The sequence below is a fragment of the Pristiophorus japonicus genome, chromosome 4 (genome assembly GCF_044704955.1).
Source record: "Pristiophorus japonicus isolate sPriJap1 chromosome 4, sPriJap1.hap1, whole genome shotgun sequence".
NCBI classification, from domain to species: domain Eukaryota; kingdom Metazoa; phylum Chordata; class Chondrichthyes; family Pristiophoridae; genus Pristiophorus; species Pristiophorus japonicus.
In genome coordinates, this window is record NC_091980.1 from 296,983,051 (window position 1) to 297,127,229 (window position 144,179).

The 144,179-nt window shown below is 44.7% G+C and overlaps 2 protein-coding genes across 2 annotated transcripts; one reads left to right on the top strand and one right to left on the bottom strand.

Annotated features, from left to right (window-relative positions):
- Nucleotides 1-5,780: 5,780 nt before the first annotated feature.
- LOC139263472 (exportin-1-like) lies at nt 5,781-76,304 on the top strand. The gene is made up of 25 exons (XM_070879611.1): nt 5,781-5,797; nt 13,515-13,640; nt 13,792-13,893; nt 15,440-15,512; nt 15,607-15,662; nt 16,637-16,681; nt 21,071-21,252; nt 22,373-22,421; nt 22,654-22,773; nt 26,291-26,419; nt 28,799-28,957; nt 35,531-35,725; nt 37,322-37,460; nt 48,448-48,629; nt 48,797-48,953; nt 50,008-50,171; nt 51,399-51,533; nt 57,943-58,126; nt 59,166-59,272; nt 61,625-61,819; nt 65,121-65,289; nt 65,767-65,901; nt 69,879-70,041; nt 72,279-72,375; nt 73,659-76,304. The coding sequence occupies exons 2-25, from the start codon at nt 13,521-13,523 to the stop codon at nt 73,803-73,805; spliced, it is 3,204 nt and encodes a 1,067-aa protein (XP_070735712.1). The 5' UTR covers nt 5,781-5,797; nt 13,515-13,520; the 3' UTR covers nt 73,806-76,304.
- Nucleotides 76,305-93,119: 16,815 nt separating this feature from the next.
- On the bottom strand, nt 93,120-130,680 carry ahsa1b (AHA1, activator of heat shock protein ATPase homolog 1b). Its single transcript, XM_070879612.1, has 9 exons — nt 130,331-130,680; nt 126,307-126,497; nt 124,821-124,903; nt 123,559-123,676; nt 118,606-118,694; nt 116,853-116,981; nt 109,448-109,549; nt 107,649-107,700; nt 93,120-95,523 (listed from the first exon to the last, which is right to left on the bottom strand). Exons 1-9 carry the CDS (start codon nt 130,408-130,410, stop codon nt 95,351-95,353), a joined length of 1,017 nt encoding a protein of 338 aa, XP_070735713.1. The 5' UTR covers nt 130,411-130,680; the 3' UTR covers nt 93,120-95,350.
- Nucleotides 130,681-144,179: the final 13,499 nt, after the last annotated feature.

Below are 144,179 nucleotides of genomic sequence, written 5' to 3' on the forward strand. Positions count from 1 at the left end.
GGACATTTTTGCTATTGAGGGAGTGCAGCGAAGGTTCACCAGACTGATTCGTGGGATGGCAGGACTGACATATGAAGAAGAAAGATTGGATCGACTAGGCTTATATTCACTGGAATTTAGAAGAATGAGAGGGGATCTCATAGGAACATATAAAATTCTGATGGGATTGGACAGGTTAGATGCAGGAAGAATGTTCCCGATGTTGGGGAACTCCAGACCCGGGGTCACAGTCTAAGGATAAGGGGTAAGCCATTTCGGACCGAGATGAGGAGAAACCTCTTCACTCAGAATTGTGAACCTGTGGAATTCTCTACCATAGAAAGTTGTTGGGGCCAGTTCGTTAGATATATTCAAAAGGGAGTTAGATGTGGCCCTTACGGCTAAAGGGATTAAGGGGTATGGAGAGAAAGCAGGAATGGGGTACTGACGTTGCATGATCAGCAATGGCCTGCTCCTGTACCTATTTTCTATGTTTCTAAATAGGTTAGAGGACCAGCGGTCACACATTGAAGTTGTATAAGGTTAGATCTAGGTTAGATGTCAGGAGGTGGTTCTTTTCCCAGAGGATAGTGGTCGTCTCGTGTGGTGGATGTTGATTCGCTGAATTCCTTCAAGTGAGCGCTAGACCTGTTTCTGGCTGGGGCGGAGATCACCTCTTACAGACTCATTTTGAGGGACTGCCTATGATGATGACTACAGGGAATTCAAGGCCAGAGTGATCTGGACTAATTTCGATCGCCTAGATGGGTCAGAAAGGAATTTTCCAGATTTCCCCCACCCCCTCAAATTGGCCTGGGTCCTTTTGTTTCTTTTTAACCTCTCCCAAGGGATTGCATTGTTTCGGGTGGAGCGTATGTAATGGCCCAGTTTTACAGGGCCTATGGCGACTTGATGCAAAGTGCTCTTGGTTTCCGCATGCGATGCGTGTGCGTGAACACCCGGAACTTGTGATCTGTCAAGTTTCTCTTTGACCGATTGTACGCATCCGTGGGAAATTCACTTTTGCTGTTGCGGAGTTGGGCTTTTTGTCCAACTATTGCGCGGTGATTACCCACCAAATGCTTACGCCTGGTAAAAGCAGGCGTATGTCCTTCTGTTACCAGCGTAAGGGTTTAAATGTTAAAATTACATTTTTAAAATTATTTAAGCATTCACTAACATTTTTAAATTAGTTCAGGTTAATTTTGTCCCAGTTAAAAATGTTTAAATCAGTTTTTCAAAAATTTTTTTTTTTTAATTTTAAACATTTAATTAAATGGTATTTTTAAATAAATTTTGAAGCTGTGATCATTAGTTTTATTTCCGTGTTGGGGGGATTGTATTTATTATTATTTATGTTAATGGGGAGTCAGTAACTAAATGGAATCCTCATTCGCATAATGGGAATCCCCCTTTGTCATTGGTTGGCCTGGCCCACCTGATCCCAGGGATGCTTGTGAACCGACTGCGCCCCGAGGATCCGCGGGCCTTACGCAGGAGTGCGGGGCAAGCCCAGGGCTGCAAGAGTCGGAAGCTCTGGAGACACGAGGCAAGTACGGAGTTTTCTTGCGGTCAGGGGGCATCCGCGGGCAGCAAGCCTCCGACCGCAATCTCCAGGCCAATGTGGTACATAAGGTGTCACAATTGTGTTGCACTGGCTCGCTGGACCAGCGGGTCATGACCTGCCCGTCGATTGTTCGTGCGCTCGTAGTTCACTTTTTCGGGTAAGACAGTCTGAGCACACAGTCTGGTGAGCCAGATCAAACTCCATGCCTGCTTCTGTGGTTTGTCCGCACAGACTCTCTCTCTCGACTCCCTGCAGTCGGGAAAGTTTAATCAGGGTGGCATCTTTTCTCTGAGGTTGGGAGGCAGCTGGCGCGGCACAGTGAGTTTATTTTATGATTTTAATGCCTGGTTCCACAGCTGGCCCGATTTTTCTGGTCACAATGGAGGTTGGATAAACAGGAAAAATCGAGTCTGCATGAGAGTTTGTCTAACGTGTGGCTTGCACTGTGCTTCAAAATAAGTACACTGGTAGGTGGGAACGTCAGCATTTTTAAAAACTTGGGGCTAAAAATTAGTTGTATCCTGGTCTGGGGCAGTGGCACCGCTTGGTCATTAATTTCAGCGCTGGGCGATGTTTACCGCCTCCAACCGGGATATTGATTTTTAGCACCCCAAGAGGGGAGTGAAGCGCAAAGGGAGACGTTCCACACCCCTCTCGGGGCGCTAACCCTGATTCCTGGGGTGCTATCGCAGGAGCACTGCTGAAGGTTTGTCGCTCGGAAACCGGCATCCCAGTTGCCTAAAGGGAAGCTCAGCTGGACCACCCGAAAACTGCGAGAAAATGCAACGGAAATTAGCAACAGTGTTGAACCCCCAGAGAGAGAGAGAGATGCATTAGTACAAATAAATTCCATTTTAACCGCTCACCCGTGGAAATATCGCCCTGGTAGCTTCTTGGGGAAAGCAGGTGTCCCAGTCGGGAGTAGCACCAGGCGCTACGGCTGGCCAAAGCAATCATGACCGCGGCGCTACGCGGGCGTTGCACACTCACTGACGTCACCAAATGGGCGGGGCCAGAGTGTACAGTGCCAACTTTTAGTGCCGCTGGTAAACCTGAAGCTCAGGGGCCTTGGCCAATATTTATCCATCAATCATCATCTCTAAAACAGATTATCTGGCCATTATCACGTTACTATTTTGTAAGAGTCTGTTGTGCGTAAATAGGCTGCGTGTTGCCCACATTATATCAGTGACTACAGCTCAAAAGCACTTCATTGGCTGTAAAGCGTGTTGGGACGTCCGGTGTTTGTGAAAGGTGTTCCAAAACCGCTTTGTTATGCAGCTAGGTCTGGACTCGACTCTTTTAACATTTAGCCCCAATTGTTCCCACACCCCTGCTCTTTACCGTTTTGCAAAGTTGCTATTGTATCTGTTTCCACCACCCTTTCAGGCAGTGCATTCCAGATCAGAACCATCCGTTGCGTAAAAACAACTTCTCATCTTCCCCCTTGGCTATGTTGCCAATTATCTTAAATCTGTGTCCTCTGGTTATGCACCCTCCTGCTCGTGGTAAGGGTTTATCCCTATTTACTCTTAACAAAATCCTTCATAATTTTACTCTTAACAAAATCCTTCATAACACCTCTTAAATCTCCCCATCATCCTCTGTTCTAAGGTGGATAATCTCAGCTTCTCATCCCTCCATGTAACTGAGGTCCCTCGTCCCTGGTACCATTCTAGTAAATCTCTTCTGCATCTGCTCCAAGGCCTTGACGGGCTCCCTAAATTATGGTGCCCAGAATTGGACACACCACTCCAGCTGAGGCCCATCCGAGTGATTTTATGAAGGTTTAGCATAACTTCCTTGCTTTTGTACTCAATGTCACTGTTTAAACACAACTTGTCCTGTCACCTTCAAAGATTTTGTGTATGTGAACCCCAAGGTCTCTCTGTACCTGCACCCCCTTTGAAATGGCACAATTAGTTTAGAGCTGCAAGTGGGTGAACTTACTGAAACATATAAGATACTGAGAAGGCTCGACAAGGTAGATGCAGAGCGGATGTTTCTGCTCGTGGGGGAATCTAGAACTAGGGGGCATAGTTTCAGAATAAGGGGTTGCCCGTTTAGAACTGAGATGAGAAGGAATTTCTTCTGAGGGTCGTAAGTCTGTGGAATTCTCTGCCTCAGAGAGCTGTGGAGGCTGGGTCATTGAATATATTTAAGGTGGAGGTAGACAGATCTTTGAATGATAAGGAAGTAAAGGGTTATGGGGAGCGGGCAGGGAAGTGGCGCTGAGTCCATGATCAGATCAGCCATGATCTTATTAAATGGCGGAGCAGGCTCGAGGGGCCAAATGGCCTACTCCTGTTCCTATTTCTTCTTCTGTTCTTCTTAACTTGGCACAGTCCAAGGATTGAAGTTGGGCCTTCCTCGGTTTTTTTTGTATGATGCTGTACCACAATAGGTAGTTCACTGAACCACCGGCACATTGTGTACATTTGGAAGAAATTGTTTTATTTCTTCCCTCCCTGGCTTAGATGTGGGATTGGGAGTTGAATTCCTGCTGCTGTTTTATTTTGAGCGTGCTGAGCAGCGATAAAGTAGATGGTAGAAATCAGTGCTGCTTGCTGACGGTTTTTTGAGGCGATCCATGCCCCAATAAGATCTTGCCTGAGGACTACTCAAAGGAATGCCACAGGGAGTGATGGGACACAAGTCTATACCTGTAACTCCCCATACACTGTGCGTGAAGATATCCCGTACATAAAGGTGTGGGCTGCGGCTCAGTGAGCAGCACTCTCGCCTCTGAGTCAGAAGGTTGTGGGTTCAAGTCCCACCTCACGGACTTGAGCACATCTTCTCGGCTGACACTTCAGTGCAGTGCTGCAGAGTCGGATGAGATGTTAAACCGAGACCCCCACCTGCCCTTTTGGGGTGAGCGTAAAAGATCCCACGCCACTATTTCAGGAAGAGCAGGGGAGCTTATCCCTGTTACCCTGGCTGACATTTATCGCTCAAATCAACAGCACTAAAGCAGATCATCTGGTCATTATTTCATAGTTTGTGGGGCCTTGCTCCGAACTGACCCCCGTCCGGACGGAATTCCTCAATCGGCGCCAAACCCCGGAACCTCCCTCGGGAGCCGGCGCCTCACAACTTGAGCCGCCTCGGGGAAATCCCCTCCGTGCCTTTCAGTTCTGCGCGGAGGGGTTTCCTGTACGGGCTGCTCCTGCACACTCTCCACCTTGCCATCCTCGTCTGCCGTCCGGACACGCCATGGCGTATCATCTTGCCGTCCGGAGGAGGCGGGGGTCTCCGATGGAGTGCACTCTACGCGGGAGTCCTCCCACTGTTTATCGGGGGCCTGGAGGGTGGTGCACGGAGCAGTCCCGTGCAATAAATTTTTAAGCCGGTTCACGGGCTCCCAGGCCGCCTGCAATTTCTGCGGTCTGGAGGAGTCCGTGTTCCACGTTTTTATTGAATGTACGAGGTTGCAGCCCCTGTTCCATTATTTGAAGGGGCTGCTCCTCAATTTCTGGTTGCACCTCAGTCCCACACTCCTGATCTTTGGGCACCCTGTGCGGAGGGGAGCGGGTAGGTCCGAGGGCCTCCTCGTAGGACTGCTCCTGGGCACGGCCAAGGGTGCCATCAGCCAGTCCAGGCAGCGTGCGGTCGAGCGGGTCGTTCAGCCTGACTGCCTGCCTCTCTTTCGCGCCTGCATCCGGGCCAGGGTGTCCCTAGAGATGGAGCATGCGGTGTCCACCGGTACGCTCGCGGCCTTCCGCGAGAGGTGGGCGCCGGAGGGACTGGAGTGCATTGTCACCCCCGGCAACCAAATTTTAATTTGATTTTTATATGTTTTAAAGTTTAATTTGTTTTAATTGCCGGATTTTTAGTATCCCCCTCCCCTTTTATAGGGGGCACTTGTAAAATATATCATTTTAATGCCCCAAAAATATCTTTAAAAAAACCCACAAAAAAAAAAACAAAAAAATAAAAAGAAGGGCAGTTAAAAGTGTCTGGAGTGTCCCCCAGATCAGGGGGCACTTGATCTAATTTTTATTTTGTTCCCCCCCCCCCCCCCCACCCAAAAGAGTTGTGGGGCCTTGCTGGGTGCAAACTGGCTGCTGCGTCTCCTGCATGAGAACACTAACGATACTTGTACCACTTCATTGGCTGTAAAGCGCTTTGGGAGATCCATCGGGTGGTGAAAGGCACTGTACAAGTTCGTTCTTGAAAGAGAGAGTTGCTCCCAGGAATGTTGCTCAGCATTCCCAATTTAAAAAATGAACACTGCAACAAGATGAACAAGTAAGGAGACTAAGTGAGCTTGCCGTGTGTCTTGATGAGTGAGAACTTGCGGAATGGGGGGGGGGGGGGGGGTTTGTGGGTGCGTAGCAGAGGCAAGAGGAATTACAAAGCCCTACAAATTAGCAGATCAATTATTTCAAAAAAAAAACTTTCACTTGCAATTTTATACTTGACAAACTTTATTAAGGTGTGTATTGTATCTTTAAAAGGGAAAATTTAGATCAATGTTTATGCAAGGAGTTACGATTTGGAATGCACTGGCTGAAAGGGTGTGGAAATAGATTCAACAGTATCTTTCGATAAGGGAATTGGATATTATATATAAAGAACACATTTGTGGGGAAAGGGGAGGGGAGTGGGACTAATTGGATAGCTCTACCGAAGGCACGATAGGCTGAATGGCCTCTTCCTGTGTTGCATCATTCTGTAAACAACTTTTGCTCGGTGAATTTGCACACTGAATTACTCTGAGCTATCAGTTTTACGTGTTGGAGTAGTGGGCCCCGAGATCTTTTCCCATACTGTCTCAAATATCTGGTTGGATTTCATGTAATAAACCTCATTTAATCCTTTTTTTAAATGTTGATGTTTTTCAGCAAATATTTGGTGTGAAACCAATTTAGTTTTATTCCATGTCCCATTTGATTGGCAGACATTGCCTTAATTGGCCTCGGGCTTGGGTGGAACAATATCGCCTTCAATTGAGCCCAGCAAGAGTGTTTTGATGGAGTGATGGATAAAAAAAATAGAGAGAAAATGCTGGAAAACACTCGGATGTTCAGGCAGCCTCTGGTGAGAGAGTGAAGCTGAGTTTTAAAAAAAAAGATTCATTCTGGGATGTGGGCGTCGCTGGCGAGCCCAGCATTTATTGCCCATCCCTAATCGCCCTTGAGAAGGTGGTGGTGAGCTGCCTTCTTGAACCGCTCAAGTCCTTTTGTTGAGTCTCTCTCTCTCTCTCTCTCTCTCTCTCGTGTCTGTCTGTCTGTCTCTCTCTCGTGTCTGTCTGTCTGTCTCTCTCTCGTGTCTGTCTGTCTGTCTCTCTCTCGTGTCTGTCTGTCTCTCTCTCTCTCGTGTCTGTCTGTCTCTCTCTTTCTCGAGTCTGTCTGTCTCTCGTCTCTCTCTCTCCACAGATGGTGTCTGACCTGCTGTGTATATTCCAGCATTTTTCTACTTTTATTTCAGATTTTCAGCATCCACAGTATTTTGCTTTTGTGTCGAGTGCGTGATGACTGTCTTGGCCGAATAGCCTCTTGACTTACTTGGTAGGCTTATGTTTGGATGGGGGAAAAAACGAGCACTTGGACAGGTGGCAGTATCTGGAGAACTTGTATACTTGGAAGAGGTGCCATTGTCAGGGGACGAGTTTGTTTTTATATACCTGAAGAATGTTTCTGTTTTAAAGGAAGCTTTGTTCTGAAGTTGTTAACTTTATTCGATCGATGAGATAGAAACATAGAGACATAGAAAATAGGTTCAGGAGTAGGCCATTCGGCCCTTCGAACCTGCACCGCCATTCAATGAGTTCATGGCTGAACATGCAACTTCAGTACCCCATTCCTGCTTTCTCGCCATACCCCTTGATCCCCCTAGTAGTAAGGACTACATCTAACAGTAAGGATTACATCTAACATGTTAGCATTTTCTGACATGACTTTATGCAGGGTTTTTATTCTAGTTTTGAATGTGGGGGTAGTACGTGCGTGGACTTGGACAAATTTGTTGGTGAAAAGGGTGTCCCTCTTGACATGCTTAGCTGCTGGCAGTTCTACACTGGTTTGGAATCGGCAGTTGCTCCCAGAAATGCTGCTCAGCATTCCCAATGCTATCCTGACCATGCAGGAATGGTTCTGAATCGGCCAACGATGAGGTAGTCTGCTCTCTGTGTGAAAGACTCGTCAGTGCCTCCAACTACTACTGATTGCACAAGTAGCATGATACCAGATCTTCGAGGTTGTACCTAACGGGGAAGATTGAACATGCTGGGCCTCGTTTCTCGAGAATAGAGAAGACTGAGGGGGTGACCTGATCGAGCTCTTTAAGATTATAAAAAAAGGGTTTGATGGGGTAGATGTAGAGAAGATGTTTCCACTTGCGAGGGAGACCAGAACTAGGGGCCATAAATATAGATCGTGACTAATAAATCCCATAGGGAATCATGAGAAACCTCTTTATCCAAAGAGTGGCTAGAATGTGGAACTTGCTACCACAAGGATTAGTTGATAAATAGCAGATGCATTTAAGGGGAAGCTAGATAAACACATTGAGGGAGAAAGGAATAGAAGGATATGTTGATGGGGTGAGATGAAGTAAGGTGGGAGGAGGCTCGTGGGGAGCATAAACACCGGCACGGACCTGTTCAGCCGTGTTATGTTTAGAATAACTCCACAAGACTGTATATCTTAAGCTCAAACTGCTGTGACCTTGGTCTCTTTAGTGTAACTCCAGAGTGAGGAGACAGCATGGTAGACTGCCTTTTATATCTGCTTGCCCGGGGTTTGCAGGTGACCCTTGGGTCTCCCACAGGTGCGCCCCCTGGTGGCAGGTCTTACACATTGGTAATGTTTACATACATAACCGGCCGAATGGCCTGTTTCTGTGCTGTAAATACTCTAATATGTCATGGAGAGACAGCTGCTGCTTCTGCCACATCTGATACTGACCTCCATCCCGCTAAAGGAGTTGCTTCTCTCCCCTACTGAGGTTATACTGGAGTAAGTCATTACCGATTTACCCCCCCCCACCCTGGGGTACTTTGTTCAACTGGCTGTTGATCTGAGCCTGGATGGTGAGTGTTGCAAGCCTGTTTGGCTGTGGAAGGCAGAAAAGCTGAACCTGATCCTGTCCTCGCCTGACATTTACAGAATGCGGGGGATTAATTGGATAGCAGCCTGACCTGTTCATTGTGGCTTTGGTTTTTCATTTATTCCTTACCGTGGGTAGCACTCTCTGTCCTCTGAGTCAGAAGATTGTGGCTTCAGGTCCCACCTCAGCGACTTGAGCACAAAAATCTAGGCTGACACTCCGTGGCAATACTGAGGGAGTGCTGCACTGTCAGAGGTGCCATCTTTCGGATGAGACGTTAGACCAAGGCCCCGTCTGCTCTCTCGGGTAGGCATAAAAGATCCCGTGGCGCTATTTCAAAGACGAGCAGGGGAGTTATCTCTGGTGTCCTGGCCAGTATTTATCCCTCAACCAATATCACCTGAAGTAGATTATCTGCTCACTTTCATATTGTGGGAGCTTGCTTTACACAAATTGGCTACCGCATTTCCTATATTACAACAGTGACTACACTTCAAAAGTACTTCATTGGCTGTAATCGCTTTGGGACACCCTGAGGTCATGAAAGGTGCGATTATAAAAACAACTCTTTTTCTCTTTTTTTTCTTAGTGAGCTGAGATCACAGTCGAGCCCCAGTTGGCAGGTTTGAACGTAAAGGCATGGGAATAATCAAGGATAAAGTTACTGAGCTAAAAAAGTATGATCCATACATCTGTATGGGGTCACAGTATCAAAATATGCATGTAACAGTAATAGTGAGCTTCGCAGGATACAAACGGGCTTGTAGTAGATTAGGAAGATCTAAGCCTGATGGAATTTAATGTAGAGAAATGTGTAAAGTGATCCATTTTTGGATGTGGTAGAGGAAATGTGCATTACATTATAAAACTTCGAGGAGCAGAGGAACTTGGAGAATTAAGTATACAAATGAGTGAGCAGGCTGATAAAGCTGTGTGTGTATATGTGTGTGTGTGTATATATTTATATATTATATAAATAAAATATACATATAATAAGTTAAGAATACGGAGTGAGTTTTTAGAAATGGAGGCATAGAATACAAAAACAACTTTGTTATATAGTGCTTTTAACACGGTAAAACGTTCCAAGGCGTGTCACCAGGAGTGGGATCAAACAATATTGACATTTGAGGGGGTGCGCGAGAAGCTAGAATTCGAGGAGCGCAAAGATCTCTGAGGGTTGTAGGAGATTACAGAGATGGAGAGGAGTGAGCCGATGGAGGGATTCGAAAACCAGGATCAGAGACCGATGTAGGTCAGTGAGCGCAGTGATGGGTGAATGGCACTTGGTGCAAGTTGGGATACGGGCGGCAGAGTAATAGCAAAGAGGTCATGCGAAACCTATACAAATGATTGGGTAGGTTGCAGTCAGAATATTGCGTCCAAGAAGGATGTCAAGACTGGAGAGGGAGCCGAGGAGATTCATTATGATGATTGCAACAATGTGAGACTTGTATAATGAGGAAAAATTAGAGAAATGTTTTTTCCCCTCATTAGAATAGGGAGGATAAAGAAGCAATATGATGGGTAAGCAAAGGTGGAGTTTTGATATAAGTTGGGTGGTGGAGGTACACTGGTTGGAAACTAGAGGGTACAGATTTAAGATCAAAATAATTGAGTGATGGGGCAGTTTGTTTTTAATACAGAGTTGTTGGGACATGGAATCCCCTGCCAGAAACCGTTGTGAAGGAGAATCCAGAATAGCTTTTAAAAGAAAGACTTACATTTATATAGCGCCTTTCACGACCACCAGACGTCTCAAAGCGCTTTACAGCCAATGAAGTACTTTTGGAGTGTAGTCACTGTTGTAATGTGAGAAATTTGCGCACAGCAAGCTCCCACAAACAGCAATGTGATAATGACCAGATAATCTGTTCTTGTTATGTTGATTGAGGGATAAATATTGGCCCAGGACACCAGTGATAACCTCCCCTGCTCTCCTTCGAAATAGTGCCATGGGATCTTTTACGTCCACCTGAGAGGGTAGACGGGGCCTCGGTTTAACGTCTCATCTGAAACATGGCACCTCAGCGTTCCTTCAGCACTGCACTGGAGTGTCAGCCTTGAGGTGAAAACTGCTCATAAAATGACTGAATTGTAACATGCAAAGTAATAGGTGTGGCATGATGGAATTTTTAAAATCATTGGTAAGTTTCAAAAATAAATGTAATGAGGGGTGGGTGCTGGAGGGTAGGACTAAGTGGATAGTTCTTTGAGTGAGCTGGCAGAGACAATGGATCGAGTGGCCTCTGAGCTGTGAAATCGTACAATTCTTATCACTTGGTTTATCTAGAAGTACGCTGTAGGAAAATTGTACTTGTGTCAACATCTGAGAAGGTGCAAATCCCACTCCGTGATGGAACTCCAGTAAAATTCTCCTTTTTGTATGGGTATTTAAAAAAAAAAATAAAATCTCAATACTTCTATGAAGCGTCTTGGGACATTTTGCTCCGTTAAAAACGCTACATAAATTCAAGTTGTTGATACTTCATTTTTGCATCTGTAAGAGCCTGTCTGCTTTAAAAAAAGTGCAGTAGCGGCCATCTCGCCAAAATAAAGAGAGAGATTTCAGCAACACCAATATTGTATGTTGCGTCCCGTTCCCCCCCCCCCCTCCCCCCCCCAAAAGTAGGAGAGGCTAGAATCAGTTTGATTTGACTGCTCTACAATCTCTGAAAGAACTCGACTATAAATCTGCCCCCTGTAATTAGTATTTTTTTTTAACTTGCTCTCAGGACCACTATCGGTAACTGGCACATTCAGAAGCACACACGACTAAGTTGCTCTTCAATGGGGGAATCATCCAGGGTCTGTCGTAACCCCAGCGCTCACTCTCTCTGGGTACTCGCTGCTCTGTGCTCCCAGCTCCCATCTGCAGCACCGCCTCGCATATGGTGTGGCCTTTATCTTTTAAAGAAATCAAACCGGCAGCAATACGCAGCGGTTTGGTTTATAAAGTGGAGGTGTAATACTAGGGTGAAATAAAGGAGTGTAGTGTCTGGAACCATTTCAAGTTGGCATCTCTTGGGTGACTTTGTAAATTGCGCCTTTAAATTATGTAATTGTTGGGTTTGTGTGTGTACATGTCCAAAAAGCCAGCAACATTTGCCGGCTGATCGGCAAATCTAGGCCTCCGAGTTAGCTTTTTCAGTTCCAGATGGAATTGGGGATATGGGGGAATGAGATGGTGGCTACGTTTTAGTACTGCGTTAGAAGGACTAGGGCATGTAACTGGCAAACCGAAAGCAAATGATTAATCCTACCCAGATTTGGTTTTGTTTTCTGTGTGCTCCATTGTTTTTCTTGGCACCACCAGATGTTGGCTATCAATAATGTGTCAGCCTTGGCACAGTTGGTAGTGCACTCGCCTCAGAGTCCGAAGTCGTGGATTCAAGCCTAACTCCAGATATTTGATCCAGATACGCAATCCAGGCTGACACTCCAGTGCAATACTGAATGAGCGTGCAGCACTGTCGGATGTTTGAAGAACCGGGGCCCCGTCTGCCCCCTCGGATGGATGAGAGAGAGAGACGACAACACTATTCGAAGATGGGCAGGGGCGTTCTCTCTGGTGGTTCTGGCCAGTATTTACCCCTCAACCAACATCAACGAATCAGATGATCTGGTCATTGTCACATTGCTGCTTGCTATGTGCAAATGGGCTGCCGCGTTTCCCAACATGGGAGGAGGCAACATGGGCATGTGTCCCTGTCAGTTGAACAGGGACAGGCACTTTCCAGCAGAGAGCACTGGCCAGTGATTTTGAAGTGAGGCCGTTTGTGATGTTCTCCCTCCTTGTCTCTGAAAACCAAGACAAACTAGTCCCCGCTCTTTTCTCTTTTTCCCCCCCTTTTTTTTTTCTCTCTCGCGCTCTCTCCCTCTCTCTCGCGCTCTCTCTCTCTCTCCCTCTCTCTCTCCCTCTCTCTCTCCCTCTCCCTCTCCCTCTCCCTCTCCCTCTCCCTCTCCCTCTCCCTCTCCCTCTCCCTCTCCCTCTCCCTCTCGCGCTCTCTTCCCCCCTCTCGCGCTCTCTTCCCCCCTCTCGCGCGCTCTCCCCCAACCACACAACCGGAGATCAACTGCACCACAACAAACCAGGGATCGAAACCTGGGGTCCATCTGGTCTGCATAGTTCAGTAGCAAGTGAGACAGTGTGTTGAAGTTATAAATATAGCGTAGCCAAGAGCAAAGTGGCGCTCCTTTTACTCCATACTCACCTGGTGAGGACCGGGGATGGATGCACCTATGTTTCTCCCCACCCCTCCCCCAACTCGCTTTTTCAAGGAGGCTGCTTGCTACCGCTGCCAAGACAAACCTGTAGAACAGTGAAAGAAAGATAGATTTACATTTATACACTGCCTTTCATGACCTCTGGACGTCCCAAAGTGTTTTACAGCCAATTAGGCACTTTCAAAGTGTAGTCACTGTTACAGTACATAAGAAATAAGAGTAGGCCATTTGGCCCCTCGAGCCTGCTCCGCTATTCAATAAGATCATGGCTGCTCTGATCATGGACTCAGCTCCACTTCCTTGCCCACCCCCCCCATAACCCTTAACTCCCTTATCTCTCAAAGATCTGTATGTCTCCACCTTAAATACATTCAATGCCTCAGCCTCCACAGCTCTCTGGGGCAGAGAATTCCAACAATTCACGACCCTCGGAGAAGAAATTCCTCCTCGTCTATGTTTTAAATGGGCCACCCCTTGTTCTGAAACTATGCCCCCTAGTTCTAGATTTCCATGAGGGGAAACATCCTCTCTGCATCTGTCCTGTGTCGTATCCCAATATGAATCTCTCCCTTTTCGAGCGAAGGAATAAAATAGGGTGGTGGGACGGAAAGGCAAAGGAGAAATATCATCCCGCTTCTTTGGTGGGGTTTTTGCATCATTATCTGATCTATTTTTCCTCTATTTGCAGGACCCCATGCCAACAATAATGACTACCGACCACCCTGCACGTCAGCTTCTGGACTTCAATCAGAAGCTCGACATTAACCTACTGGATAATGTTGTCAATTGCTTGTATCATGGGGAGGGCCCACAGGTAAGAAAATGGTTGGCAATCTTTCTCTTGGCATGGTATGTTTGTTTTAAGTAACACGTTTATGTATATTCTTGCTTTGCTTTAAAAAGAGTAAATGATGGCCTATGAATAAATATGGTCCACCAGATTCATTGCTTCTCTCTCTCCCCAGCAACGAATGGCACAAGAGATATTAACCCATTTAAAAGAACATCCAGACGCTTGGACCAGGGTTGACACTATCCTAGAATTTTCCCAGAATATGAACACAAAGGTAAGTAAGATTTGAAAAAGAAAAGTCCTATTGGTTACAAAACAACCCGAAGGGAAAATAAAAGACAACATACATATAAAAGTCTTATTGGTTACAAAACAAATATATTATATATATATAATTATTATGTATATAAATCAATGCCTCGCTGCTTTTTCAAGTGACGTCTTCAGAAGAACGCAAAAGGAAGTACTGAGGTGAGCTGTTAAACAGCAGCCAAAAGTGGGGCTGCTGAGACAGCCAACAGAGGCAGCAGATTGCTTGATGATAAACCCTGGCTCTGTTACCAGTTAACCCCAATTAGGCAGTGGCTATTATTACTTCCAATTACAGCTGCTAGCTTTAATTAACTTTATAGACATACTTACATGGAGATCTTGAGAGAAAGAACAAATCTCCCTTCCAGGAGCAGGAGGAGGCCATTCAGCCCCTCGAGCCTGTTCCATCATTCAATTCGATCATGGCGGATCTGTATCCTAACTCCGTCTACTCTTGGTTCCGTAACCTTTATTACCCTTGGCTGAAAACAATCTATCCATCTCCGTTTCGAAATTTTCACTTGACCCTTAGTCTCAACTGTTTTTTTGGGGGAAGAAAGTTCCAGAATTCCACCAAAGAAAGACTTGCCTTTCACAACCTCATGATCGCTCAAAGCGCTTTAGACCAATTAAGTGCTTTTGTTGTAATGTAGGAAACTACTGTGTGTGAAGAAGTGTTACCTGAGCTACCCCTGAACAGCCTAGCCCTAATTTTAAGGGTGTGTCCCCTTGTTCTGGTCTCTTCCCACGGGAGGAAATAGTTTATCTCTCTCTCTATCCTATCAAACCCTTCCATCATCGTCACCACTTCAATTAGATCACTGCTGATTCTTCTATACTCGTGGATTTCAGCTAATGCCAAAGAGTGGCCTGAAGGATGAATTGATCACCCTGCTCGCCCGCTCGCCCACCCCCTCGCGCGCTCGCTTGCTCTCTGTCTGGCTCTGTCATTCCTTTCCTGGAATCACGTGTCCAATCTTTGATGATCAAAGTGCTAATGTCGAAAGTTCAAGGTGCTGCTCACTTCCATGCACTGCTGGATAGGAAATGTGTGCTTTGGACCAGAAGAAGAAAATGACTATAAATGTGTTAGCAATCTTTACCTTGTAAATCAGAGTTCTGTATCTTAGCAGCTTAAAACAGCTGTCTATATGTCCAGCTACTGATGGGATGACTGGGGTGGGGGACGAGAGAAGGAGAAACCAGGCCTTTACTTGCGTTAGTTGTTGATGAACCATAGTAATTTGGTTTGTATGCCTAAAGTACCTGCTCTTAAGATACATTAATAACCAACTTCCAGATGAGAGGGCTTCCCCTGCCGCTTGCCACAATGGGCAGCCCCATCCCTGGGGGCTGTTGCCCATTAACTGGCTGCTCAGTAGCACTGACCAGAGATGTGATGCATCATCTTGGCCAGAGACGATTCAGGGAGGCCTCCAAATGTTGTTGGGGGTGGATCTTCTATATTATTAAAACAGCACTGATGATTTGTAATCTTTGTTTCTCAGTACTATGCCTTGCAGATACTGGAAAATGTGATCAAAACCCGGTGGAAAATACTTCCGAGAAATCAGTGTGAAGGTGAGCTGTACAGTTTTCTTCTTGTCTCAAGTGTGTGTGTGTTGTTAAAAAAAATCAGACACTTTATTAATATTTCTCATTTTCCCCCTTGCAGGAATAAAAAAGTATGTTGTTGGCTTAATTATTAAAACATCTTCAGAGACCTTGGAGGTAAAGTATAAATTATGTACCTAGAATATTATTTCAGCTTTGTGGGTTTTTTTTCTTCATTTCTGATCCTTAATCCGGAGATTTTGGGTTCTTGGCTAATCCTTTGAATTCTCCCTTATACCATTTTTTCTGTCTCTCTTTCCCCCCCCCCCCCCCCCCCCCACCTTTCAAATTTAGTCCTATGCTTCCGTGGTGGGTGAGACTTGATCAACTAGGGAAACTGCTGGAATGAATGGGGGAAGGGGAAGGGGGGCAGGGAAAGCAGGAGTTTTCATTGCTTTCAAAAAAAATATGGGTATTAAATAGTGAGCGCATAGCAGGCTATTTGACCATGGGTGGGGGGGGGAGGAGGTGCTGGGGGCCATTTTAGTTGAGTCTGGCTCTGTCCTTGTCTGGTATTCGCATTCGTGTATGGCAATTCAGGATAAGACCATCTGACTTTATTTTTCTCCTTCAACCCACGGAGGAAATTTCACTCGTGTGATTTTCTAGGATGTTTTTTTTTAATGGTTCATTCACCGGATGTGGGTGTCACTGGCAAGGCCAGCATTTATTGCCCATCCCTAATTGCCCTTGAGAAGGTGGTGAGCCGCCGCCTTTAACCGCTGCAGTCCGTGTGGTGAAGGTGCCGTTAGGGAGGGAGTTCCAGAATTTTGACCCAGCGACGATGAAGGAACGGCGATATATTTCCAAGTCAGGATGGTGTGTGACTTGGGGGGGAACGTGGATGTGATGGTGTTCCCATGCGCCTGCTGCCCTTGTCCTTCTAGGTGGTAGAGGTCGCGGGTTTGGGAGGTGCTGCAGAAGAAGCCTTGGCGAGTTGCTGCAGTGCATCTTGTAGATGGCACACACTGCAGCCACGGTGCACCGGTGGTGGAGGGTGTGAATGTCCATGTTAAATTAAAAATGAATGCTGAGGCTAAATAACTTTATTTTCATGTTTTAATCAACATGTTTCTGTCTTTTTCTTCTAGAAAGATAAAGTTTATCTTGGAAAACTGAATATGATTCTTGTCCAGGTTGGTAAAAGTTTGATGATGCAAACTTTTAAAAAAGGGATCTCTTTTTTTTTTCCCTGAACAGTATGTAAACCCGATGTAAATTTTGAAGTAGTAATTAAGTCATTGCTTTGATTGGGGAATGGTTTGAGATATTGCTGTGGTGTGTTTTACATTCTGGTCGGGGCTGACTGGTTTCCCCTTGACCCACCGGGCCGATGTACCCGGGACTGAGTGACGGGGTAAACAGCCAGAGATCCCACTCCTCATGCTTGTACAGAGACCCTTACTGCTGGAAAGTCGATCTGGGCTTGGCTGTGACACCCACATCACGCTGGAATAGCTGTTTAGGGAAATATGCGAAGAATGGCCACGTAATGTAGGGGACAGCTCGTGCCTTTGGAACTGGACCCCAATGTTGTTCGCTGTCTTCAGGAGACGGGGAGAAAATTGGAAGGAAGGGGAGGGGTAGATTTCTGTCTTCGATCGCTACCCGCCGCTACGTATTTTCACATGCAGGTCTGGTGAGAGCAGGTTCAGGCTGGGCTGCGCTAGCGCTCACGGTCGAATGGCCTGTCTCGCTCAAATGTCTGCGCTCGCTCACACATGATGCAGAGATACCTGGGTGAGGTGCTGCAGGACTGCGACTGGAACGATGTCCCAGCAGGGTCCCGGCACCTTTTTGATTGGGAGGAGGAGGGGCCGAGAAGAGAAAGAAAGACGAGAAGGTACGGAGGGGTGGGGGGACTTAGTACTGCCATTTTGAATCCCAATGCATATTTTAAGTGGTGTATGACCTTGTTGGTGATGGGAACGGAATTTGCTCATTTTCTTTTGTATATAATTCTTTATTTAAGGAATCCAGCTTGACGATACAACATTTTTCTGCGTTTTTGTTTTATAAATTTCAGAAACTGCAGCTGTAAAAGGCAAGCAATTGCTGGCTGGCAACAGTGTTTCAGGTTAAGTCTGGTAAGAGAGAATAAGAACAAGCTGATTCCTTCCACAGGCCATATCCAGTCTTCCTTACTGTGGACTCTGCCCAATTTTATTGATCTCCTCCTGAAGTGAAGTTCTGCAAAAAAATTCTTCCCCCAGATCCCACCCACCCCCCACCCGAAGATAACCGAGCAAAATTCAGGAACATCACTCCACGTACAGCCTACGTTGTCCACTCCTGGCTGAAGGTTTTTCCTCCATTCTGTTCGGTGCAGCAGCACATGTGCAGATTTTGTTTAATAACCTTCTGAACCGGATGCTTTCTTCTCCGAGTAGTTGCTTGATGTGCAGTGTTGTTTTGGCTTGCGCATCTGTTCCACATAATCTTAGAGGGGAGGTGCGGTGGGATTGGGGGGTGTGCACTGGGTGGGAGCAACGCTCCTTCTGATCTCTCGTTGGTCCGCTGCAGTTTCTTGAGCTAGATTTGCACCGAGTGCCACGTGCACCAGAAGGTTGGTTCTGCTTTATTTGCTTGTTTAGATCCTGCGGGATATTGGTCTGTTACTTCCAGCTGAAGAGGGTGAAAGAGGGACCTGTTCCTGTTGGTAAATCAATGGAGTTAACGCGTCTGTTGTTCCCCTGTTTTTTTTCCTCCCCCCCCCCCCCCCCCCCCCCCCCGCATCTCCCCTGCCACCAACAAAGCTGACATTTGATGTGGCTTCAGACCTGTGGGTTTGCGAGCCTGGACCCACATCATAACCAATTTTGCGACCGGTCCTATTAATACATCCTAACTTCTCATGCTTTTGCAGCAGCACTGATTTTAAAACAGTTTTGCTCCTGGAACAACTACTTTTGAGTAAACAAAATGCAACTTTTTCCCAAGACTTATTTAAATAAAAACGTTTTGCATACGGAGTCACTTTAAAAAAAAAAAAAAAAAAAAATTGTTTTATTGTCTGATCACATCTCTCAGGTCATGGAAACCTGAGGACTTGCAGTTCTAATCGCAACTTGCTTCCCTTGCTCAACCCCCTCCAATGCTGAAACCCTTGTACATGCCTTTGTCGCTTCCAGACTGGACTACACCACTACCTTCAGTGTTGGTCTCCCATCCTCCTCCCATCAGAAATTTCAAATGGTCCATAGCCCTGCCGCTCTCGCCCTTTTATCTCAATGTCCAGCAGCCCCCCTCCTTGCTGAACTCCAGTGACTGTCTACCCCTTACGATGTTAAATTTAACATCCGGCAATAAATCTCTCCACAGGCTTTTACCCACTCTTGGCTCTGCAAGCTCTTCAGCCCCTAGTATCTTTCCCAACGAGTCAACTGTTTGTGATTTTGGCCTTCCATTCATCACTTCCCCACCCCCCAGCCCTTTGTGCCCCACCAATGGGCATATAGAAACATAGAAAATAGGTGCAGGAGTAGGCCATTCGGACCTTCGAGCCTGCACCACCGTTCAATATGATCATGGCTGATCATGCAACTTCAGCACCCCATTTCTGCTTTCTCTCCATACCCCTTGATCCCTTTAGCCATAAGGGCCACCCACATCTAACTCCCTTTTGAATATATCTAACGAACTGGCCTCAACAACTTTCTGTGGTAGAGAATTCCACAGGTTCTCAATTCTCTTGAGTGAAGAAGTTTCTCCTCATCTCGGTCCTAAATGGCTTACTCCTTATCCTTAGACTGTGACTCCTGGTTCTGGACTTCCCCAACAATGGGAACATTCCTCCTGCATCTAACCTGTCCAATCCCGTCAGAATTTTATATGTTTCTATGAGAGCCCCTCTCATTCTTCTAAATTCCGTGAATATAAGTCTAGTCGATCCAGTCTTTCTTCATATGGCAGTCTCTGGAATCAGTCTGGTGAACCTTCGCTGCACTCCCTCAATAGCAAGAATGTCCTCCCTCAGATTATGAGACCAAAACTGTGCACAACCGTGCCTTCCGTTGCACTGGTCTGCTCTTGGGAACAATCTTTGTGCTTTCATCCCTCTTTCCACCTTCTAAAAGATCTTCTCAAAACTCTGCTCTTTAGCCGAGCTTTCTACAGCATTTCCTAATCCCTCTCCCTGGCTCTTGTGTTAATTTCCAACCCATCTATAAAATCTCTATAGTAATATTTTCTTTTTAACTTTGAATTGTTGATGTTTAGTGCAGGATTACAATCAGTAAAAGAGAGAACGAGCTTGCATTCTCGCGCCTTTCAGATCCTCTGGGCTTTGAAGTGCAATCACTGCCATGTATGCAACTGCTGATGCCATTTTTCACACAGCAAGATCCCACAGACTGCAGATGGATGAATAACCACTAATGTGGTTTTGGCTGGGGAAGGAATGTTGTTGAGATCATCGGGGAACACCGCTTCCCTGGAATAGTGCCACGGGAGCTTTTACATCCACCTGAACAGGCAAACAAGGCCTCAGTTTCACCTCTCATCTGAAAGGCAGCGTTCCCTCAGTACCGCACTGGACTTGTCGGCTTAGGTTATGTGCTCTAATCTGTAGAACTCATAACTTTGTGCTTCTTGGTCAAGAGTATTACCAAGTGAGCCGAGTGCCACTGTACATCCACAAGTGCCCAAACGCGCCCCCCACCCCCCCCCCCTGCCAATTTGCATATACATTCAACTTGCGCTGATGATGTACTGGAGAATTACTTCCAAGAGGGCATCCTGTAATGCTGGCTATGGCTTCATGTTAATACTGCAGGGTGATTTCTACTGCATCCGGTCCAGATATGAACTGAACAGGAGCGTGCAGTTCTCGTCCCAAGTTCCAAACTGCGGCTTTGCGCCAGGATCAGCTTTGATGGGTCTGCACAGCCCGGCAGAAACAAAACCACTTGTAGTGGTCCACATGGGATTCCCCCCACCCCCTCCTGTCTGGCTCAGATGGCCCTCGAGGAGCAAGTCTGATGTCTCATACCCCAAAATTAAAATGGGCATCATATTATTTTGTTTTGAAATTTTGGAGGGGTGGGGGGCGGGGAAGGGAAACGCACGTTGGGGCTCTTTTCAGCCTCGTCGAGAACCATAGCAACAGGCTCTGCCTCATCAAACACAATTGGTGATATAAGTGGCAGTCATGTGCTCAGCATTTCTGCCTGCCAAACCTGCCAGAAACAATGTCCGGTGCGACTGACTTTCCTGGTCTTTTGTCTGCACTTGTGCACTGTGGACGTGGCCCTTCTGCAAAGATTTCCTCAAATGTAGCAGGAAATGTAGTTCCACCAATTTAACTCCCACCACCCGATTTTTATTATCCAGTGTTTTTAAAAAAAATCTTTAAGTTAAACTAGTTATTAGTGGTTGGTGGACGTGCTGCATGGAATTTGATATTCTCTGAGAACAAGTGGGTGTTGTGTATATACTCGAAATACACTTGTAGATAAGGAGTGTGGAATTTCTTTTTTTTTTAAAATTTTAACCTAATTTCTTTAAATTTTTTTTTGTAATTTCAGATCCTCAAACATGAATGGCCCAAAAACTGGCCCACGTTCATCAGTGATATCGTGGGAGCTAGCCGGACCAGTGAATCCCTGTGTCAGAACAACATGGTCATTTTAAAACTGCTCAGCGAAGAAGTGTTTGATTTCTCCAGCGGGCAGATGACACAGGTGAAAGCCAAGCATTTAAAAGACAGGTGGGTGCTCCGACATTCCCAAGATTTGTTCCTTCGCTGAAAGTGGTGGCGCAGCTAGGGGGGGCGGGGGCTGGCTGGGGGTGTGGGGGAATGAAAGGGTACTATGCCGCTCGGCTACCGTCCCACACCTTTACTCAAGCAACCGGTCGTCCTTCTTCTCGCGCAAACTTCTTGTTGACAAGCTGGCAGGCTGTTTGAATGTGGGGGAGGCGTAACTAAGGGCGAGAGATTTGGCCTGGCCAGAGACTTTTAAACCGGTGTGGCACGATTTGTACCGAGGTATGGAATGCACAGCCTGAAAGGGCGGTGGAAGTAGATTCCATAGTAACTATTTCAAAAGAGAAATTGGAGCGGTACTTGGAAAAGGAAACGTTGTCAGGGCTGGCTGTGGGGAAAGAGCAGGGAGGGTGGAATTAATTGGATAGCTCTTTCCAACAGGCACGATGGGTCGAATGGCCCCCATTTTCTGTACTGTCTAATTCTGTGTATAGTTATTAGTTTAACAGAAAATGGGGGTGGCAATGTTCCCCCTAAGGTGAGTGGGCTGCATACCAATTGTCGGGCTCCACATTGGCTGCTCACCAGCTGCCACCGCTGGAAAAGATAGCACACTTATATGGTTGCAAATTTAAAGGGACTGCGAATCAAAAAGGGAGAGAACATTGGCGGGAAGGGGAATGATTGGGGTGGGGGGGGGGCGGTGGAGAGACAGAGGGGAGGTGTAGGGTTAGTGCCAGTATCTGCACAATAGATCATTAACCACAAGTCACCCCGCCTAACCAGAGACTAGCCTGAATCTGGCCACGTACATGGACACTTGCCATCAGAGGTCACTGGACCAACGATTGGGAGGGGGAGCTCTGGCTGCTTGAGCTATTGTTGATGTCTTCCGCCGCCCCCCCCCCCCCCCCCTCCCCACGTCTATTATGGGTGTCCCTGCTGCTTTGAGTTTAGTCATCTCATGGAGCAAAGTCTGGCTTCTTGTTCCGTCACAGTTTGGTGGCAGCGAACGCGGTTTTTAAACACGATCTCCACGGTTCTGCCCTCGATTCTCATTAGCTTTTTTTATGTGAAATTGTATTTGATTTGTGTTTTTTCCCTTTTTTTTTCCCTCCCACAGTATGTGCAATGAGTTCTCTCAGATATTTCAGCTCTGTCAGTTTGTGATGGTGAGTAACTATTAACTTATCAAGTAGAAACAAAAAGTAGACTTTCATCAGATTTAGCCCACTTGAAACATCAAAACCAGCTTTCTCTTTCAGATGCTGGTTGACCTAATGGCCTTTTTCTGTCTGTCTTTTTAAATTGAGATTTCTAGAGTCTTGTGCGGTTTTGTTTTCTTTTTTGGCCATGCCAGGTTATCGTGTCCGATAATATATTCTATGCTTTAAATATTTGCAGGAGAACTCCCAGAACGCCCCTCTCGTCCATGCAACACTGGAGACGTTGCTACGGTTTCTGAACTGGATCCCCTTGGGTTACATCTTCGAAACAAAACTCATCACCAGTTTGGTGTACAAGGTCAGATTCGCCGATTGTTTCCTCCCCTCCCCTCCCCCTCCCATAACCTGTAGAGTACAAAAGCAAAATAAGTTATGATGAACCTTTTTAATAAAACACTGGTCCGGCCTCAACTGGAGTACTGTGTCCAATTCTGGGCACCACACTTTAGGAAGGATGTGAAGGCCTTGGAGAGGGTGCAGAAAAGATTTGCAAGAATGGTTCCAGCAACGAGGGACATCAGTTTCGTGGTTAGACTGGAGAAGCTGGGTTGTTCTCCGTGGAGCGGAGAAGGTTGAGAGGTGATTTGATAGAGGTGTTCAAAATCATGCGGGGTCTAGACAGAGTAGATGGAGAGAAACTGTTCCAATTGGCGGAAGGGTCGAGAACCAGAGGACACCGATTTAAGGTGATTGGAGAAGAACCAAAGGCGACATGAAGAAAAACCTTTTTACGCAGCGAGTGGTTAGGGCCTGGAATGCACGGCCTGAAGGGGTGGTGGAGGCAGATTCAATCGTGGCTTTCAAAAGGAGCATTGGATAAGGACCTGAAGGAAAGAAATTTGCAGGGCTACAGGGGAAGGGCGGTGGGAGTGGGACCAGCTGAAGTGCTCTTGCAGAGAGCCAGCACGGGCTGGACGGATCTCAAAGGGTTATGAATCTTTGGAATTCTCTGCCCCAGACGGTTGTGGATGCTGAGTCTCTGAATATATTCACGGCTGGGATCGATAGAATTTTGGAGTCATGGGGAATCGAGGGATATGGAGATCGGGCAGGAAAGTGGAGTTGAGGTCGACGATCAGCTATGATTTTATTGAATGGCGGAGCAGGCTCGAGGGGCCGTATGGCCTTCTCCTGCTATTTCTTATGTTCTTGTGTTCTTATGAATGACCTCCTTCTGTGCTGTAACCATTCTATGATCTACCTGAATGTTCGTGATATAACCAAGCATCTTTTGTTTAAACCAGTCTTGTGTTTTCTGACATTCCTTTTGGCTACCAGTAACTTTTGTTAAATGGGGATTGATTTAAAATAAACAGGGCCATTGGAGAGCGACGGGCGTGGATTATATTTTTTCTCCTTGGAAAGTTCCATACCTTTTTGAGTAAACTCCCCATGTAAATTGGATGTTGTGTACGGTCGGAGTAGCGGTGTCCTAGCACCCTTGGTTACGCACATCTAACTTGCCACCCTCTCTACACGCCGGCATGGGCTAAATGTAGCTGCCAAGGTGGCAGTTTGAGGGTAAACTCTGAGGATTTTGACTCTCCGGTTCAGTAGATTTCTGATAGCTCTGCATGTCTCCAGATGAGAGAATTTTTTCCTGTGAATTATTTGGCCACGATGGCCCCAGGGTTGGTCACATGCGGCCCATGCGCTCTGCCAAACCAGCCCTTGAAGCCCAGGCGATCCACGCCTACTTCTTGCTTGCTGATTTATCGTGATTGAATTTTATGGGTCTGGAGGGCTTGAAAGGGGGCTGTTTCTAGCGCTGTTGCTTCGTTGATGAATAAAGTGCCAGTTGTGGCTCAGTGGGCAGCACTCTCTCCTCTGAGTCAGAATGTTGAGAGTTCAAGTCCCACTCCAGGGACTTGAGCTCATAAATCTAGGCTGACACTCCCTGTGCAGTGCTGAGGGAGTGCTGCATTGTTGGAGGTGCCGTCTTTCAGATGAGATGTTAAACCAAGGCCCACTCAGGTGGACGTAAAAGATCCCATGACACTATTTCGAGGAAGAGCGGGGGAGTTGTTCCCGGTGACCTGGCCAATATTTATCCTTCAATCAACATAACAAAAAAACACATTATCTGGTCGTTATCACATTGCTATTTGTGGGAGTTTGCTGTGTGCAAGTTGGTTGCCGCAGTTCCTACATTACAACAGAGACTACACACCAAAAAGTACTTCATTGGCTGTAAAACACTGAGACGTCCAGTGGTCGTGAAAGGCGCGATATAAATCTAAGTCTTTTAAATCCTAAATTTGAACACCCCAAGGTTTATTGACACCAATAACTGGAGAAGTGTGCAAATGAATGGAAACTGATTTAAACCTTGTTTTTAGCCTGTGAGGCTCCATGATGTTCACCTGTGTGACCTGCAGAGACACAGCCTGGGAACCCCTACCTTCGAGAGTTAACTGGGGAGACATATCCTCCCCTCAATCCATGATAAACTCTCGCCTATGCTGTTGTGCCTGCTGCACCCTCAAGTTTAAAAGACATGAATACGTGAGACAAGAACTGGCTTTATGGTTCCTTTTAATGTACCAGAAGTTGATCAGAGCATTTTAGTGAATAAAGACGTATTTATCATTTGCACCTCGTGCAGTGATTGTGTTCTGCAGGCAAATGTTTATCTCTGGAATTCTGTTCCCCCAAAAGGCTGTGGATGCGGAGTCAATTGAAATTTTCAGGACTGAGATCACCAGATGATTTTTTTTTGTGGGGGGGGGGGTTAGGGTGTCTGATCAGAGGCGGGTAGTCAGAGTGGGGTTGCAGCCCAGCCATGATCTGATTGAATGTCCGAATTGGCTCGAGGTGACGAATGGCCTACTCGTCGTGTTCTTTTGAACAGTTCAGTAGGATTTCCGTCAATACAGCACCTCTTTTATGTTTTACACTGGAGTGCCAGCCAATGTTCCCTTAAAAAAAAAAAAAAAAAAATTTGTGCACGGCCCATTCAGAGTTTCGCGTGTGTGCACGGATATTCCCATTTAAAAGCCGGTGAGCAGCCGGGAACGTTGGTGTCGGCCTAGATTGTACGCTCAGCATCAACAACAACAACCACCTGCATTTACGTAGCACTTTTAATGGAGAAAAATGTCCCACGGCCGAAGATAGTGCTTAACTGGAGGAAATTGCGGTTCATCCAAGACTAGATGTTGGGCAAGCAGTCTGACAACACCGACAGTGGAGGAGTTGAGTGATGGTAGAGAAGTGGAGCTGGGTGTTATTGGCCTACCTCTGTAAGCTGGCCCCATAAGTCCAAGAATTCATCCCACAGTCTTCTCTCTGGGGAGAGAATGCTACCAACTGAACAAGGCTAACACACTTTTAATGCAATATGTGAGAACTCTTTTGGTTAATTGTTTTGTAGTATGATGATGCAGTGATGTTTCTTAAACATTTGTGCCCCTTGAGAAATCCATTTGTATAGTTCTAGTCGATGTCCTGTGGCATTGACAATGGCACGTGTATGCTTCAGGTGAAATGGGGTTAGAGGTTGGCGATAATTAGATAAGGACGCAGAAATGTAATTCAGCCCCCTTTTCAAAATCATGTTCTGTCCTTGTATTTGTATTTCCGTTATAAATTAAATTTCTATGTCCACATTTATAATGGTAACCGCGCATGTAAATTCATCACTCTGTAGTTGCACCCTCCTATTGGTAGTGCTGCAGCACCTCCACTGGTGGAAAGTTGTAATTACAGTATAAAGTTTACATCGGGAGTTTCCATTTATAAATTGGATATTGGAATTTATAATGGTAAATGAAATAATTTTAACTTTTTTTCCCCCCCCCATCTTTTAACCGTAGTTTCTGAATGTGCCCATGTTTCGGAACGTGACGTTGAAGTGTTTGACGGAGATTGCTGGCGTCAGTGTCAGTCAATATGATGAGCAGTTCGTCTCCTTGTTTACATTAACACTCATTCAACTCAAACAGGTACGTTGCAACTCTTGTGGCCTGTCGGCATTTGTGGCTTGGGTTGCTGCCCAGGCAATGTCCAATCAGAGAAATCTCAGAACTGACTGTTTGTGACATGTCAAGACTCCAGTCCCTACTGGCATTTATCTATTGGCATCGAAAACCTAGAAACCCAAATGCTAACTTCCGGGGTTCAGTTTTGAGCACAATCCTGAACTTCATGTAATTGTGTGTCTGCCCTCCCTGATCAGACTAGCTCTCTGGTGCAGAGGGTGCTCTGAAATAGATGGGTAACGGTGTGACAATTGATGGTGTAAAGTGACAATATCCTCAATAAGATAGGAGAATAGATTTTTGGACCTATTTTTAAATTTTGGTGGTGATGCATTTAGGGTATAAAGCGCTCCTTTGCTTTGTGCTAACTCCAGTGTTAACATTTGGATAGGTTTTTTTGCATGCTTGCAATCCCATTTTCATCATAGAAACATAGAAAATAGGTGCAGGAGTCGGCCATTCGGCCCTTCGAGCCTGCACCACCATTCAATAAGATCATAGCTGATTATTCCCTCAGTACCCCTTTCCTGCTTCCTCTCCATACCCCTTGATCCCCTTAGCCATAAGGGCCATATCTAACTCCCTCTTGAATATATTCCAATGAACTGGCATCAACAACTCTCTGTGGCAGGGAATTCCACGGGTTAACAACTTTCTGAGTGAAGAAGTTTCTCCACATCTCAGTTCTAAATGGTCTACCCCTTACCCTAAGACTGTGTCCCCGGTTCTGTTCTTCCCCAGCATTGGGAACATTCTACCCGCATCTAACCTGTCCTGTCCCGTCAGAATCTTGTATGTTTCTATGAGATCCCCTCTCATCCTTCTAAACTCCAATGTATAAAGGCCCAGATGATCCAGTCTCTCCTCATATGTCAGTCCAGCCATCCCGGGAATCAGTCTGGTGAACCTTCGCTGCAATCCCTCAATAGTAAGAACGTCCTTCCTCAGATTAGCAGACCAAAACTATTCCAGGTGAGGCCTCACCAAGGCCCTGTACAACTGCAGTAAGACCTCCCTGCTCCTATACTTCAATCCCCTAGCTATGAAGGCCAACATAACATTTGCCTTCTTCACCACCTGCTGTACCTGTATGCCAACTTTCAGTGACTGATGAACCATGACACCCAGGTCTCGTTGCACCTCCGCTTTTCCTAATCTGCCACCATTCAGATAATCTTTCTTTGCATTTTTGCCCCAAAGTGAATAACCTCACATTTATCCACATTATACTGCATCTGCCATGCATTTGCCCACTCACCTAATCTGTCCAAGTCACCCTGCAGCCTCTTAGCGACCCCCTCACACCGCCACCCAGTTTAGTGTCATCTGCAAACTTGGAAATCTTACACTCAATTCCTTCATCCAAATCATTGATGTATATTGTAAAGAGCTGGGGTCCTAGCACTGAGCCCTGCGGCACTCCACTAGTCACTGCCTGCCATTCTGAAAAGGACCCGTTTATCCTGACTCTCTGCTTCCTGTCTGCCAACCAGTTCTCTATCCACGTCAGTATATTACCCTCACTACCATGTGCTTTGATTTTGCACACCAATCTCTTGTGTTGGACCTTGTCAAATGCCTTCTGAAAGTCTAAATACCCCACATCCACTGGTTCTCCCTTGTCCACTCTGCGAGTTACATCCTTCTGAAAAAATTTCAGAAGATTTGTCGAGCATGATTTCCCTTTCATAAATCCATGCTGACTTGGACCGATCCCGTCACTGCTTTCCAAATGTGCTGCTATTTCATCCTTAATAATTGATTCCAACATTTTCCCCACTACTGATGTCAGGCTAACCAGTCTATAATTCCCCGCTTTCTCTCTCCCTCCCTTTTTAAAAAGTGGTGTTACATTAGCTATCCTCCAGTCCATAGGAACTGATCCAGAGTCGATAGACTGTTGGAAAATGATCACCAATGCATCCACTATTTCTAGGGCCACTTCCTTAAGTACTCTGGGATGCAGACTATCATTTGATCAAACACTCAGCAAAACAGTTCAGCTTGTAGCACTTGAGTAGAACAAATTTTGCTCAACTTGCTGTAATGCCCAAGCCAAGACTTGGTGGTGTTGGTTCGACTTGGTTGTAAAAGTTCTGGCCTTTAATGACTGCAGTTGGTTCAGCCATTTGCAATTACTGGCGCATCCCATTTGGCACCATCAACAAAGGGCTTCATTGACCTTTATTTAGTCACTGGTTTTACCGATTTACACTAGTGCTCATTCACTTAGAGGCTGAATTGTGACACCAGACAGTAAGAAGGTAGTTTGGCTGTGCCTAATTGTGGATTTGGTTGTATGGTGATCTACCAATTCAATCTTTGAGCTCTATTCCTTTTCAGATGCTACCTGCGAACACTAACATTCGGCTTGCTTATGCAAATGGAAAGGACGATGAACAGAACTTCATCCAGAATCTGAGTCTCTTCTTGTGTACTTTCTTGAAGGAGCATGGCACATTGGTAGAAAGGACACTTGAGCTCAGAGAGGCACTTTTGGATGTAAGTATCGGCTTGGAAAGATGGTATTCTATGGTAACTTCTCTTATCCCTCCCTCCCTCCCCTCTCCTCCAGTAACTCCTGGCATTATGGTTCTACAGGTGCTGTTGGCCCTTTGGGACCTTAGCCTTTCCCCTGCCCCCCCCCCACTTCCCTTCAGTAACTCGCGCTAGCATTATGGTTCTACCGGGGCCCTCGGCCAAATAACTGTTCCTTGTGTGACAGTCGAGATGGTGAGTGTTGAAAGGACATTTAATCGTGGAGGGAGGGCATCCCTACTTGTACTTCCCAGCACGGGTCATTGGTGGGGGCAAGTGGTTTGGCATGAAGCAACATCTCGTGAATTTGTACACGTGCTTTGTGTAGAGCGATGTACCGTGAAATAGCGAGCCTTGGCAGTCGTGACATTTTTTTTAATGTCTTCATGTGATGTGGGCATCGCCGGAAAGGCCAGCATTTATTGCCCATCCACTTATTGCTCTCGAAGGTGGTGGTGAGCCGCCGCCTTGAACACAACTGAGTGGGTCGCTCGGCCATTTCAGAGGGCAGTTAAGAGTCAGCCACATTAATGTGGGACTGGAGTTGCATATAGGCCAGACCAGGTAATGGCAGCAGATTTCCTCCCCTGAAGGACATTAGTGAACCAGTTGGGTTTTTAAGACAATCCGGTAGTTTCGTGGTCACCATTACAGATACTTTTCATTCCATATTTTAAAAATGTAATTAATTGAATTTAAATTCCTCGGCTGCCGCAGTGGAATTTGAAGTTGTCTCTGGAGTGCAGGCTCTGGATTACTCGTCCAGTAACATCACCACTATGCTACCTATGAAAATGCCAGTTTCTGAAATGAAGCCAATGGTTTCATGCTTCTCAGCAGCAGAAAGGCAAATGAGTGTCAGGGCCGCGCACTGTGCCAGGGGAGAGAGGCTGAAGATTGGTGTGTGGAAAACATAGAGACACAGAAAATAGGTGCAGGACTAGGCCATTCGGCCCTTCGAGCCTGCACCACCATTCAGTATGATCATGGCTGATCATGCAACGTCAGTACCCCATTCCTGCTTTCTCTCCATACCCCCTGATCCCTTTAGCCGCAAGGGCCACATCTAACTCCCTTTTGAATATGTCCAACGAACTGTCCCCAACAACTTTCTGTGGTACAGAATTCCACATGCCACAACTCTGAGTGAAGAAATGTCTCCTCATCTCAGTCCTAAATGGCTTACCCCTTATCCTTAAACTATGTCCCGTGGTTCTGGACTTCCCCAACATTGGGAACATTCTGCCTGCATCTAACCTGTCCAGTCCCGTCCCGTCAAAATTTTATGTTTCTATGAGATCCCCCCTCATTCTTCTAAATTCCTTTTGAATACAAGCTTAGTCGATCCAGCCTTTCTTCATATGTCAGTCCTGTCATCCCGGGAATCAGTCTGGTGAACCTTCGCTGCACTCCCTCAATAGCAAGAATGTCCTTCCTCCGATTAGGAGACCAAAACTGTACGCAATATTCAAGGTGTGGCCTCACCAAGGCCCTGTACAACTGTCATAAGACGATTACTGTGTAGTGGAGTATTGTGTTCCTAACACGGATGAGACTGCACACAGGGAGGTTAAAGTAACAGTGACCTCAGTCTTTATTAAGACACTCCAGAGTGAGGAGCAGGCCTTAGGGGCCGGCTTATGTACAGTGTTCCCAAGGGATGTTGGGATCCCTTGGGACTTCAGGGGATGCGCTCCCTGGTGGCGGAACATGGGAGTGCATGCTTTACAGATACACAACATCATTCCCCCGCAAAGTCAAAGTGAAAACTATTTGCAAGGTGAGGCGGTCGGGAGCCTTTCTTTCCCTGGTGGACCGCCTCGATACAAATGCCTGTTCTGGTGTGTTGGCTGTGCCCTCGCTGGGCTGGCGTGTTGTTGGCCCTGCTGGGTGAGCCTGGGCTGTTGGGCTTGATGGGTTCGATTTCCTGGTCCGGGGTGGTGTCGTTGATCCTTTGGGTGTGTGTTGTGGGCTCAAAAAAAGGTGCTGTCTGCCGTGGGTTGTTCAGGGCAGTCTGTGAACCGCAGCCTCGTTTGGTCCAGGTGCTTTCTGCAAATTTGTCCATTGTCTAGTTTGACTACAAACACCCTACTCCCTTCTTTAGCTATCACCGTGCCCGCGATCCACTTGGGACCATGTCCATAGTTTAGCACATACACAGGGTCATTCAGATCAATTTCCCGTGACACAGTGGCGCGACCATCGTTTACATTTTGTTGCTGCCGCCTGCTCTCTACCTGATCATGCAGGTTGGGGTGAACCAGCGAGAGTCTGGTTTTAAGTGTCCTTTTCATGAGTAGCTCAGCCGGGGCACCCCTGTGAGCAAGTGGGGTCTCGTGCAGTAGCTGAGCAGTACTCCGGACAGGTGGGTTTGGAGTGAGCCTTCTGTGACTTGTTTGAGGCTCTGTTTGATTGTTTGTACTGCCCGCTCTGCCTGCCCATTGGAGGCTGGTTTAAACGGGGCCGAGGTGACATGTTTGATCCCATTGCGGCTCATGAATTCTTTAAATTCGGCACTGGTGAAACATGGCCCGTTGTCACTGACCAGTATGTCAGGCAGACCGTGGGTGGCAAACATGGCCCTCAGGCTTTCAATGGTGGTGGTGCTTCCCAACATTATTTCACATTCAATCCATTTTGAAAAAGCATCCACCACCACCAGGAACATTTTACTGAGAAACGGGCCCGCATAGTCGACATGGATCCTTGACAATGATCTGGAGGGCCAGGACCACAAAGTTAGTGGTGCCTCTCTGGGCGCGTTGCTCAACTGAGCACACACATGCTGCATTGCCGTACACAGGACTCTTAAGTCAGAGTCGATACCAGGCCACCACACATGGGATCTGGCTATCGCTTTCATCATTACTATACTCGGGTGTGTGCTGTGGAGATCCAAGATGAACGTCTTCCTGCCCTTTTTGGGTAGCACTACGTGGCTACCCCACATCAGGCAGTCTGCCTGAATGGACAGCTCGTCCTTTCGCCGCTGGAACGACTTGATTAGCTCTTGCATATCAACAGGGATGCTGGCCCAGCTCCCATGCAGTACACAGTTTTTTACTAGGGACAGCAGAGGATCTTGGCTGGTCCAAGTCCTAATCTGGCGGGCCGTGACAGGTGATTTATCATTTTCAAACGCTTCCATGACCATCAACAAGTCTGCAGGCTGCGCCATTTCCACCCCCATGGTGGGCAATGGTAGCCGACTGAGAGCATCGGCACAGTTCTCGGTGCCTGACCTGTGGCGGATGGTATAGTTATACGCTGATAGTGCGAGTGCCCACCTTTGTATGCGGACTGAGGCATTCGTATTTATCCCCTTGTTTTCAGCGAACAGGGTTATGAAGGGCTTGTGATCGGTTTCCAGCTCAAATTTGAGGCCAAACGGGTACTGATGCATTTCCTTTACCCCGAACACACACACGCGAATGCCTCTTTCTCAATCATGCTGTAGGCCCTCTCGGCCTTAGACAAGCTCCTGAAGGCACAGACGACAGGTTGCAACTTCCCTGCAACGTTAGCTTGTTGTAATACACACCCGACTCCGTACGACGACACATCACATGCTAGCACAAGTTTTTTACATGGGTTATACAATACAAGCAGCTTGTTGGAGCATAAAATGTTTCTGGCTTTCTCAAAAGCAATTACTTGGTTTTTTCCCCATAGCTAGTTCTCACCTTTACGCAATAACACATGTAGGGGCTCTAAGAGGGTGCTTAACCCCAGTAGGAAGTTACCAAAATAGTTGAGTCCCAGGAACGACCGCAGCTCCGTGACATTCTGTGGCCTGGGTGCGTTCCTGATAGCCTCTGTCTTTGGGGTCTGTGGGCCAAATGCCGTCAGCTGCGATCTTTCTTCCCAAAAACTCCACTTCTGTTGCCATGAAGACACATTTTGACCTCTTCAGCTGCAGCCCTACGCGATCCAGTCGCTGGAGGACCTCCTCCAGGTTTTATAGGTGCTCGACGGTGTCCCGACCCGTGACCAATATGTCGTCCTGAAAGAGCACCGTGTGTGGTACTGACTTGAGTAGGCTCTCCATGTTTCTCTGGAAGTTCGCTGCAGCCGACCGAATTCCAAACGGGCATGTGTGTGTTGATGCAGGTGAGGTCCTTCGAAGACTCCTCCAGCTCCTGTGTCATGTAGGCCGAAGTCAGGTCGAGCTTGGTGAATGTCTTGCTTCCTGCCAGCGTCGCAAATAGGTCGTCTGCCTTAGGTAGCGTGTATTGGTCCTGTAGCGAGAACCGATTAATAGTTACTTAATAATCGCCGCAAATCCTGACCGTGCCATCACTTTTGAGTACTGGAACAATCGGGCTGGCCCACTCACTGAATTCCACTGGGGAGATGATGCCCTCATGTTGCAGCCTGTCCAGCTCGATTTCCACTCTCTCCCTCATCATGTGAGGTATCGCTCGCGCCTTGTGGTGAATGGGTTGTGCCTCTGGGACCAAGTGGATCCACACCTTCGCCCCGGAAAAGTTTCCAGAGAAACATGGCTCAAAAAGGGAAGGAAATTTGCTAAGAACCTGGGTACATGAGGCCTCATCGACATGTGATAGCGCTCGGATGTCATCCCAGTTCCAGCGGATTTTGCCCAGCCAGCTCCTTCCAAGCAGTGTGGGGCCATCATCCGGGACAATCCAGAGTGGCAGTTCATGCACCGTGCCCTCGTAGGTGACCTTGACCATGGCGCTGCCCAGGACAGTGATAAGCTCTTTGGTGTATGTTCTCAGTTTCGTGTGGATGGGGCTCAGGGCTGATCCGAGTGCCTTGTTGCATCACAGTGTCTCAAACATCTTTTTACTCATGATGGATTGGCTAGCGCCAGTGTCCAGTTTCATGGCTACGAGTAAGCCATTCAATTTTACGTTTAGCATTATAGGTGGACATTACTTCAGCATCTGCCTCCTCTCTCTGAGGCTCGAAATTGCTTTGATCCACCATGGACTGATCTTCCTCTGCCACGTAGTGGTTAGCAGGTTTTGCAGAGCTTGCAGCTCATTGTTCCCCAGCTCTTGCAAACATACCCTTTGAAGCGGCATGAATAGGCTGAATGGAAGCCTCCACAACGCCAACAAGGTGTGAATTGCCTTGCATTCATCCTTTGTTGGGGACTCTGAGTCATCTGGGTCACCTGAGGCCTGTTGTCAGTTGTAGACTCTTGGACTCTGCCCTGTACATTTCTGCTCGCAAACACAGTTCCAGTTAATTTACGCTGAGAGATTTGTTTGGTGTTATCACTGGTGGACTTAAACGCTTGTGCTATCGCAGTGGCCTTACTGAGGGTGGGTGTCTCTACAGTCAAAAGTTTTCGTAAGATGGTCTCGTGGCCAATGCCCAGTACAAAAAAAAGTCTCTGAGCATTTGCTGCAGGTAGCCATCAAACTCGCATTGTCCTGCAAGTCGCCTTAGCTCGGCGACGTAGCTCGCCACTTCCTGACCTTCGTGACCTGACCTGGCACGTGTAGAACCGATACCCCGCCATCAGCACTCTCTCCCTCGGGTTAAGATGCTCCTGAACCAGTGTACACAGCTCCTCATACGACTTATCTGTGGGTTTCACCGGAGCCAGAAGATTCTTCATGAGGCTGTAGGTCAGTGCCCCGCAGACTGTGAGGAGGACCGCTCTCCTTTTTGTAGCGCTTCCTTCTCTGTCCAGCTCGTTGGCTACAAAGTACTGATCTAGCCGTTCGACATAGGCTTCCCAGTCCTCACTCTCCGAGAACTTCTCCAGGATGCCCACAGTTTGCTGCATCTCTGCGTTGGATTCGTATACTCGTCGCCAGTTAATTGTGTTCCTAACACGGATGAGACTGCACACGGAGGTTAAAGTAACCGTGACCTCAGTCTTTATTCAGACACTCCAGAGTGAGGAAAGGGCCTTCGGAGCCGGCTTATATACAGTGCTCCCAAGGGATGCTGGGATCCCTTTGGGACTTCAGACAGTGCGCTCCCTGGTGGCGGAACATGGGGGTGCATGCTTTACAGATACACAACATGGAGAGAGACACTTAAGAGCAGTGCTGGAGATCTGGATTACTGGCCCTACCATTTTTTTGCATTTACAACAAATCCCTGGTCCGATTGGGTTGGAGTGTAGAATGTTTCAGTATAAGGGGTGTCGCAGTTGTGTGCGGCGCGGACTGGTTGGGCTGGGTGCTCTTTACCTTACCGTCATTGTTCATGGGTTTATAGGGCTGCTGACCAAGGGTCGTGTGGCTCTTTGTCGGCCGGCGCGGACACGATGGGCCGAAATGGCCTCCTGTACTGTAAATTTCTATGTTTATTATCCGTGGTTATTTCCCTACGGTGATAAATTAGACCGTGGACTAAGTTTTTTTTTCTTTTTTACCTACCCACACACACATGGTGCAGGTTGACTGTAGGGAACAGGAGGAAATGTATGTATGTCCATGGAGGGATGCCGAGGATATATATATAATTACACCAATGCCTAATAGCAAGTATGTCATGAGTAAATATTGAATCCAAATAGAATAATATTTTTTTGCTTTTTTGTTGTGCCAGGGTTTACACTACATGATTCTGATATCGGAAGTGGAAGAGATAGAGATTTTTAAAATCTGTTTGGAATACTGGAATCATCTAGCGGGAGAGCTTTATCGGGAGAACCCCTTTTCCATCAGTGCCTCTCCTGCTCTGGGGAATCCTCACAGTGACGTCCCTCCTCGGAGGCAGATCTACCTACCAGTGTTATCGAAGGTGTGTATGGTTTCAACGGCTGATGAAGTAGGTGCTGCCACATTGAAGAGCCAGTCTTGGAATAAGACCACAGGCCAGGGGCGATCCATCCCATCCTGGTCTCTTGTCTTGCTCCACAAAGGAACTACAGAATATAACCTTGCATCCAAACTGCATTCTTTGACTTGGCATTTCTTGTGTTCCCAAATCTTCTTTGATAGTTTTTGTCTGTCCTGAGGAGCACATGGTCCGGATTGAGTGACGGTTACACTGACCGAGCTCCCTGGGGAATGAGAAGGAGAGAGGGAGGGAATGAGAATGGGAAGGGAGGGAGGACATTAGCATTGATTCTATAGGCAAAGAAGATGACCGTCTAAACAAGTGCTGTTGCAATAAAGATTTGACCGCAAATGTTTTACGGGTCTCTGCTAGCTATTAATTAATACTAATGAGTGTTAATCTAAAATTCTGGTTTCAACAAAGATGCCATTCCATTTTTAAATTAACCTTTGCTCATAAAGTGTATTTATGATTTGTTAATATCACACACTGGTTCGACCCAAATATTGCTATCCTTTATTTTCCTTCAGTTCGAATAATGGCACTGGGGGGGGCTGTGTGTGTGGGGGTGCGGGGGATTAACTGAGCCTCATGGTATTAGAGCTGAAGTTGGTTTTGTTTCCTCTCTTTGACCTCCTGCACGCAGGTGACCTGTTCCCAGGCCCCGACCCATCACCGGGGAAGGTGCACACAAATGACCCGGTGATGATGACTCCTGATTGATTTAGTTATTTGTTTGTTGGTTTGCTTCCCTCTTTGCTTGGATACGTGTCCCTTTCGTCTCTCTCTGGCGCAGTGATGTTGCAAATGTGAAAGTCATCGCATTGTTGCTTTAATGTTCTTCATTACATGGTGGTATTGATGCGCACAGTTGAAGTGAAATCCCCCTGGGTTACTGACCATCCCCAATGATGGCCACTGCCTCGCTGGATGGTTCAGTAACCTCTCACCGTGATAACATACAAACAAAGAACAACATTAAAATGATAAAGGTTTAATTTTTAAAACCGAAGTGAAATATGTCCTTTTTATAAACCATCTTTCAAACGTATGCTCTGGTTTACTTATACTTTCCCCTTCAATCAACCTACACCACACGATGCCAATAGGGCCGTCAGTTGACCTGCTATCGGGACCAATTTCTAATCATTCAAAGCTAACAACTGTGCCCCTCCCCAACATGGTCTCAATGTCACCTTGACGTCACAAACATTTAAAAAAAAAACAGATTATCTGGTCATTATCACATTGCTGTTGTGGGAGCTTGCTTGTGTGCAAATTGGCTGCTGAGTTTCCCAGATTACAACAGTGACTGCACTCAGTACTTCATTGGTTGTAAAGTGCTTTGAGACGTCTGGTGGTCGTGAAAGGCGCTATATTAATGCTAGTCTTTTTCTTTATTTGCTACCACTCTGGACAATAGCTTGCTGAGTTTCCATAGTATCCAAGACGTTTATCACAGCAACTACACACAGACAGAAACTGAGTGAAATATCCTTGCACTAATTGTCTTTTGACCGAGCCTTAATAATATGTTCATGGATTTTTTTTTTTCAGGTGAGGCTTATAATGATCAGCCGAATGGCGAAACCAGAAGAGGTGCTTGTAGTGGAGAATGAGCAGGGGGAAGTGGTTCGAGAATTCATGAAAGACACAGACTCCATCAATTTGTACAAAACTATGAGGGAGACACTTGGTAAGTTTGAAAAGTCTTTTTTCTTTAGTTTAACAGTTTGGGTAAAAGTTTTGGAACTGGTTCTGATCCATACAGATCTGGCAGGGCCCCCAACTTGATCCTGTGGTTTTGCTGAGTTAGTTGATCTCAGTTGGGGGCAGCAGTAGGGGTATTGTAATTGGCCTCAATGTCTTTAGGAGGGTTAGGATGGGGACAGTACCTGTACCCCTGATTGTTCTCCAATGATCTGTGCTAGAAAATGTGTGTGAATGTCTGATGAAGAAGGTTTGGTCTTAGTTGGTTAACCTCCCTCTGGTTAAATAGCCTCCAGTTGCTCGAGTTGCAGTCTCTCCTGAAAATTGGGCGAGATACTGGAGGATGGTGGGAGATGGTCCTTGGGGATAAAGTACCATCTTTGGAGGGAATGGATGGGGAACTTTAACTTTGGCTGTTCCCTGACTATGTTTTTTCCCACCCTGTGGAGGTACCTGGCCACTGCACAGCTCCTCCTCAAAACAGAATGGGTGAGATTGGGGGTCGTGTTCCTGCAATCCTTGGGGAAGGAGGAGAACATAAGAAATAGGAGCAGGAATAGATCATACGGCCCCTTGAGCCTGCTCCGCTACTCAATAAGATCATGGTTGATCTGATCTTGGTCCCAACTCCACTTTCCTGCCTATTCCCCCATAACCCTTGACTCCCCTATAGTTCAAGAATCTGTCTATCTCAGCCTTGAATATATTCAATGACCCACAGCTCTCTGGGGTAGAGAATTCCAAAGATTCACAATCCTCAGAGAAAAAATTCCTCTTCCTCTCAGTCTTAAAAGGCCAGCCCTTTATCCTGAGACTATACCCCCTAGTTCTAGACTCTCCAGCCAGGGGAAACAATCTCGCAGCATCTACCCTGTCAATCCCACTCAGGATCTTGTGTTTCGATGAGATCACCTCATTCTTCTAAACTCCAGAGAGTATAAGCCCAATCTATTCGATCTCTCCTCATAGGACAACCCTCTCATCCCATGCATCAATTTAGTGAAGCTTTGTTGCACCGCCTCTAAGGCAAATATATCCTTCCTTAAGTAAGGAGGCCAAAATTGTGCACAGTACTCCAGGTGTGGTCTCACCAGAGCCCTGTACAATTGTAGCAAAACTTCCTGACTCTTGTACTCCAACCCTCTAGCAATAAAGGCCAACATGTCATTAGCCTTCCCAATTGCTTGCTGTACCTGCTGCTAACTCTCTGTTTCTTGTACTAGGACATCCAAATCTCTCTCAATCCAGCATTTAATAGTAACTCGCCATTTAAAAAATACTCTGTTTTTCTATTCCTACCAAAGTGAATAACCCCACATTTCCCCACACTATGGGCCCAAGTTTCCACATGATTTGCGCCTGATTTTTAGGAGCAACTGGTGGAGAACGGACTATCTTAGAAATCGCAATTCTCCACATTTTTTTTTTCTGCAGTTCTAGTCAGGTAGAACAGTTTCACTTTGGAACACAATTTTTTCTTCAAAAGGGGGGCGTGTCCGGCCACTGACGCCTGATTTGAAAGTTTCCACAGTGAAAATGTACTCCAAACTAAGTTAGAATGGAGCAAGTGAAGATTTTTGTAGAACTGAAAAAACCTGTTCTACACATTAAAAAATCAGGCGCAGGTTACAAATTAGGCATCCAGAACGAGGAGGAGGAGGGGGGGGGGGGAAGGGAAATCATTAAATTCTACAATAAATCCTTATTTATACTTCTACAAGTATTATACAAATAAATCCAACCTGAATAAACATTTATAAGCAAAGAAAAGATTAAATAAACCATCTTCCTACCTGTGTGCAAGTGCTTCAGGCACGGAGAATGCTGCAGTCAGCCTGAGGCGCCCGTTCATCCCGCGGAGGGGAGGGGAGGAGGCGCCCGTTCTTCCCGCGCGGGGGGGGGGGGGGGGAGGAGACAGTGAGAAGGCTGCAAGTGCTGATGTGCTGATGGCAATGTGCTTTTATTAAAAAAATGTTCAAAAATTAAACAGCTACAAAGAACTATAAAAATGGCCGAGTGCCAATGTTCTTTTTCACACTGAGCATGCGCGAACGCTCCAACGCACACGCGCAGCGTTGCCGGCAGGAAAAAAACTAATTTAAATGGTACCCGCCCCCTCCCACTTACAAAATCGGCGCAAGTGTAGGCTCCGCCCCCCTGGGCGCCGCGCCAGGCAGACAAGGAGCTGCAGAACGCTCCAGAATCGTGATTTTTTTTTTTTAGGCGCGAAAAACGGGCGCCCAGCTCGGAGGAGCACCCGTTTTTTATCGTGTGGAAACTTGGGCCCTATACCTTTTTTCTCTCCACTGACTTAACCTGTCTATACCCCTTTGCAGGCTCTTTGCATCCTCCTCACATCTTACTTTTCCACCTAGTTTTATATAGTCAGCAAACGTGGATACTCAGTCCCTTCATCTAAGTCATTTAATATGGATTTGTAACTAGCTGAGGCCCACCCTTGCAGCACCCCACTAGTTGCAGCCTGCCAACCAGAAAATGACTCGTTTATCCCTGTTCTGTTTTCTGTCCATTAACCAATCCTCTTATCAATGTTAATACATTACTCCAACCCCATGTGGCCTTATCTTGCTTAACAACCTTTTCTGTGGCACCTTATCAACTGCCTTTTGGAAATCCAAATATACTACATTGACTGACTGGTTCCCCTTTATCTACCCTGCTAGTTACATCCTCAAAAACCATCAACAAATTTGTCAAACATGATTTACCTTTCATAAAACCATGTTGACTTTGCCTAACCATATTATGATTTTCTAAATATCCTGTTCCCTTAATAATGGATTCCAGCATTTTCCCAACGACTGATGTCAGGCTATAACTGGCCTGTACTTCCTGCTTTTCTCTCGCCCTCCTTTCTTGAATAGTGCCACTGTGCCACCTGTTACATAAATACTATGTGCTGATATGGGAGAATCTGAACATTGCTCTTCACAAGTCAGCTTGGGTGTCTTGAAGACAATGAAATGGAGTTCTGAGTTATAGCCAGGTTGAGGGCTTGTTGCTGCTATTGAATGAAAATTGGGTAAAAGCCACTTCATCGCTCCTCTTGAGTACAATTGCCCAAAAGTTGAGCAGTACCCAAAAATAAAACTGTCATTCCTGATCTGTGTTTAAAAACATAAAAATCTACAGCACAGAAGGAGGCCATTTCGGCCCATCGTGTCCGCGCCGGCCGACAAAGAGCCACATGGTCTTCGGTTATATATAAACCGATGACCAATGGCGGAAAGGTAAAGAGCACTTTGTCCAACCAGTCCGGCTCCTGCACCGCAACATTCTACACTCCACCCCAACCGGAGCCATGTGATTGCTCCCTCCCCCCCTCTTGCTGATGTGTTACAAATACATCAGCTGTCAAATTCGCTAGTCCCTTGGGAGATGCCCTGTGCTGATGGGGTTGTGGCTGTACCAGGCACAGCGAAGTAAAGTGAGAAACATTGGGGATTACCTGAGTCTTTAGAAACCAGATAACTGTAAAGCTAGTCGGGAATGGCAACTTGTGCGGGCCAGAATTGTGGGATCTGTGTTTTCACCTACGATTCCTCACACACTGGTATCCTGACGTCGATAACGTAGCTTGGCTACATTCTGTGGCGCTGTTGGCAATACAGATACGAAGAAAGGCTTGAACAATATGGGCTTTTTTTCATTATGATTACAGAGTGAAAATGATAGAAGTGTTTCAAATTATGGAAGAGTGGAACAAGGTAGATAGAAGCAGATGGTTTCCAATAGTTGAGGGATCCAAAACAAGGGGCATCGATAAAGAAATAAAGAAAAACTTACATTTATATAGCCTCTCACAATGTCCCAAAGCGTTTTACAGCCAATAAAGTACTTTTGGAGTGTAGTCACTGTTGTAATAATGCAAGGACACAACAAGTTGTATTTGTATAGCGCCTTTTAACGTAGTAAAACATTTCAAGGCATTTCACAGGAGCGTTATAAAACAAAATTTGACACTGAGCCACACAAGGAGAAATTAGGGCAAATGACCAAGCTTGGTCAAAGAGGTAGGTCTTGAGGAGCGTCTTAAAGGAGGGAATAGAGATTTAGGGAGGGAATTCCAGAGCTTCGGGCCTTGGCAGCTGAAGGCACAGCCACCAACGATGGAACGGTTAAGATCGGGGATGCACGAGAGGCCGGAATTAGAGGAGCGCAGAGATCTGAGGGTTGTGGTGCTGGAGGAGGTTACAGAGATAGGGAAGGGCGAGGCATGGAGGGATTTGAATATCAGGATGAGAATTTGTAAATTGAGGTAGCGATGTGTGGTACTCCATGTGGGAGAAAGTTCCACATTCTCACCACTCCAACATCGTCAACGAACATTTAACTGAAAGGATCCGGACAACATGTTGATTCTCGAAACGGGCAGAAATGCAGGCGTGGGTTTAACCAGCAAGCCGTGGGCTACCCAATCGCACCCCCATTCCCTCTTGCTAATAATTGCAATTTGAGAACTCCAGGTGCCTCATCAGTGCAAGTAACAAGCTACAACACACATGGTTGCCCATGCCCGTGGGGCCCAGCTACATGCTTCAAGATCGTGAAGTCCGTGACTGGCTTCACTTTCAAGGCAGGAAGTTTTACGTGCTGATATTGAAATGGTCCAGTAATAGAAGAGTGTTGAGGTTGTGAAATTCACTTCTAGGGTTATTGGTTGATGTGGAAAGTAAGTCCACTTTTGCGATTAGATTGGCTAGCTGGATGGAGGTCAAGGGGTAAAGAGATATGGGAACGGGGCAGATGTGATCAGAACTGGAAAGAAGACATGGACTGGTTGGGCTGAATGGCCTGTTTCCGCATTGTAAGTTGTCTGTATTTCTTGTCTTGCCCGCCATGCCTTGGATTGATGCAGCATACATAGGCAGTCCCTTGGAATCGAGGAAGACTTGCTTCCACTCTTAAAATGAGTCCTTAGGTGGCTGAACAGTCCAATATGAGAGCCACAGTCCCTGTCACAGGTGGGACAGATTGTCGTTGAGGGAAAGGGAGAGTGGGACAGGTTTGCCGCACGCTCTTTCCGCTGCCTGCGCTTGTTTTCTGCATGCTCTCAGCGATGAGACTCGAGATGCTCAGCGCCTTCCTGGATGCACTTCCTCCACTTGGGGAGTTCTTTGGCCAGGGACTCCCAGGTGTCATTTGGGATGTTGCATTTTTTGAGGGTGTCCCTGTAACGTTTTCTCTGCCCATTTTGGCTCGTTTGCCGTGGACGAGTTCAGAGTAGAGCACTTGCTTTGGGAGTCTCGTGTCTGGCATGCGAGCAATGTGGCCCGCACAGCGGAGCTCATCAAGTGTGGTCAGTGCTTCAATGCTGGGGATGTTGGCCTGGTCGAGGACACTAATGTTGGTGCGTCTGAACTCCCAGGGGATTTGTAGGATCTTGCGGAGGCAGATGGTTATTGCATGATGTTGAAGTCCTGGGAATGGGTTATTACCATCTCTTTTTGCTTTGCACCATCATACCTTTTGTCATTTAATCTCTCGCCTCCCACCCTATCATAAACCTTCCCTTTTTTGTTCTTTCCTCCCCCTCCCCTACACTTGCTTAAAATCTGTTGCATCTCTCAACTTTTTCCAACTCAGACGAAAGATCATCGACCTGAAACATTAACTCTTTCTCTCTGCACAGTTGCTGCCTGACCTGAGTATTTCCAGCATTTTCAGTTTTAATTTGTGACATCTTGGGGAGGCAATTGAATAATACGCAGAAAAAAATGTTGGTCTCTGAGTTATGGTCCGTCCTATGAAAGGACATTGCTATCTATTTCCCTCCATTCTTGATGCTTTGATCAGCTCTGTGAAGGGGCCCTAATATGTGTCTCTTTCCCATTTCTGACAAACCTCTATCAAGAATGTTCCTATATTTTCCTCGTCAGATCCTGACCGATGTGTATTTGCATTTTTTCTGGCTTTTTAACAAATCGCTCTGTAGAGAGGAACAGAATATTTTTCATTCTGGGCACTTTTAGAATCAGAGTAATGCTTTCTTCTACTCTGTCCCAACAATATGCCTCAGCCCCAAACTCCGGACAATGCACCAGTGTGACATTTTCCATACCAATTGTCTCATGGAGACTGCCAAATTAGGGATAATTTATGCTCTGGGTCCATGCCCAAACTCATCTTAGATACATAGAAACATAGAAAATAGGTGCAGGAGTCGGCCATTCGGCCCTTCGAGCCTGCACCACCATTCAATAAGATCATGGCTGATCATTCCCTCAGTACCCCGTTCCTGCTTTCTCTCCATACCCCTTGATCCCTTTAGCCGCAAGGGCGATATCTAACTCCCTCTTGAATATATCCAATGAACTGGCATCAACAACTCTCTGCGGCAGGGAATTCCACAGGTTAACAACTCTGAGTGAATAAGTTTCTCCTCATCTCCGTCCTAAATGGCCTACCTCTTATCCGAAGACTCTGACCCCTGGTTCTGGACTTCCCCAACATCGGGAACATTCTACCCGCATCTAACCTGTCCCGTCCCGTCAGAATCTTATATGTTTCTATGAGATCCCCTCTCATCCTTCTAAACTCCAATGTATAAAGTCCCAGTTGATCCAGTCTCTCCTCATATGTCAGTCCTGCCATCCCGGGAATCAGACTGGTGAACCTGCATTGCACTCCCTCAATAGCAAGAACGTCCTTCCTCAGATTAGGAGACCAAAACTATTCCAGGTGAGGCCTGACCAAGGTCCTGTACAACTGCAGTAAAATCTCCCAGCTCCTATACTCAAATCCCTTGGCTATGAAGGCCAACATACCATTTGCTGCCTTCACCGCCTGTTGTACATGTATGCCAACTTTCAATGACTGATGAACCATGACACCCAGGTCTCGTTGCACTTCCCCTTTTCCTAATCTGCCGCCATTCAGATAATCTGTCTTCGCATTTTTGCCCCAAAGTGGAAAACCTCACTTGTATCCACATTATACTGCATCTGCCATGCATTTGCCCACTCACCTAACCTGTCCAAGTCACCCTGCAGCTTCCTAGCATCCCCCTCACAGCTCACACCGCCACCCAGCTTAGTGTCATCTGCAAACTTGGAGATATTACACTCAATTCCTTCATCCAAATCATTGATGTATATTGTAAAGAGCTGGGGTCCCAGCACAGCCCTGCGGCACTCCACTAGTCGCTGCCTGCCATTCTGAAAAGGTCCCGTTTATCCTGACTCTCTGCTTCCTGTCTGCCAACCAGTTCTCTATCCACGTCAGTATATCACCCCCAATACCATGTGCTTTGATTTTGCACACCAATCTCTTGTGTGGGACCTTGTCAAAAGCCTTCTGAAAGTCCAAATACACCACATCCACTGGTTCTCCCTTGTCCACTCTGCTAGTTACATCCTCAAAAAATTCCAGAAGATTGGTCAGGCATGATTTCCCTTTCATAAATCCATGCTGACTTGGATGGATCCTGTTACTGCTTTCCAAATGCGCTGCTAATTCATCCTTAATAATTGATTGCAACATTTTCCCCACTACTGATATCAGGCTAAACGGTCTATAATTACCTGCTTTCTCTCTCCCTCCCTTTTTAAAAAGTGGTGTTACATTAGCTACCCTCCAGTCCATAGGAACTGATCCAGAGTCGATAGACTGTTGGAAAATGATCACCAATGCATTTCTAGGACCACTTCCTTATGTACTCTGGGATGCAGACGATCAGGCCCCGGGGATTTATCGGCCTTCAATCCCATCAATTTCCCTAACACAATTTCCCGCTTAATAAGGACATCCTTCAGTTCCTCCTTCTCACTAAACCCTCGGTCCCCCAGTACTTCCGGAAGGTTATTTATGTCTTCCTTCGTGAAGACAGAACCAAAGTATTTGTTCAATTGGACTGCCATTTCTTTGTTCCCCATTATAAATTCACCTGAATCCAACTGCAAGGGACCTATGTTTGTCTTCACTAATCTTTTTCTCTTCACATATCTATAGAAGCTTTTGCAGTCAATTTTTATGTTCCTGGCAAGCTTCTTCTCGTACTCTATTTTCCCCCTCTAAATTAAACCCTTTGTCCTCCTCTGCTGAATTCTAAATTTCTCCCAGTCCTCAGGTTTGCTGCTTTTTCTGGCCAATTTATATGCCTCTTCCTTGGATTTAACGCTATCCTTAATTTCCCTTGTTAGCCATGGTTGAGCCACCTTCCCCGTTTTATTTTTACTCCAGACAGGGATGTACAATTGCTGAAGTTCATCCATGTGATCTTAAATGTTTGCCATTGCCTATCCACTGTCAACCCTTTTAAGTATCATTTGCCAGTCTATTCTTGCTTAGGACCTCTGAAAATAGCTGAGGATGATACTTTCATCCTGTCCTCCCGGGCTGTGAACAAACCCAGGTCCCAGAAATGAAAGGCTATTGCCGCAACTCTTTATACTATCCAGTCTCCAGTCATTCTTATCTTAATAGGCACACTTACTTGTCTCAGTGTTATTGTTGCCCTTATTAATATAGGGAACGGTAGAACGGTAGCGCAGTGGTTATGTTACTGAACGAATAATCCAGAGACCTGGACTAATAATCCTGGAGACGTGAGTTCAAATTGCACCATGGAATTTAAATTCAGTTAATTAAATAAATCTGGAATAGTGACCATGAAACTACCGGATTGTCGTAAAAACCCATCTGGTTCACTAATGTCCTTTTTAGGGAAGGAAACCTGCGATTCTTATCTGGCTTACATGCGACTCATCTTATTAGAAGAATCTTACAGATATTGAAGGAGCTGGTAAGAAGATCATTCCTTTGCGTCCAGAAGAAAAGTTCAAACCCAACTGTAGTCACAAGCTGCGAAGGCATTTTTGCAACTTCTGCATTGGAAAGTGTCGGTGGAATTTGAAGGTCATTACATGGCTGCATGAGGTTGGGGTGAAGGAGTGGCAAGAGATTGTAGAGGGATATGATCGGGGCCCAGGAGAGGCGTGAGTTCGGGGCCAGAAGAGGTGAGGGCCCAGGGCAGCACTGGCCAGCCCACACTGCGATATGTGTGCGCACTAGGCCCATGCAGAAGAGCAGGTCTCCAGTCGTCTTGGATAACCCTTACCACTGGACCAAGATCATAGGCAGTCCCTCGGAATTGAGGAAGACTTGCTTGCACTCCCAAAGTGAGTTCTTTGATGGCAGAACAGTCCGATACGAGAGCCACGGACCCTGTCACGGGTGGGACAGACATTCGTCGAGGGAAGGTGTCGGTGGGGCTGGTTTGCCGCGCGCTCCTTCCGCTGCCTGCGTTTGGCCGCTTCACGTTCTTTGCGTTGAGACTCGAAGAGCTCAACGCCCTCCCGGATGCACTTTCTCCACCTTGGGCGGTCTTCGGACAGGGTCTCCCAGGTGTCAGTGGTGATGTCGCACTTTACCAGGGAGGCTTTGAGGGTGTCCTTATAACGTTTCCGCTGTCCTCCTTTGGCTCGTTTACCACGAAGGAGCTCCGCATAAAGCATTTGCTTCGGGAGTCTCGTATCTGGCATGCGAACTATGTGGCCTGCCCAGCGAAGCTGATCGAGTGTGGTCAGTGCTTCAATACTGGGGATGTTAGCCTGGTCGAGGACACTGATGTTGGTGCGCCTGTCCTCCCGGGGGATTGGCAGGATCTTGCGGAGACGTCGTTGGTGATATATCTCCAGCGACTTGAGGTGCCTTCTATACATCGTCCATGCCTCGGATCCATACAGAAGGGCAGGTATTACAACAGCCCTGTCGACCATGAACTTGATGGTAGATTTGAGGGCCTGGTCTTCAAACACTCTTTTCCTCAGATGGCCGAAGGCTGTAATGGCACACTGGAGGCAATGTTGAATCTCCGCATCAATGTCTGCCTTTGTTGATGAGAGGCTCCCGAAATATGGGAAATGGTCCACGTTGTCAAGGGCCGTGCCGTGAATCTTGATGATTGGAGGGCAGTGCTGAGCGGCAGTGACAGGCTGGTGGAGGATCTTTGTCTTCGGGATGTTAAGCGTAAGGCCCATGCTTTCATATGCCTCAGTGAATACATTGACTATATCCTGGAGTTCAGCCTCTGAATGTGCGCAGACGCAGGCGGCGTCCGCATACAGTAGCTCAACGACAGAAGTTGGGGTGATCTTGGACCTAGCCTGGAGGCGGCATAGGTTAAACAGCTTCCCACTGGTTCTGTAGTTTAGTTCCACTCTAGCAGGGAGCTTGTTGATTGTGAGGTGGAGCATGGCAGTGAGGAAGATTTGAGAAGAGGGTTAGAGCGATGACGCAGCCCTGTTGGACCCCGGCCCAGACGTGGATTGGGTATGTAATGGATTTGTTGGTAAGGATCACGGCCTGTATGTCATCGTGAAGCAGATGAAGGATGTTGACAAACTTTTGGGGGCATCCGAAACGGAGGACGACGCTCCATAGACCCTCACGGTTGACAGTGTCAAAGGCCTTTGTAAGATCAAAAAAGGCCATGTATAAGGGCTGGTGCTGCTCTCTACTGGACCAAGACCTCATTCTGTCAAGCCTGTGTGGTGGCCGATATGCAACGGCCACCTCTTGTTTATAAAAAAAAAAAAAAAAAATCCCTTCAGGATGCAGTTCAGGAACTGGAATATTAGGTCCTTCATTGAAACACCTGTGAACTCATCCTTTTTTGGCGTGGAAGCAAGTCATCCTCGTTTCGGGGGATGATGATGATGATGACATGTGACTCCAGATCCACAGCAATTTGGTTGACTCTTAACTGCCCTCTGAAATGGCCTAGCATTCCACTCAGTGGCTCACTACCACCTTCTCGAGGGCAAATTAGGGATGGACAATAAATGCTAGTTTTTCCAGCGACACCCACATCCCAAAGAACAAATTTTTAAAAATAAAGGAAATTGAGGCGCAACCGATTACGAAGAGGTGAGAAGGACACAAAGGGTAATTCCAGAATTTGGAGCGTTGGACACGAAGGGACATAACCTTTTGTTGTTTTCCTGTTTCAGTGTACCTCACACATTTAGACTACGCTGACACTGAATGCATTATGACCGAGAAGCTGCACAACCAAGTGAACGGCACCGAATGGTCGTGGAAGAACCTTAACACGCTTTGCTGGGCAATCGGCTCCATCAGTGGTGCGATGCACGAAGAGGACGAGAAACGCTTCCTCGTCACAGTCATCAAGGTCAGTCGGCGAGTTTTGAGTAAGGCAGCCTCAGAGGATGCAGCCATGTCTGTTCCCTTGAGCTTTAGGGGATTGGTAATACCTTGAACATAAAAATAAATTAAGATGTGATGCCTTCCTTCACTTTGCTTGTTTCACTTACCATTGTATCCACTTTTTTTTTGAAGGATTTGCTGGGTCTTTGTGAACAAAAACGCGGGAAGGATAACAAGGCTATTATTGCCTCCAACATAATGTACGTAGTGGGACAGTACCCCCGCTTCCTGCGGGCTCACTGGAAATTCCTGAAGACTGTGGTGAACAAGCTCTTCGAGTTTATGCATGGTAAGTGAGTCTTGACGTAAAGCGTGGCTTGTATCAGTGTGGCGCGAGTAGCTGCTATGCAGGCTTGCTTATTCTGAATTTTAATTTTGACAATGAAACAGATCTTTGTGTCTACAGAATAATGTATGTTACTTCCAAATGGGGAAATTTTATTAAAGTTTACTCTACCAATGCATTTAAATTTACCGTGAATTTACAGTTAGTATTATCACAGATGTGTCTAAGCAGAAATAACTTTGTTCGAAAGTATTATACCCTTTGAGAAGTATTTGTGTTGGTGTTGCCCTGGTTTTACCAGAGGGTGGGGGGAGAAGGAGGAGCAGGAGGATTCAAAGAGTATATAGAACTCTGGTTGGAATGAGAATGTTCAGCTGTTCGTAGCAGGGCAGATTAACGATGGCATTAAGTATTTTAGAATACTCTTCACTTGCCTGGGTGAGTGCAGCTCCAACAACACTCAAGAAGCTCTACACCATCCAGGGCAAAGCAGTCCGCTTGATTGGCACCCTATCCACTACCTTAAACATTCATTCCCTCTACCAGCGGCGCACCGTGGCTGCAGTGTGTACCATCAGATGCACTGCAGCGGCTCACCTAAGGCTTCAACAGCATCTCCCAAACTCGCGATTTCTGCCACCTAGAAGGACAAGGGCAGAAGGTGCATGGGAATACTAGCGCCTCCAAATCACACAGCATCCTGGCTTGAAAATATATTGCAGGTCCTTCATCGTCACTGGATCAAAATTCTGGAACTCCCTCAACCAACAGCACTGTGGGAGTACCTTCACCACACGGACTGCAGCGGTTCAAGAAGGTGGCTCACCACCACTTTCTCAAGGGCAATTAGGGATAGGCAATAAATGCTGGTCTTCTGCGACGCCCATGGGAAATTTGGACAATTCCATTGAATCGCATTAAGCATGGAAATGTGCTAAATTCTACTCCAATCAAGTTTCAAAGCTGATGATTCAGATTTTTTAAAAACGCATCTGAAATTTGAAGCTAAATTCTCGCTTAAAAAAAAAAGTTTAATCCCTTGCTTATTGCTTCACAGAAACGCATGATGGTGTCCAGGACATGGCTTGTGACACATTCATTAAGATAGCACAAAAGTGCCGACGCCACTTTGTGCAAGTGCAGGTGGGAGAGGTGATGCCTTTTATCGATGAGATCCTGACTAACATCAATACCATCATATGTGATCTGCAGCCTCATCAGGTAAGTACTGTTGCAGCTTTAGGTGCTGTTATAATCCGAGTGAAGCAGGTTTTCGAGCGCAAATCCGAAGGTGGTGCTTGTATTTTAGCGCTTGAGCCAGCGGGTCTCCTTGTGTCCCCTGCTCTCCCTTGGTATAAAATGCAGCTACCCTTGGAAAAATCCATTGTAGCCCCACTGCGAATGTGCCATCAGATTAAAGGTGCCAGTTCCATGACAGCCAATGTGGGAAGTTGGGCTACCATGTTTCCAGCTGCTCATCGTTTGGGTCTCGCTCAATGACCCTTGAGTGAAAGGGGAGAGTGATGCACGGAGGTCACAGTCTAACTCTGTCTGTCGGCAGACAAGAAGCAACTGGACAACAAAGAGTTTGTCTGGGGGAGAGAGAAAAGGAAATTTGGCTGATTTGTTCTGAAATACTAGCGTATCTTCCGTGACCTTGCCGACAGCGAGTCAGAATGTTTTAAAAAGACAAGAATATTGCACTGTAAAAACACTGCGTTATTCTGCTTGGGTGGAGCTGTATCATTTTAACGCCACATACTCTAATTGCTAAGTAAACACATTTAATTGCGGTTTGGAAGATGCTTGTTAATTTTGGGCTGAAAGTTAATGACTGGCTTTCTCGTCTATAATAAAGTATAACTTTGATGTCTAGTGTGTGACAAAGTACAGTTAAGGTGCATACATTGTGGGTTGGACCTGCAAAAAAAAAAATAATTTTAATTGGACAGTATTCTGAAAGATGGTTGGTTTGAAAAATGTATTTCACTTTATCAGTATCTTCATTGTAGTATATTAGTTTCATTCGGTGCAAGTGATGTATGCAACAGGTTGGGTGATTTTACTAAAAGCAATAGAATTGTAAATACATTTTCTAAGCTAATTTGACAGGATCTTGTCCTGTGTAAGGCAGACATCAGCATGCTTGCCTTGTGTTATTTCCCAACACGCTGCAAGGAACGTGGTCACGAAGCCCAGAATTTCTCTCTCTTCCCAGGATGAAAGGGAATATTTGGAGTTGCCTTTGACTATTGTTTCATGTCACCAGGCAGCCAGTTGGACGGGGACTGCTGTGTAACATCCGAGAAAAAAACTTGACATTTAATAGCTTTGCGGCTTGGTGCTGAGCACATGACATGCGCATGGTTCAACGCCAATCTCTGGACATTCTTTCATGGGGAAAATTAAGGCAAAATATATATATTTTTTTTCCCCTCCCAACTTCAGGTTCACACGTTCTACGAAGCTGTTGGTTACATGATCGGAGCCCAAACTGATCAGACCGTCCAGGAGCATCTGATTGAAAAATACATGCTTTTGCCGAACCAGGTGTGGGACAGCATCATTCAGCAAGCGACGAAGGTGAGTTAGACAACTGATGGACAGGTCAATTCGTTATCCATTTAATGAGCGACCTACATCTCTTACTCGACCGTTGTCCTTTATATTGGACCATTAGGTTCGTTAAATAATTTGAAGTTAACGCTCTCTGTTGCCTGTAATATTTTTCCAGAAAAGTCTTGGATTTCATTTTTGGGAATGAAGCTGGGCAGGTTGAAGGGGTATTAGTTGTAAGAATCTAAATGTCTGAAATTGTAAATGAGCGCAAAATCAAAATTCAAATGCGGTTTAAAGGAGAGCCAGACTGTCGTATGTAGTAAATAGGAACAATTCTGAGCTCTGTGACATTAATAAATAATGTAACAATTCACTGCCCCTTTTTCTTTTATCTCCACAATTATCACTTATGGCTGATATAACCTGCGGCTCCCTTTCTCCACTGCCAGCCATCTCCTTAAACACCCTCTCCTTTGACCCCTCCGCCCTCATTTCCCAACAAGTGCCAGGAGCTCAGCGACTTCTTTATCACCAAGATTGAGACCATCTGTTCTGCTTTCCCTCCGTGCCTGCCAAACCTCCCCGGGCCCTAGTCCTGAAACATCCAGTTTCTCTTGTACCTTCCCTTGGGAGTATGACATTATAGCTATTACAGAAACATGGCTGAAAGAGAGGCAGGTTTGGCAGATCAATATTCCTGGTTACAGGATTTTTAGACAAGACAGAGAGGGGGGTAAAAATGAGGTGGGGGGGGTGTTGCAGTACTGATTAAATAAACGATTACAGCGATGAGGAAGGATGATATATTAGAGGGACCATCAAAATGAGGCCATATGGGTTGAATTGAAAAATAAAAAAGGGGCGATCACACTGATGGGCGTGTGTTATAGACCCCCAAACAGTGGGAGGGAGATAGAGGAACAAATATGTAGGCAAATTGCTGTGAAGTCCAAAAACCATGGGGGTTAGTGAGAGTAGGGGATTTTAACTATCCGACTATTGATTGGGACAAATATAGTGTGAAGGGTATAGAGGGTGCGGAATTCTTGAAATGCATTCAAGAGAACTTTTTTAGTCAGTATGTAGCAAGCCCAACACGAGAGGGGGCAGTCTTGGATTTCGTTTTGGGGAATGAAGCTGGGCAGGTTGAAGGGGTATTAGTGGGAGAGCCAGTGACCATAATTCAGTCAGATTCAAATCGGTTATGGATAAGGGGTAAGCCATTTAGGACCGAGATGAGAAGAAACTTCTTCACTCAGAATTATGAACCTGTGAAATTCTCTACCACAGAAAGTTGTTGAGGCCAGTTCGTTGATATATTCAAAAGGGAGTTAGATGTGGCCCTTATGGCTAAAGAGATCAAGGAATATGGAGAGAAAGCAGGAAAGGGATACTGAAGTTGCATAATCAGCCATGATCATATTGAATGGTGGTGCAGGCTCAAAGGGCCAAATGGCCTACTCATGCATCTATTTTCTATGTTTCTAAGGGCAAGGATAGGCCTGGAATAAAAGTTCCGAATTGGGGAACAGCTAATTTTGCTAAGTTAAGGAGTGATTTGGCCACAGTGGACTGGAAACGGCTACTTGTGGGTAAATCAGTGTCGGAACAGTGGGAGGCATTCAAGGAGGAGATCCGGAAGGCTCAGGCCAAACATGTGCCCTTAAAGAAAAAGGGTGCAAATAATAATTCTAGAGCCCCCTGGATGTCTTAGGAACTTACAGGGGAGAATAAAGGAAAAAAAGGGACGCTTCTGTCATATACCAACGGCTAAATGCTATAGAATCTTTAGAGGAATATAGAAAGTTAAGAGGCAAAATAAATAAGGATATTAGAAATGCTAAGAGAGAGCACACAAAATTCTTGGCTAGTAAAATTAAGGAAAACCCTAAGATGTTCTATAAATACACTAAGTGTAAGAGGTAAGGAACGGGTAGGGCCTATTGGAGACCATGAGGGTAATTTTTGTGTGGAGGCGGAAGATGTTACATAAGAACATAAGAAATAGAAGCTGGAGTAGGTCATACAGCCCCTCGAGCCTGCTCCGCCATTTAATACGATCATGGCTGATCCGATCATGGACTTGGGTCCACTTCCCTGCCCACTCTCCATTACCCCTTATTCCTGTTTCGTTTAAGAAACTGTCTATATTTCTGTCTTAAATTTATTCAATGTCCCAGCTTCCATAGCTCTCCTAGGCAGCAAATTCCACAGATCCACAACCCTCTTGAGAGAAGAAATTTCTCCTCATCTCAGTTTTAAATGGGCGGCCCTTTATTCTAAGATTATACCCTCTAGTTCTAGTCTCCCCTATCAGTGGAAACATCCTCGCTGCATCCACCCTGTCAAACCCCCTCATAATCTTATATGTTTTGATAAGATCACCCCTCGTTCTCCTGAATTCCAATGAGTAGAGGCCCAACCTACTCAACCTTTCCTCATAAGTCAACCCCCTCATCCCCGGAATCAACCTCGTGAACCTTCTCTGAACTGCCTCCACAGCAAGTATATCCTTTCGTAAATATGGAAACCAAAACTGCACACAGTATTCCAGAAGTGACCTCACCAATACCCTGTACAACTGTAGCAAGACTTCCCTGCTTTTATACTCCATCCCCTTGGCAATAAAGGCCAAGATTCCTTTGGCCTTTCTGATCACTTGCTATACCTGAATAGTAACCTTTTGTGTTTCATGCACAAGTACCCCCAGGTCCTGCTGTACTGCAGCACTTGCAATCTTTCTCCATTGAAATAATAACTTGCTCTTTGATTTTTTTTCTGCCAAAGTGCATGACCTCACACGTTCCAACATTATACTCCATCTGCCAAATTTTTGCCCACTCACTTAGCCTGTCTATGTCCTTTTGCAGATCTTGGGTCCTCCTCACACGTTGGTTTTCCTCCCATCTTTGTATCGTCAGCAAACTTGGCTACGTTACACTCAGTCCCTTCCTCCAAGTCGTTAATATAGATTGTAAATAGTTGGGGTCCCAACACTGATCCCTGCGGCACCCCACTGGTTACTGATTGCCAATCCGAGAATGAACCATTTATCCCTGTTCTGTTTTCTGTTCGTTAGCTAATCCTCTATCCATGCTAATATATTGCCCCCAACCCCATGAACCTTTTATGTGGCACCTTGTCAAATGCATTCTGAAAGTCCAAATACACTACATCCACTGGTTCCCCATTATCTACCCTGTTCGTTACAGCCTCAAAGAATTCTAGCAAATTTGTCAAACATGACTTCCCCTTCATAAATCCATGCTTACTCTGCCTGACCGAATTTTGCTTTTTCAAATGTCCTGCTACTGCTTCGTTAATAATGGACTCCCAACCACAGATGTTAGGCTAACTGGTCTATAGTTTCCTGCTTTTTGTCTACCTCCTTTATTAAATAGAGGCATTATATTTTCAGTTTTCCAATCTGCTGGGAAGGTTCTTAACGAATACTTTGCATCTGTTTTCACAAAGGAAAGCGGCAATGCAAATACTGTTATCAAGGAGGAGTGTGATGTTCTGGATGAAATAAATATAGTGAGAGGAAGTATTAAGGGGTTTAGCAGCTTTGAAAGTAGTTAAGTCCCAGGCTGTTGAACGAAGTAAAAGAGGAAATAGCAGAGGTCTTGACCATCATTTTCCAGTCCTCTTTGGATTTGGGCATGGTGCCGGAGGATTGGAGGACTGCTAATATAGTACCCTTGTTTAAGAAGGGAAAAAGGGATAGGCCAAGTAATTACTGTCAGCCTAACCTCAGTAGTGGAAAAATTATTGGAAAAAATCCTGAAAGACAGGATAAATCTACATTTGGAAAGGCAAGGATTAATTAGGGACAGTCAGCACGGATTTGTTAAGGGAAAAATGTGTTTGACTAACCTGATTGAATTTTTTGAGGAGGTGACCAAGAGGGTCGATGAAGGTAGTGCGAAAGATGTATATATGGACTTTAGCAAAACTTTTGATAAGGTCCCACATGGTAGACAGGTCATGAAGGTTAAAGCCCATGGGATCCAGGGCAAAGTGGCAAGTCTGCTCCTTGCGTTTAGCGGCAGAAGGAAAGAGAAAAATACAGCGGGTTAGTTGCAATGGGAAGTGTTTCGAGCACTTTGCCTCCCTAATAGATGGGTTTATATTCTCTGGTATTCGGAAGAATGAGAGGTGATCTCACTGAAACGTATAAAATTCTTAGGGGACTTGACGGGGTAGATGCTGGGAGGCTGTTGCCACTGGGTGGATAGTCTAGAACTAGGGGCCATACTCAGGATAAGGGGTCGGCCATTTAGGACTGAGCTGAGGAGAAATTTCTTCACTGAGTGTTGAAAGTCTTAGAATTTTCTACCACAGAGAGCTGTGGTGCTCAATCAATGAGTGTATTCAAGGCTGAGATAGGTAGTAGGGATAATGAGTAAGTACTCAAATTGGCAGCGTTATGTCCTGCAGGGATCTGTGTTGGGGCCTCAACTATTCACAGTATTTATTAACGACTTAGATGATGGCATAGAAAGTCATATATCCAAATTTGCCGATGACACAGAGATAGGTGGCATTGTAGGCAGTGTAGATGAAAGTATAAAATTACAAAGGGATATCGACAGATTAAGCAAATAGGCAAAACTGTGGCAAATGGATTTCACTGTAAGCAAGTGTGAGGTCATCCACTTTGGACCTAAAAAGGATAGAACAGGGTACTTTCTAAATGGTGAAGAGCTACAAACAGTAGAGGTCCAAAGAAACTTGGGGGTCCAGGTAGATAAATCATTAAAATGTCATGAACAGGTACAGAAAATAATCAAAAAGGCTAATGAAACGCTGGCCTTTATGGGCCCAATTTTGGCCATGACTTGCATCAATTTTTTTGGAGTAAGTTGTTTTTTCTGGCGTAAGTTTAAAAAAAAATGTCATTTTCCCCCAAATGTTTGCTCCAGAGTAAGTCAGTTAGGTACGATTTTTTTTTTTAGTTTTTTTTTTCAAAAGGGGGCGTTCCCAGCCACTTATGCCAGTTTTGGCCATTTATGCCACTTTGGCCAGCAAAAACTTACTCCAAATTGACTTAGGTCAGCGTATGTGGCCAGCTCTGAAAAGCCTTGCGGACAGTGAAGAAATCGGTGCAGGTTAGTACATTTAAAGCACCAAGACTTACAAAGCACTAAACAAACCACAAAAAGTAATAAGCAATCAAGCAATAAAAAATAGAAACATAGAAAATAGGTGCAGGAGTAGGCCATTTGGCCCTTCGAGCCTGCACCACCATTCAATAAGATCATGGCTGATCATTCACCTCAGTACTCCTTTCCTGCTTTCTCTACCCTTTATGTCAGAATCAAGTTTTTTTAAAGTCCCCTCCCCAAACACACTTTTTCTTCCCCCCCCCCCGCGCCCCAAAACTCTCCTCTCTCTCCCTTTCCCCCCCCACCCCCACAGCAGGACACGCTGGGAGGGCAGGAGCATGCGCGCAGACTTCACTGCGCATGCGCGCAGGTACCGGCACTTTTCGGCGCTGGCCTATTGCTCCGCCGCCCCCGCCCCCCCCCCCCCCCCCACTTCACAATGCACGCCACGCTGGGACTCCGGGAACTTGGAAGAACGGCCAGGATTGGGCGACTTTTTTCCAGCACGCAAAGAAGTGTGCCGAAAAAAGGGGTTGGGCAAAATTGAGCCCTATATCTGGAGGACTAGTATACAAGGGGGTAGAAGTTATGCTGCAGCTATACAAAGCCCTGGATAGACCACACCTGGAGCACTGTGAGCAGTTTTGGGCTCCACACCTTAGGAAGGATATGTTGGCCTTGGAGGGAGTGCAACGTAGGTTTACCAGAATGATACCCAGACTTCAAGCGTTGAGTTATGAGGAGAGATGACACAAATTAGGGTTGTATTGCCTAGGATTTAGAAGGTTAAGGAGTGATCTGATTTGAAGTTTTCAAGATATTAAGGGGAACAGATAGGGTAGATCGAGAGAAACTATTTCTGCTGGTTGGGGATTCTAGGACTAGGGGGCATAGGCTAAAATTTAGAGCCAGACCTTTCAGGAGTAAAATTAGGAAACACTTTGGAAAACTCTTCCGCAAAGGGCAATTTCTAGATCAATTGTTAATTTTAAATCGGAGATTGATGGCTTTTTGCTGACCAAAAGTATGAAGGGATATGGGCCAAAGGCGGAATAGGTGGAGTTAGGTCGCAGATCAGTCATTGACTCATTGAATGGTAGAACAGACTCGAGTGGCTCAGTGGCCTACTCCAGTTCCGTTGATTTTTTTTTGGGGGTGGTGGGAATCGGGGGACAGGGCGGAAAAGTGGAGTTGATATAGTTCCGTCATGATCTTGTTGAGTGGCAGAGCAGGCTTGAGAGGCCGTCTGGCCTACTCCTGCTCCTGTTTCTTGTGTTCTTATAATAGATATGTGTTTGATTTTATGTGCGTCTTTCTGTACAAAGAACGTGGACATTCTGAAAGACGCGGAGACAGTGAAACAGCTCGGGAGTATCCTGAAGACCAACGTGAGGGCATGCAAAGCTGTTGGACACCCATTTGTCATCCAGCTTGGACGAATATATCTGGACATGCTCAACGTGTACAAGTGTTTGAGTGAGAATATCTCGGCTGCCATCCAGGCAAACGGTAAATAGTTGGGGGTTTTTAATGGGTGGGGTGGTGGCTGTTAAAGCAGAAACCAAGGAGGCGAGGTGGAGTTATGACGCAGATCAGCCATGATCTAGTTGAATAGCGGAACTGGCTCGAGGGGCTGAAGCTCCTGCTCCTCTGTACCTTTCAATAGTCCCGAAAGAAAACCAGCAATCCATTTCATGGATTGAACAAAAATAGGAGGCTTGTCCAATGAAGGAAGGAAAGCCTTGGTATCTGCCACGAGGGCGTGATTATAGGCCTGGATTGTGAAGCTAAATAATGGGAGTTTGCAAACCTTTGCTATTCGGCTTGTTCAGTTTTCAGCTGCTTTACATGTTTTCATCGATTTGGAGTGGAGCAGGATAGGTCGAGAATACATTTTGAAATGTTGCCCTGCTCTTATTTCTCTTTTTTTCCACCCGCCTTGCCCTCCAAATTAGAAGTAACTGGCATAGATTGTGACTTGTAAATAAAAATATGCTTTTGTTCCATGATCTATCTGTAATGTATCGCAGTATGTTAAGATCCATAGAAATCAGAGCAGCGTGTTGTACTTCCCACACAGTGAGTCCTTTATCTCAGAGCAGCTACAGATCCTTAAACTCTCTGTCTGCTCCCGGCAACCGCCAGGCTCAAAGCTGCGAGACATCTATCATCTCTGGTTGCAGCTTGTTATGTCGTACGGTGAAGTGTTGCTGTGAGGGACTCCTGGGGAGGCACTTGCGGTGGCAGAACTCCGGCTGAGGCCTGATGCCTTCTCTGATCGTGGTGGGGGGGGGGGAAGGAGATGTGTCACACTTGGGAGCCCAAGAGGGGAAAATGAAATTGCCAAATAAAATGGCCCCCTTTCCAGTTTTTTCTTCCACTCCAATCGCTCCATGTTTGGGTACATCAATGAGCGAGCCCATGCAAGCAAGACAAAATGTACACGGTCGCTGACAGGATTATACAAGGGATAGCCCGCTGATCCTGGTGATTACCGTTAATCTATATTTGTATATTCTCTTTTCCCCCCCCCCCCCCACCCCATTAGGTGAAGTAGTTACCAAGCAACCATTAATCAAAAGCATGAGAACGGTTAAGAGGGAGACATTGAAGCTGATATCCGGGTGGGTGAGCAGGTCCTCAGACCCACAGCTGGTGAGTACAATTGGTCCATCTGATCTTCGCCATCCAGAACACCCATATGCTCCTCTTCCATTTGAACTGTTGCTTAAAAATATTTGTTTCCCCTGCCCCACCCAGAAGTCCATTTCACATGTTCGATCACTCTTTTCTGATTATTAATCCTGCCCTGGTCCGTCTCCTAGACCGGTGTCTTAGAATCACAGAAATTTACAGCACGGAAGGAGGCCATTTCGGCCCATCGTGTCTGTGCTGGCTGGCAAAGCTATCCCGCCTAATCCTACTTTCCAACTTTAGTCCTTGGCCTTGTAGGTTACGGCACTTCAACTGCACATCCAAGTACTTTTTAAATGTGGTGAGGGTTTCTGCCTCTACCACCCTTGCAGGCAGTGAGTTCCAGACCCCCACCACCCTCTTGTCCTACTTGGACTGGTATCCTGTTTCTACTTTTCCTTTTTTCGTTTACTAAATCAACTTGTATTTGCATAAAGAGCCTGTAAAGGAATGTCCCAAAAACACTTCACAGGTGGTCATAAGGAAAACGGATCACGAGCCAGCAAGGGAGAAGTTAAGAGGAGTAACTGAGGGCTGGGTCACAGAAATTGATTTTTTGCGAATCTTTTTAGAGGAGGAGAGAGTTTAGGAAGAAAATTCCAGAGAGTACCCAGATCATTCTAGGCTCCGTGGATGGGAAGCAATGTACAAAAGGCCAGAGTCGGAGGAATGGTGTGTTCAGTTGGGATATAGGGCTGAAGGAGATGTCAATACGAAGGTAGGGCAAGGTCATTTAGTGATTTGAAAATGTATTTTTTTTTAATGTTGTGGAGGGCAGGAAGCCAGTGAAGTTAGCGAGCTTGCAAATGATTACCAAGCACAACCTATTGTGATAGAGTTTAGGATGAATTGGTGTTTGTGGAGGAAGACAGGACGGTAGTGGAGTTTGGGAGTGACCGGGTGTGTTCCAAGGGGTTTTCGGCAGTGATGGGGCTAATGTAGGAAGTGGCACTGGCAACATTGTTGGAAGTAAGTGGTCTTTGTGATATGTGGACTAAGATTAAGCTTGGGGTTGAACAACATCCAAGGTAGCAAAGGGCATGACTGACTGGGAGACATTGGGTGGAGAGGGGGTTGGAATCAGTGCCAAGGAATTGGAGTTTTTGGGTGGGTGCCGAAGACGATGACTTCAGTCTTATGTTGAACAGGAAGAAATTTTTGACTCATCAGAGGCTGATGCGTCTCAGATGAAGGCAGGTGTACAGTCAACTTAGTTACCAGTGGGCACTAAAAGCCACCAAGCTTGACTATTACCTCTAGAAGACACCAAATTGTCAATACTGAGGAGGACTGCAACAAATTACAGGAGGACATTAATAAACTTGAAGAATGGGCATACAATTGGCAAATGAAGTTCAACACAGATAAATGTGAGGTATTACATAGGGAGGTCACTTTTATTACTTGCAGAGCGAGTGTCTAGGTGGGCTAGAGGAACACCGGGATCTCGGAGTACAAATACATAAATTGCTAAAAGTTATGAAGTTATTAAAAGAAGCAAACCAAGCACTAGGGTTTATTTCTATAAGGATAAAGGGATAGAATTGAAAAGTAGGGAAGTTATGCTAACCCTGTATCGAACCTCGATTAGACCACACTTTGAGTATTTCTGGTCACCATATTATAAAAAAGACGCCGAGGTATTGGAGAGGGTGCAGAGAAGATTTACGAGGATGATACCAGAAATGCGAGGGTATACATATCAAGAAAGCAGGAACAGGCTGAGTCTCTTTTCTCTTGGGGGGGAAAAAAGGCTGACATAATTGGGGTCTTTAAAATTGAGTGGTTTTGATGGAGTGGATAGAGAGAAAATGTTTCCACTTGTGGGGAAGAGCATAACTAGAAGCTATAAATATAAGATAGTCACCAAGAAATCCTATAGGGAAAATTCTTTACCCAAAAAGTGGTGAGAATGTGGGACTCGCTACCACAGGGAGTGGTTAAAGCGAATAGTGTAAATGCCTTTAAGGCGAGGCTAAACAAACATATGAGGGAGAAAGGAATAGAGGGTTATGCTGATAGATTTAGAAGAGGAAAGACGGGAGGAGGCTCGAGTGGAACATAAACACCGGCCTGGGCTGAATGGCCTGTTCCTGTGTCGTATATCCAACGTAATGTAATCTTATGTAAAGACTTCCCTCTTTTCTCACCCACTGGTGCCAAGGATATGCTGCAGTCATAACCTGTTCTCATCCCCACTTTTGTGACCCTGAGGGTTAGTAATGCCATCCTCATCAACAAAGAAAAGAAAATGAAGGCACCATACCAAGTTACCCAAGCACAAACGCTACACTCTCACCGTCCTCTTTTCAGGTTGCGGAAAACTTTGTTCCCCCGCTGCTTGACGCGGTGCTGATCGACTACCAGCGGAATGTCCCTGCGGCTCGGGAGCCCGAAGTGTTGAGTACAATGGCCACAATAGTGAACAAACTGGAGAACCACATCACTGCGGAGGTGCCCCAGATCTTCGACGCCTTGTTTGAGTGCACTCTGGACATGATCAACAAGGTAATTTTCAGTCTGATCATAGGAAGCGTACTGCGTGTTTTGCGATCTGATGAATATAATCCACATCATTTGCGGAGCTAAAGATTTGAAGCGGGGGGGGCGGGGGGTGGAGAAAGCAGTCTTCTCGGCATCACTCGAGTTCAGAGACTGGGACTAACTTCCTTCTCTGCTCAGTTCTCAGTGCTGCCTCTTAATCCCTTAAATAGTACCTTTTTAGTAGGCTGTTTCGATGCTAGTTGAAGTCTGCCTGTGTCTCTTTGTTTGTATAAATATGATAAATTAATGCTGCGGGCGCTAATTTAAAAGTAAAATCATCTTGGACTGACAAATTTGATTGACCAGCAATTTAGCCTTGCTTCACTACTAAAATATAAAGTTTATTGAAGTTGTATTTGACCATAGTTTCTACTTTTAATCCCTCGTAATGTGGTTTTCAAGATGGCAGACGCACTCCTCTGAAGGGAAATGAAATCCAATTCGAATAAAGATATTGGAGCGTTCAATCTCTAGTCTCTGCAGGCCAGGATTTGTGTTTCTGATTCTGATGGACCCTACATGGAATGTGCATGTTAATGGGTATTGGGTGAGAGCAGGATTGGACTTAAATGCTTCTTAAAATAGTACAGTCTAAGGTTGAAGCTCCCGAATCCGGGACTCCCTTATCCGGCACCATCGGAACCTGGCCTGTGCCGGATAAGGGATTTTGCCGGACGAGGGGAGGTCACGTTAAATTGGATGGTACAGGTACTGAGCAAGGGGATCTTGGGGCTGGGAGTACGGCAGAGAGACCGAGGGGGGAGGCTGGAGGGCGGGGGTGGATCACTGGGCCAGGCCAGCGATTGCGGGAGTCGGCAGCGAGGAAGGACTTCAATTTGTTCATGTTGGAGCGGCCGGGAATGGTGGCGGATGAGGGGTGGTGCGGGATGAGGGAGTCCCGGATAAGGGAGGTTTAACCTTAGACTGACAAGTGGAGAATAGCCACATGGGTTCTGTACGGAATGTTTCCTGGCACTGGAACCCTTGCCTCCACCCCAGTCACGGCCTTGAAGAGATAGCGGGTAAAAGTGTGGCAAAAAAAACTTGTGTTAAATTGCCTTGGCTGAAGTACCATTGAATTATGACACAATGGAAGCAAATATTTTATACTGTAGTGGTGTAAACCAAACATTAACAGGTCCCTAACGAATGTAAATTTATCCCACTTGTGCAGCTATCTCCAACCAGCCGGCATGGATTGGTTGGACCGAATGGCCTGTTTCTGTGCCGTATATTCTATGTAATGACCCATTTTATTGGATAAATTCTATATTCCTAGACTGAGACTTCTGTTGCCACACATCTGGGGTCAGGTCCTGTAATTATTTATTAACCCTGTGGGTTAATCGCTTTCCATTTCCTCATTTACATTTTTGTAGCACTTTATGATGTTGCTCTCACTGCTCCTTTGTCAGATTACAAACCAAACCGCGTAACTTCCTTTTGTCCATCTGTTTAAAAATAACTTTTGTTCAATTTTCTTTTCTAAATGGGTGGTGTAAATGGAACACATAGTGGGGGAGTTGTGATGGTACCAATGGATTAGCACACTACCCTTTCACCTCGGGAGTTTGTATTCAAGTCCAGCCCAGCCTGATGAGATGAACATCTCCACCTTTTCCTATGTGAAACAGGTTTGGATAATTTCATTACCAGTTCCTGGTAGCTGTGGATTCACTGCATGAAGCCGCTCATAACATGGGACACAGTGGCACTTTAGTTCGGAGAGACAATTGGTGTAGTGAGTGTAGGTAATGCATACACTTGAGAAGTAAGGGGTAGTAATCCTGTCTTGCGGATAGTACAGCCTCGAAGAAGATCTGTTGAGTAGTTTTAATTTAAAATGCATCCCCTTCCCCACACTTGCACCAGAGTGATAGTGAAGCTTAATACTGTTTTGCTTTCTTTGCATACCTGCTATTTTGGTTGTCATACTTGCTATGCAACCATCGCTGGTCACAGGCACCGTCAATGAGTGTCTCAGTAGCATGGAACGTTGGAATGTAGCGGACTGGAAGAGCTCGTGACAGTCCAATCCCAAAGCTGGAAAAAATATCATGCCCTATATCTCTCGCGTCCTTCCATCACTTTGTGTCAAATATCTATCCAGTTCCCTCTTGAATTTTCCAACAGTGTCTGTATGCATCGCCTCGCCAGACTGTCTGTTCCATACATTCGCCACCCGCTTGTGGTTTTTTTTTTTCGCTCCTGGGATGTGGGCGTCGCTGTCAAGGCCAGCATTTATTGCCCATCCTTAATTGCCCTTGATAAGATGGTGGTGAGCCGCCTTCTTGAACCACTGCAGTCCTTGTGGTGAAGGTACTCCCACAGTGCTGTTGGGGAGGGAGTTCCAGGATTTTGACCCAGCAACAATACAGGAATGCCGATTTATATTTCCAAGTCAGGATGGTGTGAGAGTTGGAGGGGCACTTGGAGGTGATGGTGTTCCCATGCGCCTGCTGCCCTTGTCCTTCTGAGTGGTAGAAGTTGCGGGTTTGGGAGGTGCTGTCGAAGGAGCCTTGGCGAGTTGCTGCAGTGCATCTTGTAGATGGTACACACTGCAGCCACGGTGTGCCGGTGGTGGAGGGAGTGAATGTTGAAGGTGGTGGATGGGGTGCCAATCAAGTGGGCTGTTTTGTCCTGGTTGGTGTCGAGCTTCTTGAGTGTTGCTGGAGCTGCACTCATCCAGGCAAGTGGAGAGTATTCCATCACACTCCTGACATCTGCCTTGTAGATGGTGGAAAGGCTTTGGGGAGTCAGGAAGTGAGCCACTCGCTGCAGAATACCCAGCCTCTGATCTCTTGTAGCCATAGTATTTGTGTGGTTGGTCCAGTGAAGCTTAATAGTTTGTTGCGTTAAGTAGTTTGTACAGGGGCATAATCGGAAGCTCAACAACAAACGTGTTATTGGGGTCCGAATTATTTATACGTTCTTATAATCTTGGAAACTATTCTAATCTTTTCAAGACCAGAAACCCGTGTACCGCAAGAGTACTTGGCTACATGGTAAGTGTGACCAGAAATGGCAGCTCCCCATGTGCTTGTTACTCTTGTTTTTGCAATAATTCAAATTATACTGAAATTCAAGTGAATTCACATTCGAATTAACAGCAGTAGCCTATAACTTAATTAGAGGTCTGATTTAAATCTTAAAATTGTGGCAATAACTCTCTTTCAATTGTCCGATACTAGATGATGCCATTTGTACAAAGATTTAAAATTGTGTTTAAATTTCAAGTATTTAATTGTTTTTTCTTCCCCTCTAGGATTTCGAAGAGTATCCAGAGCACAGGACTAACTTCTTTCTGCTTCTTCAAGCAGTCAATAGTCACTGTTTTCCTGCCTTCCTGAACATCCCTCCAGCCCAGTTCAAATTGGTCCTTGACTCCATTATCTGGGCTTTCAAACACACCATGAGGAATGTGGCCGACACAGGTACGTGGTGCTGTGAGCTTGCTATTGCAACTCCCCACACGCACTCGCACACCTCGTCACGTGGCTTCTGCAGTGCTGAACCCAACTTTACAAAATATTAACAGCACGGAACCAGGCCATTCGGTCCCAACTGTTCTACGCAGTGTTTATGCTCCACACGAGCCTCTTCCCACTTTACTTCATCTCTCCCAATCTGAATATCCTTCTATTCCTTTCTTTCTCATCATACTTGCCTTGCTCTCCCTCAAATGCATCTGTGCTATTCGCCTCAACTATGCCTTGGGAGCGAGTTCCACATTCTAATCACTCTCTGAATAAAGAAGTTTCTCCTGAATTCCCCATTGGATTTATTCGTGATTTAGCACTTATTTATGGCCCCTAGTTTTGGTCTCTTCTCTTCCCCACCCCACCCCCCCCGCCACAAGTTTTGTACTGCATCAGTAGTTTAACTGCATCCCTTGATGTGTTTGGTTGCAGGGTTGTCTATTCTTTATACTCTGCTGCAGAACGTTGCCCAGGAAGAGGCGGCTGCCCAGAGCTTTTACCAAACCTATTTCTGTGATATTCTCCAACATATATTCTCGGTGGTGACAGATACTTCACACACTGCTGGTAAGTCATACTTTAATTCTTTTGGTCTTTTGTTTTCCCTGTCCCATTCACCCCCACTCCCCAGAAATTAATCCACTTTGGGGCTATCTGATTGGACCAGGAAGTTTGTACAATGGATTCTCTTCCCTCCCCCCCCCCCCCCGCCAATTCTTGGCTGGGTTACCTGATCTGAGCCCAGTGTAATGATGGAGAGCGTGCTGTTAGAGTTGCGTATAGTTGGGGTAGAGAAAGGGCGGGGTGAGAATTGGAGAGACGACTTGCTTTTGAGAGGCGAGAGCTGACCATCCTAGACTGGGTGTTGTGTAATGAGAGGATTAATTAGCAGTCTTGTTGTGCGAGGCCTCTTGGGGAAGAGTGACCATAATATGGTAGAATTCTTCATTAAGATGGAGTGATACAGTTAATTTCGAGACTAGGGTCCTGAACTTAAAGAAAGGTAACTTTGATGGTATGAGACGTGAATTGGCTAGGATAGACTGGTGAATGATATTTAAAGGATTGACAGTGGATAGGCAATGGCAAACATTTAAAGATCACATGGATGAACTTCAAAAATGTACATCCCTGTCTGGCGTAAAAATAAAACGGGGAAGGTGGCTCAACCGTGCCTAACATGGGAAATTAGAGATAGTGTTAAATCCAAGGAAGAGGCATATAAATTGGCCAGAAAAAGCAGAAAACCTGAGGACTGGGAGAAATTTAGAATTCAGTAGAGGAAGGGTTTAAGTAGGAGGGGGAAAATAGAGTATGAGAGGAAGCTTGCAGGGAACATAAAAATTGACTGCAAAAGCTTCTATAGATATGTGAAGCGAAAAAGATTAGTGAAGACAAATGTAGGTCCCTTGCAGTCAGAATCGGGTGAATTTATAATGGGGAATAAAGAAATGGCAGACCAATTGAACAAATACTTTGTTTCTGTCTTCACCAAGAGAAACACAAATAACCTTCCGGAAATACTAGGAGACCAAGGGTCTAGCGAGAAGGAGGAACTGAAGGAAATCCTTGTTAGTCAGGAAATTGTGTTAGGGAAATTCATGGGATTGAAGGCCGATAAATCCCCTGGGCCTGATAGTCTGCATCCAGAGTACCTAAGGAAGTGGCCCTAGAAATGCATTGGTGATCATTTTCCTATAGTCTTTCGACTCTGGATTAGTTTCTATGGACTGGAGGGTAGCTAATGTAACCACACTTTTTAAAAAAGGAGGGAGAAAGAAAACAAGGAATTATAGACCGGTTAGCCTGACATCGGTAGTTGGGAAAATGTTGGAATCAATTATTCAAGATGTAATAGCAGCGCATTTGGAAAGCTGTGACAGGAGCGGTCCAAGTCAGCATGGATTTATGAAGGGGAAATCATGCTTGACAAATCTTCCAGAATTTTTTGAGGATGTAACTAGTAGAGTGGACAAGGGATAACCAGTGGATGTGGTGTATTTGGACTTTCAAAAGGCTTTTGACAAGGTCCCACACAAGAGATTAGTGTGCAAAATTAAAGCACATGGTATTAGGGTAATGTATTGACTTGGATAGAGAATTGGTTGGCAGACAGGAAGCAAAGAATAGGAATAAACAGGTCCTTTTCAGAATGGCAGGCAGTGACTAGTGGGGTATCACAAGGTTCAGTGCTGGGACCCCAGCTATTTACAATATACATTAATGATTTTGATGAAGGAATTGAATCTAATATCTCCAAGTTTGCAAATTACACTAAGCTGGGTGGCAGTGTGAGCTGCGAGGAGGCTGCAGGGTGACTTGGACAGGTTAGGTAAATGGGAAAATGCATGGCAGATGAAGTATAATGTAGATAAATGTGAGGTTATCCACTTTGGTGGCAATAACAGGAAGGCAGAATATTATCTGAATGGTGACAGATTAGGAAAAGGGGAGGTGCAACGAGACCTAGGTGTCATGGTACATCAGTCATTGAAGATTGGCATGCAGATACAGCAGGCGGTGAAGAAGGCAAATGACATGTTGGCCTTCATAGCGAGGGGATTGGAGTACAGGACCAGGGAGATCTTACTGAAGTTGTACAGGGCCTTGGTGAGGCCACACCTTGAATACTGTGTACAGTTTTGGTCCCCTAATCTGAGGAAGGACATTTTTGCTATTGAGGGAGTGCAGCGAAGGTTCACCAGACTGATTCCCGGGATGGCAGGACTGACATATGAAGAAAGACTGGATCGACTAGGCTTATATTCACTGGAATTTAGAAGAATGGGAGGGGATCTCATAGAAACATATAAAATTCTAACGGGATTTGACAGGTTAGATGCAGGAAGAATGTCCCCGATGTTGGGGAAGTCCAGAACCAGGGGTCACAGTCTAAGGATAAGGGGTAAGCCATATAGGACCGAGATGAGGAGAAACTTCTTCACTCAGAACATTGTGAACCTGTGGAATTCTCTACCACAGAAAGTTGTTGAGGACAGTTCGTTAGATATATTCAAAAGGGAGTTGGGTGTGGCCCTTACAACTAAAGGGATCAAGGGGTATGGAGAGAAAGCAGGAATGGGGTACTGAAGTTGCATGTTCAGCCATGAACTCATTGAATAGTGGTGCAGGCTCTTAGGGCCAAATGGCCCACTCCTGCACCTATTTCCTATGTTTCTGTGCTTTCCCATTGGGTGTCATGTACGGGAAAGCTCATGAGCGTAGGATTGGATCTGGTTGAAGCTCATTGTAAAGAAAGAAAGAACTTGCATTTCTATAGCGCCTTTCTCAACCTCGGGACGTCCCAAAGCGCTTTACAGCCAATGAAGTACTTTTGAATTGTAGTCACTGTTTAATGTAGGAAGCGCGGCAGCACGCCCTCTACTGCACTGGAATGTCGATCTAAATTTTGTGCCCCAGTACTTGGAGTGGAACCTTCTGAGACAGTGCTACCAACAGCCATGGCTGACACTGATGTTGGGCAAGTTGTTGGAGAACTGTCAACATAAGAACACAAGAATTAGGAACAGGAGTAGGCCATCTAGCCCCTCGAGCCTGCTCCGCCATTCAATGAGTTCATGGCTAAACATGCAACTTCAGTACCTCATTCCTGCTTTCTCGCCATACCCCTTGATCCCCCTAGTAGTAAGGACTACATCTAACTCCTTTTTGAATATATTTAGTGAATTGGCCTCAACAACTTTCTGTGGTAAGAGAATTCCACAGGTTCACCACTCTCTGGGTGAAGAAGTTTCCCCTCATCTCAGTCCTAAATGGCTTACCCCTTATCATTAGACTGTGACCCCTGGTTCTGTACTTCTCCAACATTGGGAACATTCTTCCTGTATCTAACCTGTCTAAACCCATCAGAATTTTAAACGTTTCTATGAGATCCCCTCTCATTCTTCTGAACTCCAGTGAATACAAGCCCAGTTGATCCAGTCTTTCTTGATAGGTCAGTCCCGCCATCCCGGGAATCAGTCTGGTGAACCTTCGCTGCACTCCCTCAATAGCAAGAATGTCCTTCCTCAAGTTAGGAGACCAAAACTGTACACAATACTCCAGGTGTGGCCTCACCAAGGCCCTGTACAACTGTAGCAACACCTCCCTGCCATTGTACTCAAATCCCCTCGCTATGAAGGCCAACATGCCATTTGCTCTCTCCACCGCCTGCTGTACCTGCATGCCAACCTTCAATGACCGATGTACCATGACACCCAGGTCTCATTGCACCTCCCCTTTTCCTAATCTGTCACCATTCAGATAATAGTCTGTCTCTCTGTTTTTACCACCAAAGTGGATAACCTCACATCATGGCTGACCTGGCCGTGGACTCAGCGCCACTTACCCGCCCGCTCCCCATAACCCTTAATTCCCTTATTGGTTAAAAATCTATCTTATCTGTCAGTGTCTTTAGAGCTGTATCCCAGGGGAGGCGCGGGGAAACGGGAGGAATATATTGAATTGTGGGAGTACAGTTTGGATCTGACCACATTATTCAATGGAACCGGATGTCTAATCTCTTTTTAATTCCTCCTTTCTAGGGTTGACGATGCACGCTACCATCTTGGCATACATGTTCAGCTTGGTGGAGGATGGCAAGATCACCTTGTCTTTGAGCCCAGCCACTCCCAATGTTAACAATCAGATCTTCGTCCAGGAGTTTGTGGCCAACCTGCTGAAAACTGCCTTCCCTCACCTCCAAGAGTGAGTGATTAGAGCGCGATGTGCTGCGATTGGCCACCCAGATGGGAAGGTTCTGGGCCTCAACCCCTGTCCTGTGCTGAGTTAACTGCTGGTGGCAGATTGTGCTATAATGAACTTGCGGCCCTGTGGGTTGGGCAGGGTGGGAAAATTGGGCCTGGTTCCTACCACTGGTCTCTATCCAGCGACCTCTGTTTGAAGTATGTCGAGGGAGGACAGGACCAGACTTGGCTCGCTCTTTTTTACTTTTTCTTTCTCCCTGTTTTCCTCCCTCGCTCGCTCTTTCTCTTTCCTTTCCACTCTGCCCCACTTTTGGGTGACTTTGAAACCTGTCTGTCTGTTGCTGATGTAGGCTGTTTTTGCTGCTGTGTTGTACTGAGCGCTTGTGTGAGGTCTTCGTCCCAGCCCAGAAATTTTGATTGCAGCTTCCTAATTTCATCATGTATTCGGTGAAATTATGGTGGCAGTTTTAGCCTAAACTGCCCGTTTGGATAACTGACAGAAACCGGGATCAATGCTGGCGTTACAACCCGTCTGATTTTATGCTCCATTGAAGTCATCGACGAGTACTATTGGGTGTTCCCTGGCGTTCCACCGATCCCGTCAGTTTCCTGATGGGTGGGTTAGGTTGCAATTATGCCCTATAGGTCCGGTCTGTTCAGTTGGAGTCTGTTGTGCACTTTCTTTTAGACTACTGAAATTTTAATTGTGAAGCTGGGAGACCTCTCCCCAGATTTAATTTATTGGTATTGAGACTGCTCTAAAACATACAAAAGCACGAATCGATCAGTTGACAGTGGCAGTGTGAGCGTTGTTGGTGTCCTAACACTTAGGGGATTGCTCTGGTACTTGCGTAAATGTGTCTCGCCAGGACCTGCCTCGGGCTCCCATCTGAAACGAGGCTTAGAGTTCAAATAATTGGGAGTGGGGGTGTTGAATCAAGATTTATTTTGCCTGAGAATCTTGGAAGAGATGTCGAGTTGTGAGAGACGAATGAGTAACTGATGCAGTCCGATTGTCTGGGGGTGCGCTCAGTAGATGCAGTAATGGAAAGTGACCCTCCCTCCCCCCCCCCCCCCCCCCAGAGCCTGTCATTGAGTTACTTGTTCTGTAATGAGATGAGGAGAAACTTTTTCACCCAGAGAGTTGTCAATCTGTGGAATTCTCTGGCACAGAAAGTTGTTGAGTCCAGTTTGTTAGATATATTCAAAGGGGAGTTAGATGTGGCCCTTACGGCTAAAGGGATCAGGGGGTATGGAGAGAAGGCAGGGGTGGGGTACTGAGGAGGTGATCAGCCTTGATATTGAATGGTGGTGTAGGCTAGAAGGGCCAAATGGCCTGCTCCTGCACCTATTTACTATGTTTCTATGTAACTGATGCTAACTGCCTGGTGTAACCATAAGAACATAAGAATTAGGAACAGGAGTAGGCCATCTAGCCCCTGGAGCGTGCTCCGCCATTCAATAAGATCATGGCTGATCTGGCCGTGGACTCGGCTCCACTTACCCGCCCGCTCCCCGTAACCCTTAATTCCCTTATTGGTGTGTTGTAGGTATTTTGTGACCTGATATTTTAAAAACTTTGATGCCGGGAGTTCCTTCCCCCACCCAGCCCCCCCATAACCTAGCGCTACAATTTGAACCAGAGCGAATTGTTCCAGTGTGACATTTAATTGTGAGGCAGCGTTGGAATCACAAACTGTGATTGAAGAAGTTGTGGTTGTTTTTTTTTTCTTTTTATCTACCTTCTCTTGCTTTTCTGTCTTGTTTTCTTTGTCTCAGTTCCTTCTAATTCTCTCTTTCTTTTGTCCTTGTCTTTTTTTTTCTCCCTGTTTCCCATTTTTCACTTTCTGACCACGCTTTCTCTCATTTGTTAGAAAAAGTAAACAGTCGATGGAGCTGGTTGTTGTTATGCTGTGATTTGCTGATTCGCAATTCGTGCTGATTTTCCTCTTTCAGACCAGCACGGCGGCTGAATTGCATCTTTTTCCAGTTTCCACACGCAAGAGTGTCTTGTGTGTTTGTTCAACCCGCAGTGTGTCCGTAACCTCGGTCACTACTGTCTTGACTGAATTACTCCCCTAGGTTGCTGTTTTTAGCTTGATTTAGAGGTGTTCAGTGGTTTGAGTTTGTGCCTGTTTGGGTTTTTCACTACTTTGGAATTGCAACTGAAATGAGACAAATATAAACATGGATTATTTTTAATGGTGCTTTTCTATTTATTTTTTTTTCCTCCTCCAGTGCACAGATCAAAATTTTTGTGACTGGCCTGTTCAGCCTAAACCAAGACATCCCATCTTTCAAAGAACATCTGAGAGATTTCCTGGTACAGATAAAGGTAAGAATCGAACGCTGCAAGTCTCGATGCTGCTGGTGGGGAGGATGTCTAACAAAAACGTTGCACTTCACCTCTTGGAGCACTTTTGTTTCGTAACTAAGCAACATAATTATTTATAAACGAGAATGCATGCTGCCACGCTGCTCACAGCATACAACATGAGCTGCAACTGAGAGGTTCAGGACTAGATGTTTTTCTTCCGCCATCTTAAAAAGGAAAAACCATGCACGACCACCATAATTTTACTCAATTTTGCCCCCCCCCCCCCCCCCCCCCCCAGACCTTTTATTGCAGGCAAAGCTTGTCCATTCATTGTTTGAAGCGCTCCGAGGTGTCTCTGTATGATGAGGCACTGTATAAATGTAAATTAGTCAGAGCTGTTTAATCCATGTTTCAGTAGTAGATATGCCTCGGGAAACGCAACTTTATAAACGACCCCAACCATGAGTGGACTCGTACTGTGAGTCCAATCAGGCTGGCTGATGATTTTATTACCCCCTGCTCCTTTCCACATTTTGAATACATTGCCAGCACTGGCTGAGTAAGATACTGCTGGGGGCCCAGCAGGTTGGGATTTACAGGGCAGGAGGGAGGAACAAAAGCTCTACCACTGTCCCGCGATTCTCTCCATTTTCTTAGAGAGGGGGGGCAGAGGGGGAGGGAGAGAGAGAGAGTGGGGGGGGGGGGGGAGAAAATCCATCCCCTTTCATTTCTCTCCGTCTATTTCTCTCTCCCTCCCTCTCCTCTTCATCCTTCTGTCACTTCTTCTCTATCTCATCTCTCCCTCCCCCCCCCCCTCTCTTTCTCCCCCCCCCCCCCCTTTCTTCTTCTCCCCTCCCCCCCCCCCTTGCTTTCCGCCTGCCCTCTCTTTCCGCTCCCCCCCCCACAGGACCAGTGTGTGCCCTGTGGGGGGGCCTCCCCCACTCTGAAATGATCTCCCTAAACTCCTACCACTTTCCCCTTCTGTCAAAAGCCTCCTCAAAATCTGACTCCCCTCTGGCCACTTCGCCGTCTCATTCCTTTTCAGTGTCCAGCCGGGCTTTTATAAAACCCATTGGAAGTTTCACTATGCTAAGCGCCTTTATAGCTGTCACTCCGTGATACTGGGTTCAAACACTGCTTCAAGGTCCCTCACCTTATTTCGCACCAAACATTCACCAGGAACATTTTGAGGGGAGAAAGTGGGGAGGGTGGTTGAGAGGGAAAGGGTGCGGATCGTGTTCCTTTAAGCTTGGGAGTTCTCGACGGAACCGTACTAATCTTTTACTTTCTTCCGTGATCAGGAATTTGGTGGGGAAGACACTTCAGACCTATTCCTGGAGGAAAGAGAAACAGCACTGCGCCAGGCGCAGGAGGAGAAGAGAAAGCTTCAGATGACCGTTCCTGGGATTTTAAACCCACACGAAATAGCAGAGGAGATGTGTGACTGAACAAACCCCCCCACAAGTGTTACATGAGAGAAGAGTGTTGGTGGGGTGGGAACGGGGGATGAATAAAGAAAGGGTAACGAGCGAGAGAATGTGTGCGTGAAAGGGACGCTAATCCTTCGTCCACCATCCAGATGTAACGGGATTTTTAAAAAAATTGAAATTCCAGTTTTGTTCTCTTGCAGCTCAACTGTGGTTGGTGAAGAGAGAGAAGAATTTTATCACAAAAAGATTCATTGTTTTTCTCCCCCGGGTTAGAATTGTGATAACGAATTGCGAATCTGTTGACAACTTAATCTACATCCTTTATTCCTTATTGGGATGAAGTGGTGTTGTACAGCTTGAGCTATTTCAACATTTAAACTATATTGGAGAACTTTTCGAAACATTCTATAGATCAGTTTTATATTAAACCCAGCCTGGCTGGCTTAACAAGCATAATCTCTTCAGAACGCTTTAAGTTGCAGTGTTTTGTGAAGAGGGAGGCATAATACAAGATTTGACTGAATTAGGACAACCTATATATAACAAAAAAAACAGCCGGGGGTAGGGGTAAAGTCATCCATGTGCTGAGAAGATTTTTAAATCTGGTTGGTTGCTCATGCGTTGTTTATCGTTGATGTGAATGAGCGTGTGGGGCTGAGGCGGGAATAGGAGAGGGTGAGGTGTTCACTTGGTGTTGTTTATAACCTGCTCGTGCTAACGATGTGAATTTCTCTACACGCGGTGCCTAGCTGCAAACCGTTTCTCTCGTCCCTGCCTGCTTTCCCCCCCCCCACCCCCCCCCCACCCCCAAAAACAAAGAAAATGCCGGGTGATTGTCACTAGTTAACGGGGTTGCCTTGGCTTTGAATAATGTATAAATTTGAAAGGAGACGGGTCCGATGGTCGGGACCGGGGAGCTGCTGTTCGAAGGGCGGGGATTTGGAAAGCTTAAACAAGTCAGCGCTCCAGTTTTTAAAGTAACGTTTCCATTTGATGCCAAAAGTGCGTTTTTTGTTGCAACACTGTGTGTGTGTGTGTGTGTGTGTGTGCGCGCGTGTGGATACGTATAGTGTTTAGGGCACTTATCCACTCCTGTCGGTGGAAGGCACCAGAGCTCAGCTGTGTGATTTAAATGGGTGTAGCTGGCTTTTGTCTCGTAGAGTGCCTTGTGGTATTACATTCAATCCATACAGCTAACCCTCTAAAGCACACTTTGTTCTCTCTCTCTCTCTCTCTCTCTCTCTCTTTGCCCCCTCCCCAAGTAGTATTGCTCCAAGTTCATCATTTTGCCGAGCTTCCTGCTTTCGTGCAGATTGAATTGTAAGAAATCCGTAGGTCATAAATATTTTAAATAATGGTTTTTAACTGAATGTCCAAACTGTTTCACCCTCCTCCACCCCACACACATGCTCACAAATGTTTTATGTCTTCGAACAAGAACATAAGAAATAGGAGTAGGCCATTTGGCCACTCGAGCCTGCTCCGCCATTTAATAAGATCATGGCTGATCTGGTCATGGACTCAGCTCCCCTTCCCTGCCCGCTCCCCATAACCCTTTATTCCCTTATTGCTCAAAAATCTGTCTATCTCCACCTTAAATATATTCAATGACCCAGCCTCCACAGCTCTCTGGGGCAGAGAATTCCACAGATTTCCGACCCTCTGGGAGAAGAAATTCCTCCCCATCTTTGTTCTAAATGGGCGGCCCCTTATTCTTGAATTATGCCCCCTAGTTCTAGATTCCCCCATGAGTGGAAACATCCTATTTGCATCCACCTTGTTGAGCCCCCTCAGTATCTTGCTCTGATTAAACCATACTTTTGGAAAAGAAAAAAAATCTGGCTAGAGGTGTCATCATCATCATAGGCAGTCCCTCAGAGTCAAGGAAGACTTGCTTCTACTCTAAAAGTGATTTCTCAGGTGAAGAGTCCAATGCGGGACCTACAGTCTCTGTCACAGGTGGGGCAGACAGTGGTTGAAGGAAAGGGTGGGTGGGGAGTCTAGTTTGCCGCACACTCCTTCCGCTGTCTACGCTTGGTTTCTGCTTGCTCTCGGCGATGAGACTCGAGGTGTTCAGCGCCCTCCCGGATGCTCTTCCTCCACTTTGGCCGGTCGTGGGCCAGGGATTCGCAGGTGTCGGTGGGGATGTTGCACTTTATCAAGGAGGCTTTGAAGGTGTCCTTGAAGCGTTTCCTCTGCCCACCTGGGGCTCGCTTGCCTTGTCGAAGCTCAGAGTAGAGCGCTTGGTTTGGGAGTCTCGTGTCGGACTTGTGGACGATGTGGCCCGTCCATTGGAGCTGATCGAGCCTGGTCAATGCTTCGATGCTGGGGATGTTGGCCTGAGCGAGAACGCTGACGTTTATGGAATTTAAGATTGACGGGAATCATTTGCCATTTTAAATTTGCCGTTTTAGTTTCTTGGAGGAAGACCCAGAATGCTGATGGAAACCTTCGTGCTGGCTAGCTGCCAAGAAATGGAGGGGAGGGGTGGTGATGGTGGGAGGGGGTGGAAGCGAGAATATATATCTGGATTTGAAAGACAGGACTTCTGTGTTTCAGCTCATTCACTTACCTGCTTATCTTAAACTACCTGTTTAATCAGTTAATTAAGCTAATGAAGGAAACACTGGGAAGAAGGGGAGATTTTTGCTTCCCCTGGCAGTGGTTGCTTAGATCCCAGACGGTCAGGTTTATGTGTTCTAACTGCCCGATCAGACTGGCTGGTTTCAGTACCCCACTCTCTGACGCTGTTGGGTTTTTGGAGCATGCAACCTTGAAGTGAGCAAAGATTTATTTTTTTAAGCGTGGAGTGGAGAAAGAAAGCGGGGTTGAGGGAGCGTTGATTCTGAAGAACCAAACCAGTATAAACTACTTTTATTACCCCACCCACCTCCCATCTGAATCGTTAGATCCAGTTCTTTACCTCATTCCGCTTCAGCAAGCATTGGTCACCCCTCTCGCCTTCCAGCTCTTAAACCCCCCCCCCCCCCCCCAAAAAAATGTAAACAAGATGGAGCCTCGGTCTGTGTGTTGCATTGTTCATGCAGCGTCTCTAATGGTAACTGGTCTAAATTTGATTTCAGGTGCGAGTTACTTGTTGAGAGGGAGGAAGCAGTCTTGTGCGTTTCCATTTTAAATGCAGTACTCTCAACTTCTACTCGCCCCTTTTTTCCCAGAATTGGGGAGGGAGGAGCTTGAAGTAGGTGGAATTAACTTCTAATAAAAAATGAGCATAACCATGATCTTTTTGGGAGGTGTTACGTGACTGATTTATGGTTCCCCCCCCCCCACTGCCCCCAGTTAAAATTGTCCTTGGAGGCAGGGTTACGGAAAGTCATTATTTCACTAGTTCTCGCACTGCTTGCGATTAACCTGTGGCATATCAACAAGTTCATAAAGGCTTTTCCCACACTATGGCTTTAGATGTACTGAATGAATGCAATGCATTTTTTAAACCATGCAGTTGTACCGTCCAAAATACTGTGCATGTAGCTATGTGTACAGTAGGCCATGCCTAAAAGATAAATGACTCCAAACTGGTCACTGGTATTTGCTGCGGGAGTAATCATTTATGTGTAGTTGCAAAGGCTCTAAAACTTGATGCAAACCAGCCAGGCTCACATTAAATGCATAAGTTGCATTTTCATGCAAAGTTGTAATTCCGTCACCGCCCCCCCCCCAAAAAAACAAAAAAAAGTTTTAAAATTTGTTCTGAAATTTCTACAGCTGAGTTCTGTGCTGGAATGACATTGTCTCTTTTTAGTACTTTTTGTTGTTGTTGTGAATAAGCCTTTTAATCTCAACTAATTGGACAATCGATTGGGACATTGCATTTAGTTTTAGACCGAGAGAAACAAGGAAGATGGATAAGTTTATATGTTAAAGGGCCGCCCCCATTCACCTCAGTCAAGCTGTGCTGGTGGGAAGGTGGGGAGAGGGTTAATCTTGTGTCAGTGGCAGTCGCAGCGCAATAACCTCCCTCCGTTCTGCTAACTGTGTTATACACACGTCTGCAGTGAGATAGCATTGCACCCATAATGTGGGTGTGAGACTGTGCATATTCCGTTCTCTCGTGTGTATCGTCTGTTTATGTTTATTGCTTTTGAGGAGGTGATTACGGACTGTTGTGTCTTTCAATACTTGTACAGAAAGTCTCATTTAAAAATCTGTAATTTAACTGTATTACACTGTATTAGAAATGGTTTATTTTGGCTGAATTTGTAGCAGGAAATTGCAGCAAAACAAGAGTGCAGTGTCCTGCTATAGACAAAGTACCTTCCTTTTTTTTTAAAAAAACCTGTACAGATTGTAATTAAGACGATTAGAATAGAAATGTTGACAATTTTTTTTTAATAAAATAAGATTTTAGATAAATTAGCCGGTAGTTCCATTTTACTGGTGGGTTTGTTGTGCCGTTTTGTATTTTTGTTTTTAAACTGACTTGTGCGCTAACCCATGAATGCTTGCGTGTATTCTGCCGCTTTTTGTTAAACTATTCAGTTTTCCTCCGTGAGGAGTCAGCTAAATACAAAAGGACCTCAATGTTTTTTTTTATCATTTTGTTAAAGTGTGCTACTGTGGTTAAGCGTGCGTGTGTGTTTCTTTAATGCACTTCTTAGGGTTTTTTTTTTACACCAAAATATATCACTAATGATGTGACTTTTTCTGCTAGATGCTGTAGTTTGTGGTCAATCACTCAACTCGTACAGGCTTGCATTCATTTCAACAGTCATTCCTCCTTCCCCAGTTGTACTATTGCATAACGTTTGGACCAGTTGGTTTCTGATCACTGAGACCCATTCTCCTGACTAGTTTTCTGTAACGGCTTTGATGGGGTTGGGGGGTTGGGGGGGTGGGGGAAGTGGTTGGCGAAGAACCGAATAGAAGATAATTTCCTCCTACATCCGCCTAAGGGGCAAGGGAAGGAGAGTCGAATGTACTGTTATTCGTACTAAGTAATCCACTGCAGTTTGAGCCTAGGATGATCAATGCGAGTTGGGGACCTCCTTGTGCTGTTTAAAGACTGACATTATTCCAAATGAGCTTTTTTTTTTTTTCCATGATTTTTTTTCGCAGGAGTTTTGCAGGCATAACTGGTATGGGAGAGCACAATTTAAAAAGAACATCATTTTGGAAATAGCTATATTATAAACTTGGGAGCCACACTGGATTAATGTCTATAAGTGCTAGTGAGCCCATAAATGCGTTACTGAGCTGACAACGATCAGGGATAATGCATGAAAATAAAGTGAGTGGTTTTAATTTAATAAATAGCAGGCTTTGGTATGTTAAGCTATATTATCCTACTAATCTTTTTTTTTTTAAACTTTAATGAATCTAGCAGAGAAGGATCCTCCTAAAAATATTACACTGCACTAATCACAGTTCTTAAACTGAGGAGTTATATTGTATAACATAAAACCAGCACAGAAAAGCACCCGTTTAAAATCGAGGTTGGTTCGGCATCATAAATTCACTTATGATTTAGTGAGTATCAACACAAACTGAAATATTGCATCACAGTGGCCAGAAAATCAATATCTTTACAATTGTGGGGTTATTGTTGTATTACATGGGACTAAAGTGGTGAGGAGTTGAAGTAGGCAGAGTTATTAGTTGTATGCCTTGGGGCCGAAAGGTGTATTAGATCATGACCCAGCCAGAGGAAAGACCTTAACCCCCCCACCATCCATTGCAGCATCCACTTAAGTGATTCCAGACTTTTTGCTTCCACTATTCCATCGAGAAGTCCATATATTGATCACTTTCTGTGAGGATATCATCATAGAATTATAGAAATGTCACTATAGGAGTCAGTCATTCGGCCCATTGTCCTTACGATCTTGGTCACCGATGCTATCTAATCCCCTTTTCCATGTGATCAGCCCTGCAGTATTTTTCTAAAATTGAATGGGGCTGTAACTAAGGTGTATACAGTGTGATGATGGTCTACAGTGTGTTGTAATGTAAACCATTTAACATCTCCCTAACCCAAGATATTTACCACCTTGTGACACATTCTGGCCTGTGCTCTGTACAAAAATACAGCGTTCTTGAGTGGGAATGTAGTGATGGGTGTTTGGCTCCTGCTTGAATAGACTAGAATATATTTTATTTTGCTGAAACAGAAAATTACCTTTGCATCTGATGTGGTATACAAATGAATAAACATTTAATTTTTAAATTTCATCATAGCAGTTTTAATATCTAAAGCTGATTGGATTGTACAGGAGGGGGCTGCATCCAAAATGTGTTTTTTTTAAATTAAAGGGTAAACATTTTATTAAGATTAAGTTAATTAGTGGAAAAGTCTAGTTTTTTTTTTAGTATCCATTTTTGTATCTAGAAGTTACTGTAAAGTATTGAGTACTGTTGCGGAGAACAGGGTTATTGCTGTTTATTTTGTTATCCAGTAATATTTTAGGTAGTTGCGTGGACTGGAGAGCCCCTTGTCGTTACCCACAGTTGCTTTACTTTGTTTTTAAAGTAAGTGTCTCTTTGCACAGCAGCTGTACGAATGGCCAAGCCTTTGCCACCTTGTGCTAATTCGTGCAGAAGGACGACAAGCCAGCTCCCTGGCAAATTGTGGTAAACCCTCCCTACTTCTAAATCGTTATTTGGGGTGGGGGCAGGTTGCAAAGATAAATGGTTACTGTCTGCGGTGTTATGCTTCTGTACCAGTATAAGCGTTATATCAATATACGTAATTAAAAACACAAAATGCTGGAAATACTCAGCAGGCCGGGTAGCATCTGTGGATAGAGAAACCGAGCTCACGTTTCTGGTCGATGTCCTTGCTAACAGAACTGCAAGTCGGGTAACTTTCATGAGGTGGCACTTACTGGCAAATTTGTGTGGCTTTAAGTTTTGCCGAGGTTTGATTTTGCTGATGAAAGGGCAGATGTGAAATCTGCCACAAATCAACTTAAAAAAAAAAAATCCAGTAATTTAATTCTGGAAATGTTCCCTCTTTCTGCTCTCCCCTACAAAGCTACAAGAACTGAATTTTATACAAAGGGTATTGTTTTCATCTTCATTTGCATAGCAGCATGAATTTGAGCATAGTCATCTTCATTTACTAGCAAAGAAAGTAACAGTATGGAATTGAGCATAGTTTTGCTTAGTGTGTGAAGGTATTTTTTTTTACTGGTATTAAGTGTACAAAGTTCTAGAATCCTGTGTATTATTAGTTGCACCTGTACACGTGAATTGTGCCCTGTAAATATAATGGGACTGGGATACACATGGTGATGGTTCCAAATCTTATGGGTAATTAGAAAACCCTGTGTTCATACTGTGTACCTTTTCCCTCCTCTTCACCATCCAGTGTAAATACAACACAGGAAATGCAAACTCTCCAGTGATTTACTGCCTCAAAAAAAACCTTGCATTTATATAGCATCTTTTTCACCACCACCTGACATTACAGAAAATGAAGTACTTTTTGAAGTGTAGTCAATGCTGTAATGTAGAAAATGCGGCAGCCAATTTGCAAGCTCCCACAAACAGCAATGTGATAATGACCGGATAGTCTGACCTGACCAAATAAAGTCAATGTTGCTTTTTAATTTTTTTTAATTAGTTTTCTACCATGCTTATGAGGAATGAGTTTTTATGTATGTTGATTTTTTTTTTGCCACATTAGATTAATTTATACATGTATTACGAAGCAAAGAATTAAAATTAAAACTGTTAATTTTTTTTCGATTTTCAGAATAGTTTAAATGTATTTATCAAAATACTGTGCTGACAGATTGGGTGGTGACTGAGTGGTCAGTTTTGAATTGTTTAGCCCATTAGAAGCCGCTTGCCAATGTCAAACTTTTGGGAAGTCTCTTCATTCTGGAGCACCTTTTTTTATATATATATATATATATTTTTTTTTTTCCTTTTTAAAAAAAAAAATGTTTAAGCAGTGACAGCTTGGGATCATGACTTGGAGTTACTGAGACTGATGGTGTACGGGATCTGATCTGACCTTTGACCTGTCTAGTCCACTCCACTCCACTCCAGAGCCCACGTGTGATTATTCAGTCACAGGCTCTGGCTTTTTTTTTTCACCAACTCATCTCTCCAAATTAATCCTGTACCAACTTCCTCGTTGTTTGGGGGAGCGGGGGGGGGTACATAAATTGATGGCCAATCCTCTCTGACTGTACCTCCTATTAATGTTAACTGTGAGTCAATAGCATCAAGTTCAAAGTCAGTTGCTCAAACTGAACATTCAAGATGGGCGTAAGGTTTCATTCCTCTCGACAATTTCAGCATCAGAGTCCCCTATTAATAATGTATCAACCCATCAAAAAGACACCAAAAATAATTGACCCCTTTTAAACGACCTCAACCTCCATTTTGTCAGCATTGGACCCAATAAATATTTCTTACTTCAGTGTGTGTGTGTGTGCATGTGTATATTGAGATTGTCCATAAAGTTTATGGCATCCACTATTACATGAGTGGTTTGGGCTTCATTTTTGCTGTATTAATGCCGACAGTATAACTGGACCACTAGTGAGCTTTACACTGAAGGGGCTTGCAGACTTTGTATGGAGCAGAGCAGATTCACGAACAGTATTTAAAACAATAGCAGTGAATTGGTTTTTTTCCAAGGGAGGTGGAGAGGTACTGACAGCAATGGTTGTAATTTTTACATATCTGCAAGTTATTCCATTTTTTTTAAGTCTTTGTCCTCTTCCCTCTTTCTCTTCTCTCCTCCCACCACACCCCCCCCCCCTCCCCACCACCCCAACTCCCGCCACACCACCTTACTAATCAGTGTGCACTGGGAATTTTTTCTTTGGATTTCATGAAAAATACTTTTTTTAAAAAAAGAAAAATCCACCATTCATGCAGCTGATTTTAAGTGTCTGGCAAATGTAGCAATTCAAAGCTTTAGAAACTGCTGTTTTAAGGATCAGCCGTGTGTGTGTGTGTGTGTTTTAAATTCTTTCAATCCCTGGCATTCTGTTTGGAAACACTAAGTTAGAACAGTGGAACTTACAATGTATAGTCCTCACTGAACTTGCTTGGATAACTGTAACTGAGATCTTTAATGCTGGTTTGTGAAAAGCCTAGTCTAAATCCTTTGAAAGCAATGGCTGGCATTCTTTAATTGGAGTGCTTGATTGTACCTTTTATGTATGAATATTCTGTCCCATATCTGGGATTAAAATATAAAAAAAACTGCCTTAAATCAACTACTCCTTCTTGTCTTCATTTTGCACTTTGTGCTACTGAGGTTGACTGACTGCTCTATGGAAACATTGGCAGTGCCTGCGATGATACAGGGTCAGCCCCTTCCATACTGCAGAAAGAAAGATTTTGCATTTATATAGCACCTTTCATGACCTCGGATGTCCCAAAGCGAATGAGGTACTTTTGAACTAAAAACAGAAACTGCTGGAAATACTCAGCAGGTCAGGCAGCATCTGTAGTGAGAGAAACGGAGTTCACGTTTCAGGCTGATGATCTTTTGTCAGAACTGGAAAAAGTTAAAGATGTAATCGGTTTAAATAAGTACAGAGACAGGAAAATGAGGGTGGGGAAGAAAGAGCAAAAAGAGAGTACTTTTGAAGTGTAGTCACTGATGTAGGAAATAGAGCCCTATTTGTGCACAGTAAGGTCCCACGATGAGATGGTCAGATAATCTATTTGTGATGTTTGCGGGATAACTGTTAGCTAGGATATTGGTGAGCATTCTCCTGTTCTTGTAATTGTCATAGGAAATAGGAACAGGAGTAGGCCATACGGCCCCTCGAGCCTGCTTGGCCATTTAGTATGATGATGGCTGATCCGATCATGGACTCGGGTCCACTTCCCTGCCCACTCCCCATAACCCCTTATTGGTTAAGAAACTGTCTATTTCTGCCTTAAATTTATTCAATGTCCCAGCTTCCACAGCTCTCTGAGGCAGTGAATTCCACAGATTTACAACCCTCAGAAGAAATTCCTCCTCATCTCAGTTTTAAATGGGCGGCCCCTTATTCTAAGATTATGCCCCCTAGTTCTAGTCTTCCCCCATCAGTGGAAACATCCTCTCTGCATCCACCTTGTCAAGTCCCCTCATAATCTTATACATTTTGATAAGATCACACCTCATTCTTCTGAATTCCCAATAGTAGAGGCTCAACCTACTCAACCTTTCCTCATAAGTCAACCCCCTCATCTCCGGAATCAGTGAACCTTCTCTGAACTGCCTCCAATGCAAGCATATCCTTTCTTAAATATGGAAACCAAAACTATATGCAGTATTCCAGGTGTGGCCTCACCAATACCCTGTATAACTGTAGCAAGACTTGTTTGCTTTTATACTCCATCCCCTTTGCAATAAAGGCAAAGATTCCATTGGCCTTCCTGATCACTTGCTGTACTTGCATACTATCTTTTTGTGTTTCATGCACAGGTACCCTCAAGTCCCACTGTACTGCAGCACTTTGCAATTTTTCTCCATTGAAATAATAACTTGCTGTTTGATTTTTTTTTTCTGCCAAAGTGCATGACCTCACACTTTCCAACATTATACTCCATCTGCCAAATTTTTGCCCACTCACTTAGCCTGTCTATGTCCTTTTGCAGATTTTTTGTGTCCTCCTCACACATTGCTTTTCCTCCCATCTTTGTATCAGCAAACTTGGAAGAAGGGACCACATGTAAAGTAGCCAAGTCATTAATATAGATTGTAAGTAGTTGGGGTCCCAGCACTGATCCCTGCAGTACCCCACTAGTTACTGATTGCCAACCCAAGAATGAACCATTTATCCCAACTCTCTTCTGTTAGCCAATCCTCTCTCCATGCTAATATATTACCCCCAACCCCGTGAACCTTTTATGTGGCACCTTGTCAAATGCCTTCTGGAAGTCCCAACTACAGATGTTAGGCTAACTGGTCTATAGTTTCCTTCTCTTTGTCTGCTTCCTTTTTTAAATAGGGGCATTATATTTGCAGTTTTCCAATCTGCTGGGACCTCTCCAGAATCCAGGAAATTTTAGTAAATTACAACCAATGCAAGCACTATCCATGCCGCTAATTCTCTTAAGACCCTAGGATGCAAACAATCAGGTCCAGGGGATTTATCTGCTGTTAGTTCCATTATCTTACTGAGTACCACCTCCTTAGTGATTGTGATTGCGTTAAGTTCCTGCCCCCCTATAGCCCCTTGACTATCCACTGTTGAAATATTGTTAGTGTCCTCTACCATAAAGACAAACAAAATATTTGTTCAGTTTCTGCCATCTCCATGTTCCCCATTACTAATTCCCTGGTTTCGTCCTCTAGGGGACCAACATTTACTTTAGCTACTCTTTTTTTCTTTTTTATATACCTATAGAAACTCTTGTTATTTGCTTTTATATTTTGTGCTAGTTTACTTTCATAGACTATCTTACCTTTCTTAATTTTTTTTAGTCATTCTTTGCTGGCTTTTAAAATCTTCTGTTCTCCTACTAGTTTTGGCCACTTTTTAATTGGATACCGTGCTTTATTTCTTTAGTTAGCCACGGATGGCTATCTTTTCTTTTACACCCCTTCCTCCTCACTGGAATATATTTTTCTTGAGAGTTGTGAAATATCTCCTTAAATGTACACCACTGTTTATCACCATCCTACACTTTAATCTATTTTACCAGCCCACTTTAGCCAACTCTGCCCTTATACCTTCATTGTCTCCTTTAGTTAAGCTTAGTACGCTGGTTAGAGATCCAACTTTCTCACCCTCTCTCTAAATTTGAAATTCAAGCATGCTATGATCACTCATTCCAAGGGGATCCTTCACTAGGAGATTGTTTATTAATCCTGTCTCATTACACAGGACCAGATCTACGATAGCCTGTCCTTGGTTGGTTCCATTACATACTGCTCAAGGAACCAGTCCCTTATGCATTCTATGAACTCCTCCTCAAGGCTACCCTGACCAATTTGATTTGTCCAATCAATATGGAGGTTAAAATTATCCATGATTATTGCTGTTCCCTTTTTACAAGATCTTTTGCATCTACCCACTAGGGCAGACTGGGGCTTCTGTTTAACATCTCATACAAAAGACAGGGTCTAGATAATATACTCTAGTCTCTGAAGCAGGGCTTGAGTGGACAACCTTGTGACTCTACATAGGATATATGGTCCAACCAGTCCATGACTGCATTTATGCTCCACTCGAGCCTCCCACTGTCTTTCCTTGTCTAACTATCAGCATAACCTTCTATTCCCTTCTCCCTCATGTTTATCTAGCCTCCCCTTAACTACAGACTCTGGAAGTGTGAATGCTCCACTGGACCAAGGCTGATGCCTATCACAATGTGCCTAAACCCTAATCTCCAAAGTACTCCACTGCAACATTGTCCTGTTTCTAATCTAATACACCATATACTGTGCATAAGGAGCTGCTCAACCCTATCGGAAGGAAACTCGCTGAGATTTTGGCCTGGAGTCACAAAAACCTTGTGCAACTTAAAACAGCGTGTTTGTTTTTAGCAGCACGCAAGATATGTGAAGTGCAAAATGAGCGATTACATCTGTGATATTAAAGACACTTTCTATCAATAACTACCCCTTCTGTGTTGGGCTAATCTTGAACAAGATAAGGTTTTTTTTTCTAGATATTTGGTTCTAAATGGTCAGCAGGCTGCAGAAAAAATGTTCATGCAAAGTGTCCTAAACTGAAACATAATTGGGTTAGGTAATGTCCAGAACGAGACGGGCGTAAAAGGCAGAATCCAGGGTAACTCCGAAAATGCTAATTAGGATGACCAATGCCATCAAAAGAAAACACTTTAACAAAAGTGCCCCCTTTTTAAAGGGTCACAAACGCCAAATTGTAAGTAAAACAAAAAAACGTATTAAATTATTTCTGGTATCGACTATGCACTACAGTACCTCCAGTGTCCACCGGTTGAGGAGGACTCGAGCCTACCTTCGGCCATCACCAGTTTCCTCTCCAGGGACATCCGGGCGTGGAAAAGAGGCATTATCCAGGCTAAAGATTGTAATGTTTTTTTTAAATTTTGTTTCTTAACTGGCCTTGCCAGACAACAGATTTTTCATTGGTAACACGGCTGAAGAACCAGCTTGGATCTATAGATAACCACTCCCCATGAGACTTTTAATTCTCAACCGATATCGGAAATTACTGCAGATGAAGGATACTTGGGTGCGAGAGAATGGGTTATGATGACAGATTTTAGCCTGACTAGTTTTGATGGGAAGTTAGCTTTGAAGTTCAAAATAATGTGTTTCTAGATAGCCAAATGAATAGCACTTCTCAAAAATCTCTGCATGGCGTTTGAGTGAAGTGTGGGTAACTGCTCTTTCCTCCCTGTGGGTAACTTGGCAATTCTTATATGGAGGGGACTGTAAGCTGCGCAAGCCTACACAGCAAGAAAGAAAAGACGTGCATTCAGCTCGCTCTCTCTTGGGCAGTCCCTCGGAGTTGAGGATGACTTGCTTCCACACTAAAATGAGTTCTCCGGTGACTGGTGAGTCCAATGTGGGACCTGCAGTCTTCTGTCACAGGTGGGGCAGTTAGTGGCTGAGGGGACAGGTGGGTGGGGTGCTTCGGTTGTTGTACGCTCCTTCCACTCTTTGTACTTGGCTTTTGCTTGTTCCCGGTGAAGAGACTGTGTTTGACGCCTTCCCAGATGCTTCTGGACTTTGAGCGGTTTTGGGCCAGGGATTCCCAGGCGTCGGTGGGGATATTTCACTTTTTCAAGGAGGCTTTGAGGGTGTCCTTGAAGTGTTTCCTCTCCACCTGGGGCTCTCTTGCCACGACGGAGTGCTAGTAGAGCACTTGTTTTGGGAGTCTCGTAGGGGCATGTGGACGATGTAGCCCATCCATCGGAGCTGATCGAGCGTGGTCGATGCTGGGAATGTTGACTTGAGTGAGAACACTGACTGCATCTATCCTGCCAATGGATTTGCAGGATCTTGTGGAGGCAGCGTTGGTGGTACTTCTCCATTGCTTTGAGGTGCCTGCTGTACCTAGTCCATGTCTCTGAAGCATATAGGAGGGCGGGTGTCACTACTGTCTCTGTAGACCATGAACAGTGTGGCGGCCCTGACCTGCATGGGAACATCAGTGGCAAGTCGGGGCCATAAAAGGAGCAGCAAATGGCGGCCATGATCAGCGTGGCAGCATACCCCTGCAAGGTACAGCACGAGCCGGTTCAAGAGGGCGACTGGATTGGACATCGCCAAAATCCAGGTCGCTGATTGGAGCATGGGCAGGTACAGCAGGAGCGGCAAGTGATCGAAGAGCAACGTGATCGGGGGCCCAGGAGAGGCGAGGCGAGGGCCCAGGGGAAGCACGGGCCAGCCCACACTGCGATATGTGCGCGGACTAGGTCCGTGCAGCAGAGCTGGTCTCCAAGTGTCTTGGTTAATCCTTGCCACTGGACTAAGACCCAGCTCTGTCAAGCCCGTGTGGTGGCTGGTGTGCAATGGCCACCACGTTATTTTTTTTTAAGTCCATGCACAGGCATCCTCTACCCTTCAATATGCAGTTCGGGACCTGGAATATTGGGTCCTTCATTTCAACACCTGTGAACTCATTGAACGCATCCCTTTTAAGTGTGGAAGCAAGTCATCCTCAATTTGAGGGACCGCCTAAGAAGTAGTAGTAGTAGACGACCATGAGCTTGGTACTGGGTTTGAGGTCCTGGTCTGCAAACATTCTCTTCCTCAGGCAACCAAAGGCTGCACTGGCACAATGGAGGCGGTGTTGGACTTGGTCATCAACATCTGCCCTTGTTGACCGTAGGCTCCTGATATACGGAAAATGGTCCACGTTGTCCAAGACCTCATTGTGGATTTTGATAATGGGCCAGTACTGTGTAGCAGAGGCAGGTTAGTAGAGGACCTTTGTCTTATGGATGTTTAGGTTGAGGCCCATGTTCTCATATGCTTCGGTGAAGGCGTTGACGATGGTTTGGTGTTCGACCTCTGTGCGTAGACACAAGTGTCATCTGAATACTGTAATTCAATGACCGAGGATGGGACAACCTTGGATCTGGCCTGGAGGTGACAGAGGTTGTTCTGTAGATTAGCTCCACTCCAGCACGGAGCTTACTGAGGGTGAGATGGAGCTTGCAACAAGGAAGATCGAGAAGAGCATTGGTGCGATGACACAGCCTTGCTTGACCCCGGTCAGTTAGTGAAGCCGTTGGTCAGGATCATGGCTTGCATGTCATCATGAAGAAGGTGGAGGATGGTGAAAAACTTTTGGGGGGGGGGGGGGGAGCTGAATTTGAGGAGGACACTCCAGAACCCCTCACAATTGACAGTGTCAAAGGCCTTTGTGAGGGCAAAGACGGCCATGTACAATGGTTGGTGCTGTTGCCTGCATTTCTCTTGAATTTGATGTGCGGTGAAGATCATGTCCGTTGTGTCCCTTAGTGGGCGGAATCCATATTGCGACTCTGGGAGGAGCTCTTCAGCCAGCCACTGGGAAAAGGCGATTGAGGAGGATTCTTGCAATGACTTTTCCTGTGGCAGATTGCAGTAATTACAGAGGAGTTTTCCTGCTATCGGACTTGTCACCTTTCTTGAAGATGGTCACGATTACGGCGTCTGAGATCCCCCGTCATGCTCTCCTTCCAAATAAAAGAAATGAGTTCATGGATTCGCGCCAATAGTGCTTCTCTGCTATGCTTTAGTGCCTTGGCGGGGATTTCATCTGCTCCTTGAGGCCTTGTTGTTGTTTAGTTGTCGGATGGCCTTTTCAACCTCATGCCGGGCTGGGATTGTGCCGAGGTGGTGGCGGGTAACATGTTGCGGGATGGAGTCGAGGACATTCACATCGAAGACAGAGTTTTGGTTAAGGAGATCTTCGAAGTTCTCCTTCCCGTGGGCACTGACTGCCTCTCTGTCCTTGATGAGTACCTCTCTGTTCGTGGCCCTCAGTAGGGTAGGGCCTTGGGACCTTAGTGGTTTTGACTGCGCTAAAGAATCCATGCATGTCGTGGTTGTCTGCTAGTTGCTGGATCTCTTGCGCTTTTTCCACCTACCATCTGTTCTTTAGGTCCCGAGTTTTTTTTTTTGACCTCTGCCTTCAGATGTCTATAGCGCTGCTTTCTTGCCCTCGAGTTGTGTTGCTGACTGTGGACACTCTGCGTCTCTGGGTCATTGGGAGTCATCAGGTTGATTGTGAGGCTGAATAGGACTTTCTTAGCAGGGTCTTTGAGTGCTCCAGCATTGATTTTTCTGCAGCATAGTTTCTGTTGCCACCTCTGCTGTGGGGCTACGTTGATGGAGGTGACACAGCGGATTGGGCGGTGGTCTGTCCTGCAGGCATCAGTTCCTGTTGTGGCGTGGGTTCTGCGAGCGTCCTTGTGGTCCCTCGTTTGGATGATAATGTAGTCTAGCAGATGCCAGTGCTTGGAGCGAGGGTGTTGCCATGAAGCCTTGTACTAGTCTTTCTGATGGAACAAGGTGTTGGTTATGACGAGGCATTGTTCGAAGCATTTCGTCAGGAGAAGGGTACCATTGGAGTTGATTTTCCTTACCCTCTCTCTGCCAATTACACCTCCCCAGAGGTCTGTGTTCTTTCCAACTCTGATGTTAAAGTCACCAAGGAGGATCAGCTGTCGCCCGTTGGGATAAGGATTGTTCAAGGCTGTAATAGAATTATTCTTTGGTATCGTCTGTAGCGTCTAGTGTTGGGGCATATGCACCTATGACCCTAGCGCACTCGTTCCGGCATAGGGTGAGCTGAAGTCATGAGGCGTTCGTTTATTCCACAAGCTGAGACAGCCAACTCGCTAATTTTTTATGGCAAAGCCTAACCCCTGGAGGTGGTGTCGTTCTTCTTCTGGTTTACCTTTTGAGAAGGTGTAACCACCACCTTGTTCCGTGAGCTGGCCTTCTGCCCACCGAGTGTTGTTTAGGGTGGCGATGTCTATGTTGAAACTGTTGTGTATGCATGCCTGTTTAACAGTGTTACAGACATCACTGAGTATACAACACTGAATGTACCCTTACACTATACACACCTTACCTGTACACCAGAGGGTGCTGCTGCTGGAGACCTAAGGTTTACCTGCACACTGCAGGTAACCCAGTATAAAAAAGGAACTCTTAGCTTCTTGTTCTCACTCAGGAGCTGCAAATAAAGGACTACATAGTTTAAGTATCATACCTTGCCTCATGGAGTCATTACTAAAAGGTGCCTACATGTACTACAGAAACATGAGTTCTCGGGTAATGATAGCAGTACAGCGTTCCGGTCTGTTGCTGTTGGGGTTGTCTATATGACGTTCCAGGTCCCGAATTTCATTTTAAAGGGGGGAGGATGCCTGTGTGTGGTCTTTTATCATGGGGTGGTCGTTACACACCAGCTACCACATGGGCTTGACAGAGCAAGGTCCAATGGCAAGGGGGTCCAAGATAATTGGAGACTAAGCTTCTGCTACATTAGCCTAGTATATGCTGACAAACATACTCCTACTGTCCTCCTCTCTCCCTGGGTTTCATAGAATGCAGTGTAGTCCTCCTGACCTTGCTGCACCTCTCCCAGGCCCCGCTCCTCCCGATCTCGCTGCTCCTCCTGACCTTGCTTCTAGGCCTCGACCTCACTCCGAGATACACAGCCAATCAACTACCTGGACTCCAGTGACATCACACTTAGATTTTGTCACCCTTGCAGGATGGCTCGCAGCTGCCTGCGATGGCTCGCACCGCTTATGACATTTATATAGCGCCTTCCACAACCATCAGATGGCTGAGCGCTTTACAATCAATGAAGTACTCAGAGTGTAGTCACTGTTGCAAGTGTTCACTGCATCTTAATTTAAATTGGTTCAAAATCAAAAATGCAAGTTACACAATTTTTTCCTCAGATTACTTGGTACATACTATCACGTCTCATCTTAGTGAGGACCTATCCACTGTCAGTCGATAGTTTTTCCTTAGAGACTTTAGTCTCAACCCTTCTCCCAGATCGGTCTTGACTCTTACCCTCTGTCACTGTCCCTTTCTCTTCCACTGTATTTCTCTTCTTGCCCATCTTCCTCCTTTCCCATCTGTCTCTCTCCCCAGATTTCTACTAACTGAGGTTTGCTGAGTCTGCCACTCTGAACTCACCCCTTTGGCCACACCACATTGCCCACACCCTCAAGCCAGCCATGCTCGGCTCACCTTGTGACTTGGTATTTAGGCAATGCCTACTCCTATACCAGTGCCAAATGTAATAGTGCAACCACTGGCAATATTTCAAGTAGTCAGAGGGAGTTCACAGTTACAATCTTTCAAGCTGAAGGTGGGCATGCTGAAAAATGAGGGTACAAGTGAAGTAAAAATTTGTAGTTTTGAAAAGCTACCTTCAAAAAAAAAATTCCAAAATGGATAAACTGGGACACACATTACACTGCCACCTAGTGGCCTGAACAAAATCTTTTTTAAATCCACATGCCACCCACTGGCCAAAGTTTTGATTGCAATAGCTGACAACTATATTAAATGAGAAATTGTGACAAACACTAAACCAAAGATCATGTCAATAAAAGCAAAAGTGCATGTCCTACATGATTAAGCAATTAAAAATCAAGATATGTCTCCAAACCCTGGATGAAAAAACAATCTGCTTGTGCTGCAGAATTTAGTTGAGGTTGCACTAAGCTGTAGCAGCCCCTACTATGATACAGTTTAAGATTTCTGTAGCATCCTTCCCCCTAGTCAGAGGTGCCGTCCTTCAAACGAAGCATTTGAGGCCCAATCTACTTATTTAGGTGGATGTTAAAAGGTCTCATGGCATTATTCATAAGAACATAAGAATTAGGAACAGGAGTAGGCCATCTAGCCCCTCGAGCCTGCTCCGCCATTCAATAAGATCATGGCTGATCTGGCCGTGGACTCAGCTCCACTTACCCACCCTCTCCCCGTAACCCTTAATTCCCGCAGTATTTTGAGGCTGTGCCCCCTAGTTCTAGTCTCCCCGACCAGTGGAAACAACCTCTCTGCCTCTATCTTGTCTATCCCTTTCATTATTTTAAATGTTTCTATAAGATCACCCCTCTTCCTTCTGAACTCCAACAAGTAAAGACCCAGTCTACTCAATCTATCATCATAAGGTAACCCCCTCATCTCCGGAATCAGCCTAGTGAATCGTCTGTGCCCCCTCCAAAGCCAGTATATCCTTCCTTAAGTAAGACAGCAGCAAGTTTTCCCAAGTCTGCTGGTTCACCTCCCAAAACATTAAGTTCATGAGTTAACTCAGTTTGCCTGGATATTTGTGTGTAAAAGGCGGCCACAGTTGCCTACATTTAACACCAAAATTGCATTTCAAAGTAATTAATTGGCACATTTGAGGCATTTGTATACATGGAAGTCTTTAAGGAACACAAATGTTTAAGTAGAAATTGCATTTAATAAAGTACCATGTGACAGTCTAATATGTACATGGGGATAGACAATCAGCCTTCACCTATTGTTCTGGTACATGTACAATTCATCGAGATGTTTAACCCAGTATCTGCCAGTCCACTGTTCCAAACCACAAAACAGATCACGCGTAGAAATTTAATTACACAAAAGGCACAAGATACAAGTCACTTACCATATGAAATCTTGTGCCATCTGACCAGATCAATTGTTTATTTGCAATGACATTAACCCAGAATTTGCAGACAAAACAGTGAGTTCAATGGCACTCGCCACCATTAATGTGTAAATCGGTCAGCAACTTGCAGTGAGGGAGAGATCCCGTGAGCTACGAATCGCCACAAGTCGCTAGACAATGTGTGTCTCACTTCATGAAAATGACAGCTTGCCCTCAACCTCCGTTAGTTTCATGAAGTTGCTTCATTCGTTATAGAATTTATATCACAAACAGGCAATTCGGCCCAACTGGTCTATGCTCCACATGAGCCTCTTCCCACAACCTTATCAATATGTCCCGCTCTTCCTTTCTACCTCATGTAATTATTTAGCTCCCCCTTAAATGCATTGATGCTATATGCCTCAATTCCTCCTTGTGGTAGCAAGTTCCACATTCTCACCACGCTCTGGCTAAGCAAGTTTCTCCTGAATTCTTTGTTGGATTTACTAGTGACCATCTTATATTTATGGCCCCTAGTTTTGGTCTCAACACAAGTGGAAACATCTTAATGTTAAATTTGTGCATTAATTGTCAATTAAACACGCCATAGGAAGTTAGGGCTAGTAATTTAATGACTGGCATTGCAGGAACATAAATCTAATCAACCTTGAGCCTAGAAAGGGAACAATTTAAACTGTGGAGTCTCATTTCTATAGATAGCAAATGATTTTAAAACTTTTTTTGTTCTCTCCTAATCCAATCCTCCTTTTCCTCTATTCTCTTTCTGCATCTTACTTAACTCTAAAGCACCCTATTTCCTTCAATCTCACTGTTGGTCCGGTCATTCACTAAGGTCCCAGATGCCCCCTTGCCCTACTGTTATTAGCCCACACTTCAAGCAAATAACACCACAAAAGATTTGAGCTGAAGGACGAGGGAAAAAGTCTAACGGGCCACACCACGAGATGCCCCACTCCAGCAAATTTTGGGCCATTATTTCCAGTACCAATATTAAACCATCCTTCAGCTTTCTGCCATTAGAAAAATCCCATCTGAAGCTGATTTATAAAAGTATGATAATGCAGCAATGACAAGCCATATTTACTCCCTTGCAGTTCCTTAGAAAGATGCTATATTGTCTATTATGGGACCATGATAGATGAACAAAATGGCTAATTTTGCCAGCAGACTTCCATATGGCTCAACTTGTTACAAGTGCTCCACCTATAGAAAACCCAACTGAAAATGCGAGCCTTGGTGTGACAGCAGTAGAATGTATTGCACCCACCTCATCACTCAAGGCCATTTGTAATAAAGTCACATTTGAAAAAACTGCAACCATCAGTAAAGTTTTTTGTCCACACTTAGCTTTATTTAATCCCTTCACTGGAACATTGCTTGTTCATCGATTAGAAACTCAGTATTAGCATTGGATGGCTGGTTAGAGATCTGCTTTTCCTAAATAGCTAAGAATTAAACAAAAAAGTGTTCTTTTCAGATCCTGGAGTAGGCATATACTGCAGATGTTCTAAAAAAATGGAATTAGAAGTTTATTTCGGGGGGGGGGGGGGGGGAAGAAAGAGCGGGGAAAATGAGAAGTGAGATTAAGGGAAGGCAAGTAACTTCTCCAAACTTCTCTTGATACTGCTCAATCCATAATAGACTTAAATCTTACAGCATACTGCATTTGTTACCATTAAAAAGTCACACTGGTGTTGAGAGATAGCATTTTACACATCTGTGCAACATACAGTGGGACATTTTTGCTCATTTAAAATTTCACAATTAACACAGTCAATGTTCTCCAATTCTTCAAGATTGATTGTTAAAGTATTTCCCACTCTAAGGCTGTACGTAACTGAATGAGCTTTTTGGCTGATGGAAAAAAAACATTCTACTGGAAGTATCCATTTAAGAGTTCATGGTCATAGCTGCAGGTTGGTTGGATTGTAACAAAATGATGAACAGAACAGTGAAATGAACAAAGATCTAAAGCTTTTCTGTATTCATAAGTTAGCTAGGAATTTTGAGACCATCCTATTAGAACAGTCGTACATTGTATCCAAAAGTCTGCTTAATGCCATCAAAGTAGTAACGCTGCCAGCCTGCTTTTGTCTGATCTTCCTCGCCTACTGGGACACCTTTGCACTCCACTTGCAGTTCTGTTCCATCGTTCTTGTTGTAGAAAGTCAGTTTTATGGTTGCATAATGATCTGAAAATAAGCCAGTGGCAATTAGTAAGTTTTTCAACAACCAGACAAAACAAAAAATGAACAGAAGACAGATTTTTCTCAAGACACCAATTTAAATAGGCAATGAAATAAATTAACAGAAAATAGGTGCAGGAAGGAGTAGGCCATTCAGCCCTTCGAGCGTGCACTGCCATTCAATGAGTTCATGGCTGAACATGTAACTTCAGTTCATTCCTGCTTTCTCGCCATACCCCTTGATCCCCCGAGTAGTAAGGACTACATCTAACTCTAAGGTAGGCACTATTTCAAATAAAGCCCTGATCATTTAGTGTAGTTTTACAGCTACATAGATAAACATCAAGGCACTTCACAAATGTAATCAGACAAATCAATGCCAAGCCAAAAAAAGAGGGGTGGCAAAAAGCTTGATGAGGGTCTTAAAGGAAGATAGGGAGGGAGGGAAGTGGAGAGACAAAGTAGTTCAGGGGTGAAATTTGAGCTGGGGGCCTAGACAGTTGAAGGCATGCCTGCCAAGGATAGGGTGAAGGGATATCAAGATACAAAAATAGCCAAAGTTGGAAGAACAGAGTTCTGGGAGGGTTGTAGGGCTGGAGAAGGTTAGAGATAAGAGGGGTGGGTGAGGCCACAAAAGGGATTTAAACATGAAGATGAGAATTTGAACCAGGAGCCGATGTAAGTCAGCGAGCACAGGAGTGGTGGATAAGTGGAACACGGCAGCACTTTTGAATGTGCTGAAGTTTATTGGAAATAGGAGACTGGTCAGGAGAGCACTGAAATAGTTGAGTCTGGAATTGACTGATGGAAGGCTGAGGCTAGGTGAAAACAGGCACTGTGAGGAGGTAGAAGTAGGCAGCCTTTGTGATGGAGAGAATGTGGGGTCCGATGCTTAGGTTTAGGTCAAATAGGACACCAAAGTCTGGTTCAATCAGAGACAGTGGCCGAGGAGGGGAATGGAATTGGGGGCAAGTGTATGAATTGTGGCAGGGGTCAAAGGTGATGGAAAATTGAAACAAAAAACAAGTCAACGGCCCCAAGTTTCCACACGCGGCAAAACAGGCGCCCCTCCGAGCTGGGCGCCTGTTTTTCGCGCCGAAAACGGCGCCTGAAAAAAAACGCGCTATTTTCGAGCGCTTTGCAGCTCGATGTCTGCTTGGCGCGGCGCCCAGGGGGCGGAGCCTACCACTTGCACCGATTTTGTAAGTAGGAGGGGGCGGGTACAATTTAAATGAGTTTTTTTCGTGCCGGCAACCCTGCGCGTGCGCATTGGAGCGTTCGCGCAGTGTGAAGGAAACATTGGCATTCGGCCATTTTAAAAAGTGCTGCAGAAAAAGTGAAAATTTGTTTATTGAACCCTTGCAAAGGCTTGTATTTTAATTTTCTTGATATTTCTGTGTGTGAGGGTGAGGGAGTGCATTCTGTAATTAAAGATAGACTGTGATAAACGGGACACATGCACTTTTTTGAGACTACTCAAATTCTTTGTAGCTGTTCAATTTTTAACATTTTTTAATAAAGCCACATTGCCCTTCCATGATCAGCACTGAGGCTTCTTGCAGCTTTCTCCCCCTGCTGTCGTCGGCAAACGGCTGCCTCAAGTAATGAGGCTTCCTGCTGCCTTCTCCCTCCCTCCCCCCTGCCGTTGGTCGGTCCCGATGGCAAACCGCTGCCTGAAAGGCCTGCCTGAAGCACTTTCACACAGGTAGGAACATGGTTTATTTAATCTTTTCTTTGCTTATAAATTTTTATTCAGGTTGGATTTATTTGTATAATATTTGTATAAGTATAACTAAGGATTTATTGTAGAATGTAATGACTTCTCTTCCCCTCCCCACCTCCACCTCGTTCCCGACACCTAATTTGTAACCTGCGCCTGATTTTTTAATGTGTAGACAAGGTTTTTTCAAGCCTACAAAAATCTTCACTTGCTCCATTCTAAGTTAGTTTGGAGTACGTTTTCACTGTGGAAACTTTCAAATCAGGCGTCAGTGGCCAGACACGCCCACTTTTGAAAAAAAAAATTCTGTTCAAAAGTGAAACTGTTCTCAATGACTAGAACTGCAGAAAACTTAAATGTGGAGAATTCCGATTTCTAAGATACTCCGTTCTCCACCAGTTGCTCCTAAAAATCAGGAGCAAATCATGTGGAAACTTGGGCCAACATGTTGAACAAGACATTAAAATCTTCGATGAAGCTTCCTTCAGCCAGCACATCTAATTCAGTGTTAATTCAGTGTTAATTCAGAGACGAGGGTCCTGAACTTAAGGAAAGGTAACTTCGATGATTTGAGATGTGAATTGGCTAGGATAGACTGGCAAATGATACTTAAAGGGTTGACAGTGGATAGGCAATGGCAGACATTTAAAGATCACATGGATGAACTACAACAATTGTACATCCCTGTTTAGAGTAAAAATAAAGAGGAAGGTAGCTCAACCGTGGCTAACAAGGGAAATTAGGGATAGTGTTAAATCCAAGGGAGGCATATAAATTGTCCAGAAAAAGCAGCAAACCTGAGGACTGGGGGAAATTTAGAATTCAGCAGAGAAGGACAAAGGGTCTAATTAGGAGGGGGAAATAAAGTATGAGAGGAAGCCTGCCGGGAACATAAAAACTGACTGTAAAAGCTTCTATAGATATGCAAAGAGAAAAAGATTAGTGAAGACAAACGTAGGTCCCTTGCAGTCAGAATCAGGTGAATTTATAATGGGGAACAAAGAAATGGCAGACCAATTGAACAAATACTAAGGAAGACACAAATAACCTTCTGGAAATACTAGGGGTTAGAGGGTCTAGCGAAAAGGAGGAACTGAAGGAAATCCTTATTAGTCAGGAAATTGTGTTAGGGAAATTGATGGGATTGAAGACTGATAAATCACCAGGGCCTGATAAGTACTCTGGGATGCAGCCTAAGGAAGTGGCCCTAGAAATAGTGGATTCATTGGTGATCATTTTCCAACATTCTATTGGACTGGAGGGTAGCTAATGTAACACCACTTTTTTAAAAAAAAGGGAGCGAAAACAAGAGAATTATAGACCGGTTAGCCGGACATCAGTGGTGGGGAAAATGATGAAATTCAAGATGAAATAGCGGCGCATTTGGAAAGCTGTGACAGGATCGGTACAAGTCAGCATGGATTTATGAAGGGGAAATCATGCTTGACAAATCTTGAGAATTTTTTGAGGATGTAACTAGAATAGTGGACAAGGGAGAACCAGTGGATGTGGTATATTTGGACTTTCAAAAGGCTTTTGACAAGGTCCTACACAAGAGATTAGTGTGCAAAATTAAAGCACATGGTATTGGGGGTAATGTATTGACGTGGATAGAGAACTGGTTGACAGACAGGAAGCAGAGTCGGAATAAACAGGTCCTTTTCAGTGACCAGTGGGGTGCCGCAGGGTTCAGTGGTGGGACCCCAGCTATTTACAATATAAATCAATGATTTAGATGAAGGAATTGAATGTAACATCTCCAAGTTTACAGATGACACTAAGCTGGGTGGCGGTGTGAGGAGGATGCCAAGAGGCTGCAGGGTGACTTGGACAGGTTAGTTGAGTGGGCAAATGCATGGCAGATGCAGTATAATGTGGATAAATGTGAGGTTATCCACTTTGGTGGCAAAAACACGAAGGCAGAATATTATCTGAATGGTGACAGATTAGGAAAAGGGAAGGTGCAACGAGACCTGGGTGTCATGGTACATCAGTCATTGAAGTTTGGCATGCAGGTAGAGTAGGTGGTGAAGGCAGCAAATGGCAAGTTAGCCTTCATAGCTAGAGGATTTGAGTATAGCAGGGAGGTCTTACTGCAGTTGTACAGGGCCTTGGTGAGGCCCCACCTGGAATATTGTGTTCAGTTTTGGTCTCCTAATCTAAGGAAGGATGTTCTTGCTATTGAGAGAGTACAGCGAAGGTTCCCCAGATTGATTCCCGGGATGGCAGGACTGACATATGAGGAGAGACTTGATCAACTGGGCTTGTATCCACTGGAGTTTGGAAGAATGTGGGGATCTCATAGAAACATAAAATTCTGACGGGATTGGACAGGTTAGATGCAGGAAGAATGTTCCCATTGCTGGGGAGTTCCAGAACCAGGGGTCACAGTCCAAGAATAAGGAGTAAGCCATTTAGGACCGAGATGAGGAGAAACTTCTTCACTCAAAGTGGTTAACCTGTGGAATTCTCTACCGCAGAAAGTTGTTGAGGCCAGTTTGTTGGATATATTCAAAAGGGAGTTAGATATGGCCCTTACGGCCAAAGGGACCAAGGGGTATGGAGAGAAAGCAGGAAAGAGGTACTGAGGTTGAATGATCAGCCATGATCTTATTGAATGGCAGTGCAGGCTCGAAAGGCTGAATGGCCTGCTCCTGCACCTAAACCTAATTTCTATGTTTCTGTGTAATGTGGTACTAAACCAAATAGCATAGACAAGATAGCTTAATTTTACCAAGTTAGTCAGTTAAGCTGAAGAAGAGTTAGGGGTGCTACAGTTCACTTCAGCATCCATGGGCTTAGAAGGTGGGAAGTGAAAGCCAAAGTTCCAACCTTCAGCAACTCAGTGACCCCTGCTGAAAGTTGCATACTTAGATATTGGTATAGGTAATGGGATTGGGCTCAGTTGCAATGATCAAACATATCCCCCAACCCCAAATTGAAAAGCCTGCAATTGCCAGGATTACACACAGAAAAATGGGAACTTGGTCAAAAGGCTACCAGCACCTGTGGAACTATATTCAACAGCATAAACAACTTGTATTTATATAGTACCTTTAATGTAGTAAAATACCCTATAGGCACTTCACAGGAATGTTAACAAAATGTGACACCGAGCCACATAGAGATATTAAGACAGATGGCTAAAAGCTTGGCCAAAAAAAAAAAAGGTAGATTTTAAGGAACTTCAAGGAATAGAGAGGTAGAGATGTTTATAGAATGAATTTTGGAGTTTAGGGTCTAGACAGCTGAAGGTACGGTCGCCAATGGCAGAGTGATTAAAATAAGTGAAGGGTCCACAGCCAGATAGGGAATGGAAGACCAGCAGGAAGAGCAGTGCAAGGAAGGTAGTGCAGGGGTCCCCTGCGGTCATCCCCCTGCAAAACAGATACACCGCTTTGAGTACTGTTGAGGGGGATGACTCATCAGGGGAGGGCAGCAGCAGCCGCCGCCAAGTTCATGGCACCATGGCTGGCTCTGCTGCACAGGAGGGCAGGAAAAAGAGTGGGAAAGCAATAGTGATAGGGGATTCCATTGTAAGGGGAATAGATGGGCGTTTCTGCGGCCGCATAAGAGATTCCAGGATGGTATGTTGCCTCCCTGGTGCAAGGGTCAAGGATGTCTCGGAGCGGGTGCAGGACATTCTGAAAAGGGAGAGTGAACAACCAGTTGTCGTGGTGTACATTGGTACCAACGATATAGGCAAAAAAAGGGATAAGGTCCTACAAGACGAATTTAAGGAGCTAGGAGCTAAATTAAAAAGTAGGATCTCAAAAGTAGTAATCTCAGGATTGCCACGAGCTAGTCAGAGTAGGAATGGCAGGATAGCTCAGATGAATACGTGGCTTGAGCAGTGGTGCAGCAGTGATGGACTCAAATTCCTGGGGCATTGGAACCAGTTCTGGGAGAGATGGGACCAGTACAAACCGGACAGTCTGCACCTGGGCAGGACCGGAACCAATGTCCTAGGGGGAGTGTTTGCTAATGCTGCTGGGGAGGAGTTAAACTAATATGGCAGGGGGATGGGAACTAATGCAGGGAGACAGAGGGAAACAAAATGGAGACAGAAGCAAAAGACAGAAAGGAGATGAGTAAAAGTGGAGGGCAGAGAAACCCCAGGCAAAAAACAAAAAGGGCCACTGTACAGCAGAATTTTAAAGGGTCAAAGTATAATAAAAAGGCAGGCCTGAAAGCTCGGTGCCTCAATGCGAGGAGTATTTGGAACCCAGGAGAAAGCTCTGAGCTAGCTAGAGTGGGTGAGTGCTCAGATGAACAGGACCCCAAGAAAGAATGCAAAAGGCAGGAGGCAACAGAGCAGAGTAGCACTGGGGTAAGTGTAAACCACAAGGTGATAGGAAGGGACAATATGTATGAATATAAAGGGGCTGCAGGAGGGGTCAAAATTAAAAATCATGGTTTAAAAACTAGTATTAAAACACTCCACCTAAACGCACACAGCATTCGAAATAAAGTAAATGAGTGGACGGCACAAAATCATTACAAATGGGTATGATTTGGTGGCCATTACAGAAACATGGTTGCAGGGTGGCCAAGACTGGGAATTAAACATATAGGGCTATCTGACAATTCGGAAAGATAGACAAGAAGGGAAAGGAGGTGGGGTAGCTCTGTTAATAAAGGATGATATCAGGGCAGTTGTGAGAGATGATATTGGCTCTAATGAACAACATGTTGAATCATTGTGGGTGGAGATTAGAGATAGTAAGGGGGAAAAAAATCACTGGTGGGCGTAGTTTATAGGCCCCCAAATAATAACTTCACGGTGGGGCGGACAATAATCAAGGGAATAATGGAGGCATGTGAAAAAGGAACGGCAGTAATCATGGGGGATTTTAATCTACATATCGATTGGTCAAATCAAATCGCACAGTAGCCTGGAGGAGGAATTCATAGAATGCATATGGGATTGTTTCTTAGAACAGTATGTTACAGAACCTACAAGGGAGCAAGATATCTTTGATCTGGTCCCGTGTAATGAGACAGGAATAATAAACTATCTCCTGGTAAAAGATCCTCTCGGAATGAGTGATCACAGTATGGTTGAATTTGTAATACAGATTGAGGGTGAGGAAGTAGTGTCTCAAACGAGCTTACTATGCTTAAACAAAAGGGGACTACAGTGGGATGAGGGCAGAATTGGCTAAAGTAGACTGGAAACACAGACTAAACGGTGGCACAATTGAGGAACAGTGGAGGACTTTTAAGGAGCTCTTTCATAGTGCTCAACAAAAATATATTCCAGTGAAAAAGAAGGGCGGTAAGAGAAGGGATAACCAGCCGTGGATAACCAAGGAAATAAAGGAGAGTATCAAATTAAAAACCAATGCGTATAAGGTGGCCAAGAGTAGTGGGAAACTAGAAGATTGGGAAAATTGTAAACGACAGCAAAAAATGACTAAGAAAGCAATAAAGGAAAGATAGATTACAAAAGTAAACTTGCGTAGAACATAAAAAGATAGTAAAAGCTTTTACTGATATACAAAACGGAAAAGAGTGATTAAAGTAAATGTTGGCCCCTTAGAAGATGAGAAGGGGGATTTAATAATGGGAAATGTGGAAATGGCTGAGGCCTTAAACAATTATTTTGCTTCGGTCTTCACAGTGCTTCACTAGTACTCAGAAAAGTATACTGGTGAAATTCTGAGTGAAATAGACATAGTGAGAGAGGAGATCTGGGGGTTTTGGCTCCTTGGAAAGTGGAATAGTGCACAGGCCCAGATGAATTGTATCCTCGGCTGTTGAGCAAATCAAGAGAGGAAATAGCAGAGGGGTTGACCTTCATTTTCGAACCATGCCAAAAATTGCTGGTCACGGGAATGTGGGATGGGAGGACCTTGAAATAATCACTATCACTAGGGGGGTAGTGCTGGACAGGCTAATGGGACTCAAGGTAGACAAGTCCCCTGGTCCTGATGCAATGCATCCCAGGGTATTAAAAGAGATGGCGGAAGTTATAGCAGATGCATTTGTTATAAGGTGCAGCAGTTATAATGGGTGACTTTAATATGCACATAGATTGGGTTAACCAAACTGGAAGCAATACGGTAGAGGAGGATTTCCTGGAGTGCATAAGGGATGGTTTTTTAGACCAATATGTCGAGGAACCAACTAGGGGGGAGGCCATCTTAGACTGGGTGTTGTGTAATGAGAGAGGATTAATTAGCAATCTCGTTGTGCGAGGCCCCTTGGGGAAGAGTGACCATAATATGGTGGAATTCTGCATTAGGATGGAGAATGAAACAGTTAATTCAGAGACCATGGTCCAGAACTTAAAGAAGGGTAACTTTGAAGGTATGAGGCGTGAATTGGCTAGGATAGATTGGCAAATGATACTGAAGGGGTTGACTGTGGATGGGCAATGGCAGACATTTAGAGACCGCATGGATGAACTACAACAATTGTACATTCCTGTCTGTCGTAAAAATAAAAAAGGAAAGGTGGCTCAACCGTGGCTATCAAGGGAAATCAGGAATAGCATTAAAGCCAAGGAAGTGGCATACAAATTGGCCAGAAATAGCAGCGAACCCGGGGACTGGGAGAAATTTAGAACTCAGCAGAGGAGGACAAAGGGTTTGATTAGGGCAGGGAAAATAGAGTACGAGAAGAAGCTTGCAGGGAACATTAAGACGGATTGCAAAAGTTTCTATAGATATGTAAAGAGAAAAAGGTTAGTAAAGACAAACGTAGCTCCCCTGCAGTCAGAATCAGGGGAAGTCATAACGGGGAACAAAGAAATGGCAGACCAATTGAACAAGTACTTTGGTTCGGTATTCACTGAGGAGGACACAAACAACCTTCCGGATATAAAAGGGGTCGGAGGGTCTAGTAAGGAGGAGGAACTGAGGAAAATCCTTATTAGTCAGGAAATTGTGTTGGGGAAATTGATGGGATTGAAGGCCGATAAATCCCCAGGGCCTGATGGACTGCATCCCAGAGTACTTAAGGAGGTGGCCTTGGAAATAGTGGATGCATTGACAGTCATTTTCCAACATTCCATTGACTCTGGATCAGTTCCTATGGAGTGGAGGGTAGCCAATGTAACCCCACTTTTTAAAAAAGGAGGGAGAGAGAAAACAGGGAATTATAGACCGGTCAGCCTGACATCGGTAGTGGGTAAAATGATGGAATCAATTATTAAGGATGTCATAGCAGTGGAAAGAGGTAATATGATAGGTCCAAGTCAGCATGGATTTGTGAAAGGGAAATCATGCTTGACAAATCTTCTGGAATTTTTTGAGGCTGTTTCCAGCAGAGTGGACAAGGGAGAACCAGTTGATGTGGTATATTTGGACTTTCAGAAGGCTTTCGACAAGGTCCCACACAAGAGATTAATGTGCAAAGTTAAAGCACATGGGATTGGGGTTAGTGTGCTGACATGGATTGAGAACTGGTTGTCAGACAGGAAGCAAAGAGTAGGAGTAAATGGGGACTTTTCAGAATGGCAGGCAGTGACTAGTGGGGTACCACAAGGTTGTGTACTGGGGCCCCAGCTGTTTACACTGTACATTAATGATTTAGACGAGGGGATTAAATGTAGTATCTCCAAATTTGCAGATGACACTAAGTTGGGTGGCAGTGTGAGCTGCAAGGAGGATTCTATGAGGCTGCAGAGCGACTTGGATAGGTTAGGTGAGTGGGCAAATGCATGGCAGATGAAGTATAATGTGGATAAATGTGAGGTTATCCACTTTGGTGGTAAAAACAGAGAGACAGACTATTATCTGAATGGTGACAGATTAGGAAAAGGGGAGGTGCAAAGAGACCTGGGTGTCATGGTACATCAGTCATTGAAGGTTGGCATGCAGGTACAGCAGGCGGTTAAGAAAGCAAATGGCATGTTGGCCTTCATAGCGAGGGGATTTGAGTACAGGGGCAGGGAGGTGTTGCTACAGTTGTACAGGGCCTTGGTGAGGCCACACCTGGAGTATTGTGTACAGTTTTGGTCTCCTAACCTGAGGAAGGACATTCTTGCTATTGAGGGAGTGCAGCGAAGGTTCACCAGACTGATTCCCGGGATGGCGGGACTGACCTATCAAGAAAGACTGGATCAACTGGGCTTGCATTCACTGGAGTTCAGAAGAATGAGAGGGGACCTCATAGAAACGTTTAAAATTCTGACGGGGTTAGACAGGCTAGATGCAGGAAGAATGTTCCCAATGTTGGGGAAGTCCAGAACCAGGGGTCACAGTCTAAGGATAAGGGGGAAGCCATTTAGGACCGAGATGAGGAGGAATTTCTTCACCCAGAGAGTGGTGAACCTGTGGAATTCTCTACCACAGAAAGTTGTTGAGGCCAATTCACTAAATATATTCAAAAAGGAGTTAGATGAAGTCCTTACTACTCGGGGAATCAAGGGGTATGGTGAGAAAGCAGGAATGGGGTACTGAAGTTGCATGTTCAGCCATGAACTCATTGAATGGCGGTGCAGGCTAGAAGGGCCGAATGGCCTACTCCTGCACCTATTTTCTATGTTTCTATCAAAATTCTCTGAACTCTGGAGAGGGACCAGCGGATTGGAAAGCAGCTAATGTAATGCCTCTGTTTAAAAAAGGGGGCAGACAAAAGGTAACTTTAGGCCGGTTAGTTTAACATCTGTAGTGGGGAAAATGCTTGAAGCTATCATTAAGGAAGAAATAGCAGGCCATCTAGATAGGAATAGTGCAATCAAGCAGACGCAACATGGATTCATGAACAGGAAATCATGTTTAACTAATTTACTGGAATTCTTTGAGGATGTAACGAGCATGGTGGATAGAGGTGTACCGATGGATGTGGTGTATTTAGATTTCCAAAAGGCATTCGATAAGGTGCCACACAAAAGGTTATTGCAGAAGATAAAGGTACGCGGAGACAGAGAAAATGTATTAGCATGGATTGAGAATTGGCTGGCTAATAGAAAGCAGAGAGTCGGGATAAATGGGTCCTTTTCGGGTTGGAAATTGGTGGTTGGTGGTGTGCCACAGGGATTGGTGCTGGGACCACAACTGTTTACAATATACATAGATGACCTGGAAGAGGGGACAGAGCGTAGTGCAGCAAAATTTGCAGATGACAAAGATTAGTGGGAAAGCGGGTTGTGTAGAGGACACAGAGAGGCTGCAAAGAGATTTAGATAGGTTTGGCAGATGGAATACAATGTCGGAAAATGTGAGGTCATCCACCTTGGGGAAAAAAAAACAGTAAAAGGGAATATTATTTGAATGGGGAGAAATTACAACATGCTACGGTACAGAGGACCTGGGGGTCCTTTTGCATGAATCCCAAAAATTAATTTTGCAGGTAATCAGGAAGGCGAATGGAATGTTGGCCTTCATTGCGAGAGGGATGGAGTACAAAAGCAGGGAGGTCCTGCTGCAACTGTACAGGATATAGGTGAGGTCACACCTGGAGTACTGTGTGCAGTTTTGGTCACCTTATTTAAGGAAGGATATACTGGCTTTGGAGGGGGTAGAGACGATTCACTTGGCTGATTCCGGAGATGAGGGGGTTAACCTTATGATGATAGATTGAGTAGACTGGATCTTTACTCGTTGGAGTTCAGAAGGATGAGGGGTGATCTTATAGAAATATTTAAAATAATGAAAGGGATAGACAAGATAGAGCCAGAGAGGTTGTTTCCACTGGTCAGAGACTAGAACTAGGGGGCACAACCTCAAAATACAGGGGAGCCAATTTAAAACCGAGTTGAGAAGGAATTTCTTCTCCCAGAGGGTTGTGAATCTGTGGAATTCTCTGCCCAAGGAAGCAGTTGAGGTTAGCTCATTGAATGTATTCAAATCACAGATAGATTTTTAAGCAATAAGGGAATTAAGGGTTATGGGGAGCAGGCAGGCAAGTGGAGCAGAGTTCACGGCCAGATCAGCCATGATCTTGTTGAATGGCAGAGCAGGCTTGAGGGGCTAGATGGCCTACTCCTGTTCCTAATTCTTATGTTCTTATGCAAGAGACCAGAATTGTCACCGTTTCATGAGGGAGAAAAGTCCAGATACATTTTTCAAACAGGTGTAGAACTTTGAGACACAGTTTGTAGATTTATCATAAAAAAGGTCTCTATTGTCACCCAGCTGTAGTTGCGTTACAACTGGCAAAAGAAAACCACTTCACTGTCCCATGTATTCTAAACTTTATTCACATACTCGTTTTTCCTGGATTATTGGTAATAAAATTAAAAACCCTACTCACTATAAAAGTAAGGCCTCCCCCCTCGCAACGCAATCAATGTTGTATCCACAAACTCATATACTGCCAGTTCATACTGTTTCCAGGTGTTGAAAATCAAACCCAGTGAATAGTGTAGTTTCTGGGTTTGATTATCAGTTGTGAAAGTTCAATTCCAATCAATCAAGGGTAAGATTACATTCAGCAATTAACTCTGCAAAGAGAAACGTACCAGTTGGCCATGACCTGTACCTCCACTTCATAACAATCCGTTGCTCAGAAACCTAAAATAAAAATTATCAGTATTGTTTGATAACATTGTACAATAAAAGCACCACCAGTAACAGCAAGTACTTTAGTGAATATTTGGAACAAAAAACACCACAAAAATTACTTTAAATTCCAGCTACCAAAGTTTTGACTTGAGGATTAAGCATGCTAATTTTACTGCAGATTAACATGCTTAGACCTGGTAACCTTTTTGAATTTCTCAATTTTAAAAATCACACTTCAACAATGATAAAAAAAAAGAGGAAATTGGTCAGTCAGACTTACAACTGCTTAGATATTAAAAAATTTCAACATTACACTTATACAAGAAGTCAAGGTGTTACCAAGATCATTCAAGCAAAATTTCTCACATGCTGGTGATTCCAATATTTCCACTTCCCATAGCTTGAGAGCCTACTATCAGCAAGGACAGACATCGATGACGAAGTCCAACACTGCCTTCTGTGTGCCAGTGCAGCCTTCAGCCGCCTGAGGAAAAGAGTGTTCGAAGACCAGGACCTCAAACCCAGCACCAAGCTCATGGTCTACAGAGCAGTAGTGATACCCTCCCTCCTATATGCTTCAGAGACGTGGACTATGTACAGCAGGCACCTCAAAGCACTGGAGAAGTACCACCAACACTGCTTCCACACCAATGTCAGCATATTCTCTCAGCCAACATCCCCACGCTTGACCAGCTCCGGTGGACGGGCCACATTGTCCGCATGCCCGATGCTAGACTCCCGAAACAAGCGCTCTACTCAGAGCTACTTCACGGCCTGCGATCCCCAGGTGGGCAGAGAAAACGCTTCAAGGACACCCTCAAAGCCTCCTTGAAAAAATGCAACATCCCCACGGACTCTTGGGAATCCCTGGCCCAAGTCCGCTCAAAGTGGAGGAGGAGCTTCCAAGAAGGCACCGAACACTTCAGAGTCTTTTCGCCCGGAAGAAGCGGAAGCCAAGCACAAAAAGCGGAAGGAAGGAGCATACGACAAATCATGCAACCCACCCATCCGTCCCTCCAACCACCATTTGCCCCACCTGTGACAGAGACTGTAGATCCCGTATTGGTCTCAGTCACCTTAGAACTCATTTTAGTGTGGAAACAAGTCACCCTCGACTCTGGGGAACTGCCTAAGACGACTTCAATATTGGACACAACCAGTAGGCCAAGTTGGCTATTGTCTTTGTAAGCAATTAGAGGCAATTTGCTGCAAAATGCCTGGTGGCACAGTGGGAAGGTCATTAGCTGGAGATGTAGTAGACACGTAAATTTCCCCACAATAGGAGCGCACGAGAGATTAGTGGGAATATCTGCTGCATACATCTCATCCTTTTACAGAGAGGCAACAACAGAGGCTTTGGAAGGTTGGCTGCTGATTCTCTGGTTAGTAAATGCAGGAAATAAGGTTCTTGGTTAATGATGAGGAAAGAGAATGAGGAAAAATTCAACTGTCCTTTTCAAAGAGTATGCCACCTATAAATTTGAATTTATGGAGTGCAACCTTGGAAAATATTGCACTGCTTTTGTAACTATATCCATTCAATGTTACCCTATGATCCTTTCACCAGTTTGCTTTTAACATACAAAATAGGCAGCACCACCTTTATCAAGGAGGTCATTAGCATACATTGCCTGGTCTGTAAATGCAGCTTAGATTTGAGAGAGAAGATGCACAGAAAGTTCAGCTTCTATTCAAGGCCCTACACATTTCGAAGTTATGAAACCTGTAACGCAAGGTTTTAAATGCAGATGCTCACCAGTTCCAAGAATTCTCCGCTGACGTTCCCATCAAGTAGTTGGAATTTTCCTCCCTTGGCAGCCTCTACGACTGCTGGTGCATGTGTGAAAGCCTGGATAAGCTGAAATTAGATGGACAATATCATTTTTAAGTCTTAGAACTAACCATTTATCTCATTTACGAGCAAGTGTCTCTCCGACTCTTTCTCCCCACTTGATCATCATTGCTGATTACAATTTCCAACTGCATCACTTCAATGCAAATAGCCTCGAGTCAGTACTTCGAGTACCATCGAAGAGAGGAACGAACAGATAATCCAAACGCGCACGCACACTTTAAAACGACAATTATTTACCGGAAAGACAATCCAACTATCTTGTCCATCATTTCAAACTTACCAATATTTACTACACTGCCAAAAATCTAGCTGGTAAAACGCTGACCATGTTTTTATCGTAATTATTATACCAGTAGTGCAGACAGGGTTGGCGACATTTCTGGAGAGTGGTTGTACCAGAAGAACGAGCATACATACATACATGTCTCAGCCAGTTAATGTTGGTCTGGGGTATTTTCCATAGTGCCTCAACCCAAATTGAATATGTCAAGTCCACCTATTGCCATCGAAGTGTGAAACCAGTTAGGAGGCAGCTCAAGCATTAGCTTGCTCACCTCTGGATTAGTTGGTTGAGAGTTCAAATCCATTCTCATGATCTAGGAGGTCACTAGTGCAGCATTAAGGAAGCACTGCACTTCGAGACCTTACCATCTGCCACAGATTTGAAGAGCATGAAAGTCCTCCCCAGTGTAACATTCCTCACTTCCACCTGAACACAACCAATTAATTATTCACTAGATTAGTTTGCCAATAGAAGTCACTTCACTCATTTTACCAGAAGCACCAGATGTTGGAGAGCCATGACTGCTACTGAATAAATGCAAGGAATTCTTTTAAAAGGATACATTATTGGGAGGATAAGGAGTCTGGGGTTGACAAATTCTGCTCGAAGGTCTTTCACCTCCAGCCCCACCCCTCAACCCTAGCTGATAATTTGAGTGAGATTCCTCCATGAGGGGACTGCAGAGTACACAGCATGACAGCACCTTTCCAGTGTTCAGTGGAGATATTTTTTAAATAGTATGTCCTTGGCTTCATTTCTATCCATTTTAAAAATGCACAGTCAGGCTGCTGCGATACAATAAAATTCCCTACTTCCCTTAAATATGCAACTATCCTAGTGTTTTTCAAATTGTGTGGAGAACCCCCTGAAACTTACCACAGACCCCTTGTCCTAAAAGACAATAGCAGATATCCAAAATGAAACAGTTCCATCATCACATATTATGCACAGCAACAGAAATAACTGCCAGTAAGGTCAGTAGATATAGAAAACCTTATGACTTCAGCTCCTTTAGAATCACCTTACATACCCTTACGGTCCAGGACCCCCAGTTTTAAAACACGAGTTATACCTCAAGACAGCATCCCTACTAAATTCCATACTATAGCAATGTTTCTACTTTCCTTTCCCAACTCTAACTATGGGTCTTCTCGTTTAAACAAGTGGATTGATCGCATTGCCAAAACTAAAGGCAGTTCTGTGCTGTGACAACCAGCTAGGAACTTGAAGATAATTTGCAGGGGCGGAAAGAGGAAAAGACGGCGAGAATTTTTTTTAAAGAGACTAGTTATGATGATCTGGAATGCACTGCCTGAATGGGTGGTGGAAGCAGATTCAATAGTAACTTTCAAAAAAAGGGAATTGGATATATACGGGAAAATAAAAATTTGACGAGCTATGGGGAATGGGTCTAATTGGAAAGCTCTTTCAATGAGCCAGCACAGGCACGATGGGCCAAGTGGCCTACTACCAATTATGGTATGACTAACATCAAACAATGTCAATGAGCCAGCACATTTAATATGGATAAAGTAATTATGTATACTAGTTGTTGGATTGCAAGATCCAAATAAAAAACAAAATCACACATTTCAAGCTAGATACTAGTAACTAATAAATTAGTAAACTAATAAGGCATTATAATTTTACAGCACTACTTTTACACAGCATGTTGAAGCAGTTATTATTCTTGGACATCTCTAAACTCAAAAAAGAGACAGTCAGCGTACAAGTTGTTGGCATACAAGAGTGCCACTATTATAGTTTTCATCCCCCGTTTGCTAGTTAAACAAAAACACTAGTAATGGTCTAGTGGGAATGAACCAGAGCAGCTAAGAGAAGTAAAAGTAGGAAAACATCTAGGCAATAGTGACCATAATATAATACAATATGCTTTAAGATAATAATTGAGAAGGACACAAATATGACGGCGGCCAGGGAAATAGATTGGAGAAAAGCTGATTGAGGGGCTGAGAACAGAACGTGGGAAAACAAAATGGACAACAATATTGGCAAACAATTACGTAGAACAACAATGGGAAACATTTAAAATGGTGATCAACAGAGTTCAAGAAAAATATATTCTGCCGAGGAGCTGTTCGGGCCATCCGGGGCCATCAATATAAGATGGTCACCAACAAATCAAACAGGGAATTCAGAAGAAACTTCTTTACCCAGAGGGTGGTGAAAATGTGGAACTTTCTACCACAGGGAGCAATTGAGGTGAATTGTATAGATGGATTTAAGGGAAGGCTAGATAAGCATATGAGGGAGAAGGGAAGAGATGGTTATGCTGATAGTGTTAGATGAGGAAAGACAGGAGGAGGCTTGAGTGGAGCATAAACGCCAGCATGGACTGGTTGGGTCAAATGGCCAGTTTCTATGCCGTATATCCTATGTAATACCGTTAAGTTGAGGGTGGATTTCTCCCTTGCTACAAAACCTGGGCCCAGAGTACATGGTGGGAAAACTCCTCCACCAATTGACACACAACTGGCCAATCCTTCCATTTGATTGACCTACTTCTCCCACGCTCCTTCAGAGCACAAAGATCCAAACTCCAGGAGCATAGGCCTGAAGCTGTACCTTGCCCTCCATCAAGCAAAGAAGCAATGCAAAGATACAGAAACAAATGATCACTTGTTTGAAAGCTTCCTTTCTTTCTCCTCCTCCTCTTAGGAACCCTGCCTTGTCTTCTTCCCAACCAAGATGACAGGCTTGATGGCTGCTCCTAAACTTGCACATGCTCCTCCATCACAAGACACTTGGTGCAGCTACAGGGAGAAGGCAAAAAAGAAGTAGAAAGAAACAAAGGTGACGTCACAGCCGAGGGGGTAAGTGATTGGCTGGTGATTGGTGAGTAGTTTTTCTTTTTTCTCTTCTATAACAGTGAGTAAACTTCAGCATTGTTGTTGCTTATCTAAGGGTTAAGTCATGGCAGGAGAGCTCAGTCACGTGTTATGCTCCTCCTGTACCATGTGGGAACTCAGGGACGACACCAGTGTTCCTGACGACTACGTGTGTGAGAAGTGTATCCACCTCCAGCTCCTGACGGACCGCGTTGCGGAGTTGGAGCTGAGGGTGGATTCACTCTGGAGCATCCACGATGCTGAGAATGACGTGAGTAGCACGTGTAACGAGTTGGTCTTACCGCAGGCGAAAGGTCCACAGCCAGATAGGGAATGGAAGACCAGCAGGCAGAACAGTGCAAGGAAGGTAGTGCAGGGGTCCCCTGTGGTCATCCCCCTGCAAAACAGATACACTGCTTTGAGTACTGTTGAGGGGGATGACTCATCAGGGGAGGGCAGCAGCAGCCAAGTTCATGGCACCATGGCTGGCTCTGTTGAACAGGATGGGAGGAAAAAGAGTGGGAGAGCAATAGTGATAGGGGATTCAATTGTCAGGGGAATAGATAGGCGTTTCTGCGGCCACAACCGAGACTCCAGGATGGTATGTTGCCTCCCTAGTGCAAGGGTTAAGGACGTCTCTGAGCGGGTGCAGGACATTCTAAAAAAGGAGAGAGAACAGCCAGTTGTCGTGGTGCACATTGGTACCAATGACATAGGTTAAAAAAAAAAGGGATGAGGTCCTACGAAACGAATTTAAGGAGCTAGGAGCTAAATTAAAAAGTAGGACCTCAAAAGTAGTAATCTCGGGATTGCTACCAGTGCCACGTGCTAGTCAGAGTAGGAATCGCAGGATAGCGCAGATGAATACATGGCTTGAGCAGTGGTGCAGCAGGGAGGGATTCAAATTCCTGGGGCATTGGAACCGGTTCTGGGGGAGGTGGGACCAGTACAAAGCGGACGGTCTGCACCTGGGCAAGCCCGGAACCAATGTCCTAGGGGGAGTGTTTGCTAGTGCTGTTGGGGAGGAGTTAAACTAATACGGCAGGGGGATGGGAATCAATGCAGGGAGACAGAGGGAAACAAAAAGGAGACAAAAGCAAAAGACAGAAAGGAGATGAGGAAAAGTGGAGGGCAGAGAAACCCAAGACAAAAAACAAAAAGGGCCACTGTACAGCAAAATTCTAAAAGGAAAAAGGGTGTTAAAACAACAAGCCTGAAGGCTTTGTGTCTTAATGCAAGGAGTATCCGCAATAAGGTGGATGAATTAACTGTGCAAATAGATGTTAACAAATATGATGTGATTGGGATTACGGAGACGTGGCTCCAGGATGATCAGGGCTGGGAACTCAGCATCCAGGGGTATTCAACATTCAGGAAGGATAGAATAAAAGGAAAAGGAGGTGGGGTAGCATTGCTGGTTAAAGAAGAGATTAATGCAATAGTTAGAATGGACATTAGCTTGGATGATGTGGAATCTATATGGGTAGAACTGCAGAACACCAAAGGGCAAAAAACGTTAGTGGGAGTTGTGTACAGACCTCCAAACAGTCGTAGTAATGTTGGGGAGGGCATCAAACAGGAAATTAGGGGTGCATGCAATAAGGGTGCAGCAGTTATAATGGGTGACTTTAATATGCACATAGATTGGGCTAACCAAACTGGAAGCAATACGGTGGAGGAGGATTTCCTGGAGTGCATAAGGGATGGTTTTCTAGACCATTATGTCGAGGAACCAACTAGGGGGGAGGCCATCTTAGACTGGGTGTTGTGTAATGAGAGAGGATTAATTAGCAATACCGTTGTGCGAGGCCCCTTGGGGAAGAGTGACCATAATATGGTGGAATTCTGCATTAGGATGGAGAATGAAACAGTTAATTCAGAGACCATGGTCCAGAACTTAAAGAAGGGTAACTTTGAAGGTATGAGGCGTGAATTAGCTAGGATTGATTGGCGAATGATACTTAAGGGGTTGACTGTGGATGGGCAATGGCAGACATTTAGAGACCGCATGGATGAACTACAACAATTGTACATTCCTGTCTGTCGTAAAAATAAAAAAGGGAAGGTGGATCAACCGTGGCTATCAAGGGAAATCAGGGATAGTATTAACGCCAAGGAAGTGGCATACAAATTGGCCAGAAATAGCAGTGAACCCAGAGATTGGGAGAAATTTAGAACTCAGCAGAGGAGGACAAAGGGTTTGATTAGGGCAGGGAAAATGGAGTACGAGAAAAAGCTTGCAGGGAACATTAAGATGGATTGCAAAAGTTTCTATAAGATATGTAAAGAGAAAAAGGTTCGTAAAGACAAACGTAGGTCCCCTGCAGTCAGAATCAAGGGAAGTCATAACGGGGAACAAAGAAATGGCGGACCAATTGAACAAGTACTTTGGTTCGGTATTCACTAAGGAGGACACAAACAACCATCCGGATATAAAAGGGGTCAGAGGGTCTAGTAAGGAGGAGGAACTGAGGGAAATCCTTATTAGTCAGGAAATTGTGTTGGGGAAATTGATGGGATTGAAGGCCGATAAATCACCAGGGCCTGATGGACTGCATCCCAGAGTACTTAAGGAGGTGGCCTTGGAAATAGCAGATGCATTGACAGTCATTTTCCAACATTCCATTGACTCTGGATCAGTTCCTATGGAGTGGAGGGTAACCAATGTAACCTCACTTTTTAAAAAAGGAGGGAGAGAAAACAGGGAATTATAGACCGGTAAGCCGGACATCGGTAGTGGGTAAAATGATGGAATCAATTATTAAGGCTGTCATAGCAGCTCATTTGGAAAGAGGTGACATGATAGGTCCAAGTCAACAAGGATTTGTGAAAGGGAAATCATGCTTGACAAATCTTCTAGAATTTTTTGAGGATGTTTCCAGTAGAGTGGACAAGGGAGAACCAGTTGATGTGGTATATTTGGACTTTCAGAAGGCTTTCGACAAGGTCCCACACAAGAGATTAATGTGCAAAGTTAAAGCACATGGGATTGGGGTTAGTGTGCTGACATGGATTGAGAACTGGTTGTCAGACAGGAAGCAAAGAGTAGGAGTAAATGGGTACTTTTCACAATGGCAGGCCGTGACTAGTGGGGTACCGCAAGGTTCTGTGCTGGGGCCCCAGCTGTTTACACTGTACATTAATGATTTAGACGAGGGGATTAAATGTCATATCTCCAAATTTGCAGATGACACTAAGTTAGGTGGCAGTGTGAGCTGCGAGGAGGATGCTGTGAGGCTGCAGAGTGACTTGGATAGGTTAGGTGAGTGGGCAAATGCATGGCAGATGAAGTATAATGTGGATAAATGTGAGGTTATCCACTTTGGTGGTAAAAACAGAGAGACAGACTATTATCTGAATGGTGACAGATTAGGAAAAGGGGATGTGCAGCAGGACCTGGGTGTCATGGTACATCAGTCAGTGAAGGTTGGCATGAAGGTACAGCAGGCGGTTAAGAAAGCAAATGGCATGTTGGCCTTCATAGCGAGGGGATTTGAGTACAGGGGCAGGGAGGTGTTGCTACAGTTGTACAGGGCATTGGTGAGGCCACACTTGGAGTATTGTGTACAGTTTTGGTCTCCTAACCTGAGGAAGGACATTCTTGCTATTGAGGGAGTGCAGCGAAGGTTCACCAGACTGATTCCCGGGATGGCGGGACTGACCTATCAAGAAAGACTGGATCAACTAGGCTTGTATTCACTGGAGTTCAGAAGAATGAGAGAGGATCTCATAGAAACGTTTAAAATTCTGATGGGTTTAGACAGGTTAGATGCAGGAAGAATGTTCCCAATGTTGGGGAAGTCCAGAACCAGAGGTCACAGTCTAAGGATAAGGGGTAAGTCATTTAGGACCGAGATGAGGAGGAACTTCTTCACCCAGAGAGTGGTGAACCTGTGGAATTCTCTACCACAGAAAGTTGTTGAGGCCAATTCACTAAATATATTCAAAAAAGAGTTAGATGTAGTCCTTACTACTAAGGGGATCAAGGGGTATGGTGAGAAAGCAGGAATGGAGTACTGAAGTTGCATGCTCAGCCATGAACTCATTGAATGGCAGTGCAGGCTAGAAGGGCCGAATGGCCTACTCCTGCACCTATTTTCTATGTTTCTATGGTAGTGCAGAAGAGCAACAGACATTCAATATTTCCACCTGCTCATTACTGTTTGACACTTACCTCCTGTGTAATAAAGATCCTGTATAGCTCTTCTGGTGATGTCATGAACCGGTCCTTTAAGTTAATTTTGCAGGTTGGAATCTTAACCCCATCTGGTATATTCTGACTAGGTAACTGCCCTGTAGTGATCTGAAGATAAATCAATTCAATTAAAATAGAGCATGGTGGCGAGAGAACAAAGTCCAGACTTCAGAGAGCTGTGCAAAGCAGCAGGCTACGCAGCCACCTATTAGTGATCAATGCAACTAACCAGTAATGAACAGTTAAAGTTTACCAAATGCACATCAAGTAAAGCCAGCTTAGACCACTGCTTGTAAAAATGGGGCACATCAAAGCGTGTGAGTTTAAATTCTTTTAGGTTCTTTAGACCTCTTTAGCTGGATTAGTGCCATACTATGCACCATTTTCTCCCCAAGGGGAGACCTGTGTATGGAACTGTGAATGCAATTCTTAATGTGGTCAACAGGTACACATACACATACACATACACATACACATACACATACACATACACATACACATACACATACACATACACATACACATACACGAGAATTTTACCCAGTTTTGATTTTATGTGAAAAGTAGCATTGGCAGATTCAAAAACAATTTGGGAGTTTTAAGAATTAATTCTCAATGACAATTTAAATTCCAATATGAGGAATGTAGTTCCACAACACATTAAAAGCTCTAAAGATGCCAAAATGAAAGTCTAAACCATCATATAATTTATGGAAAGTGGCTTTGCTTAGTTGGAAATTAAGTAACTTAACGTAGTTGTTTCTTTTGAGTGCAAGTATTTTTTCTTTTATATATAAAAAAAACCGACCAGATAACAAACATTCTGATTATTATGGTCTAAAGGAAAGACAGATCACCTATCTGAAATGTAACCAAGACAATTACTAAGAGGGTCAAGGAAGGGAAACCTGCAAATAGTATGATGTTGTTTTTTCCTCCAGTGAAGGTCCAAGGCAGATTAAACATCCCAATGATGGGTCTGATTGGTAAGGACTTGGGAGTCTAGCACTAGTTCAGTATTGACTAATATCTAATCCTAGGAGAGGATAGACTAGTGGGGATATATTAGCCCTTTTTGATTAGGGGCTGATGAGGTCAAATCCAACTTCAGCTCAGTGTACAAAAGTAAAATACTGCGGATTCTGGAATCTGAAATCTGAAATTAAAACAAAAAATGCTGGAAATCTCAGCGGAGAGAATAACAGTCAACGACCCTTCGTCAGAATTTCAGCATTTTCTGTTTTTATTTCAGCTCATTGTAGTCTGGACCCGAACACCCAGCTGATGCCTCAGGAACAGACTTCCACAACTGACCATGGCAGCAGATTTGATCCTGGTAGTGGAGATTTTTATTTATTTTTTATTACAGGGCAGACACATCTGGCAGAAAGCAATGCTTCAGAAATGTTAACCCTATTGCATTGGCTAGAGATTAAAACCAGCCATACTAGATATCTTGATCTTATTACCACTTTCACAAATAAGTGGGAGCTCGAGGGCTGTGAAATAAATTACAGACAAGGACGGCTTTTATTCTGCACGGGGGTCACAAGATGGCATTTCATTTCAACATGAAAATGTCTTAAATGGACATTTTAATTCTGTCTAACCATTTCTTCGCCCCCCCTCCCCACCAAAAGCAATATATGGAGGATGCAGAGACTGAAGAATATTGAGAGCAGCATCTGTCCAAGCTCAAGTTTGAAGATAATAGTAGTTAATGTTTCTTTACCTTGGCCTGCAGATCAACCTTGAGCTTGGGCTGTGATGGTTCCTTTGAAACTCCATTAATTGTTGGCAAGATCATTCCCTGAGTAAATTCTGGAATGTAAACCCAAAACTGATGGTAAATGCTAGTGTTCAAAAGGAAGAACGAACTTGCAATTATAAAGTGCCTTTCATGACCTCAGCATGTTCAAAATCCTTTACAGCCAATGAAGTACAAGTTGGACCTCTCTGGTCCGACACCAGTCAACAAAGAATTTTCCGAACCACAGGAGGTCACGCTTACCGGTACCCGGCGACAGAGCGAGTGAGTAAGTGGGCAGCTTCCTCAGCAGCTGCGCACCCACTCACTGACTGACAGCCGCTTCAGCCAATCACCAACACACACTCACTGACTGACTGACGCCACTCCAGCCAATTGAAACTTAAAAAAAAAATCCTTCTCCTCCTCAGGCCCAGCTAATGCTGAACCAAGGATGTTTCCGGACCAGGGAGTCCTGGACCAGAGAGGTCCAACCTGTACTATTGAAGTGTCTTAATGTACGAAATGCGACAACTATTTTGCAAGCTCCCACAAACAGCAATGAGATTAATGACCCGATAATCCGTTTGTGATGTTGATTGAGGGATAATTATTGGTCAAGACACCTTGGAGAAGTCTCCTGTTCTACTTCAAATATTGTCAAGTTTTATGTCCACCCGAGTGGGTGGACAGGGCCTTGGTTTAATGTTTCACCTCAAAGATGAAGCAGCCAACAGTGCAGCACTCCTTCGGTACTGCACTGAAGTGTTGGCCTAGATTTTTGTGCTCAAGGCTCTGGAACGGGACAAACTCATAACCTTCTCACTCAGAGATAAGCATGTTACCACAGCCACGGCTGCCACTTCTTGGGTAAATTAAACAACAATGTTTCCTATAAGCTGTGTGGCCTGCGCAGCCGGCTTTTCAATATTAAAAACTGCTCATGCGTGGTATTTAGATTGACCTATGCAGCACCTTAAAGGGGCCATGCAGGACCAAGTTTTTAAAAAATGGGGAACATTATTAAACATCTGGTGTACTGAGCATTAAACACCACAAAAGTCTCAAGATCGTGGAGATCCCGGGGGGCGGGGGGGTCAGGATTGAGTGGGGTGTGGGGAAAGATGGGGTCAGGATTGGGTTGGGGGCGCGGCGGGGGGCGGAATGGAGAGAACAGTGGGGATGGGGGAAGAACAGAATCCAGGTCTAAGAGAGGGGAGAGAGAGAGAGAGAGAGAGAGAGAACGTGATCCAGGTGGGAAGACCAATCATATTTTCCCCTCTCAGATATTGTTCTAACCCCACACCCGCCATCTTTACCCCCGCACCACATTCTCCCTCTCCTCCCACTAGACCTCATTGATTTCTCAGAAAGCCCAGCACGTGTGCAGCAAGTATCATTGGACTGGACGAAATCCAGAAGTCATTACACAGTCGCTGTTCACTTCATACCCAATAAACCTTAAACTAGTTAACAATCCGTGACTCACCTACAATGCCCCTTCTCTGGGTGGGAAGGTCAGGAACTTGTTGAGGAGGGAAAAGGTTAGGAACCTGTTGAGGCGGGGGGCGGGAGAAGAGGTCCTAACCCACAAGGGTGAGCCCTAACTATTATCTGAAAGCAGTACTGCGAGTTCTATCTGGAGCCTGGCATGAATGGATCAAATTATACATTGCAAAGTACTTGATTACGAAGACAAGCAGGATCGAATTACACATTCCAGACAAACTGATGGACGTGTCGTGTTCTCCAAGGGGACCAATCAGAAATCTGGTCTCATCATCCAAGGGGACCAATCAGAACTTTGGTGTTGCAAATACACACTGCGAATAATTATATCTCAACTGATAACACCAAAACAGCTTGTGGGGCCTTGCTATGAGCAAATTGGCTGCTGTGCTTCCTACATTTACAACAGTGACTACACTTCAAAAAGTGCTTAGGGGCATCCTGAGGACATGAAAGACGCTATATAAATGCAAGTCTCTCTTTGTTCCTGTCCTCAATCTCTTTCTATATAAATGTCACACCCAATCATAGAAGGCTTTACCACTTCTGAAGTTTCAATCATTGAAAAGGCCCTCTCGTGATCACATTCTTATCTCTTCAAACACCCAGATCCACGGTCCTACTCTAACCCAGCTATATTCACCCTCAACCCACCCCAACCATTTTCTGATGCCCAGCTTCCTCAGACCTTATACCTGCCTGCACAGTCTACCTGGTTGACAGCTCCATGGCTTCAGCTTTCAATGCCTTAATTCTCACCAAATATTTCACTATCTCCCACTCCCATTGCTCCCCTGGTACAATTCCCATTTCTGTACCAAAGCCTGGGGGCTACAGACTCGAGTACAGCTGGCACACAACTGGGTTGTTTGACCACTAGATCATGCTGGACCACTTATCACTACTATGTCTAGCTCCAAGAGGAATTTTTACCAAAAGTATTCCTCTTCCATGATTGTATTGGAGGACAAAGATAATTCTAAATTCCTGATAACTAATCACACCCTCAGACAGCCTTTCTCCACTTCCACCAACTTCAGTGCAAAGGGTTCCTGGTTTAGTGTATGTATAAGATTGAAACTATCCTCTTGCCCAGCTCAGCCTCAACACCAATCTTGATCTCAAATTATGTTATAATTTCTCCCCATCTGTCCCACCTTGCCCTCCATTCCATTAATTCCCTTCTATAGACAACTGCCCTCACCAAAGCCCATTCCTACCTGTTCCAATATATAATCAATACATCTGCCATTTCTTCTCACCCTCAGGAATGGCCCAAAGTTCCTTCCTGGCCACTCTAATTACTCATCGATACACCGCTCCTCAGCGACATCAACTATTGGTGGCGGAGAGCAGGGGTGGAGTCGTCACCTTCCCTACACAAACCAACACCCAGCTCTCCACCACAACTGTTGTGATGTCCAACTGCTGGTCTAAAAATTATCAGCCAAAAAATTCTCCAACTCAATACTAAAACTATCCCATTCAGTTCCCGTCAAACACCAAGTCATCATCCATCTCATCTCATCTCATTGGCTGCTTGCTCAACAAGCCCAACTGTCGCTGATGATAATCATGAACTGGGCTTCGATCCAATAACCTATTCATCACAAAGATTGCATATTTCCACTTTGCACTATCACCCACTTCTGCTTGTATTTAAACCCTCATTCATATCCATCAAGTCCAGGATTGACTTCTCCAATGCGATTTTACCACCGGAGCGGCAATCTAGGTAAACTTCTACTAACAAAACTCCATCGTTCATATTCTATCCACACACGTCAAATTTGTCAGTCATCCTGTCCTCGCCATCTTTCACTAGCTCTCCCAAAACAATGAATTCAAAATACTCAGTCTTTTACATATCTGATGGCTTAATCTCTTAATACTTTTGTGACCTCCAGCTCTACATGCCAGCATTTGCCCTTCTTAATTCCGCTCTGGTCACATGCAGATGCAGTATAATGTGGATAAATATGAGGTTATCCACTTTGGTGGCAAAAACAGGGAGGCAGAATATTATCTGAATGGTGAGAGATTAGGAAAAGGGGAGGTGCAACGAGACCTGGGTGTCATGTTACATCAGTCATTGAAATTTGGAATGCATATACAGTAGGCGGTGAAGGCAGCAAATGGCATGTTGGCATTCATAGCGAGAGGATTTGAGTATAGGAGCAGGGAGGTCTTACTGCAGTTGTACAGGGCTTTGGTGAGGCCACACCTTGAATATTGTGTTCAGTTTTTGTCTCCTAATCTGAGGAAGGACATTCTTGTTATTGAGGGAGTGCAGCGAAGGTTCACCAGACTGATTCCTGGGATGGCAGGACTGACATATGAAGAAAGACTGGATCGATTAGGCTTATATTCACTGGAATTTAGAAGAATGAGGGGGGATCTCATAGAAACATAAAAATCTGACGGGATTGGACAGGTTTGATGCAGGAAGAATGTTCCCGATGTTGGGGAAGTCCAGAACCGGGGGTCACAGTCTAAGGATAAGGGGTAAGCCATTTAGGATCGAGATGAGGAGAAACTTCTTCACAGAGAATTGTGAACCTGTGGAATTCTCTAACACAGAAACTTGAGGCCAGTTCATTCGATATATTCAAAAGGGAGCTAGATGTAGTTCTTACGGCTAAAGGGATCAAGGGGTATGGAGAGAAAGCAGGAATGGGGTACTGAAGTTGCATGATCAGCCATGATCATACTGAATGGTGGTGCAGGCTCGAAGGGCAGAATGGCCTACTTCTGCACCTATTTTCTATGTTTCTATGCATCTCTTCTACATACTCTCACCTACATGGCCTTGGGTCCCAGAACTTTTCACTAAATCCACCATCTTGTTTCCTCTCCCCATTTTCTAAAGCATCCTCAAATCTTAACTCTTGTCCTAATCCTACTACTTATACTCAATGCTAATCTTACCAACCCCCCCCCCCCCCCACCCTACCCTTTAAGCACCTTGGAACATCTCCCATGATGAAGGCACTATACAAGCGCAAAGTTAGATATGGTACACAACCCTGTAATAAACTCCAGCCTCAGTAATCATACCAACAATAATGATCTCCCTTGGTGCAAGAAAAGACTAAATTTGTCATAGCACAAGTATATTCATATTTTGCAGTGGTGTCCAGTAGCAGATGATAACTGGATCAGTAACTACATAAGCAAAGAAAGTCACTTCAGAGCTGGATTCATGGCTAATTCTAGAGTTAATCTAATAGTTTCACACAAAAGGTGTAAAAATATTTTAAACATAGAAATGAAAATGCAATATAAAGAAGCGTGTTTTGTTGTGTCCCCATAAACATTGTTATCTTGCAACATTCAATGTACTGCAATCCTTGATTAATTGGAGTGTTGATTATGCTTTCACTGGCGGGAAAGGTATTCAATCGGAGAAAGGCTTCACTCTACACTTACCTAACTTCAGTGCGTCAATGTAGTTGAGAAGTGCCTCCCTGATCTTGCTTGCACCATCATTTTTCATTAGAGCCAACAGTTGTGTGTCAGGCTCATCTTTTGCCAGCCCAACAATAACCTGGAGGACAAATTCCAAATATCTAATTTATTTAGCCAGGCTCCAAACACAAAACAAAAGCTACAAATACCAACAAGAGTCCAAAATCTTAAAATTCCAATAGCTTTCATACATACTATAGTCTTTATATAGGATCATATTTATTGCTGACTCCTTGCAAATATCTTTTCCTGCATGGACACTACCACAAATCTCAGCGTTCATTGTGTAATTACTTCAGGGGTATGAAGCATTATCCTTCCCCAACATAGAACAGATACACGGCATTGTTTTATAAAGTGCAACTGAGAACAGTAAGGCCAGCACTAAAGGCAATTATCGGGGGGGGGGGGGGGGGGGAGGAGGGGGAGGAAGAAAAGGCGGAAGAGAAAACTTAACCGAACTAAATACCATGAATGTTACCAGGCAACACAGGGGATGGGTATTGCAGCTGTAGACATTAAAAAATGAATTTTTAAATATCTTCAATTAAAGTAATGCTAATTTTACAAAGCAAAATGTCAATAAAGTCAGGACTGGTTTGATTTTCAGTATTTAAAAAAAAAACACAAATGTAAAGCAGCACTTTGCCTCTTCTAGCTTACAGCTACAGAGCCAAAATATCTCAGTTTCATGCTATTAATTAATGTGCTTCTATTCAGCAAAAAGTTCCAAATTTCTCTTTTTGGTGCACAATTCGCACTCCATTTTTAGGTTATAATATAATTTACTTTTATCAAAGTTTACTGCACCTATGAGATACTGGTGTAATAATTAGCATTAGGTTTCAGAGAACCTGTTGCAGTGCATTGGACGATGATCAGCTTCAATGCATGGAAGGATACAGATTCAACTCCCCACACTCTGTGGTTCCAATCTTGATTATCCCAAGTGGGGGCCAGGGGAAGAAAGAATGAAACAGATGGGGAAGCCCAGGCAAGGTGGTAGCTCATGTTTTCTAGAAGAATTGGGAAAAGTTTGGGAGCAAGCCCTAACACTTGCTTCTTCCAGCTAAAGCAAACGGAAAAATGATAGAATGGAAGATTAAAGCACAGGAGACCATTTGGCCAGTCGTGCCGGTGCTGGCTTTTGTAAAGAGCTGTCCAATTTAGTCCCAGAATAGGAATAAATAATTAACAAAGATTATATAAAAGAAAAAACTTACATCTACTTCATCAACATCATTTTCATCGGAGAGGTTTGGTATCTCCACATTTCCTTGATATTTAATTCCAGTTTTTGAAGTGCCTACAATAGAAGAGTGCCAAGTTTATACAGCAATACAGGAAGACATTTTATGAACAAAACTATCAACTTCAACAGGTGGAGGGGGCGGGGGTAAAGAGAGCAGGCTAAACTATATAATTTTACTTTATTCTTAATCAGATTTATCAAGAATTTCTCATCAAGATGAGCACAATATAAATCAGCAAACACTGGTTTTCCCACCCTGCTTCCCAATCTAAAATTATATCCATTTCCCCAAAATATCCTTTTAAATAAGGGTGTGATTTTGGTTTTAAAATGAGAAAGACAGTTAACTGGTTTATGTTCCCTCTTTGGTTAAAAAATATTTAGGAACTTTTGCAAACTAAATCAAGGTGAAAAATGTCAGTACTGGGAAAGGAAACAATTCAACTTTAGACCCGAAGTGGCAGCATCAAGTAATCCCAAGGGCAAGAGGCAGGTTAAAGATGTATCCCAATGACATGCATTACTGAAAGAAATGGGCCAACACTCCAGACTGGAATGCAGATGGAAGTACATTGCCCTTTCCCCTCCCTCTTCCAAATCATATTCCCTCCCAAGGTTTTGGCACTTTGCTGGGATACTGTTTCACAGATGTCGGTCATCCACATGGCTATTATTCACATGCCACATTATGTCAGCATCATCATAGGTGGTCCCTCGAACGAGGATAACTTGCTTCCACGAGAGTTCACAGATATTTCAATGAAGGACCCGATGTTCCAGTCCTGAACTCCAAGTTGAGGGGGGGGGGGTGGAAGATGCCTCTGCGTGAATTTAAAAAAAAACATGTGGTGACCGTTGCACACCAGCCACCACACGGGCTGGACAGAGCTAGGCCTTTATCCAGTGGCAAGGATTAACCAGGACGACTGGAGACCTGCTCTGCTGCATGGACCTCGTGCGCACACATATCGCAGTGTGGGCAGGTCCGTGCTGCCCCTGGGCCCTCGGCTCGTCTGGGCCCCGTACCCTCATTTGCCGCATCTCCGCCACGATGTTCCAGGGCCTGGCGCTCCAGCTCTATAGCTCCGACCTGCGGTGGTGTTCTCGCACAGGTCAGGGCAGCACATGCTATTTAACTGTAAGCATCATTACAGCCAGGTGCTCAATGATATCCATACATGGGGACTTAACGGTAGGAATCATTGGAAAGTGATTAAGAATGGAAATCCCTCCAAAGTGTACTGTGACACCCTCATCACCATCCTGGCTGAGATCAGTTAACAGTTAGGGGTCCTTAAAACCTACCTCTTTGACCATGCTTTTGGTATTATGCCCTAATTTCCCCTTCTGTGGTTCAGTGTCAAATTTTGCTTGATAACGTTCCTGTGAAGCGCCTTGGGACATTTTACTCTGTTAAAGGCGCTATATTAAAAACATTGTTTTTGTTGCATACTCACCTGTCCATGCCATGTGGATGTTCCATTCAAAGAAGAAAATCAGTTTTCCTTTTCTGTTGTTAATTGAAGCTTCCCCATCAACTTTGCTCACCTCTGTCACTTTGCACATTCCCTCTTCGTTTTCTACATTGACTGCCAGCATCAGTGACTTAAGTTTATCTACGGACCAATTCGAGGCATCTCTCTCTGTCCTGCAGATGAATTTTGACGATAAGCTTTACTGTGAACATGTTAAAATCATCCCTATTGATTTGGGTCTGAAGCTTTGGATCAATCTGTATCTGCTAGCTTTGAAGCTTTCATCTTTCATCAAGTATGACTACGAGACACCAATATTTTGCCAGTAAACGCAACATCTTCCCCAACACAACTTTCAAGTACAGAAAAGAGTTCGACATTCTGGAAAAATAAAACCTCTTGAATCCGTCAAAAATTTATACTAGTTGGCTGAATCGTTCAGAACTGTCATTTACTGCAGAAAATGGAAGCTTGTTTTCAAGAACACAGCCTCTACATGCCACTATAAACAGAGCATTACTTGACTCATGAAACAGCTCTGTACTGATTTCAGTAAGTTTTTACCCATTCAGGTCAAGAGGGAAGGTGGTTATTTCTCATTCCTTTTGCATCCTATAATGTAGTCTAAATAAAGTGCCCTCTGTATTGAAAACTTTGATTCAACTTTTCTATTACAACTTCCGTTTATAGTGGAAATGTTTTGTGAAGTTGTCACACTACAATTACACCTTCCTCACAATGGTGACAGAGGTGCCTCAGTTCTGCATCTCCTAGCAACTCCACTATTGTAGACAACTCGTATGCTATAACCAATTCTATATTTTTTTTGTTTCACGAATTGCTGCTAGTTTTGTCAAAGCATTACATGAAAAATAAAGTACAGAGTGGAGGACTTAAAATAAAAAAATTGCCACTGAATTACATCTGCAAGCTCTGGTCCAATTATCCCCTGCTCTCTAACCCTCTTTCACCTGAATGCTACAATTGATCTTCACTGTCAATCTGCAGTGCCACAAGAGATCAACTAGAACACAAGCACTCCTTTTATAAAATGAACATTTCAGTAGGTAAACAATGCTCAAAATAACTGATTTTGGTAAGAAGCAGTGACGGTGTCTAGTGCAACATGAAAAAACTCAATTTCAAGTTCACCGAGGTTATGTCCTTAGATTACAACCCCTCTCTGCAAATCCTAATCAGCTTTATCGGCTCCTCAATTCTGTGAAACATCAATCTGTAGTCTGCTGACATTCAAATTGGTTAACAGTACATTTTTCTCTTCCATTAATCTTACAATTTAATTTAGTAACCGTAGTTGATTCAGCAAGTGAAAAGATACATTGTTAATAGGATGCCCCAGAATTCTGAACCAGCTTTTGTCTAGTCAAGTTTTTTTTTAAAATCATGAATACTTCTCCACCTCCCATGAAGATACCGACTCCGATGATAGCACTGTTGCACAGGGGCTAACAACCCTTTGGGTCCTTGATTCGGTGACCATTCTTCACAAGCCTACCCAATGCATTTTCACAAGTTATCACAGCCAAGCATAATCCTGCCTCAACATTCATGCATATGCACTTTCCGGCAGGAGTCACTGCTTGTCTAGCAGGAACTGGTGTCTTCCACCTCAATGATATTCTCTTGCCTTAAACTAAGAACCCCCTTTTCCCTTCTTGGCATCATCTCAAAGCTAAAATATGGCATTTGTCAGAACTTCCAGATATCAAAGTGAAGCAATCAAGACAGACACCCCTTGCATCTTCATATCAATAATCTTTAAAAGGCAAGCTCTTGAGCCATGCAGAGTAACAGTACAGTTCAAACCACCACCGCTCCCAATCCTACGCTCAACAAACTTTCCCCTTTGCAGTCTCCCAAAAAGGGGATTCACATGAGTTGCCATCCAGTGCTTTGTCACTGAATCTAGACCATGTGTATCAGCAGGCTGTTGACAGTGAACAAGACCAATGCCAAGCCAAAATTCAGTTTCAGCAGGTGCCACTGGATAACAAGGAATCCCATGTAATGATACCTTCCCAAACCCAGCATCCTTTACACAGTGCCTTTAAATTCACAACTGTATTCTTGCCAGTTAATACTGTTCAAGACATTCCATTTTATATGGAATTTCAGCAAAAATAACACTTCCAGTTCCCTTAATGTTATGCCATACTGCAATTCTCAGAAAAAATCCATCAGATTGCTACTTGCCTGAAAATAACTATTATACCCAAGACCATTGACAATACCAAAGTCATCATAGGGAAAGTCAGCATCAGGAATATGTATGGTTTACCTTTCTGCTACTAAATGCATATTCTTCCACATTCTTTCTCTGTCCTGCTCCAACATCCATGCTGGCTCAGAGACCCAAGTTACCCTTTCTAGCTTTAACCTCTGCCCCCTTGTCCTATTCTCAACAGTCTAATTTAAATTTAAAATACCTGTACCAGATTTACCTCTTCCACATACCTGTACTGTCTTGTGCATCCAAGCCCATGGCTCAATGGATAGCAGCCTCGCCTTGAAGTCAGATCTCACTCGGGACTTGAGCACATAAATCTAGGCTGACACTCCCATGCAGTGTTAAGGGAGTGCTGCACTGTCACAGGTGCCTTCTTTCAGATGAGACATTAAACCAAGTCTGCCTCTCAGGTGGATGAAAAAGATCCCACGGCATTATTTTGAAGAGTAGGGGAGTTATCACTGATGTCCTGGCCAATATTTATCCCTGAATCAACAGCAACTTGCTGAGCGCAATTGGCAGCTATATTTCCCTATATTACAAGTGACTACACTTCAAAAGTACTTAATTGGCTGTAGAATGTTTTGGGACATCCTAAGATTGTTAAAGGTGCTATGGAAATGAAAGAAAAGACTTGCATTTCACACCCTCAGGACATCTCAGATTCAGAGGGGAGCATGCTACCCACTGAGCCATGGCTTTGTTCCAAGTACACAAACCAGATTCCCAAAGGTATGGCAGCTGGGGAGGGACATGGATGGATAAAAGTATTACAACCAAAAAAAAAGAGGATTACACCATCACACTTTTGCAAAAATTTAATCTCTCACAAACCACAGGGGGGGGGGGGGGGCAGGGGAGGGAGGGAGAACATAAGAAATAGGAGTAGAAGTAGACCATTTGGCCGCTCGAGCCTGCTCCGCCATTTAATATTATAGCTGATCTGATCATGGACTCAGCTCCACTTCCCTGCCCACTCCCCATAACCCTTATTGCTCAAAAATCTGTCTATCTCCACCTTAAATATATTCAATGACCTAGCCTCCACAGCTCTCTGGGGAAGAGCATTCCACAGATTTACAACTCTCAGAAGAAATTCCTCCTCATCTCAGTTTTAAATGGGAGGCCCTCCTCCTCAGAGGAAAAAGAGAAATTAAATTTAGCCCCCAACTGCAGCAGCCCTGTTGTATTTAAAAAAAGAAAAAAAGGTGGCTAGGAGCCCAGAGAGTTTTATATATCTAGAAAATATGACAGCTATAAAAATAGATCACCACAGTTGTTAAACTAAACAAAAGAAGTAATTTAAGACAAAGCATTTCCAGCTAGCCTACTCCCCAAAAGGTTCTTCCTCAGCTGGAATGAAATGTGTGTAAAAATATAAAATCTCATTAATACATATATAAAAAAAAAACATATATATAAAAATCACAAAAATGATGTTTTTAAAATAGAGATATATGTATATAAAAATAAAGATGTGATGTTTATATAGAAATGTATAATATATATAAAATCGGATATATATATATAAAAAAATCAAAAAAAATCACATACACACATTATACATAAATAAATCAAAATTATATATATACAAATCACAAAAAAAATCACAAATATATATAAATATATCACACACCTACACATATATATAAATAAATCACACACATTATATACATAAAACACAAACACACATATTAGATATAATAAATCGCACACTATATATAAAATCCTATAGTGTGTGGCTATTCTTGCCCTTACCAATGCCAGTTATTGACGTTAGTGGCGTCGGCCCGCTCCTCCACGATCCACCGCGGGTCTCCTTGTCCCCACTTGGCCATAGTGACAGCAACACGAGTCGGAGAGAGGGGACTATGGTGGAAGCGGAACCAATAAATAATATGGGGCCGCGACTCGTCGATCGAGCTTTCCGGGCCGAGTTGGGGTAGATTCCCAGGCCGCAGATTCAGAGTGCCAAGCCGCCGGCTACTACTGTTGCCCTTCACCTAAACACACCCGACAGCCGTTCTCCTCGAACTCTTATATCCGCTCACCGTCAGAACATGCCGTTACATCGACGCTGCTTGGGCCCGCCCTCACCCGCCTTCCCCTGTCCTTTATCGGCAACGCACGCCCAACTTCCGCCCCTCACGCTGACTCTACCTCCCGCCCATTGTCATGACGTTTCAGCTCTTCCGCCCCTCACGCTGACTCTACCTCCCGCCCATTGTCATGACGTTTCAGCTCTTCCGCCCCGCACGCCGCCTCCACCGATTGCCATGACGTTTCAGCATTTCCGCCCCTTCACGCTAACTCTACCTCCCGCCCATTGTCATGACGTTTCAGCACTTCCGCCCCTCAGGCTGACTCGACCTCCCGCCCATTGTCATGACGTTTCAGCACTTCCGCTCTGCCCCGCCCGTTCACTGATTGATGGTCACGACATGGCGGCGGCGGCGGCGGTGCTCTACTCTCATCGCCCTTCCTGCACCTACGCGATGTCCTTTAAGTTTTATTTCCTATTTTTTTTCTCTTTAATTGTTTGGCGCAACGATCTAGTTTTTTTTTGCTTGTAGGCGGCAATTGTGCGATCCGGGATGAAAGGCGCTCCATTCCCCGAGGCCTCGCCCGTTTCGAAAATGCTAGAAAAACGGAGGCCATCGCGTCGCGTCGCGCCTTTTGATTTGGTTCCTATAAAAGCTTCCACTGACACTTGCTGTATCTCGGGTTCTGCTGGGGGTTTGGAGGGGCCCGAGCGCTCGGGTCACAATCCGCCCTCTCTCGGAAAGTCTCCTAACTGGAAGAGACCAAGTGGGTCTCTGCTGTTTTCTTGGAAGTTCTGCTAGTTTGCTGCTGAAGTCGAAAGTGTGTTAAACATGACATGCTGGCTGAACTTGATTAAATCATGCAATTCTAAATGTTTATTCATTTTATATGGAATTGTGGATTAAAAACATAGAAAATCCCCTTCACCATAAGAGCCATATCTAACTCCCTCTTGAATATATCCAATGAACTGGCATCAATAACTCTGCGGCAGGAAATTCCACAGGTCTCTGAGTGAAGAAGTTTCTCCTCATCTCAGTCCTAAATGGCCTACCCTTTATCCTAAGACTATGTCCCCTGGTTCTGGACTTCCCCAACATCGAGAACATTCTTCCCGCATCTAACCTGTCCAGTTCCATCAGAATCTTTTATGTTTCTATGAGATCCCCTCTCATCCTTCTAAACACTAGTGAATAAAGGCCCAGTTGATCCAATCTCTCCTCATATGACAGCCCAGCCAGCCCTGGAATCAGTCTGGTGAACTTTCGCTGCGCTCCCTCAATAGCAAGAACGTCCTTCCTCAGACTAGGAAACCAAAACTACACAATATTCCAGGTGAGGCCTCACTAAGGTCCTGTACAACTGCAGTAAGACCTCCCTGCTCCTATTTTCAAATCCCCTAGCTATGAAGGCCAACATACCAATTGCCTTTACGGCCTGCTATACCTGCGTGCCCACTTTCAGTGACTGATGAACCATGACACCCAGGTCTTGTTGCACCTCCCCTTTTTCTTAAGAATTTGCCCACAACAGATTTTAGACTAACCTGTCTATAGTTTATTATTCTCAAACAAAGGTGTTACATTGGCTACCTTCGAATCTCATGGCACAATTTCAGAATTGAAAAATCGCAGCCAGAGCCTCTGTTCTCTTTCTTTCTTCTTTCAACAACCTACGGTAAATGCCATCATGGTCTGGTGACTTATCCACCTTGAATTTAACTTTTTAAAAATCAATTCTATTTCCATAGTTATTGTTAAAATTGGCCCATATCCTCCCCTTGTACACCTAAATTCTCATTTCCACTATTATGTGTAAAAACCAATGCACAATGTTTAATTAACATCTCTACCATGCCTTCATTCTCCACAATCAAACCCCTTTATCTCTGGGTGGTCCTACCCTCTTTTTAACTATTCCTTAACTTTTTATATGCTTATAAAAGCTCTTCCTATTTCCTTTTATATTATCTCCTAACCTTTCTCATTGTTTTTAGCTCTTCTCAGCTCTGATTTTACCTTCATTCTCTCTCTCTCTCTGGGGAATAAGCCTATCGTTGGTTGAACGGATAAATGTGACACTGGGTTAGTGCACTCCACAGCTTCACAACAAAGATTTTCATGCTCTCTGTTCTTAATCTCTTGCATTTCATCATCATAGGCAGTCCCTCGTTTCGAGGATGACTTGCTTCCATGCCAAAAAGGGATGAGTTCACAGGTGTTTCAATACAGGATCTAATATTCCAGATCTTGAACTACATGTTGAAGGGTGGAAGATGCCTGAGCGTGGATTTTTTTAACGTGTGGTGGACATTGCACACCAGCCATCACACGAGCTTGACAGAGTCTTGGTCTTGTGTTGGTCCAGTAGCAAGGGTTAACCAAGATAACTGACGACCAGCTCTGCTGCACGGACCTAGTGTGCACACATATCGCAGTGTGGGCTGGCCTGTACTGCCCCTAGGTCCTCGCCTCTTCTGGGCCCCAAACTCATGCCTCTCCTGGGCACCGGTCACTTCCACCTACAAACTCTCGCCACTCCTTCTGTGCCTGCCCACACTGAAATCAGCGACCTGGCTTCACAGCCGTCGCCCTCCTGCAGCAGCACGTGCTACTCCCTGCAGTGGTATGCCGCCGCACGCTGCTCCCTCCAATGGCTCCGCCCTGCTGATGGTCTTGCAGGCCAGGACCATGCCTTTCTTGCATTTAAGTTTGTGGTGTCAGCCGTGGCTCAGTGGGTAGCACGCTCGCCTCTGAGTCAGAAGGTTATAGATTCAAGCCCCACTCCAGAGACTTGAGCATAACTAGCATGAGATTTTAAACTGAGGCCCCGTCTGCTCTCCTAGGTGGATGTAAAAGATCCCATGGCACTATTCCGAAGAAGAGCTGGGGAATCTGGCCAACATTTTATCCCTCATCCAATTATCACAAAAAAATTATCTGGTCATTATCATTAATGGGACCTTGATGTGTGCAAATTGGCTGCTGTGTTTCATGCAAAGCACCTTCTTGTTTAAAATCTGTCGCCTCTCTTAACATTTTCCAGTTCTGACAAAGATTCACAGACCTGAAATGTTAATAGTTAATCCTAGTAAATCAATACTGTATCTTCTCCATTGTTTCAACATCCTTAATATAGCCTCCTTGAAAAAGTTAACATCCCCAATGACCTGGGAATCCCATACCCAAGATTGCCCAAAGTGGAGGAAAAGCATCAGGAAGGCGCTGAACACCTTGAATTTCTTCATCGAGAGCAAGCTGAAGCCAAGCATCAACAGCGGAAGGAGCGCACGGCAACCCAGTCACCCCAACCTCCCGTTCTTCCAACCACCGTCTGCCCCACCTGTGACAGAGATTGTAGGTCCCGCATTGGACTCTTCAGTCACCTTCGAACTCGTTAGTGTGGAAGCAAGTCATCCTCGATTCCGAGGGATGATGATATAGTGTGGAGCCCAAAACTGTACACAGTACAACTCTGGTCTTAGTAAGTTTTATATTGATTCATCATTACATCCTGACTTTTATATTCTATACCTCTTCATGTGAAACACTATACATTTTTGTACTCTTGAAGTGGTCTCACTTCGTTTAAAAATGCAGCAGCCAATTTGCACTTTGCAAGATCCTACAAACACCATTTTGTTGGTGGTATTGTGCTTTGTCTTTGGGATATGGACAACACTGGCAAGGCAGTATTTATTGCCCATTCCTGGTTGCTCTGAGGGCATTGAGTCAACCACATAGTATGGTATTGGAGTGACGTGTAGTCCAGACCAGGTATGGATGGTAGATTCACTTCCCTGAATGACATTAGTGAACTAGTTGGATTTCTTAAGTGTCAGCCATGGCTGAGTTGATAGCAATCTTGCCTCAAAGTCAGAAAGTTGTGGGTTTACCCACTCCAGAAAAATGCTGAGGGAGTGCTGTACTGTCTTTCAGATGAGATACTGAACCGAGGGCGGATCTGCTCTCGTGGACGTATGGGAGCTTGTGTGCAAATTGGCTGCTGTGTTTCCTACATTATAACATTGGCTGTAAAGTGTTTTGAGATGTCCGTGATCGTGAAAGGCACTTTACAAATGCAACATTCTTTCTTCAACAGTAAAGTAGCTTTCAAGGTCATTCTCTGGTGCTAGACCATAAGTTACCGGAATTATTTAATTCATTTTTCCAACTTACCATGTTGAGATTTGAACTCTAAATTTCTGTGTAATTATTCTAGTGTCATAAGGACTGGGCTGTCATAACCCCTGATTGGATGTGGGAGGAATGTTGGCCAGGACACCACAATAACTCCCTGCTCTTCTTTGAATGGTATCATGGATCTTTAGCATTCACCAGAACTGGCAGATGGTTCTTGCATTAATGCCACATCTGAGGGATGGCACCTCTGATATTGTAGTATGCCCTCAATAAAGAAAGACCGTGCATCTCTATCGCGCCTCAGGATAGTGTTGGGGGAAGAATGATGACCAGGATATCTTGAGAGCTCAATATTCTTCTTCATATATGTTAGCCTTCAGCCTCCTTCCTATGGTTCACAACAACATGCTTCGAGTAAGCACGAGATACTTCATAGTGTAGTTTGTGGAACAGACTTTAGATAGAGGGATCAACCCAACCCGGATCAGAGAGTGGCTTTTTCGGTTTCTGTATCTTTTGAGCCCTCTGAAGAAATGCTAAAAACCACACTCCTTTATACACCATCTTTTGCCTACTTCAAAGGTACATGTCATGGATAAGATTGCATGAGGTATCTATTTCCAAATCCTTTGACGACAGTCTATTCATATAAACATTTGTGGTTGTTTACTCCAAAACTACTTCCCTTAAACATGACTTCCTGACACAACAGTTACTAATATCTTTGAAGAACAGGCTTTTATCAACTGTACTGAAGCTAATGGATACTTTTACCAATGTTTATTACTCTAACTATGTTTATTACCCTAAAATTTCTCTGCACGATCTGCTTCTGCCTCAATGAAAATACTCTCAATATTTGATCCAGTCTATTATTTAAGTGTGTGTATCATTATAGTAAATGAACATCTTGTCAATAATTTCTTCTATTTCTAAATAGAAATGATTCCTGATTATTATTGGTTTAGCTTTCATGACCTGATCCTGGTTATGGCCCAACAACATCGTCAATATTGCCACATTGCAGAGTAATATATTGTAGTGTGCCATCTAATTAAGGAGTTAAACTAATATGGCAGGGGGATGGGAACCAATGCAGGGAGACAGAGGGAAACAAAAAGGAGACAAAAACAAAAGACAGAAAGGAGATGAGTGGAGGGCAGAGAAACCCAAGGCAAGAAACAAAAAGGGCCACTGAATATAAAGGGGCTGCAGGAGGGGTCAAAACTAAAAATCATGGTTTAAAAAAACTAGGATGAAAACACTCTACCTAAATGTACGCAGCATTCAAAATAAAGTAAATGAGTTGACGGCACAAATCATTACAAATGGGTATGATTTGGTGGCCATTACAGAAACATGGTTGCAGGATGGCCAAGACTGGGAATTAAACATACAGGGGTATCTGACGATTCAGAAAGATAGACAAGAAGGGAAAGGAGGTGGGGTAGCTCTGTTAATAAAGGATGATATCAGGGCAGTGGTGAGGGATGATATTGGCTCCAATGAACAAAATGTTGAATCATTGTGGGTGGAGATTAGAGATAGTAAGGGGAAAAAGTCACTGGTCGGCGTAGTTTATAGGCCCCCAAATAATAACTTCACGGTGGGGCGGGCAATAATCAAGGGAATAATGGAGGCATGTGAAAAAGGAACGGCAGTAGTCATGGGGGATTTTAACCTACATATCGATTGGTCAAATCAAATCGCACAGGGTAGCCTGGAGGAGGAATTCATAGAATGCACACAGGATTGTTTCTTAGAACAGTATGTCACAGAACCTACAAGGGAGCAAGCCATCTTAGATCTGGTCCTGTGAAATGAGACAGGAAAAATAAACGATCTCCTAGTAAAAGATCCTCTCGGAATGAGTGATCACAGTATGGTTGAATTTGTAATACAGATTGAGGGTGAGGAAGTTGTGTCAGAAACGAGCGTACTATGCTTAAACAAAGGGGACTACAGTGGGATGAGGGCAGAGTTGGCTAAAGTAGACTGGAAACAAAGACTAAACGGTGGCACAATTGAGGAACAATGGAGGACTTTTAAGGAGCTCTTTCATAGTGCGCAACAAAAATATATTCCAGTGAAAAAGAAGGGTGGCAAGAGAAGAGATAACCAGCCGTGGATAACCAAGGAAATAAAGGAGAGTATCAAATCAAAGACCAATGCGTATAAGGTGGCCAAGGTTAGTGGGAAACTAGAGGATTGGGAAAATTTTAAGCAACAGCAAAGAATGACTAAAAAAGCAATAAAAAAGGGAAGATAGATTACGAAGGTAAACTTGCGCAAAATATAAAAACAGATAGTAAAAGCTTTTACAGATATATAAAACGGAAAAGAGTGACTAAAGTAAATGTTGGTCCCTTAGAAGATGAGAAGGGGGATTTAAAAATGGGAAATGTGGAAATGGCTGAGACCTTAAACAATTATTTTGCTTCGGTCTTCACAGTGGAAGACACAAAAACCATGCCAAAAATTGCAGGCCACAGGAATGTGGGAAGGGAGGACCTTGAGACAATCACTATCACTAGGGGGATAGTGCTACAGGCTAATGGGACTCAAGGTAGACAAGTCCCCTGGTCCTGATGAAATGCATCCCAGGGTATTAAAAGAGATGGCGGAAGTTATAGCAGATGCATTCGTTTTAATTACCAAAATGCTCTGAACTCTGGGGAGGTACCAGCGGATTGGAAAGTAGCTAATGTAACACCTCTGTTTAAAAAAGGGGGCAGGCAAAAGGCAGGTAACTATAGCCGGTTAGTTTAACATTTGTAGTGGGGCAAATGCTTGAAACTATCATTAAGGAAGAAATAGCGGGACATCTAGATAGGAATAATGCAATCAAGCATGGATTCATGAAGGGGAAATCATGTTTAACTAATTTACTGGAATTCTTTGAGGATATAACGAGCATGGTGGATAGAGGTGTACCGATGGATGTGGTGTATTTAGATTTCCAAAAGGCATTCGATAAGGTGCCACACAAAAGATTACTGCACAAGATAGAGGAAATGTATTAGCATGGATAGAGAATTGGCTGGCGAACAGAAAGCAGAGAGTCGGGATAAATGGGTCCTTTTCGGGTTAGAAATCGGTGGTTAGTGGTGTGCCACAGGGATCGGTGCTGGGACCACAACTGTTTACAATATACATAGATGACCTGGAAGAGGGGACAGAGTGTAGTGCAACAAAATTTGCAGATGACACTAAGATTAGTGGGAAAGCGGGTTGTGTAGAGGACTCAGAGAGGCTGCAAGGAGATTTGGATAGGTTAAGCGAATGGGCTAAGGTTTGGCAGATGGAATACAATGTCGGAAAATGTGAGGTCATCCACCTTGGAAAAAAACACAGTAAAAGGGAATATTATTTGAATGGGGAGAAATTACAACATGCTGCGGTGCAGAGGGACCTGGGGGTCCTTGTGCATGAATCCCAAAAGGTTAGTTTGCAGGTGCAGCAGGTAATCAGGAAGGCGAATGGAATGTTGGCCTTCATTGCGAGAGGGATGGAGTACAAAAGCAGGGAGGTCCTGCTGCAACTGTATAGGGTATTGGTAAGGCCACACCTGGAGTACTGCGTGCAGTTTTGGTCACCTTACTTAAGGAAGGATATACTAGCTTTGGAAGGGGTACAGAGACGATTCACTAGGCTGATTCCGGAAATGAGGGGGTTACCTTATGATGATAGATTGAGTAGACTGGGTCTTTACTCGTTGGAGTTCAGAAGGATGAGGGGTGATCTTATAGAAACATTTAAAATCATGAAAGGGATAGACAAGATAGAGGCAGAGAGGTTGTTTCCACTGGTAGGGGAGACTAGAACTAGGGGGCACAGCCTCAAAATACGGAGGAGCCAATTTAAAACCGAGTTGAGAAGGAATTTCTTCTCCCAGAGGGTTGTGAATCTGTGGAATTCTCTGCCCAAGGAAGCAGTTGAGGCTGGCTCATTGAATGTGTTCAAGTCACAGATAAATAGATTTTTAACCAATAAGGGAATTAAGGGTTACGGGGAGAGGGCGGGTAAGTGGAGCTGAGTCCACGGCCAGATCAGCCATGATCTTATTGAATGGCGGAGCAGGCTCAAGGGGCTAGATGGCCTACTCCTGTTCCTAATTATGTTCTTATTCTTATCTCTGTAGGAATGATTAGTGCTCATTTTGGACCTAAGCTCTGAGCCCCTGTTCAGATTGGATATTCCATTTTTAGCAATCAACTGTACATTAAAATGGAGAAGGTAGCTAGCATATTCTAGTATTTCAATGGCCACAATCAATAAACAAAATATATTGGAATTTATCTTGTATGCCTAGAGTTTAATGTTGGATGCTGACTTTGTCTTGTTGGGTTGTCTTGCATTGCCAACCTGAATGATAAGGAAATATTCTGCCAGGTCAGCTGAATAAAGTTCAACATTGGTTGGAAACCATTTAACTGTTGGCTTACCAGAGATGAAGAATTTAAGGGCATACAACATGATCAAGTTTCAAGGATTATACTATGTATAGTACTTTTGTAGTTGAACAACCAAGCTAACAATAACATTTATATGCTCTATTTTAAAGTCTATTGAATCAGTTAAAAGGCTTATGACCTCCTTGTCTGGCAGTGGTTATGCCATTGTCATAGTTGAATCTTCTACATCAATCTGCTGTTGTCTTTTCTTGCAGTGGACTGGTTATGGCATCTCAGTTAATCCTTCTGTGAGTCCTCCTCAAGTATCAGTTATTCATGGCCTCTTTCTCCTCTGTTTATCTAGATTCATGCATTAATACATTTATTTTATATTTCTTGTTCCATATATTATGGAATTGGCTGATCAATAATGTAAGATCTCTCTCTCTCTCAAAACTATACTGAGTCATTTTAGATTCTTTTGCTTTCAACCTTAGCTTGAGTCTGACCAAGTGTTTCTTATCTGACTTAGCTCTTAATCTGAATGGAGTAAGACACAAAGCTCTTTTTCTCTTTTCTTTCTCCAACGTATCTTTTCCCAAATGAACTCAACTCACAAAATGGAACAAAGTAATACTTTTTTCATATCAGACATCAAAAGCTATGTTGCTTACCTCCTATCCGCATTTCAGGTCGGGGTGCCACTGGTTCCAGGGCCGCCGCTCCTCCTCTTATAGCCCCGACCTGCAGCTGGTGTTTCCTCGCAGGCCCAGCAGAGGCGAGGACCCAAAAACAGCACGGGTCAGCCCACACTACGATATGTGCACGCACTAGGTATGTGCAGCAGAGCAGGTCTCCAGTCATCTTGGTTAATCCTTGCCACTGGACCAAGACCTAGCTCCGTCAAGCCCATGTGGTGGCTGGTGTACAACGGCCACCACACGTTAAAAAAAATCCACGCACAGGCATCATGCGCCCTTCAATATGCAGTTCGTGACCTGGAATATCAGGTCCTTCATCGAAACAACTGTGAACTCATCCCTTTTTGGTGTGGAAGCATGTCATCCTCGATATGAGGGACTGCCTAAGAATAAGTAAAGTTACACTTTAATCACGCATGACGTCATTACTAACACTTATTTCTTTACACAAGCACTTTACATATCAGAAGACAAGCCATGCATTCCTCACACGACACTTCAAAGCCATCCTGTTTATATTGGAAAATCTATTGCTCCATGAAACCAAGAAGTTAGACTGTTGATCCTTTAAATCTCCATGATGTCCAACAATATAGTGCCACGGGATCTTTTACATACACCTAGATATTAAAACAATTATTTATTAGTTCACGGGATGTGGACATTGCTGGCAAGGCTGACGTTTATTGCCCATCCCTAATTGCTCTCGAGAAGGTGGCGATGAGCTGTCTTCCTGTCCCGCTGCAGTCCGTGTGGTGATGCGACTCCCACAGTGCTGACTTTGTCATAGCGGTTTGGTACAATTGAGTGACTTGCGAGGCCATTTCAGAGGGCAGTTAAAAGCCAACACAAGAGTCTGAATTCACATATAGGCCAGACCGGGTAAGGACAACAGATTTCCTTCCCCAAAGGACATTATTGAGCCAGATTTTCTTTTACAATAATCCGATAGTTACACGGTCACCATTACTGATACTAGCTATCTATTCCAGATTTATTTAAGTAACTGAATTTAAATTCCCCCAGCTGCCGTGGTGGGATTTGAGCCCACCTCTCCGGATTATCAGTGCAGGCCTCTGGATTACTAGTCCAGTAACATAAGCACTATGCTACCGTACTCGTTTGCATTATAGGCATTCAAACGGGCAGGACCTACATAACATAAGAAATAGGATGAGGAGTAGGCCATATGGCCCCTCGAGCCTGCTCCGCCATTCGATAAGATCATGGCTGATCTGATCATGGACTCAGCTCCACTTCCCTGCCCGCTCCCCATATCCCCTTATCGTTTAAGAAGCTATCTATTTCTGTCTTAAATTTATTTAATGTCCCAGCCTCCACAGTTCTCAGAGGCAGCGAATTCCACAGATTTACAACCCTCTGAGAGAAGAAATTTCTCCTCATCTCAGTTCTAAATGAGCGGCCCTTTATTCTAAGATCATGCCCTCTAGTTCTAGTCTCCCCCACAAGTGGAAACATCCTCTCTCATCCACCTTGTCAAGCCCCCTCATAATCTTACATGTTTCGCTAAGATCACCTCTCATTCTTCTGAATTCCAATGAGTGGAGGCCTAACCTACTCAACCTTTCCTCATAAGTCAACCACCTCATCTCCGGAATCAACCTAGTGAACCTTCTCTGAACTGCCTCCAAAGCAAGCATATCCTTTCGTAAATATGGCAAAGCAGCACTCCACTCAGTGCTGCACTGAAGCGTCAGCCTAGATTTCTCACTCACAGGCAAGAGCACTAACACTGAATCAAGCTGTTCCTCCCCTCGATGCTGCCCTAATAAGTCTTGAACTTAACATCAGACAAATATCCCTATTACGCCAGAATGACTTTTTTCAGCCCACACCAGCTCTCCTAATGATATATTTAAGCGAGATTTAGGGCAGTGTTGTGTTGTGCTTGCTGGGAATAATTTTGAGACTGCCCAAGCTTATTTCACATAGAACTTCAACAGTAAATTAAAACATTCAAATAGGAATCTGTTTACATTCGAATTGTTCCAATATTTGTGATTCAGTTGTGAATACAGCGATTTGTCGAAGCTTGTTAAACCCTTGTGATTCATGTGGGAAATTTAAACACAGGAAAGAAATTATTTACATCAAGCCTTGTATCAAGTCTCTCAGAAACATATCAGAGTTTTTCACATGCAAGGAATCTGTGCATTGAATTTTGATATGTGGGCAAATGTGGCAGCCATTTTGCACACAGCAAGTTCCCACAAAGTGTCATACTTCCTGCAACACTATCCCTGTCAAACTCACTGTGAGCAATGCCATGGGAGATTTGTAAGTAATAATACATTGAAAATGTATCAGAAAAAACAAGTTTTCGCTCCCTCAGTGGTTCAGTGGACAAATATAATGCTCAGCGTGTGCCTCTGAGTAATATACGAACAACGACAGACAGGTAAAGACCATCTGGTCCATTGAGCCTGTCCCACACAATTGCGATACCCTGTGTATCACAACATATATCTCCATCCCACCCGAAACCATGTGATCTCCTGGGAGAGGCAAAAGAAAACGGATAAAAAACCCCAGGACAATTTGAGCGGAAAAATCTGGCAAATTCCTCTCCGACCCATCTAGGTGATCGAAACTAGTGTAGGAGATCACAATGGCCCTGAATTCACTGCAGTACTCACCTTCAGTAAGAAACAGTTCAGTTGATCATAGATCGTGGAAGTAATTCCTGGCCTGTGCTGAGTTGGCGGATCTCACCTGGGACAGCAGTGAGGACCCTACAGAGCTCATTAGGGCTGGATTTTTGTTTTTTTGCGAAAAAGGTAATTTTACGCCAAAATTACCATTTTCACTGCGCTACCATTTTCAGGCCTAACTTTCGGCCTTTACTCATCGGTAAAATCGGCATTGCACGAAGATTCGCGGCGCAAACCACGAGTTTAGGTAACTTTAGTCTGAGGCCGGTAGCGCTGCGAGAGAGGCCTTGGGAGGGGGGAAAAACAAAAAAAAATTGCAAAAAACATTTACCTACCAAATCGCTGCAAAATAATTAGAAAATAAAAACTTTAACTTACCTTTTCGCAGGTCTTCATACTTACCGCTGTTGGAAGGGTTGTACTGACAGGTTTGACCCTGTCGGTATTCTGGGCGTGGCATGTCCCCCTGGGAGGACAGACGCACCAACGTTAGCGTCCTCGATCAGGCCAGCACCGAAGCACCGGCCACATTCGACCAGCTCCGTTGGGCGGGCCACATTGTTCGCGTGCCTGACACAAGACTCCCAAAGCAAGTGCTCTCCTCGGAACTCCTACACGGCAAGCGAGCCCAAGGTGGGCAGAGGAAACATTTCAAAGGACACCCTCAAAGCCTCCTTGATAAAATGCAACATCCCCACCAACACCTGGAGTCCCTGGCCAAAGACCGCCCTAAGTGGAGGGACGGCACTGAGCACCTCGAGTCTCATCGCTGAGAGCGTGCAGAAAACAAGCACAGGCAGCGGAAGGAATGTGTGGCAAACCAGTCGCACCCTCCCTTTCCTTCAACGACTATCTGTCCCACCTGTGACAGAGACTGTAGTTCCCGTATTGGACTGTTCAGTCACCTACGAACTCACTTTTTGAGTGGAAGCAAGTCTTCCTCGATTTCGAGGGACTGCTTATGATGATGATGACAGTTCCCGAGAAGGCCGAAAGTGCGACGCAAACGCAAGTTGCATCGTTGCACGTCAACGCACCTCTCCCTGGCGGTACATGGAAGCGCTGCCGCAAAGAGGTCACCGGGGATCCTGCTGACCGGGTTTTCGAAGCGGAGAAAAGCCGGTCGCAAAGTTGGCCAAAATCTAGCCCTATATATCCTTGGGGTCAGGACCAGGGGAATCCTGCTTCTCATCATTAACCACTCATCAAAACTGGAGAATGTCTGCGTGCACGGATTCCAGATGAAGGAAGGATCGGACTTGGTTGTAATGCTCCCAATGGTGACACCTGCTGTTGAGGCTCATGTGAAGAATAACAACAGGGAGCTGGTAAACGCCCTCCATCCCCGTAATGAATTGCAGCAAGACTTGCTGTTTTCTGTATTCATAAAGCATCTCTGTTGCTACTCCACGTGTCTGCTCTATTGTCAGTGTTCTATCCCAGTTCCTATCTCCATGAATCGCATCAAGAGAATCCAAATTCGAACATGTTCTGTATCTTTCATGAGCCCAGTGAACGGCACCCACTGCATTACCAACTGAACGGTCAACAGCTGCAGTTTAAGCGCGTGTGCATTGTTTTACAATGATACAGCACAGAAGGAGACCATTCAGTCCACTGTGCCTATGCCGGCTCTTTGAAAGAATTATCCAATT

What these genes read in the sequence shown, in the direction of transcription:
- LOC139263472 (XM_070879611.1), top strand. Translation starts at nt 13,521, where the DNA reads ATGCCAACAATAATGACTACCGACCACCCTGCACGTCAGCTTCTGGAC. An exon ending in GCCTTCCCTCACCTCCAAGA is followed by an intron (nt 70,042 to 72,278) that starts GTGAGTGATTAG and finishes TTCCTCCTCCAG; the next exon opens with TGCACAGATCAAAATTTTTG. An exon ending in ATTTCCTGGTACAGATAAAG is followed by an intron (nt 72,376 to 73,658) that starts GTAAGAATCGAA and finishes TTCCGTGATCAG; the next exon opens with GAATTTGGTGGGGAAGACAC.
- ahsa1b (XM_070879612.1), bottom strand. Translation starts at nt 130,410, where the DNA reads ATGGCCAAGTGGGGACAAGGAGACCCGCGGTGGATCGTGGAGGAGCGG. An exon ending in AACGTCAATAACTGGCATTG is followed by an intron (nt 126,498 to 130,330) that starts GTAAGGGCAAGA and finishes ATTCATCTGCAG; the next exon opens with GACAGAGAGAGATGCCTCGA. An exon ending in AGGTTGATCTGCAGGCCAAG is followed by an intron (nt 116,982 to 118,605) that starts GTAAAGAAACAT and finishes ATTTATCTTCAG; the next exon opens with ATCACTACAGGGCAGTTACC.